Source organism: Rutidosis leptorrhynchoides, chromosome 6 (assembly GCF_046630445.1).
Source record: "Rutidosis leptorrhynchoides isolate AG116_Rl617_1_P2 chromosome 6, CSIRO_AGI_Rlap_v1, whole genome shotgun sequence".
NCBI lineage: Eukaryota > Viridiplantae > Streptophyta > Magnoliopsida > Asterales > Asteraceae > Rutidosis > Rutidosis leptorrhynchoides.
This window is the reverse complement of record NC_092338.1, coordinates 426,059,971-426,204,149: the sequence shown is the minus strand read 5'-3', so window position 1 is coordinate 426,204,149 and position 144,179 is coordinate 426,059,971. Positions and strand designations below refer to the sequence as shown.

General features: G+C 34.0%; 5 protein-coding genes and 1 pseudogene across 5 annotated transcripts; 1 reads left to right on the top strand and 5 right to left on the bottom strand.

The window, feature by feature from the left end:
- The first annotated feature begins 23,236 nt into the window (after positions 1-23,236).
- LOC139855208 (uncharacterized) lies at positions 23,237-25,306 on the top strand. Its single transcript, XM_071844447.1, has 2 exons — positions 23,237-23,991; positions 24,283-25,306. The coding sequence occupies exons 1-2, from the start codon at positions 23,237-23,239 to the stop codon at positions 25,304-25,306; spliced, it is 1,779 nt and encodes a 592-aa protein (XP_071700548.1).
- A 1,867-nt stretch (positions 25,307-27,173) lies between these two features.
- On the bottom strand, positions 27,174-86,993 carry LOC139855207 (uncharacterized; annotated as a pseudogene).
- Positions 86,994-88,238: 1,245 nt separating this feature from the next.
- On the bottom strand, positions 88,239-112,526 carry LOC139855206 (uncharacterized). The gene is made up of 5 exons (XM_071844446.1): positions 111,710-112,526; positions 91,123-91,286; positions 90,435-91,063; positions 88,838-88,943; positions 88,239-88,304 (listed from the first exon to the last, which is right to left on the bottom strand). Exons 1-5 carry the CDS (start codon positions 112,524-112,526, stop codon positions 88,239-88,241), a joined length of 1,782 nt encoding a protein of 593 aa, XP_071700547.1.
- Positions 112,527-113,389: 863 nt separating this feature from the next.
- LOC139855205 (uncharacterized) lies at positions 113,390-114,326 on the bottom strand. Its single transcript, XM_071844445.1, has 2 exons — positions 114,190-114,326; positions 113,390-113,984 (listed from the first exon to the last, which is right to left on the bottom strand). Exons 1-2 carry the CDS (start codon positions 114,324-114,326, stop codon positions 113,390-113,392), a joined length of 732 nt encoding a protein of 243 aa, XP_071700546.1.
- Positions 114,327-121,399: 7,073 nt separating this feature from the next.
- LOC139855378 (heat shock cognate 70 kDa protein-like) lies at positions 121,400-123,290 on the bottom strand. The gene is made up of 2 exons (XM_071844594.1): positions 122,950-123,290; positions 121,400-122,538 (listed from the first exon to the last, which is right to left on the bottom strand). The coding sequence occupies exons 1-2, from the start codon at positions 123,167-123,169 to the stop codon at positions 121,493-121,495; spliced, it is 1,266 nt and encodes a 421-aa protein (XP_071700695.1). The 5' UTR covers positions 123,170-123,290; the 3' UTR covers positions 121,400-121,492.
- A 6,637-nt stretch (positions 123,291-129,927) lies between these two features.
- Positions 129,928-131,694, bottom strand: LOC139855204 (uncharacterized). Its single transcript, XM_071844444.1, has 4 exons — positions 131,597-131,694; positions 131,004-131,534; positions 130,204-130,887; positions 129,928-130,054 (listed from the first exon to the last, which is right to left on the bottom strand). Exons 1-4 carry the CDS (start codon positions 131,692-131,694, stop codon positions 129,928-129,930), a joined length of 1,440 nt encoding a protein of 479 aa, XP_071700545.1.
- Positions 131,695-144,179: the final 12,485 nt, after the last annotated feature.

Sequence of the window (144,179 nt, the reverse complement as noted above, 5' to 3'; positions counted from 1 at the left end):
ACGAACGTTAAAACTTGTAAAAAAAAACTATATGATGACATATATATGGTTATATATATAGTTAACATGATATTATGATAAGTAAACATATCATTAATTATATTAACAATGAACTACATATGTAAAAACAAGACTACTAACTTAATGATTTTGAAACGAGACATATATGTAACGTTTATCGTTGTAACGACATTTAATGTATATATATCATATTAAGAGATATTCGTACATTATAATATCATGATAATATAATAATTTAAAATCTCTTTTGATATTATAAACATTGGGTTAACAACATTTAACAAGATCGTTAACCTAAAGGTTTCAAAACAACACTTACATGTAACGACTAACGATGACTTAACGACTCAGTTAAAATGTATATACATGTAGTGTTTTAATATGTATTTATACACTTTTGAAAGACTTCAATACACTTATCAAAATACTTCTACTTAACAAAAATGCTTACAATTACATTCTCGTTCAGTTTCATCAACAATTCTACTCGTATGCACCCGTATTCGTACTCGTACAATACACAGCTTTTAGATGTATGTACTATTGGTATATACACTCCAATGATCAGCTCTTAGCAGCCCATGTGAGTCACCTAACACATGTGGGAACCATCATTTGGCAACTAGCATGAAATATCTCATAAGATTACAAAAATATGAGTAATCATTCATGACTTATTTACATGAAAACAAAATTACATATCCTTTATATCTAATACATACACCAACGACCAAAAACACCTACAAACACTTTCATTCTTCAATTTTATTCATCTAATTGAACTCTCTCAAGTTCTATCTTCAAGTTCTAAGTGTTCTTCATAAATTCCAAAAGTTCTAGTTTCATAAAATCAAGAATACTTTCAAGTTTGCTAGCTCACTTCCAATCTTGTAAGGTGATCATCCAACCTCAAGAAATCTTTGTTTCTTACAGTAGGTTATCATTCTAATACAAGGTAATAATCATATTCAAACTTTGGTTCAATTTCTATAACTATAACAATCTTATTTCATGTGATGATCTTACTTGAACTTGTTTTCGTGTCATGATTTTGCTTCAAGAACTTTGAGCCATCCAAGGATCCATTGAAGCTAGATCCATTTTTTCTCTTTTCCAGTAGGTTCATCCAAGGAACTTAAGGTAGTAATGATGTTCATAACATCATTCGATTCATACATATAAAGCTATCTTATTCGAAGGTTTAAACTTGTAATCACTAGAACATAGTTTAGTTAATTCTAAACTTGTTCGCAAACAAAAGTTAATCCTTCTAACTTGACTTTTAAAATCAACTAAACACATGTTCTATATCTATATGATATGCTAACTTAATGATTTAAAACCTGAAAAACACGAAAAACACCGTAAAACCGGATTTACGCCGTCGTAGTAACACCGCGGGCTGTTTTGGGTTAGTTAATTAAAAACTATGATAAACTTTGATTTAAAAGTTGTTATTCTGAGAAAATGATTTTTATTATGAACATGAAACTATATCCAAAAATTATGGTTAAACTCAAAGTGGAAGTATGTTTTCTAAAATGGTCATCTAGACGTCGTTCTTTCGACTGAAATGACTACCTTTACAAAAACGACTTGTAACTTATTTTTCCGACTAGAAACCTATACTTTTTTTTGTTTAGATTCATAAAATAGAGTTCAATATGAAACCATAGCAATTTGATTCACTCAAAACGGATTTAAAATGAAGAAGTTATGGGTAAAACAAGATTGGATAATTTTTCTCATTTTAGCTACGTGAAAATTGGTAACAAATCTATTCCAACCATAACTTAATCAACTTGTATTATATATTATGTAATCTTGAGATACCATAGACACGTATACAATGTTTCGACCTATCATGTCGACACATCTATATATATTTCGGAACAACCATAGACACTCTATATGTGAATGTTGGAGTTAGCTATACAGGGTTGAGGTTGATTCCAAAATATATATAGTTTGAGTTGTGATCAATACTGAGATACGTATACACTGGGTCGTGGATTGATTCAAGATAATATTTATCGATTTATTTCTGTACATCTAACTGTGGACAACTAGTTGTAGGTTACTAACGAGGACAGCTGACTTAATAAACTTAAAACATCAAAATATATTAAAAGTGTTGTAAATATATTTTGAACATACTTTGATATATATGTATATATTGTTATAGGTTCGTGAATCAACCAGTGGTCAAGTCTTACTTCCCGACGAAGTAAAAATCTGTGAAAGTGAGTTATAGTCCCACTTTTAAAATCTAATATTTTTGGGATGAGAATACATGCAGGTTTTATAAATGATTTACAAAATAGACACAAGTACGTGAAACTACATTCTATGGTTGAATTATCGAAATCGAATATGCCCCTTTTTATTAAGTCTGGTAATCTAAGAATTAGGGAACAGACACCCTAATTGACGCGAATCCTAAAGATAGATCTATTGGGCCTAACAAACCCCATCCAAAGTACCGGATGCTTTAGTACTTCGAAATTTATATCATATCCGAAGGGTGTCCCGGAATGATGGGGATATTCTTATATATGCATCTTGTTATTGTCGGTTACCAGGTGTTCACCATATGAATGATTTTTATCTCTATGTATGGGATGTGTATTGAAATATGAAATCTTGTGGTCTATTGTTACGATTTGATATATATAGGTTAAACCTATAACTCACCAACATTTTTGTTGACGTTTTAAGCATGTTTATTCTCAGGTGATTATTAAGAGCTTCCGCTGTCGCATACTTAAATAAGGACAAGATTTGGAGTCCATGCTTGTATGATATTGTGTAAAAACTGCATTCAAGAAACTTATTTTGTTGTAACATATTTGTATTGTAAACCATTATGTAATGGTCGTGTGTAAACAGGATATTTTAGATTATCATTATTTGATAATCTACGTAAAGCTTTTTAAACCTTTATTGATGAAATAAAGGTTATGGTTTGTTTAAAAATGAATGCAGTCTTTGAAAAACGTCTCATATAGAGGTCAAAACCTCGCAACGAAATCAATTAATATGGAACGTTTTTAATCAATAAGAACGGGACATTTCAACCATAACCATCCTCCATCAACCCGACATCATCCCATCGATCAACCTTCTAGACCACCGGTTACCGATCACCACCAACAAAAACCACAGTCACCATCGTCCTTCGAACACCACAGCACCCATCTCATCACCTTCTTCACGCTATCATCACCACCAATCACTCCATCACCGTGAACTTCCAACACCACTTTCACCATCGAGCTACTACCACCACGGCTATCACCTTCCATCTCCCTCTCTATATCCCTCATTCTCTCTCTCCTATCCTCACCGTAAACCACCACCATTACCGACACAACCGCAACACCACTTTTTTTTTTCTCTCTCTCTCTCTCTATCTTTTTCTCTCTTCTTTTTATGATGAAAACCGTCGCAAGCAACCACCAAATGCCACCCTAAAACTACCAATAGCAGCCGCTGTATGCTTCTGTTTCTGCTTCAGTTTCGCAACCTACCATTGTTGAGCATAGTAATATATATGAAACAAGAAGCTTGATGATATTTACAGTGAAGATGATTATGATGGAGACAATAAATGATAACGATGATAAGTGCTGATAATGATACGTGAAAAATGATGATGATGAAAAAGAAAATCGAAGAAGCCCTTGTACCCTACTGTTGTCGCAGGATACCAAACACAAACCACAAATTTTTTTTTATTTTTTTTTTCTCAGCGAACTACTTTGGGTTTTTGCAAATCAATTGGGCCGTATCATTCTATTAGGTATTGGACTTGGTTAATTTATCAACTTGGGCCGAGGTCTAGTTTCTCTGTTGGGCCAAATATAATTATGTTGGGCTGTTAAATTAATCATTGAATTGGGCTTCAAGTATCCACATGATAAAAGAATTAAATGTGGGGTTTAATTCAGAAAGTAAATGGCAGTTCAATGGTTTGTAACGTGTTTAGTGAAATGAGTGGTTGCGGGTTCGAGTCCCGTTTCAGGCAGTTTATTTTTTTTAAGAAAAGCTTCTAAGGTATTAACTATTATTATTATTATTATTATTATTATTATTATTATTATTATTATTATTATTATTATTATTATTATTATTATTATTATTAGTACTAATAAAATTAACATTTTTATTACTAAAAATATCATTTTTATTAAAGTATCAGTTTTGTTAAAAATATATTTTTTTTAATACTAGTATCATTATTTTTATCATAACAACTATTACTATTATTATAAAACGGAACAACTTATTAGTTATTATTATTAATATTATCAAATAAATATTAGTTATATAACACCAAGACAGCAAGTCTAACAGTGGAAGTAACAACGTCTAAGCACCTGAGAAATACATGCTTAAAAAGTCAACACGAATGTTGGTGAGCTATAGTTTGTTTGTAATCAGTAATGTAATTTAGGCCACGAGAGTTCAGTGCTTCAACCAGCAGTTTAAATCAATAATTCAAATCAGTATGATAAAGTATATGCTTAACCGTGGGCACTTGGTAACTAACTTAACGTAATAAAACCCCCTAAAAGTACACTTGGCGAGTGCGTAAGTTCACGAAGTATTAAACACCCGTTAAATGCTAGCGCGACTAGCCCGAGTGGGGATGTCAAACCCTATGGATCCATATCTAAGATTCGCGTTCACCGGTTCAAAAACCAATGACTAAACGTTACCGAGCTAAGGGGAAAGTTTAAGCCGTTGTATAACCCACACATATATAAAGTTTAAGTACTCGTGCCTAGTATGTAAAATGTAAAAAGCGCGTGTATTCTCAGTCCCAAAATAATTAAAGTAAAAAGGGATGCTATAACTCACAGTGTATAAGCAGTAAAAGTTGATACGAAAAGTATGCAAGTAGTAAGTCGGTCCAAAAGGTCTTCAACCTAAGTCAAAGGTCACTAGGTCAGTATGTTGTCCCAATAAGTGTAAAAGTGAATAAATTAAGTTTAAGTGTCATCATCATCATCATTCATCATCATAAAAGCTAAGTAAGTTTGACAAGAATAGAGATCGAAACAATAGGCTGAATTCGGTCCGCTGCTACGACCTCTACGTAAATCGAAAAGATGCGTAATCAGTGGCCATGGATCCGTATGGTAGTCCTCTAGTTGCTGACCAATTTCCAGAACCAAACTCATCTTCGTTTGACCGTGGTGACGGTTTAAGTGCGAGTAGGTCAGAAATTTCAGCACAACGTTGATAGGGTGTAGTGACTTTCAGAAGGCCGTAAATCCTAAACCGTAACTCGGATTAAGACGAGGTCTAAACGGAAAATCATCTAATCGAACCGAACTAACAGAAAATAAAATTTCCAGTAGCTCAGGTGGTCTGATCAGATCCCGAAAATAGTAAGCAAGGTGCTCCGGTGGGGTTCTTAGTGCTTGATGCTCATCACGGTTCTCATCCTTGATGCTTGTAGTTTCAAGCGTACAACTCGTTGATGGGTTAGCATCAACTTAACCAATATTCTACCATCAACACACAATATGTTAAGACCAAGTAAGAACACAACTCATTTAAGAGTCATAGATGGATGATGAACCAAGGTTACATCATATCCTTAGTCTTAACACAATTATAAGTTACACTTATAACTAAAGCTACAAACTTTACTTCAATCAAACAAGTATGAACATAATATAAGTCAAATGAAGTGATGGAACCCTAAGCTAGAGAGCTTGGATCATTTTCACACAAGTTATAAGGTCACAAAGCTAGAAAGCTTGAACCTTTAGTGTTCTTGAAGACCTTGAAACATAAAGCTTAGATCTTTAAGTTACATGAAGACCATAAACACAAGTTTTGATCTTTATAACAAAATAATGAGATCATAAGTTAGGAAACTTAGATCCAACAAAAGATATGAAGATTCAAGCTAGAAAGCTTGCATCTTGGTTGTTCTTGAAGATCTTGAGGCATAAAGCTTGGATCTTTAAGTTACATGAAGATTACAAACACAAGTTTGAATCTTTATAACAAAATAACAAGATTAAAGTTGAAAGATATAGATCTACAAAGTAGGTGAAGATTCAAAGCTAGAAAGCTTGAGTCTTCTATGTTCTTGAAGGATTCAAATCCATGTTTGAATCTACAAGATGTAATCAAGATCAAAGCTAAAAAGCTAGACCCTTAAATGATGATGATGATTTCGTGAAAGGAAAGGGAAGAAGAAGAAGAAAAAAATCAATTACTTACACTTTTTAGTGAAAGAAAGACTAGAGAAATAATTTGAGAGTAAGTGTGTGTGAAATGCAAATGAGAGCAAGTGTAAAATGGTTGAAATAAGGCTTGTATTTATAGGTGGTGAGGGTGTGGGTGGTGTCTCAAAACCGTGGGTTTAAGAGGGGGGGGGGGGACAAACTTTTGCTTTTTGGTTAATGGTTGTCTAAAGTTGGTGCTTATGTTAAGATCCCATGCAACATTAAGGATAATGATTGACAAAAATGCTAGTATATTCCCTCTAATAATTGGGCATTTGTCTTACTTATTAATGGGTCACTAGTTACTTATATTTGGGCTAATTAGATAGTCCACTAACTAGTGTAGGGTGGCCTAAAGTCCAACAAGGTAGAAAGTCAAACATGAAATGTCCCGTTACATAATGGTTTAAAAAGTATTACGTAGATTATCTAATAATGATAATCTAAAATATACTGTTTACACACGACCATTACATAATAGTTTACAATAAGAATATATTACATCAAAAATAAGTTTCTTGAATGCAGTTTTTACACAATATCATACAAGCATGGACTCCAAATCTTGTCCTTATTTTAGTATGCAACAGCAGAAGCTTTTAATAATCACTTGAGAATAAACATGCTTAAAACGTCAACAAAAATGTTGGTGAGTTATAGGTTTAACCTATATATTATCAAATCATAATAATAGACCACAAGATTTCATATTTCAATACATCCCATACATAGAGATAAAAATCATTCATATGGTGAACACCTGGTAACCGACATTAACAAGATGCATATAGAATATCCCCATCATTTCGGGACACCCATCGGACATGATAATTTCGAAGTACTAAAGCATTTCAAATTTCAGAATGGGGCTTGTTGGGCCCGATAGATCTATCTTTAGGATTCGCTTCAATTTGGGGGTCTGTTCCCAAATTCTTAGGCTACCAAGCTAAAAAGGGGCATATTCGGCTTCGAACATTCACCCATATAATGTAGTTTCATTTACTTGTGTCTATTTCGTAAAACATTTATAAAGTTGCATGTATTCTCATCCCAAAATATTAGATTTTAAAAGTGAGACTATAACTCACTTTCACAGATTTTTATTTCGTCGGGAAGTAAGACTTGGCCACTGGTCACTTCACGAACCTATAACAAATATGTACATATATATCAAAGTATGTTCAAAATATATTTACAACATTTTTAATACATTTTAATGTTTTAAGTTTATTAAGTCAGCTGTCCTCGTTAGTAACCTACAACTAGTTGTCCAGAGTTAGATGTACAGAAATAAATTGATTTATATAATCTTGAATCAATCCACGACCCAGTGCATACACGTCTCAGGCTAGATCACAACTCAAAGCATATATATTTTTGGAATCAACCTCAACCCTGTATAGCTAACTCCAACATTACTGCATATAGAGTGTCTATGGTTGTTCCAAATAATATATATACATGGGTCGATATGATATGTCAAAACATTTGCATACGTGTCTATGGTATCCCAAGATTACATAATATATTAGAATACATGTATAATACAATATAAGTTAGCTAGGATATGATTTGTATAGAATTGTTACAATATTTCCCGTAGCTACAACAATCAAAAAATATCCAATCTTGTTTTACCCATAACTTCTTCGTTTTAAATCCGTTTTGAGTGAATCAAATTGCTATGGTTTCATATTGAACTCTATTTTATGAATCTAAACAGAAAAATTATAGGTTTATAGTCAGAAATAAAAGTTACAAGTCATTTTTGTAAGAGGTAGTCATTTCAGTCGAAAGAACGACGTCTTGATGACCATTTCGAAAAACATACTTCCACTTTGAGTTTAACCATGATTTTTGGATATAGTTTCATTTTCATAAGAAAAATTATTTTCCCAGAATAAAAACTTTTAAATCAAAGTTTATCATAGTTTTTAATTATCAAACCCAAAACAGCCCGCAGTGTTACTACGACGGCGTATGTCCGGTTTTACGGTGTTTTTCGTGTTTCCAGGTTTTAAATCATTAAGTTAGCATATCATATAGATATAGAACATGTGTTTAGTTGATTTTAAAATTTATGTTAGAAGGATTAACTTTATTTGTGAACAAGTTTAGAATTAACTAAACTATGTTCTAGTGATTACAAGTTTAAATCTTCGAATAAGATAGTTTTATATGTATGAATCGAATGATGTTATGAATATTATTACTACCTTAATTTTAGTAGGTAAACCTATTGGAAATGAGAAAAATAGTCTAGCTTCAAAGAATCCTTGGATGGCTTGAAAGTTCTTGAAGCAGAATCATGACACGAAAACAAGTTCAAGTAAGATTTTCACTCGAAATAAGATTGTTATAGTTACAGAAATTGAATTAAAGTTTGAATATGAGTATTACCTTGTATTAGAAAGATATCTTACTGTAAATAAGAAAGATTTCTTGAGGTTGGATGATCACTTTACAAGATTGGAAGTAAGCTAGCAAACTTGGAAGTATTCTTGATTTTATGAAACTAGAACTTATAGAATTTATGAAGAACACTTAGAACTTGAGGATAGAACTTGAGAGAGATCAATTAGATGAAGAAAATTGAAGAATTAAAGTGTTTGTAGGTGTTTTTGGTCATTGGTATATGGATTAGATATAAAGGATGTGTAATTTTGTTTACATGTAAATAAGTCATGAATGATTACTAATATTTTTGTAATTTTATGAGATATTTCATGCTAGTTGCCAAATGATGGTTTCCACATATGTTAGGTGTCTCACATGGTCTGCTAAGATCTGATAATTGAAGTGTATATACCAATAGTACATACATCTAAAAGCTGTGTATTGTACGAGTACGGATACGGGTGCATATGAGTAGAATTGTTGATGAAACTGAACGAGGATGTAATTGTAAGCATTTTTGTTAAGTAGAAGTATTTTGATAAGTGTTTTGAAGTCTTTAAAAAGTGTATGAATACATATTAAAACACTACATGTATATACATTTTAACTGAGTTGTTAAATCATCGTTAGTCGTTACATGTAAATGTTGTTTTGAAACCTTTAGGTTAACGATCTTGTTAAATATTATTAACCCATTGTTTATTATATCTAAAGAGATGTTAAATTGTTACATTATCATGATATTATGATATATAATATATCTTAGTATGATATATATACAGTTAAATGTCGTTACAACGATAATCGTTACATATATGTCTCGTTTCGAAATCATTAAGTTAGTAGTCTTATTTTTACATATGTAGTTCATTGTTAATACACTTAATGAAATATTTACTTATAATTTAACACAATTAACCAAGTGTATCAATATCTTAATATGATTCATATGTATATAGTAAGACATTGTTATAACGATAATCGTTATATATATCGTTTTCGAGTTTCTTAAATTCAATAGTCTCATTTTTATGTATACAACTCATTGTTAAAATACCTAATGAGATACTTACTTATCATAATATCATGTTAACTATATATATAACCATATATATGTCATCATATAGTTTTTATAAGTTTTAACGTTCGTGAATCACCGGTCAACTTGGGTGGTCAATTGTCTATATGAAACCTATTTCAATTAATCAAGTCTTAATAAGTTTGATTGCTTAAAATGTTGGAACACTTAATCATGTAAATAATAATTTCATTTAATATATATAAACATGGAAAAGTTTGGGTCACTACGGTACCTACCCGTTAAATAAATTTCGTCCCGAAATTTTAAGCAGTTGGAGGTGTTGTCGTATCTTCTGGAAATAAGTGCGGGTATTTCTTCTTCATATGATCTTCTCGTTCCCTGGTGAACTGGGTCCTCTATGAGCATTCCATCGAACCTTAACAATTGGTATTTTGTTTTGCTTAAGTCTTTTAACCTTATGATCCATTATTTCGACGGGTTCTTCGATGAATTGAAGTTTTTTGTTGATTTGGATTTTGTCTAACGAGATTGTGAGATCTTCTTTAGCAAAACATTTCTTCAAATTCGAGACGTGAAAAGTGTTATGTACAACCGCGAGTTGTTGAGGCAACTCAAGTCGGTAAGCTACTAGTACGACACGATCAATAATCTTGAATGGTCCAATATACCTTTGATTTAATTTCCCTCGTTTACCAAATCGAACAACGCCTTTCCAAGGTGCAACTTTGAGCATGACCATCTCTCCAATTTCAAATTCTATATCTTTTCTTTTAATGTCAGCGTAGCTCTTTTGTCTACTTTGGGCGGTTTTCAATCGTTGTTGAATTTGGATGATCTTCTTGGTAGTTTCTTGTGTTATCTCCGGACCCGTAATTTGTCTATCCCTTACTTCACTCCAATAAATCGGACTCCAATAAATCAGAGACCTGCACTTTCTACCATAAAGTGCTTCAAACAGCGCCATCTCAATGCTTGAATGGTAGCTATTGTTGTAGGAAAATTCTGCTAACGGAAGGTGTCGATCCCAACTGTTTCTGAAATCAATAACACATGCTCGTAGCATGTCTTCAAGCGTTTATATCGTCCTTTCGCTCTACCCATCAGTTTGTAGATGATAAGCAGTACTCATGTCTAGAAGAGTTCCTAATGCCTGCTGTAATGTCTGCCAGAATCTTCAAATAAATCTGCCATCCCTATCAGAGATAATAGAGATTGGTATTCCATGTCTGGAGACGACTTCCTTCAAATACAGTCGTGCTAACTTCTCCATCTTGTCATCTTCTCTTATTGGCAGGAAGTGTGCTGATTTGGTGAGACGGTCAACTATTACCCAAATAGTATCAAAACCACTTGCAGTCCTTGGCAATTTAGTGATGAAATCCATGGTAATGTTTTCCCATTTCCATTCCGGGATTTCGGGTTGTTGAAGTAGACCTGATGGTTTCTGATGCTCCGCTTGGACCTTAGAACACATCAAACATTCTCCTACGTATTTAGCAACATCGGCTTTCATACCCGGCCACCAAAAATGTTTCTTGAGATCCTTGTACATCTTTCCTGTTCCAGGATGTATTGAGTATCTGGTTTTATGAGCTTCTCTAAGTACCATTTCTCTCATATCTCCAAATTTTAGTACCCAAATTCTTTCAGCCCTATACCGGGTTCCGTCTTCCCGAATATTATGATGCTTCTCCGATCCTTTGGGTATTTCATCCTTTAAATTTCCCTCTTTTAAAACTCCTTGTTGCGCCTCCTTTATTTGAGTAGTAAGGTTATTGTGAATCATTATATTCATAGCTTTTACTCGAATGGGTTCTCTGTACTTTCTGCTCAAAGCGTCGGCTACCACATTCGCCTTCCCCGGGTGGTAACGAATCTCAAAGTCGTAATCATTCAACAATTCAATCCACCTGCGCTGCCTCATGTTCAGTTGTTTCTGATTAAATATGTGTTGAAGACTTTTGTGGTCGGTATATATAATACTTTTGACCCCATATAAGTAGTGCCTCCAAGTCTTTAATGCAAAAACAACTGTGCCTAATTCCAAATCATGCGTCGTATAATTCTGCTCGTGAATCTTAAATTGTCTAGACGCATAAGCAATTACCTTCGTTAGTTGCATTAATACACAACCGAGACCTTGCTTTGAGGCATCACAATATATCACAAAATCATTATTCCCTTCAGGTAATGACAATATAGGTGCCGTAGTTAACTTTTTCTTCTATAATTGAAACGCTTTCTCTTGTTCATCCTTCCATTCAAATTTCTTCCCTTTATACGTTAATGCAGTCAAGGGTTTTGCTATTCTGGAAAAATCTTGGATGAACCTTCTGTAGTAACCAGTTAGTCCTAAAAATTGGCGTATATGCTTGGGAGTTTTTGGGGTTTTCCATTTTTTAACGGTTTCAATCTTTGCTGGATCCACCTGAATACCTTATTTGTTCACTATGTGACCGAGGAATTGAACTTCTTCCAACCAAAATGCACACTTTGAAAATTTAGCGTACAGTTTTTCTTTTCTCAGCAACTCTAGCACTTTTCTCAAATGTTCTTCATGCTCTTGATCTTTCTTCGAGTAAATAAGTATGTCATCGATGAAAACAATGACAAACTTGTCAAGGTATGGTCCACACACTCGGTTCATGAGGTCCATGAACATAGCTGGTGCGTTAGTCAACCCAAACGGTATAACCATAAACTTGTAATGAGTGTAACGCGTCCTAAAAGCAGTCTTTGGAATATCATCCTCCTTCACCCGCATTTGATGATACCCAGAACGTAAATCAATCTTTGAATAAACCAACGAGCCTTGTAGTTGATCAAATAAGTCGTCGATTCTCGGTAGTGGGTAGCGGTTCTTGATGGTAAGTTTGTTCAACTCTCGGTAGTCGATACACAACCTAAATGTACCATCCTTCTTCTTGACAAACAAAACAGGAGCTCCCCACGGTGATGTGCTTGGTCGAATGAAACCACGCTCTAAAAGTTCTTGTAATTGGCTCTGAAGTTCCTTCATTTCACTAGGTGCGTGTCTGTATGGAGCACGAGCTATTGGTGCAGCTCCCGGTACAAGGTCTATTTGAAATTCAACGGATCGGTGTGGAGGTAGTCCTGGTAATTCTTTCAGAAATACATCAGGAAATTCTTTTGCGACGGGAACATCATTGATGTTCTTTTCTTCGGAATTGATTTTCTCGACGTGTGCTAGCACAACATAGCAACCTTTTCTTATTAGTTTTTGTGTCTTCAGGTTACTAATAAGATTTAACTTCGCGTTGCTCTTTTCTCCGTACACCATTAAGGGTTTTCCTTTTTCTCGTATAATGCAAATTGCATTTTTGTAACAAACGATCTCTGCTTTCACTTATTTCAACCCATCCATACCGATTATCACATCAAAACTCCCTAACTCTACTGGTATCAAGTCAATCTTAAATGATTCGCTAACCAGTTTAATTTCTCGATTCCGACATATATTATCTGCTGTAATTAATTTACCGTTTGCTAATTCGAGTAAAAATTTATTATCCAAGGGCGTCGGTGAACAACTTAGTTTAGCACAAAAATCTCTACTCATATAGCTTCTATCCGCACCCGAATCAAATAAAACATAAGCAGATTTATTGTCAATGAGAAACGTACCCATAACAAGCTCCGGGTCTTCCTGTGCTTCTGCCGTATTAATATTGAAAACTCTTTTGCAGCCCTGCCCATTAGTATTCCCCTGATTCGGGCAATTTTTACTAAAGTGGCCCGGTTTTCCACATCTAAAACAAACTATGGCGGTGTTATTTGTTCCTTTAGTTCTGTTATGCATTGGTCCGTAGATTTCGCACTTCTTCGCGCTATGACCATTTATTTTACACATGTTGCAAAATGTCGTGCAGAACCCCAGGTGATGCTCTTCACATCTTTGGCATGGTTATTTTTGATTTTTGTTGCCATTGTTGTTATTGGGATTGTTGTTGGGATTGTTATTGTTTTGTTGTTGTTGTTGTTATTGTTGTTGGGATGGTTATTGTAGTTGTTGTTGGGATATTTGTTGAAGTTGTTGTTGTGATTGATGTTGCGGTTATTGGGATAGTTATTGCGATTGTGGTTGTGATTGTTGTTGTTGTATTGGTGACTCTTGTCATTGGTTTCTTCCCACTTTCTCTTGACTTGTTTCATGTTAGCCTCTTCGGTCTCCTGTTCTTTAATCCTTCCTTCAATCTGATTCACTAATTTGTGAGCCATTCGACTTGCCTTTTGTATGGAGGTGGGCTCGTGTGAACTCACATCTTCTTGAATTCTTTTCGGTAACCCTTTACAAATGCGTCGATCTTCTCTTCCTCGTCTTCGAATGTTCTGGGACACAATAGGCACAATTCTGTGAATCGTCGTTCGTATGTGGTGATATCGAAACCTTGCGTTCGTAATCCTCTAAGCTCTACCTTGAGCTTATTGACCTCGTTTCTGGGACGATACTGCTCGTTCATCAATTGCTTGAATGCTGACCATGGTAGTGCGTAAGCAGCATCTTGTCCTACCTGTTCGAGATAGGTATTCCACCATGTTAACGCCGTACCTGTGAAGGTATGCGTAGCGTACTTAACTTTGTCCTCTTCAGTACACTTACTTATGGCAAATACCGATTCAACTTTCTCGGTCCACCGTTTCAATCCAATTGGTCCTTCGGTTCCATCAAATTCCAAAGGTTTGCAGGCAGTGAATTCTTTGTAGGAACATCCTACACGATTTCTTGCGAAATTAGTTCCACTGCTAGATCCAGAGTTATTGTTATTTTGCATCACAGCCTGCACTGCGACTATGTTCGCAGCAAGGAAAACACGAAAGTCTTCCTCACTCATGTTCAAGTTCTGACGAGTCGCCGGTGCCATTTCCTTCAAAAATAGCCAAAAGAATTGAGTTAATCATATAGAATTTAAGAGTAGTCAATAGTATTTCATAGCATAATATGAACTTATTTATAAAAGGTTTTTCTTCATATTAGCATTTTATAGTTTTAATTCGGGTAGTACCTACCCGTTAAGTTCATACTTAGCAGCTATTATACAATTCAACTACTACGATTCTATATGAAAAACTTATTACAATAATATTTCGCGTTCATACTTTATACAATATATTAAAAACTTACAATGCCACTATTATACATATAGGATGAAATATAGCACATAATAACTTTACTACTCGGCAGCTATGAAGGCAATTCTAATTAATACACAAGTTGTTCAGCAAAAGAAATAAAGACACGTAATTCATAAGTCCAGAAACAAGTCATGCATTTAGGTTTTACTAAGACGACTTCCCATCCTTGATCTTGTGGAAAGTAACCATTATGACCATTGGCTAGGCAGCATGTTGTAATGTCGTCAAAAGGACGAGGGTTTCGTAATGTCCAACAGCCCCGTAATAATCTAAAAACCTTATTTCTCACCCCAACTACTGAATCCGTCACTTGTGGGAAGATTTTATTTAAAAGTTGCAATCCGATGTTCTTTTTCTCACTTTGGTTAGAAGCGAACATCACTAACCCGTAAGCATAACATGCTTCTTTATGTTGCATGTTAGAAGATCTTTCTAATTCACGAAATCCTATGTTGGGATATGTTGAGTCAAAATAGGTTCTTAACCCATAGCGTAAAATTACATTTGGGTTCCCCGCATTTAACGCTTTAAAGAAAACACAGCGTAACTTACAGTCTCCCCAATGTGATATACCCCACCTATCAAAGGAAAGCCTTTTATAAACTAAGGCATTTCTGGAAAGTCTTTCAAATGTTTGACAAGTTAATTTTGCCATAACTAAATGTGCTGATGAGTTCTGACCGACTCTAGACAAGATTTCCTCAATCATATCCTCTGGTAGGTCTTCTAAAATATTCGGTTGTCTACCCTTAACGTCCATTTTGTTTTTACACTGTAAAATAGACAAGGATTAGATTCGTAAAAGATAATTAACAAACAATACAAGCAATTTTTACATAGAACATAAAAGTACAAGCACACTACAATACATATAATACACAACATGATTACAATCCTCTAATCTGAATCACTGGTTTCTTCTTCTTCGGAATTGGTTCGTTTTCCTAATTTTCTAGGGATATATGTTGTCCCTCTAATACGAGCTGTCGTTTTCCACAATGGTTTAGTAAAACCTGGTGGTTTAGAGGTTCCCGGGTTATTGTTACAATTTAGGAAATACGGACGTTGCCAATACATATAAAGTTCATCGGGGTTGGAATCAGGTTTCTCTATTTTTATACCTTTTCCCTTATTATTTTCTTTTGCTTTATTAAATTGGGTCGAGGTAATTTCTATAACATCATCAGAATCCTCATCGGGATCCGATTCATCGGAAAATTGGTAATCTTCCCAATATTTTGCTTCTTCGGCGGAAACACCATTGACCATTTTTAACTTTGGTCCGTTGGTTGAGGATTTTCTTTTATTTAAATGATTTACTGTAGGTATCAATATTTCTTCCTCCGGAACTTCTTCTTCTTCTGGTTCCTCCTCTTTCGGTTCCTCCTCTTCCGGTTCCTCCTCTTCCGGTTCCTCCTCTTCCGGAATTTGTGAATCTTCCCAAATTATATTCGACTCTTCATTATTATTATGTGAGTCGATGGGATTTGTACTAGTGGTAGACATCTATCACACATTATCAAACACATTAAGAGGTTAATATATCACATAATATTTACATGTTAATAAAATATAGTTTCCAACAAAAGTGTTAAGCAATCGTTTTTTAAAAAAAATACGGTCGAAGTCCAGACTCACTAATGTATCCTAACAAACTCGATAAGACACACTAATGCAAATTTCTGGTTCTCTAAGACCAACGCTCGGATACCAACTGAAATGTCCCGTTCATATTGATTATAAACGTTCCATATTAATGGATTTTGTCGCGAGGTTTTGACCTCTATATGAGACGTTTTTCAAAGACTGCATTCATTTTTAAAACAAGCATAACCTTTATTTTATCGATAAAGGTTTAGAAAGCATTACGTAGATTATCAAATAATGATAATCTAAAAGATACTGTTTACACACGACCATTACATAATGGTTTACAATAAAAATATATTACATCAAAAATAAGTTTCTTGAATGCAGTTTTTACACAATATCATACAAGCATGGACTCCAAATCTTGTCCTTATTTTAGTATGCAACAGCGGAAGCTTTTAATAATCACCCGAGAATAAACATGCTTAAAAGTCAACAAAAATGTTGGTGAGTTATAGGTTTAACCTATATATTATCAAATCATAATAATAGACCACAAGATTTCATATTTCAATACATCCCATACATAGAGATAAAAATCATTCATATGGTGAACACCTGGTAACCGACATTAACAAGATGCATATAGAATATCCCCATCATTCCGGGACACCCATCGGACATGATAATTTCAAAGTACTAAAGCATTCCAAATTCCAGAATGGGGCTTGTTGGGCCCGATAGATCTATCTTTAGGATTCGCGTCAAATTGGGGGTCTGTTCCCAAATTCTTAGGCTACCAAGCTAAAAAGGGCCATATTCGGCTTCGATCATTTACCCATATAATGTAGTTTCATTTACTTGTGTCTATTTCGTAAAACATTTATAAAGTTGCATGTATTCTCATCCCAAAATATTAGATTTTAAAAGTGGGACTATAACTCACTTTCACAGATTTTTACTTCGTCGGGAAGTAAGACTTGGCCACTGGTCGATTCACGAACCTATAACAAATATGTACATATATATCAAAGTATGTTCAAAATATATTTACAACATTTTTAATACATTTTAATGTTTTAAGTTTATTAAGTCAGCTGTCCTCGTTAGTAACCTACAACTAGTTGTCTAGAGTTAGATGTACAGAAATAAATTGATATATATTATCTTGAATCAATCCACGACCCAGTGTATACACGTCTCAGGCTAGATCACAACTCAAAGTATATATATATTTGGAATCAACCTCAACCCTGTATAGCTAACTCCAACATTACTGCATATAGAGTGTCTATGGTTATTCCAAATAATATATATACATGGGTCGATATGATATGTCAAAACATTTGCATACGTGTCTATGGTATCCCAAGATTACATAATATATTAGAATACATGTATAATACAATATAAGTTAGCTAGGATATGATTTGTATAGAATTGTTAAAATATTTCCCGTAGCTACAACAATAAAAAAATATCCAATCTTGTTTTACCCATAACTTTTTCGTTTTAAATCCGTTTTGAGTGAATCAAATTGCTATGGTTTCATTTTGAACTCTATTTTATGAATCTAAATAGAAAAAGTATAGGTTTATAGTCGAAAATATAAGTTACAAGTCGTTTTTGTAAGAGGTAGTCATTTCAGTCGAAAGAACGACGTCTTGATGACCATTTTGAAAAACATACTTCCACTTTGAGTTTAACCATGATTTTTGGATATAGTTTCATTTTCATAAGAAAAATCATTTTCCCAGAAGAACAAATTTTAAATCAAAGTTTATCATAGTTTTTAATTATCAAACCCAAAACAGCCCGCGTTGTTACTACGACGGCGTATGTCCGGTTTTACGGTGTTTTTTTGTGTTTCCAGGTTTTAAATCATTAAGTTATTATATCATATAGATATAGAACATGTGTTTAGTTGATTTTAAAAGTCATGTTAGAAGGATTAACTTTATTTGTGAACAAGTTTAGAATTAACTAAACTATGTTCTAGTGATTACAAGTTTAAATCTTCGAATAAGATAGTTTTATATGTATGAATCGAATGATGTTATGAACATCATTACTACCTTAATTTTAGTAGGTAAATCTATTGGAAATGAGAAAAATAGATCTAGCTTCAAAGGATCCTTGGATGGCTTGAAAGTTCTTGAAGCAGAATCATGACACTAAAACAAGTTCAAGTAAGATTTCCACTCGAAATAAGATTGTTATAGTTATAGAAATTGAATCAAAGTTTAAATATGAGTATTACCTTGTATTAGAAATATATATTACTGTAAATAAGAAAGATTTCTTGAGGTTGGATGATCACTTTACAAGATTGGAAGTAAGCTAGCAAACTTGGAAGTATTCTTGATTTTATGAAACTAGAACTTATAGAATTTATGAAGAACACTTAGAACTTGAAGATAAAACTTGAGAGAGATCAATTAGATGAAGAAAATTGAAGAATGAAAGTGTTTGTAGGTGTTTTTGGTCGTTGGTATATGGATTAGATATAAAGGATGTGTAATTTTGTTTACATGTAAATAAGTCATGAATGATTACTAATATTTTTATAATTTTATGAGATATTTCATGCTAGTTGCCAAATGATGGTTCCCACATGTGTTAGGTGACTCACATGGGCTACTAAGAGCTGAGTATTGAAGTGTATATACCAATAGTACATACATCTAAAAGCTGTGTATTGTACGAGTACGAATACGGGTGCACACGAGTAGAATTGTTGATGAAACTGAACGAGTATGTAATTGTAAGCATTTTTGTTAAGTAGAAGTATTTTGATAAGTGTCTTGAAGTCTTTCAAAAGTGTATGAATACATATTAAAACACTACATGTATATACATTTTAACTGAGTCGTTAAATCATCGTTAGTCGTTACATGTAAATGTTGTTTTGAAACCTTTAGGTTAACGATCTTGTTAAATGTTGTTAACCCATTGTTTATTATATCTAAAGAGATGTTAAATTGTTACATTATCATGATATTATGATATATAATATATCTTAGTATGATATATATACAGTTAAATGTCGTTACAACGATAATCGTTACATATATGTCTCGTTTCGAAATCATTAAGTTAGTAGTCTTATTTTTACATATGTAGTTCATTGTTAATACACTTAATGATATATTTACTTATCATTTAACATAATTAACCAAGTGTATCAATATCTTAATATGATTCATATGTACATATTAAGACGTTGTTATAACGATAATCGTTATATATATATATATATCGTTTTCGAGTTTCTTAAATTCAATAGTCTCATTTTTATGTATATAAATCATTGTTAAAATACCTAATGAGATACTTACTTATCATAATATCATGTTAACTATATATATAACTATATATATGTCATCATATAGTTTTTACAAGTTTTAACGTTCGTGAATCACCGGTCAACTTGGGTGGTCAATTGTCTATATGAAACCTATTTCAATTAATAAAGTGTTAACAAGTTTGATTGTTTAACATGTTGGAACACTTAATCATGTAAATAATAATTTCATTTAATATATATAAATATGGAAAAGTTCGGGTCACTACACAACAAGACTAACTAGTGTGCTCTAGTAAATTACTAAGGGTAATTAAGCAACCAAAAACCCAAGTAATTGTTATTATAAAATAACAATTAGTATTTCGTAGTCATAATATTCCGATTATGATCAAAGTTAAACGTGTACCAAGTACATAGCTCGTTTCAAACGTCAAGTGACACCAACGGTCGTAGAAGCATTCGGGGATCAAGTTAAGTGATTACACACTTAATAGCACGTTGTAAGACATTAATGAAAGTAATTAATCATTAAATAAGATCCCAGAGCATAAACTAGCTCAGTAGGCACATATACGCAGTTTCGTGAAAGTACAAAGCACAAAAGAAAGTCGAAAAAGCAGGGTCGTTACACTACTCATTCGACGTATGTGATGAGTGTGCGTGTCCCAAATGTCATTTTGGCGGTATGTATGGTGGTTCGACTATCTTGGTTAGTTTGTTGATGTCTTGGGTTGAAGAAGAATCGGGTTTGTTTAAATACTCCTTCAAGTGAGAGATTGTTGGAGTGGTGAAGAAGATTGAAACAAAAAGAAGAATTTGCTGATTTCTGATTCTTGTGATCATAGGAGGGTGACTCGCGGACACCAAGTTCCTTTCGCGACAAGATAAAAGTGAGCTGTAAGTAACTAGAGGGGGGGGGGGTGAATAGTTACTTAGTATATTTAAAAAAAATCTTTACTTTTACTTGAACTTGAACTTGATAGTAAGTGATTTGAAATGTTTATTCTCAAACAATATGTATACAAATTATGCAAGTGTATATGTAATCAAAAAGATAAGCGAAGAAAGAACAGACACAACGATTTATAGTGGTTCATGAAGATGTTAACTAATCTTCCTTAATCCACTTCTCAATTCTACGAATTGAGATTTTTCTTCACTATGATACTCCAAACTCGGTGGAGTGTCCGGATACAACACTAGTACTTCGATAAGCCGCACCTTGTGAACCCTTACGTCCCTTTGAAGACTTCCCAATCACCTAAAGCTCGTACCACAAGATCCTAATGCACTATCCTAGTGAAATAAATAACTTCCTTCTAGATCCCTTTAAGAAGATAGTTTACAAGTAAACTTACAACTTAAGCTTACAGGTACTCTTGCTAGAATCACTCTAAAAGATTAAAATGAATTACAAGAATGATATCAGTAAGTATAAGAAAATATGAGTGCACGAGGTGAGTCTTTAAATGCTCCAAGCCTTGGCTTTTATAGAAAGAGAAATCTGCCTGGAAGCTGTACGGTTCACTGCACGGTCGACCGTGGTTCGACCGTGTACCTCTGACATCTGATTCTTATGGTCGTTTTTGTACTTTAAAAATTGTCATTTTCCTTTGTTGAATGGCTGTAACTAAAATCCAATTGTCTCTGAAATCATCCTCATTACCCCTTTTGTTTTGGACATAAGTGTGGAAGTTGACATGTCTATAAAAGAAGAAAGTCTTCAAGCCTTGACCATTTGTCATTGATTACTTAATAGGGTAATTGTAGAATTTTATCCCTTGACAAAACATTTTCTTCCAAAACTTCATCAACTTATCTTAATTGCTTGTCATTTTGCTAATGGAAGCATTTTGTCCCTTGAAATCTTGTTGCATCTCAAATGAACTAGTTTGAATCTAGTTGAAGCTTATTTGGAGATTATTACATTAACAACTAACTAAAAATGATACATAGAAGTTATGGGAGAGAAACTCTTTTGTTGGGACATTTGATGACCATCATTAGTATGTATTTGAATGACATTTTGTAACAAGTAAAAATAAAACACTTGTGTGTTTGACCTTAATTGAGCTTAAGATGTCATTAAGATGTCATTAGGTGTGATTAGTTGAAATTAACATCTTTTGGTTCAAAACTCTTTTGAGATTAAAAATGACAACTATTATAAGTATGTTTAAAAAGGTTTTGTAAATTATAGATGCCTCAAAGTGGTGTAACTTAAAGTGGATGATTTTGGTAACAGAGAAAACTGCGGTCGAGCTGCGGTCGACCGTGTATTTGACCGCATAACATAAATTTGAAAAAGATTGTAGCCGTTGGTACAGGGTGAAAAAGATTGCAGTACAGGGTGTATTTAGGGTGAAATTTTTTAGTTATAAAAGATCGATAAGTGAAAATAAAAGACACGGCACCCATATTTCATTGAAAATAAAAGACACGGCACCCATATTTCATTTATCATTATTATTTTTCCTATTATAAAAAAACAAATTTTGTTAAAATAAGAATAATCATCAAAAAGAAATGATGAAAACCTAGAGGTACAATGCTTCATCTGAGGATGCTTCATCTGAGATCCGGGTAAGCCTGAGGGCTCGGGTACCCGAGGGTTTACCGGTCCGTAGGGCTCCAATGTGGGTGTTGCGGGGCGGGTTCCCTCGTTAACCAAAAAAAAAAAAACCTAGAGGTACAAAGAATCAAAACAAACTGATAAAGGCCCAAAACTAACACCAAACTATAAAAATCTACGCGAAGTAAACTAACAAAACACAAAACCCCTAACAAATAAAAAGAATGCCTATCTCGACTAAAAGATGAAATTACACTCAATCTAAACTGTCTAACAGCAAAAAAAAAAAAAAAAAAAACACCTAAATCACAAAGAAAAGCAATATCTAAACTATCAATAATTAATGTGTGGATGATTCTATCGATTTATTTCAACTTTTTTTTTCAAACGACAACTCACATACTTAACACAAACTTATCCACGAATATGTTCACACTACAAGGAAAAAAGCTTTAGTGACAAGGGTTATTGGTCACTAAGTCAAGTTAGTGACTAAAATCCTAATCAAAGAAGTTGCTTTCAACCATTTTAAGAGCATATTCGAGGTACATAATTCGGATGGACCAAGCCTTGAAGGGCTGTTTTCTGAATTGATTACATCAGCGGACAACGAGCTCTTAGAAGCTCCTTTCACGGAAGGGGAAATTTGGGAATCGGTCAAATGTTGTGGTAGTTCGAAGGCCCCGGGACCGGATGGGTTCAACTTTGGTTTTTTCAAAAAGTTTTGGTCCATAATCAAAGATGATTTGGTAGGTGCTATCAACTGGTTTTGGGTTTTTGGCGAGTTTTCAAAGGGTTGCAATGCCTCTTTTGTTTCCCTTATTCCGAAGAAATCGGACCCGCTGAGTTTTAGTTATTATCGCCCGATTAGTCTTATTTGCAGTTATTATAAAATTATCGCGAAGATGTTGTCTTTGAGAATTTGTAAAGTGGTACCTAGTCTTGTAGGGAAGGAACAGAGTGCGTTTCTTGGGGGTAGATATATTCTAGACGGTGCGTTAGTTGCAAATGAAGTGGTCGAAGATCTTAAACGAAACAAAAAGCACGGCCTAATTTTTAAGGTAGACTTCGAGAAAGCCTTTGATTCGATTAATTGGGATTATCTTCTTGAAGTGATGAAATGTATGGGGTTCGGTACCAAATGGTGTAAGTGGATTTCCTCGTGTCTTAAATCGGCTACAATCTCCATTCTCATAAACGGGTCTCCGACAAGTGAGTTTAATCTTAAAAGGAGCGTTCGCCAAGGTGATCCCTTATCACCTTTCCTTTTTATTATTGCAGCGGAGGGACTTAATATCCTAACGAAAAAGGCGGTTGAGAGAGGGATGTATAAAGGGGTGGAGGTGGGTAAAGATAAAGTCGTCATTTCTCATTTGCAATATGCGGATGATACGATTTTTTTTGGCGAATGGAGTAGACGTAATGCGCGAAATTTAATGTACTTGTTGGAATGTTTTGAACGGGCTTCGGGGTTGAAGGTTAACTATAATAAAAGTCAATTATTTGGGATAGGCATTAGTAATGATAACGTGGAAGCTCTTGCGTCTTGGTGTTCATGTCTTGCAGGTCGGTTGCCTTTCATGTATTTGGGTATTCCCGTGGGTAATAAGATGAAGAAATTGAATGATTGGTCCCCGGTGATCGAGAAATTTAACAAGAGGTTAGCGGACTGGAGAGCAAAAATGATTTCATTCGGTGGACGGTTAACTTTAGTTAAGTCGGTTCTCTCTAGCCTACCTCTCTATTACTTCTCGCTCTTTCGTGCCCCTACTTGTGTGCTAAATTCTCTCGAGAGTGTGAGACGGAAATTTTTTTGGGGCGGGACGGGTTCTAACTCTAAAATGTCATGGGTTAAGTGGGAAAAAATCCTTCTTCCTCACGAAGAAGGAGGTTTAAATATCATGTCCTTAAAAAGTAAAAATTTAGCTCTTCTTTGTAAGTGGTGGTGGAGGTTTAAAACCGAAACTAACACTTTGTGGGTCGCCGTAATTCGTAGCATTTATGGTTCTAATGGAGGTCTTGTGCTTGGAAACGGGCTTGTCCGAAAACCAAACGCTAGCCTTTGGAATTCTATTTGTGTTGCAGGAAATCATGTGGACGGGTTAGGGATTTCTTTCTCTAAGTCTTTCATACGCTTGCTCGGGGACGGGAAAAGCACCTCTTTTTGGAATGACATTTGGGTGGGGAACGCAAGCCTCAAAGACAAATTCAAAAGATTATACAGGCTCGAGATTGACAAAGATATCAACATCAGTAACAAAACCGAAGAATTTAAGGGAGATGGGCTCGGCAATTGGGCCTATCCACCTATGGGACGAACGAATAGTGAACTAACTGAATTGCGAGATACTGTTCGGAACTTGCAGCTGATCGAAGATAAAAAAGACTGTTGGAGCTGGAATCTCAATTCGAAGGGAACATATATGGTCAAGGACTGTTCGGTTCTAGTGGACAAAGTCATCCTACCACGTGCGGTTAATTCAATTGAGTCGTTGCGAAATGGTTTGGTTCCAAAAAAAGTAGAGGTGTTTATTTGGCGGGCGAGATTAGGTCGTATACCGGTAAGGTTCGAGTTAGATAAACGGGGCATCGATTTGAACAGCGTGAGATGTCCGATTTGTGATGGTGACATTGAGACGGTGGAACATATACTTTTTTCTTGTCAAATGGCCAAAGACATATGGGCGAAAGTCCTTAAATGGTGGGGGTATAATTCGGCTTTATTCGGGTATGAGGATATTTTTAATGGTACCTTCGGCTACGAAGCACATGATCACAAAAGGAACCAATGGCAAGCGGTTTGTTGGGTGGTTTGTTACATTATATGGAAGAATCGAAATGCAAAGGTGTTCAAGAATAAGCTCGAGACGGTCCCATCTTTATTTAGCGAGGTTCAAGTTCTTTCATACGATTGGATTTCACGACGTTGCAAGGGTCATATTATGGATTGGCTTCAATGGTTCTCACAACCTTAGTTTCTCTCTTTTGTTAGTTGCAATCTTTGCAATTAGCTTAGGGCGGTGTAATTTGTTTTCTCTATTTCTTTCGTGATGTATTGTGTTGTTAAGGTTGCTCAGTCAACCATGTACTACTCGTGATTGTTTAATATAAGTCCTTCTTGCTTTTCAAAAAAAAAAAGTTAGTGACTAAAATAGGTTGGTCATTTCTCATTATTATTGATCCGTTATAGATATTATTAAAGACCAAAATATTAAAATTGATCAATATAGTGATCATTTATTTGGTCACTAATATCATATAATAATCAAAATTTAGTTATAACTTTTTTAATGATAACTAAATAGCACTATTAGTGATTAAATAATAAGTCGTTACTAAAAGATTGTCATAAATAATCATTTTTCTTGTAATGTAATGACGAGACTTGAACTCCGATCTTTTTGGTTGAAAGACTCCTCGAGTACCGTTAAACGTTAAGCCCTTTGATAACTTTTTTCTTTTTATCGGCCATTTTCCATAAAATTGGAAATCGTAGATGTTTACACTTTTAAGTTATGGAACCTTCGTGTGTATATATATATATATATATATATATATATATATATATATATTGTATATATCGAATCTATAAATTTCTTGTATTATTTGTCCTTGAAAAATAAACAATATAAAATTCTTGATCATTCACATATTATTATTATTATTATTATTATTATTATTATTATTATTATTATTATTATTATTATTATTATTATTATTATTATTATTATTTTTTTTTTTTTTTTTTTATTTATTTTTTTTTTTTGAAAAGCAAGTTGTTGGCATCGAATACTCTCATTTGCCACGCACGCACGCGCTTTCAGGCAGGAAACCCGAACCGCATTACAGGGATCCAAATCTTATACCGTCCCGAGGGGCAGGCGGTCGGACCTGGTTCCTGAATACGGGTCGGTAAAACCTTCCCCGGGGCAATTCGGCTTACAGGAAATAAATTCCACGAATATTTTTAAGGGGAAGGACTCGAACTTGAGACCTCCCCACCACCACCACCACCACCACCACCACTACTAGCAGTAGCTTAAGACCCGCGAATTCGCGGGGTTTTTTTAGGGACGAATTAAATATCAAATTGTAGCAGTAATATGATTTCATATAGTATTTTTTTAGGTTGTTTAGAAACCAAAACAATATAAGAGAAAACAAAGTATTCTTTTTCCACCATTTTCTAATACATTAACATTGACGTCTCAAAAATGTTTGGCTCTTCAAATATGCGAGTCTTCATGTCTTTCAATCCACTTATAAGATTGTTAACCTTAATAACCCAGATTCCAATCCTTATATCACCACTTCGTCACTGTGTAGTCGGCCCATCATAAAAAAATTTCTCCATCTACATTTAGATGAATGGTATAAACTTGAAGTAATTCGTACTCCGCTAACAAAGTAGCAGACAATTTTCTCAAGTTCTTTATGGAATATCAAGCATAAACAATTTTGGCCTAAATGTTTCTTGGATCAACATAATTAAGCATGTAGAAGATAGCCATCACATGTACCCTATAAGGAGGCGGAATGAAGAAAGGAAAGGGACAAGGGTGGTCTTGTTTATCGAGCATATTGATAACCAGTAAGATAAATTAGCCGAAGAGGACATACCTTGGAGCATGGATAAGCCGGTAAGCTTCAGCCCCATTTTTAGGGCTTTTTGAGCTTATAAGCTTAAGCCCATAAGCTATAAAAATAAGCTAATCCAAATATCCCGACAATTAATGGAATTCAGCTTTTCTCCGTTAATAATATATAAATCGATGCAGTTATGTTATTAATCGTATAATCGGTTTAATAATAAAATTCTAAAGATCATCAAGAGGACGAGATTTACCCTTCTAAGGATGATAAAATCCCTTTAAGCACCGAGTTTAACGCTCTTGTAGCCGTAGCACCGAGACACATGAAAATAAAAAACAAATATATGAAAACTGGGTTCACCCTACAACATCAGAATATAAGCAGGTTTAGTATTCATATAGCCAAAAAGGGTAGTATTCGAAGAATAAAGATCCCATGAAGAGTATTCTTTACAAATCATGACATTTTATGATAAAACCAACATTTTGAGCAGGGATTAAAATATACTTGTACATTAGTAATTTTGGACCAAGCTTGTCAAATTCAAAGAAGAGCCGTATTCAATCCCCACCGACTACACTTTGAGGTCTTGCCTTTTAAAAAAAAATAATAAATAAATAAATGATAATGTATGAAACTTAACACCAGAAACTTATGGATTTTGTTACAAACCTTACAATGAATAGCCTCACATGCACATCCTGGATAAAGTAGTGCAAAATATTAGTATGAGAACAACTTGAAGAGATTGCTATAACGAACTCTGTTGAACTGGTAGCAAACTGGAACCACCTGAATGCCATAATCAAAACCCATAAACTCATCAAATATAGTTTAAAAAAAATGCGTAAAACTACAAAATACAAAGTTTCTTCAACAAAATATGCACCCTAAACAAAAAAAAATGCAAACTGAAAGCGCATGTCAACTGGTGTATAGAAGTAAATTCGCTTAGCTTCACAATAGATTAGATATGGTCAACAATTGTGCAGGAATAAAAAAAACTTTGCATCAGAGAACATAGAACCCCTAATTTTGAGAGTTACGGTAAGAAAGTTAACTACAAATGTGTGTCTGTCAGCACATTCTACACTTATTCATTAACTCATCTATAATCAAGTATGTACTACCCTATAATAATGATGATACATCAGAGTGAGACACAATGTGCTCAAATCTTCCATCAACAGGCACCAGTGATTTTACGACGGGTGGAAACCTGCCACATCTGCAATCATAATACGCCAAATAGGAGTTCGGTCACTTAGAAGTTTTTTTTATTGATAATACTTGAAAGGTTTTCGCTCAACAATGTGGTAGAGGCGACCAGGTGCATATAGCCTTCTTGGATCTTTGAGTTTTCTGTCCTCCGATGTGCATGTGTCTGTTACACATCTTAAGCACAACAAACATGGTGTGACGCCCCTTACAAAACTGTAAGACCCGATTATTTATTTTACAGAAATGTATTAGAGTGCATGAAGTGTGGGGAAAATTGTGTGAGTAAACAGAAGACAGAACCTGTTCAGCCCTTCGTGCGCGCCGCGCAGGGGTAATGGTGCGCGCCGCGCACTGTCCCTGCGACAGAACCCCAGTTTTTCTGTTTTGAGTTTAATGAAGGGCATTATGGTCTTTTCACTTGAGGGTCGGTTTTAGGCCACAAAGGCAGATTGGTGGACTCTTTCAAGTCCACAATCTTATCTTCATCTCTTCCACACACTCTCAAACCCTAGAGTGAGAAATAGAGCTTAGAGAGAGAAAGCTTCATTTGGGGAAGAAGGAGCTTGAATCAAACGAAGTTGCAAGTGTTAAAGTTGTTCACCTTGTTCACGGCTACGTTGTGGTGGTATTGGTAAGCTCTAACTCCGAGTTTTCATAGTTTGATTTAGTGTTCATAATTGGGGTTTTGAAATGGGTGTTCTTGAAATAAACCCATTGGTTGTTAATTGGATGTTTGAGCTAGTAAATGGTGTTAATAACCATTGTTGGTTGGTTTGGGTTTGTTAATGAAGATGATTAGTTGTTAATCATGTTTGGTTGTTGGAATCACTAGTTAATTAAGATTATAAGTGATTAGAAGTGTAAACTTGCAAATGGGTGTTGACTTGAGTTTGGGTCAAAATGGATTTTTGTGTCCTAATGATGCAAGTAAGTGTTATGATGTTGAACCTTGAGCATAAGGGGGTGTTTGAACATAATCATTAGTTAATTTTGATTATGGGTGTTTTGGGCGAGTTTTGACTTAGTCAAAGTGATGCATGTGCAAATGGGTCGATATTGCACTTATGGTGTTTTGTGTATAAGCTAGTGTATTTAGCTTATTCGGTTGTAAATTACTTAGGTGATTTGCATCGGACGATTAGGAGCTCAAGCGGAAGTTGCCTTACTTGAAATCAATGTGAGTGGAATATTTATACATGTATGTATGTGGTTTATTTACTCGTACGCGATGTGGGCCTTTGGCGCCACATCGTGAGTGTTGGGCGTTATGTCACAAATTGGTGGCTTATTTGGTATTCGGGTGAAGAGAACTACGGGTCGGTAGTATCTCGCTAGGTGTCTCACGAGTCGGTGACACCTCTTGGAGGTTTACAAGTCGGTGACCTCATATGTATTGACGGGTGGTGCACTAGTCGGTGACACCCCATAGTGTTCACAAATCGGTGACACTTGGTGGTACTTCACAAGTCGGTGATGCCACATGGCGTTCACGAGGTGGTGACCCATAAGTAATAGTGGTGATTCACAAGTCGGTGACACCTTATGATGAGTCACAAGTCGGTGACATTTCTTAGTGATCACAAGTCGGTGACACTAGGTGGGGCTTCACAAGTCGGTGATGCTACATGGTGATTCACAAGTCGGTGACACCATATGACGAGTCACAAGTCGGTGACATGGTACGAGTGAGACTCGATGATCTTGGTCGGCTACAAGTCGATAGTAGTAAGCGGTGAACGGTTAGCGTGTTTATGCCCTTTTATGTTTAGTATATTATCGTGTTGAATTATATACTAACGTTGTTGCTAGTCGTGTGTTTGTTGATGCTAACTCGTTTGTGCGTTGTATGTAATGGTTTTGTAGGTGGATGCGTGTAGGTAAATTACATATGTATATGTATAAGTATTGCATTCACTAAGCATTAGCTTACCCTCTCGTTGTTTACCATTTTATAGGTTCCGGCGTGGATAAGGGTAAGGGCATTCGTTCGGACTAGAGATCCCGCTTGATGCTAGGGGACGCTTTTGGCTTTAGTAGCTCTTGGAGTTTGACCGATAGTTGGGTAGTTTAATCCCAAACGCCATGCTCATTGTGTAGTTTGGAACTTAAACTTTTTGGTGGTCGAAACTATAAACTTGTATTTTGGGTCGTGTGGGCCTCGCTTGTAAAACATCGTTTTATGTTTGATTCGTGTTAGTCTTACATATATAAGTTTGCCGTGAAAAGCGTTCGGTCTAAATATGTCGGGAAGTGGTCCATATTTTTACGAGTTAAAAACAATTTGATCAGAGCCTGGAACGCCTTGTGCGCGCCGCGCACTTTCAGTGGAGCGCGCCGCGCACCACACCTGAGCAGCAGCTTAAATTTTTTGTTTCTGGGGACTGTTTTTGGTCGGTTATCGGGTTGGGTTGTTACAAGTGGTATCAGAGCATGGTCTAAAGGATTTCGGTGACTTGAGATTGGCGCCTAGACTTAGACTTTTGGGTGTGCTATTATGCTGGACTTGTAGGATTGCGGGTCGGTTCGGGATTTAGTTAGTGCCTTAGAGAATGGGTGAACTAGCTATGTATAGATTATGTTGTTATTAATCGTGTTGTTTGCGTTGAATATCTATCGAGATAGTTGTTGTATTCTTGAGCTCGGCATGGCGTGTGAGCGTAATAATGCTTCGCGACCATTATTACAGTTGCAAGCCAAGTCATGCAAGTGATGTACAACAAGTGTTGAACTAGATGGGATGTACGAACTGTGGCATATTATATGTTTGTGAACGATTGATCGTGGTGGTGTGTGTAAGTTATTCATGTTGTGTTCCTAACCGAGTTCATTTCTTAGAATGACTACAAGGAGCAAACAAGCCAACGAAGATCAAGACGAAGACGTTGAGTTCACGGCTAAGGTTGAGGCCATCTTTAAACGTCAAAAAGCGGAGTTTCTCGAGGATGTTAGAAAAGTTTTTCGGGAATCGGTTGATGGGCAATTAACCGATCTAATTGATGAAAGGGTGAAGGTTGTAATCGAGGAAGCGCTTGACGCTAGAAATATTTATCCCCGAGGCGAAGGGAGTGAAGGAAATGGGAGGCGGGACTTCCATTACAAAAACTTCAAGAATGCACAACCTCCTATGTTTAATGGGGTAAGGGATCCGTTGAAGAGTACATGTTGGGTTTTAGACATCGAGGGGGCTTTCCGTACTAGTGAATGTCCTCCCGAGAAGAAAACGAGGTACGGTTCTAGTATGTTATGTGAAGAAGCCAAGTTGTGGTGGGATGACAAGATTCAATTGTATGGCGAGGAACAATGTAGGAGCTTGTCATGGGATGAGTTCAAAAAGGAGTTCTTTGATGAATACCGAACTTCTTACCTTGATAGAATCCGGGACGAGTTACACAATTTACGACAAGGTTCGATGGACTTGGTTACTCTCAAGTCTACCTTCTTGGCAAAGACCCGTTTTTGTCCGGAGTATGTTGGTGACGATCACAAGTTGATGAAAGATTTCTACTGTACCATGAATGACGAGTTGAAGGGTAAGATTAGTCGGGGAATGGCTAAGTCTTTTGAAGAGTTGTTTGAGTTGGCGCGGGGTTTCGAACCAGAGGTGTCAAAGCCAAGTGTGTCCGATGTTAGTAAACGAAAGTTCGAAGCGGCGACGTTTTCGAACAAGAAGAGTAAAAGCGCTACCGAAGGTGCCAGAAGCGTAAAGATGAATGACACGGGTGGTTCTAAATTCGCGTGTTATAATTGTGGGCAAACGGGGCATAAGTCTCGTGATTGTCCGTCGGGTAAGGTCACATGTTTTAAGTGTCGGAAGGAGGGACACCGAAAGTCGGAATGTCCCGAGTGAAATAGTGATGGAGCGCGAAAATCTAGCGACGCTTGATTCAGGTACTATTCGATTTTAGTACTATCTTTATGCGGGTGATTTTGGATAATGATTGAGTTTATCCATGTGTTGTAGTGACTAGCTAGGTCGAGTTAGTCCATTGCGGATTGATTAGCCATGTCGGGTTAATCAATTGGATGTTAGATGTTGACCGAGGCGGGTTAACCAAGCGAGTTTGACTAACCGGGTCAGGTTAATCAATTAAATGATAAGTGTTGACCGAGTCAGGTTGACCTAGTATGTTTGACTTAACCAAGTCTGGTTAATCAATTGTTGTTAGGCGTTGACCGGGGCGGGTTGACTAAGGGTATTTGACTAACCGAACCGGGTTAATCAAATTGTTTTTAGGGGATTAACCAAGTCGGGTTGACCGAGATAGTTTGACTAACCAAGTAGGGTTAATCAATAAGTTGTTGGGAGTGTTGACCAAGTCGGGTTGACCAAGTGAGTTTGACTTAACCGAGTCGGGTTAATCAATTTGGTGATAAGTGTTGATCGAGGCGGGTTGACCGAGCGTATTTGACTAACTGGGTCGGGTTAATTAATTCTTGTTAAGGGTTGGCCGAGGTAGGTTGACCGGGCGAGTTGGAGGCCTAACCGAGCCGGGTGAAACCGTGATTTGATTAGGGGGTTACTTGTATTGCGCTCCATAAGGTTTAGCGTAGTAATGGTATGCCGTTCGAGAGGCGTTCACGTTGACTTTGTATGTGTGCGAGTATAGTCATGGTGGTTGACTATCTTTGTTTGTGTGTAAGTGACCGCGTTAACGGTCGAGACGGTACGGGTAGGGTATAAGTCTTGGTGGCACCAAGCATCGCCATTGTAAGTGAAAGTTTGCTAGGCCTGCTTTGTGTCCTAGGTAGATCTCGACTAGCAGTTGATTGCTATGGAGTTGTGGCGTTGAGCCATAATGTTCATTGGGTTTGGGTGACTTCGAATAGTCAAGTGTCATATAACGTCGAGGATGGACCCCGAAAGGGGCAAGTGAATGAGACTCGGTGGTAGTAATGGGAGTTGCATAACACTACGTCAGGTGCCCTCCATATACCTGCAAGTGGAATGCTTCACTCCGGTGGTGTGATTACTTTATACTTGGGTACCGGTGAGGAAACCCGAAGGTACGATCATGGTTTATTGCGATGACTAGCGGGCGTTGACGTTTAGCCGATTCGGAAGGACTAGGTTCGAGTATCTTGTGGTAAGTCCGCGGAAAATTTTGAGTATGACCGACGTTGGTACCGGTCATGTATGTTGTGGAATGTTGAAATTTCGCAAGGTATTATCATCTTGACGATGATAAGGTAGGGTTAAAACCCTAAGTGGGGGAGTATGTACCCGGAGGGTACGATGCTTCTTTGGTTTGGTAGGCGTGTTTGAGCCATTTGCCGTAAGTTATCTCGTTTTGAGAGCCAACTAGAGACGTAGAGTGTTAGTTTGGACTGTCTCATGTAGGGGCATGTTAGGATAGAGTGCGTTCGGGAACGAACTCTCTAGAGTATTGGCGATGGGCGTTAGAACTCTAAGTCGTGAGTTGGAGTATGCCAAGGAAATCATAAAGGTTAATTGTGCAATTGGAACGTTGCATGGTGGTAAAGTGTGATCGATAGGATGCACGGTGGCCTCAAAGGTTCCGAGATTGTGTGAGAACTCGAAGACTTGTGGAAAATGAGTTGTTTTCATTTGCGATGAGGTTTATATCGCGAGGACGCGATCCAATTTAAGTGGGGGAGAGTTGTAAGACCCGATTATTTATTTTACAGAAGTGTATTAGAGTGCATGAAGTGTGGGGAAAATTGTGTGAGTAAACCGAAGACAGAACCTGTTCAGCCCTTCGTGCGCGCCGCGCAGGGGTAATGGTGCGCGCCGCGCACTGTCCCTGCGACAGAACCTCAGTTTTTCTGTTTTGAGTTTAATGAAGGGTATTATGGTCTTTTCACTTGAGGGTCGGTTTTAGGCCACAAAGGCAGATTGGTGGACTTTTTCAAGTCCACAATCTTATATTCATCTCTTCCACACACTCTCAAACCCTAGAGTGAGAAATAGAGCTTAGAGAGAGAAAGCTTCATTTGGGGAAGAAGGAGCTTGAATCAAACGAAGTTGCAAGTGTTAAAGTTGTTCACGGCTACGTTGTGGTGGTATTGGTAAGCTTTAACTCCGAGTTTTCATAGTTTGATTTAGTGTTCATAATTGGGGTTTTGAAAAGGGTGTTCTTGAAATAAACCCATTGGTTGTTAATTGGATGTTTGAGCTAGTAAATGGTGTTAATAACCATTGTTGGTTGGTTTGGGTTTGTTAATGAAGATGATTAGTTGTTAATCATGTTTGGTTGTTGGAATCACTAGTTAATTAAGATTATAAGTGATTAGAAGTGTAAACTTGCAAATGGGTGTTGACTTGAGTTTGGGTCAAAATGGATTTTTGTGTCCTAATGATGCAAGTAAGTGTTTTGATGTTGAACCTTGAGCATAAGGGGGTGTTTGAACATAATCATTAGTTAATTTTGATTATGGGTGTTTTGGGCGAGTTTTGACTTAGTCAAAGTGATGCATGTGCAAATGGGTCGATATTGCACTTATGGTGTTTTATGTATAAGCTAGTGTATTTAGCTTATTCGGTTGTAAATTACTTAGGTGATTTGCATCGGATGATTAGGAGCTCAAGCGGAAGTTGCCTTACTTGAAATCAAGGTGAGTGGAATATTTATACATGTATGTATGTGGTTTATTTACTCGTACGCGATGTGGGCCTTTGGCGCCACATCGTGAGTGTTGGGCGTTATGTCACAAGTTGGTGGCTTATTTGGTATTCGGGTGAAGAGAACTACGGGTCGGTAGTATCTCGCTAGGTGTCTCACGAGTCGGTGACACCTCTTGGAGGTTTACAAGTCGGTGACCTCATATGTATTGACGGGTGGTGCACTAGTCGGTGACACCCCATAGTGTTCATAAGTCGGTGACACTTGGTGGTACTTCACAAGTCGGTGATGCCACATGGCGTTCACGAGGCGGTGACCCATAAGTAATAGTGGTGATTCACAAGTCGGTGACACCTTATGATGAGTCACAAGTCGGTGACATTTGTTAGTGATCACAAGTCGGTGACACTAGGTGGGGCTTCACAAGTCGGTGATGCTACATGGTGATTCACAAGTCGGTGACACCATATGACGAGTCACAAGTCGGTGACATGGTACGAGTGAGACTCGATGATCTTGGTCGGCTACAAGTCGGTAGTAGTAAGCGGTGAACGGTTAGCGTGTTTATGCCCTTTTATGTTTAGTATATTATCGTGTTGAATTATATACTAACGTTGTTGCTAGTCGTGTGTTTGTTGATGCTAACTCGTTTGTACATTGTATGTAATGGTTTTGTAGGTGGATGCGTGTAGGTAAATTACATATGTATATGTATAAGTATTGCATTCACTAAGCATTAGCTTACCCTCTCGTTGTTTACCATTTTATAGGTTCTGGCGTGGATAAGGGTAAGGGCATTCGTTCGGACTAGAGATCCCGTTTGATGCTAGAGGACGCTTTTGGCTTTAGTAGCTCTTGGAGTTTGACCGATAGTTGGGTAGTTTAATCCCAAACGCCATGCTCATTGTGTAGTTTGGAACTTAAACTTTTTGGTGGTCGAAACTCTAAACTTGTATTAAACTTGTATTTTGGGTTGTGTGGGCCCCGCTTGTAAAACATCGTTTTATGTTTGATTCGTGTTAGTCTTACATATATAAGTTTGCCGTGAAAAGCGTTCGGTCTAAATATGTCGGGAAGTGGTCCATCTTTTTACGAGTTAAAAACAGTTTGATCAGAGCCTGGAACGCCTTGTGCGCGCCGCGCACTTTCAGTGGAGCGCGCCGCGCACCACACCTGAGCAGCAGTTTAAATTTTTTGTTTTTGGGGACTGTTTTTGGTCGGTTATCGGGTTAGGTTGTTACAAAAACCATCGTGTACGGATCGTCAACAACAGGATCATTACAAGGTCAAACACTATATGCTGTTTGAAAACCAATTTTGCATTCATGAAAAGATAGCGTTTTACAAAAGATAATGTGCTTGCTATGAATAGAAGCGTTTACACAAGTATGTGACCCAAAGGTCGTTACAAAGCCATTGTTTGAAAATAACGTAAGTTACGAATGCAACATAAAAGTTCCATGATTGAGACATCTCTAAGTAAAGCAGCGGAAATCTAACACAGCAGGTCCGTAACAGCAAGTCTATAACACCAAGACAGCAAGTCTAACAGCGGAAGCAACAACGTCTAAGCACCTGAGAAATACATGCTTAAAAAGTCAACACGAATGTTGGTGAGCTATAGTTTGTCTGTAATCAGTAATGTAATGTAGGCTACGAGATTTTAGTGCCTCAAACCATCATTTCAAATTAGTATTTCAAATCAGTATGATAAAGTATATGCTTATCCGTGGGCACCCGGTAACTAACTTAACGTAATATTACCCCCTAAAAGTACACTTGACAAGTGCGTAAGTTTACGAAGTATTAAACACCCGTTAAATGCTAGCGCGACTAGCCTGAGTGGGGATGTCAAACCCTATGGATCCATATCTAAGATTCGCGTTCGCGGTTAGGAAACCAATGATTAAACGTTACCAAGCTAAGGGGAATGTTTATACCATTGTATAACCCACACATATATAAAGTTTAAGTACTCGTGCCTAGTATGTAAAACGTAAAAAGTGCATGTATTCTCAGTCCTAAAATAATTAAGGTAAAAAGGGATGCTATATAACTCACAGTGATAAGAGCGGTAAGGTCGATAATAAAAGTATGCAAGTAGTAAGTCGGTCCGAAAGGTCGTCAACCTAAGTCAAAGATTACTAAGTCAGTATGTTGTCCCAAAAGGTTAGAAGTGAATAAATTAAGTTTAAGTGTCATCATTATCATCATTCATCATTATAAATGCTAAGTAAGTTTGACAAGAATAGAGATCGAAACAATAGGCTGACTTCGGTCAACTGCTACGACCTCTATACAAAACGAAAAGACGCGTAGTCAGTGTCTATGGCTCCGTATATGAGTCCACTAACGGCTGACCATTTTTCAGAACCTAACTCGTCTTCGTTTGACCGTGGCGACGGTTTAAGTGCGAGTAGGTCCGAATTTTCAGCACAACATTACAAGGGTGTAGTGATTTTGAAAAGGCCATAAATCCCAAACCGTAACTCGGATTGAGACGAGTCTTAAACGGAAAGTCATATACTCGAACCAGGCTATCTGAAAATCAACTTTTACAGTAGCCCAGGAGCCTGATCAGATCCCAAAAATAGTAAGCAACGTGCTCCAGTGGGGTTCTTAGTGCTTGATGCTCATCACAGTTCTCATCCTTGATGCTTGTAGCTTCAAGTGTATAACTCGTTGATGGGTTAGCATCACCTTGACCAAGATTCTACCATCAGCACACAATATGTTAAGACCAAGTAAGAACACAACTCATTTAAGAGTCTTAGATGGATGATGAACCAAGGTTACATCATATCCTTAGTCTTAACACAATTACAAGTTACATTTTCAACTAAAGCTACAAACTTTACTTCAATCAATCAAGTATGAACATAATCTAAGTCAAATAAAGTGATGGAACCCTAAGCTAGAGAGCTTGGATCCTTTTCACACAAGTTATAAGGTCACAAAGCTAGAAAGCTTGAACCTTTAGTGTTCTTGAAGACCTTGAAGCATAAAGCTTAGATCTTTAAGTTACATGAAGACCATAAACACAAGTTTTGATCTTTATAACAAAATAATGAGATCATAAGTTAGGAAACTTAGATCCAACAAAAAATATGAAGATTCAAGCTAGAAAGCTTGCATCTTGGTTGTTCTTGAAGATCTTGAAGCATAAAGCTTGGATCTTTAAGTTACATGAAGACCATAAACACAAGTTTTGATCTTTATAACAAAATAATGAGATCATAAGTTAGAAAACTTAGATCCAACAAAAGATATGAAGATTCAAGCTAGAAAGCTTGCATCTTAGTTGTTCTTGAAGATCTTGAAGCATAAAGCTTGGATCTTTAAGTTACATGAAGATTACAAACACAAGTTTGAATCTTTATAACAAAATAACAAGATTAAAGTTAAAAGATATAGATCTACAAAGTAGGTGAAGATTCAAAGCTAGAAAGCTTGAATCTTCCATGTTCTTGAAGGATTCAAATCTAAGTTTGAATCTACAAGATGTAATCCAGATCACAGCTAAAAAGCTAGAACCATGATGATGATGATGAAATCGTGAAAGTGAGAGGAAGAAGAAGAAGAAAAATCAATTACTTACACTTTTTAGAGAGAGAAGAACTAGAGAGAGATTAGAGAGTGAGTGTGTGTAAATTACAAATGAAAGCAAGTGTAAAATGGATGAAATAAGGCTTGTATTTATAGGTGGTGAGGGTGTGGGTGGGTGGTGATGGCCGTGATTTTCAAGGGGGACAAGGGGGGACAAACTTTTGCTTTTTGGTTAATGGTTGTCTAAAGTTGGTGCTTATGTTAGGATCTCATGCAACATTAAGGATAATACTTGAAAAAAATGCTAGCATGTTCCCTCTAATAAATGGGAATTTGTCTTACTTATTAATGGGTCACTAGCTATTAATAATTGGGCTAATTAAATAGTTCACTAACTAGTGTAGGGTGGGCTAAGGTCCAACAAGGTAGAAAGTCCAACAAGACTAACTAGTAAGCATAAGTAAATTACTACGCGTAATTAAGCATCCAAAAACCCAAGTAATTATTATTATAAAATAATAATTAAGATTTCGTAGTCATAATATTCCGATTACGGCAAAAGTTAAACGTGTACGCAGTACGCAGTTTGTTTGAAACGTCAAGTGACACTAACGGTCATAAAGGCTTCCGGTGATCAAGTTAAGTATCCTACGTACTCAAAGGCACGTTTTAACATATAAATGAAAGTAAACCACGTGTATTAAGATTTCATAGTATAAGATAGCACAGTATGCACAAATACGCAGTTTCGCAAAAACACAAGGCACAAAAACAAGTCGAAAAAGTCGGGTCGTTACATTTCACTTGTTAATGGAAATTTCGCCCCGAAATTTGAGGAGTGACTAAAAATGGTACCGTATTTAAATAAGAAGTAGCGTATCAAAGTTCCGAAAGATTCGTGGGCTCAAAAGTGAGCTATTTACCTTGAAAGGTACTCGGGCGTATAAAAGTAAGAATAGGTATACGCTATTAATTAAGTCTCTTGTCCTAAGAGATCAACAAATTAATTTTGTTTCTTGCTATCATGAATATATCATCCGAATATATACCCACAAAAGGAAATATGATGTTTTTAGCCTTACAGGAATCTTCAGTAAGCTGGATGCGTAAAATGCATCATGAATGTTATCAAACTCATCTAAAACATTGAACGCTTATGTCGCTATGCAAAGCTGACTGATAGAATGGGAAACATGGTGATCACAACATACTGCGTGTGAACTTATCCTTGGATGGAATGAAAACACATTTCCATAATGTAACTTTATCCTTTCAGTTACATGTTAAAGTTATGGTTAACATCAACTAGAACAACATATAGTTGCAACCAATGAAGGAAGGAATACGTAGAGTAACCATATCAGTGTCGTAGATGTTTTAAGCAGTCCTTTTCCAAGAGGATAACAAGATTCCTAGATTCCTAAAGTATTCCACATTACATTTCCGAAAGAAATTCGCACGAAAGGTGTGATCTTTGAACTAGGGTGAACTCTTCGAGCGGTTTGTTCTGAATTTATCCTTATACTTAAGGGGATGCACGGATGAGAAGATATGTGAACCCTTGGTCATAAAGAACGGTTTACTCTAAGTGAAAAGAATCTCAAAAACGATTCCTTGTACCTCAACCTACTGATTCATCGGCCCGCGTTTTTGCCATGTCTAACCTTAAAAGGAACATTTTACGAGCGCAAAGACTTTCTAACAAATTTTATAAATCTGCCACCCAAAGTGGCTCAAGCATTTTTAACAAAGATTTTAATAGTAAGCTTCATCCCTAACGGGGGGGGGGGGGGGGCGAGAAGAAGTGTGATCCCTATATGGTGTAGTCTAATACGAAAACCTTTAATTAAATCAACCGAGGAAGTTTTGAAAAACCTTTAAACGTTCAATGTGACAACATGAACGGAACAAAGTTCCTAATAAATTTAGAAGTATGTATAACGTGTACCATTTTGCTCAAAACTATTTGTCTTAAGTTAAACAACTCAACAGAGGAGTGATTTTTAAAGAATTTGGATGTATAACTTGGTATGTACTAACCAAAATAAGTAAGGGTAGATTTATACATATATGATTTTATAAATCGCATAAGTGACAGAAAATTTTTTAGTACTTTCATTTGTCCATAAATCTCGTGAGGACCGCACAAATAAGCAACGTGTAAAATTTTTGATAAACATAGTTTTTCGTATTTCAGAGGTTACGAGTTGAAAAAGATTGAGTGAAAAATCTTTGAATTGTCGGGTGACATGTTACTAGGTAATAAAAACTAATGAATTAAATGTAGTTTTGATAATTATCAGGACACAAGTCTTTGGGTCAAAAATGTTCACGTGCGAAGCCGTTGCTAAAAAGTGAGGTATGAAGGATAGAGAATGAGGATGAGAAGTTAATCGCTTATTGACTTTGCAAAATGCCAAACAGGTTATGACTAATACTAGAGTCGGAATGCTAATGGTGTTAGTATCGCTAGATGAGAATCTCTTGGAATAAGTCAGGACTTCGAGTTATGTAAGAAAGAGCATCGTTCCAACATGTGTGGCAAATAGTATCCTTGGGGCGACGCAATAATTTTGAATGGTTTAAGTGTTAGTGGATTCCCGAAGGCTCTGCATGACGTGATAGTAAGTGCCTTCATCACATATACACACACACATGAATCTCTAGGTTTCGACGGTTGTAAAGTCTTCACGATGACTTGGATACGAATAAGCAACGAAAAATTTTATATAATAAGCAACGAAAATTTTATCGAAATCGTTTTAGGTGACAATGTAAGAAAAGAAACGAAGTTCTTAGTAAACCAGGGTTATGTAGAACATGTACCATTCAAAGTAAAATATCTTTTGAATGAAAGATTTGGTTTGTAAAAGTGAAAGTAAAATTTCATATGTCTTAGTCAAAAATAAGTAATGATTTACTTTATTTTATATAACATATACGATTTCAAAAATTTGCACGAATGGCAAATAAAATAAATTTATTTTTATAAAACTTTGAGATGATCGTACCGTAAAATAGTGTGTGAATTTTTTTTTTTTTGGCAAACAAAATTTTCATATTTCGAAGGTTACAAGTTGGAAAAAGATTGATGAGGATTGAGTAAAAGATTTTTGAAAAATTTTGGGTGATATTTGGGGTAATAAAATCTATTGAATTTAAATATGGTTGATGACTATTAGTAGGGCATAAGTCCTTTGACCAAAGATGCTTAAGTGTGAAGTTGTTGCTTATAAGTGAGATACGGATGGGAGAGTATGAGGAGGAGAATTTACCACCCATTGATTTTGGAAAATTTTGAACTGGTATGACTAATATCGAAGCAAGAAGGATGATGGTGTGATTATCATCGATTAAGAATTTTCTCGGAATAAGTTAGGATTCAGAGTCGCATAAGAATGAGCATCAAATAAGATTCTTGGGTAGTATAGAATTTGAATTGCTGAAGTGACGGGATACAATTTCCTTTATGTATCGTTGTCCATTGTATCGGTTTCTTTCATGGTTAGAAAGTGAGCAGATTTGGTGAGGCGGTCAACGATGATCCAGATAGTGTCATAACTGTCTATTGTTTTCGGTAGCTTCGGGATGAAATCCATCGTCATCTCTTCCCATTTCCATTGTGGAATCTCGGGTTGTTGAAGTAACCCATATGGCTTTTGGCTCACCATCCTCGCGAGGTATACGAATAATCTTCTTACTATAAATAACTTTCGCTTTCATCCTTGAAAGCCAGTCCATTCCAACTATCTCATCAAAGCTTCCTAACTCAATGAGTATTAGGTTAACCCTAAAATTCATTCCAACTTTTACATCAAGCTTCCTAACTTGATGAGTATTAGGTTAATCTTAAGGTCCATTCCAACCAAATCTTATTATACTGCAGTGAAAATTTTATCAACCTTCTCAAATAACATCTGCTTGTGCGCAGTTAACTAATCCTTTCCAACTACTACTATAAAACTTCCAAGTTTTGTTGGCATGAGGTCATCTCCAAATGACCCACCTGTTAATTTTAAGGTACTACCTTAAATTACTCCTCTATCTCTGCCAGCTTACCATTAGCTTGTCCTATAGAATACTTAACTCTCATGGTTGTTAATGGATTATTAGTCATAACACTGAGGTTCTTAGATATAAGGTTTCTATCGCTCTAGTATTAAACAACTTCGAGACAGTAAATGTTGTGAAGAAATGTACCCTAACTAAAATTAGGATCTATGCGAGTCTCCATAACTGAGGTAATGATTGCTCTACCGCAGGTAAGTCCAAAGTTTTTCCTATTTGAGAACTGTTCCCTTAAGTGTCCAGGGTGTCTATATCTATAACATATTATCGGGTTATCAATCTGAAATCAAGGTCCTATTTGTACAATATCTGGGCGTGGTTATTCTTTCCCTACCTCTAACAGACCATAATGCGTATACTCAAGTGGTTCCTACCAAAATTTTCTTTGAATCACTTCATATTCCTCATGTAATAACATTGGGACTTCTGCATGATTTACTTCAATATAATCACGCTGGCCTGGCGTCATTATATTGTACTAATTCGTACGTTCATTCCAATATCGCTCCATATGGTCAACGTAACGTGATCACTTCAAGTTCTACTCAATTTCATCTAACGGTGCTTTTATCTATGCCATCTCAAAACGAAATCTACATAATTAATCTCATGATTATCTCGATGTGGGTGCTGAAATGTCCCGTTCTTATTGATTAAAAACTTTCCATATTAATTGATTTCGTTGCGAGGTTTTGACCTCTATATGAGACGTTTTTCAAAGACTGCATTCATTTTAAAACAAACCATAACCTTTATTTCATCAATAAAGGTTTAAAAAGCTTTACGTAGATTATCAAATAATGATAATCTAAAATATCCTATTTACACACGACCATTACAAAATAGTTTACAATACAAATATGTTACAACAAAATAAGTTTCTTGAATGCAGTTTTTACACAATATCATACAAGCATGGACTCCAAATCTCGTCCTTATTTAAGTATGTGACAGCGGAAGCTCTTAATAATCACCTGAGAATAAACATGCTTAAAACGTCAACAAAAATTTTGGTGAGTTATAGGTTTAACCTATATATATCAAATCATAATAATAGACCACAAGATTTCATATTTCAATACACATCCCATACATAGAGATAAAAGTCATTCATATGGTGAACACATGGTAACCGACATTAACAAGATGCATATATAAGAATATCCCCATTATTCCGAGACACCCTTCGGATATGATATAAATTTCGAAGTACTAAAGCATCCGGTACTTTGGATGGGGTTTGTTAGGCCCAATAGATCTATCTTTAGGATTCGCGTCAATTAGGGTGTCTGTTCCCTAATTCTTAGATTACCAGACTTAATAAAAAGGGGCATATTCGATTTCGATAATTCAACCATAGAATGTAGTTTCACGTACTTGTGTCTATTTTGTAAATCATTTATAAAACCTGCATGTATTCTCATCCCAAAAATATTAGATTTTAAAAGTGGGACTATAACTCACTTACAGATTTTTACTTCGTCGGGAAGTAAGACTTGGCCACTGGTTGATTCACGAACCTATAACAATATATACATATATATCAAAGTATGTTCAAAATATATTTACAACACTTTTAATATATTTTGATGTTTTAAGTTTATTAAGTCAGCTGTCCTCGTTAGTAACCTACAACTAGTTGTCCACAGTTAGATGTACAGAAATAAATCGATAAATATTATCTTGAATCAATCCACGACCCAGTGTATACGTATCTCAGTATTGATCACAACTCAAACTATATATATTTTGGAATCAACCTCAACCCTGTATAGCTAACTCCAACATTCACATATAGAGTGTCTATGGTTGTTCCGAAATATATATAGATGTGTCGACATGATAGGTCGAAACATTGTATACGTGTCTATGGTATCTCAAGATTACATAATATACAAACAACTTGATTAAGTTATGGTTGGAATAGATTTGTTACCAATTTTCACGTAGCTAAAATGAGAAAAATTATCCAATCTTGTTTTACCCATAACTTCTTCATTTTAAATCCGTTTTGAGTGAATAAAATTGCTATGGTTTCATATTGAACTCTATTTTATGAATCTAAACAAAAAAAGTATAGGTTTATAGTCAGAAAAATAAGTTACCAGTCGTTTTTGTAAAGGTAGTCATTTCAGTCGAAAGAACGACGTCTAGATGACCATTTTATAAAACATACTTCCACTTTGAGTTTAACCATAATTTTTGGATATAGTTTCATGTTCATAATAAAAATCATTTTCTCAGAATAACAACTTTTAAATCAAAATTTATCATAGTTTTTAATTAACTAACCCAAAACAGCCCGCGGTGTTACTACGACGGCGTAAATTCGGTTTTACGGTGTTTTTCGTGTTTCCAGGTTTTAAATCATTAAGTTAGCATATCATATAGATATAGAAAATGTGTTTAGTTGATTTTAAAAGTCAAGTTATAAGGATTAACTTTTGTTTGCGAACAAGTTTAGAATTAACTAAACTATGTTCTAGTGATTACAAGTTTAAACCTTCGAATAAGATAGCTTTATATGTATGAATAGAATGATGTTATGAACATCATTACTACCTTAAGTTCCTTGGATAAACCTACTGGAAAAGAGAAAAATGGATCTAGCTTCAACGGATCCTTGGATGGCTCGAAGTTCTTGAAGCAGAATCATGACACGAAAACAAGTTCAAGTAAGATCATCACTTGAAATAAGATTGTTATAGTTATAGAAATTGAACCAAAGTTTGAATATGATTATTACCTTGTATTAGAATGATAACCTACTTTAAGAAACAAAGATTTCTTAAGGTTGGATGATCACCTTACAAGATTGGAAGTGAGCTAGCAAACTTGAAAGTATTCTTGATTTTATGTAACTAGAACTTGTAGAATTTATGAAGAACACTTAGAACTTGAAGATAGAACTTGAGAGAGATCAATTAGATGAAGAAAATTGAAGAATTAAAGTGTTTGTAGGTGTTTTTGGTCGTTGGTGTATGGATTAGATATAAAGGATATGTAATTTTGTTTTCATGTAAATAAGTCATGAATGATTACTCATATTTTTGTAATTTTATGAGATATTTCATGCTAGTTGCCAAATGATGGTTCCCACATGTGTTAGGTGAATCACATGGGCTGCTAAGAGCTGATCATTGGAGTGTATATACCAATAGTACATACATCTAAAAGCTGTGTATTGTACGAGTACGAATATGGGTGCATACGAGTAGAATTGTTGATGAAACTGAATGAGGATGTAATTGTAAGCATTTTTGTTAAGTAGAAGTATTTTGATAAGTGTATTGAAGTCTTTCAAAAGTGTATAAATACATATTAAAACACTACATGTATATACATTTTAACTGAGTCGTTAAGTCATCGTTAGTCATTACATGTAAGTGTTGTTTTGAAACCTTTAGGTTAACGATCTTGTTAAATGTTGTTAACCCAATGTTTATAATATCAAATGAGATTTTAAATTATTATATTATCATGATATTATCATGTATGAATATCTCTTAATATGATATATATACATTAAATGTCTTTACAATGATAATCGTTACATATATGTCTCGTTTAAAAATCATTAAGTTAGTAGTCTTGTTTTTACATATGTAGTTCATTGTTAATATACTTAATGATATGTTTACTTATAATAGTATCATGTTAACTATATATATATATCCATATATATGTCATCATATAGTTTTTACAAGTTTTAACGTTCGTGAATCACCGGTCAACTTGGGTGGTCAATTGTCTATATGAAACATATTTCAATTAATCAAGTCTTAACAAGTTTGATTGCTTAACATGTTGGAAACATTTAATCATGTAAATATCAATTTCAATTAATATATATAAACATGGAAAATTTCGGGTCACTACAGGTGCGTAGGTTCCGCAGGTCATGCATCAATGCCTAAATGTCCCGAAATTTCTCCAAAATGTTCGGGTTTAGGTAATGTCATTAGGTTCCTTTCTAGAAATTTAATATGGTATCTCGCGCCTAGTTTTATGTGTAGCAAGTAGTAATACGATATGTTTTGAGGCGACTCCCAAGTCTTCGGGTATGGCCGAGCATCAGTAGAAGGCATTCTGACCTTGTGAAAGGAGATGTCCTCCCGACTTCTCCAATTCCTAAGAGAGTTGGTGAAAGGACCCGTTCATATACATTATAAACGATTCACAATAGTTGATTACATCGCGAGGTATTTGACCTCTATATGATACGTTTTACAAACATTGCATTCGTTTTTAAAAGACAAATTTCTTTACATCTAAAATTGACGGCATGCATACCATTTCATATTACATCCAACTATAATTGACTTAATATTAATCTTGATGAACTCAACGACTCGAATGCAACGTCTTTCAAAGTATGTCGTGAATGACTCCAAGTAATATCCTTAAAATGAGCTAATGCACAGCTAAAGATTTCTTTAATACCTGAGAATAAACATGCTTTAAAGTGTCAACCAAAAGGTTGGTGAGTTCATTAGTTTATCATAATCAATCATTTTCGTAATAGTAATAGACCACAAGATTTCTGTTTATAAATATATGTACACTCGCAAGTGTATAAAAGTATTCTATAAGTTGTAGGCACCCGGTAACAAGCCTTAACGTTCATGTTTTACCCTCTGAAGTACACCAGATCAGGTGTGTTTAATATAACCTCGAAGTACTAAAGCATCCCATAGTCAGGATGGGGTTTGTCAGGCCCAATAGATCTATCTTTGGGATTCGCGCCTACCGTACATAGACAAGTAGTTTAATGTTACCAAGCTAAGGGTATATTTCTGGTTTAAACCCACGTAGAATTAGTTTTAGTACTTGTGTCTATTTCGTAAAACATTTATAAAACAGCGCATGTATTCTCAGCCCAAAAATATATATTGCAAAAGCAATTAAAAAGAGAGCAAATGAAACTCACAATACTGTATTTCGTAGCAATTATGTATATGACGGCACTGAATAAGTGCAGGGTTTGTCTCGGATTCACGAACCTATATTAAGTATATATATTTATATGTTGGTCAATATCTGTCTAACAATTTAGGTCAAGTCGTAGTGTATCACAATCCTAATGCTCGAGACCGACATGCAAAAGTCAACAAAAGTCAACTTGACCCAAAATGACTTCCAAAATCTATACATGTTTATTATATAACTTATATATAGTCGTTTTATATATTTAAATATATTTATCAGATCTTATTATACTAAATAATACAAGTCATTTATTAATAAATAAAAATTTATATTTAAATTCATATATGATAAAAATATACTTTTATATATCTCAAGTAATAAGATTTATAAAATTCACTTAATATCATAAAAATATAGTGGTATGTATTATTAATGTAATTATATTACATGTGATAAAAATATCTTTGTACGCATATTTATTTGATTAAATAATATTGATAATAATAATAATGATGAAAATAATAAAATGATAGTTTCAATAAAAATATTAATTTTTAGTAATAAAGATAATTTTAGTAATAACATCAACTGATAACAATTATAATAATCGTTTTGATAATAATATTAAAATTAATAATAATTCAGTTGACCATATCTTTTAATCCGTTCATCGAACCCACACGATTTCTAAATGAAAAGTTATTAATTTTTCTTTAGCTTTTCAACGACATGCATATCATATACCTTATCTCAGTAGCATATGTATCAAATTCGTGATTTATCATAAACTATTTAACGACGAAACTAAGCATACAAACATGCATAATCATATATACTCGAGCACTAGTCAGGGATACACTATTAATATATAAAAGATAAGATATGAATGCTCACGTATCAATATTGTGATTCAATATTGCAGGAAAGTACGTAGACGCAACAGAAATGATAAACGTTAGGTTGACCTCACGAGCAATACCCTCGAACAATACCCATAACCTCCATAGCTATAACCTATAATTTCCTTAGCTCTATCCCGTTTGAAAACTTATTTTGAAATCATCTGAATATAACTCCGTCGTAGTATTTTATGTATACTAATAATATCTTGAAATAATACTAAGTAAATATATATATATATGTAATTCGATTGAGAGAGTTTAGAGAAATATATTTTCAAGTTTCTATGAAATAATGAAACCTATTGAATTCTATTTATAATAGATTTTTGAATTATTAAAGTGAATTATTAAAGTAAAGTATGAATTATTAAAGTGAATTATTAAAGTGAATTATTAAAGTAAAAGTAAAGTAAAAGTAAAGTAAAGGTAAAGTTAAAGTATAGTAAAAGTATAAAACTATGTACGTATAATACGCGTATAAATATATTTAATATTAATTTAAATCGTTATATCATAAAATATTTTAGAAAAGTAGAATTATATATATTCATAATAGGTTTCAACTTTTTAAATTACAGTCTGTTGGTGAAGCATGGGATAAAGTCCAAAGGTTTAATAAACGTATGAAATCATCTTAATGAAAAATGTCGAGTTACTTAACTTGTCGATATCCAACATCTAAGTTATTTACACTCCACGTTCTTACTTATAGATCACTTTACCATTTTTCGAATATTGTCAAAAAGAATAGATTTCTTAAATCACAGTGGACCTCATAACATTGGCCCATAATCATATAATAATGTATCTGATAATTCAATCATTTGATATTATCTCTTAATTCTGTCGATAAATATATCGAAACAAATACGTTCATGTAAAGTATCATATATATCAAATACTTTGTTAATGTTTTCAGTTATTATATATTATATATACATATCTATATACAAATAATTGTTCGTGAATCGTCGAACACGGTCAAAGGGTAATTGATTACATGAATGTAGTTCCAAACTTTTTGAGATTCAACATTACAAATTCTGCTTATCATGTCAGAAACATATAAAGGTTAGGTTTAAATTTGGTCGGAAATTTTCGGGTCGTCACAGTACCTACCCGTTAAAGAAATTTCGTCCCGAAATTTGATCGAGGTCGTCATGGCTAACTTTAAAAATGTATTCATGATGAATATGAGTTGATAAATAGAGTTTTATCATCATTGAGTAATATAAATAAAACAATTTGATTACGCGAAGAGTATAAGTGAAGCTATCGCAAGAGAGTGAAATGAGTAAACGTATATTCGTTTTAACCGATGACGTAGTTATGATTGATTTCCAGAATTCATGGAATTTAAAGAAAATCTTTGCAATAAGATTTTGTTCTTCGACGATTAAGGAATCAGGATCTTATTTGATTAAATGCGATAATCTGTCTCGATTTCTCTGTCTGATATTTTACTATAAATCCACCCCCTTCGTTTCTTTATTTCCACAGCTCACACCTTCTAGTCTTTCTCTCCGATTCATACTTTAAAGCATTCGTTAATATGCTTCATCCAGTATTGATTCTTGATATACTCTTAACTTTCATATCTGTCATTCTTCTTTTTCATCTACCACCGGAGGACGTTATTTTCTTCTACCATTACCTTGGGGTTATTGTGTTTTTCATTCTCCTGTGTCTTTATATTGCTATACGCATTGATATACAAGGTTTGTAAGTTGTTATCGGGCTTTATATTCTCCATTATATTTCAGAGCTTCATGCTTTCGTTTTCTCTTCCCGACCTTAAGTCAAGCGGATAATGGTCCAGAATTTGTAGATATGAATTTTTGGATGAACATAGTTAATGTTCCAAGAAGAAAATCGTAATGTCACGATCTTGATTTGGCAAATTACCAGAATATCCGAAAATATAGAGCTATCAAGATGATATGTTCTTAATATGTTTGGAAATTGGGTAGAATGTAAGAGTCGTATAAATAGTACATGATGACGGTATATTATGTGAATCATCACGTTCCATTAGAAACTCAGTATGACTTACTGTAATATAATCACATTGATCAAGTGTCATTATATTATACTAACTCATGCTTCAGTTCCCAACACTACTTCAAAAACATTCCTATTTTAAATTCGAATTTTTTTCTTCTTCAGAATTTAGAAATTAACACAGTTTCTTTTTATGTTGTAACGCAGATATTGCGAATAGATAGAAGATTTCGGATAAGAATAGTTGTGAAAATATCTTCAGGAATATCGAAGATATTTATAATAAAAGATACGATGATATCTTAGAATTCTTAACATAGATGGATGATGAAGAAGATTTGTCTGTGAAGGTTTAGAATAAGAAGTAAGGTGTTTGCTAATGATTTCAGTAGACACTGAATCATTTGGATCCTTTGAAGGCAGGTTTAGTCTTTGTGATTTGTCCACAGCCTCCTTCATGGTCTGCTCAATCCGTTTTCCAGTTTTAAACCTTCTATTTTTCTCAGCTTTACCACCATACTATTCTTTATCATCAAACTTTTGACTGTTAAAGTCGTTTACAGTTTTTGCTGCTTCATCAGCATTTTTCCAATTTCGGAGAACTAGTTCATAGTTTGGGATGTTTTTCAGAAAATTCACATTCGAAGTATGTAAGTCTAGGAGATAGATGTTATATGTATACATATAACTTTTGACGTAAAATTGTCGCGAAATTTAAAATACTGATTGCTAATTCTGAGTAGTTGGTGTGACAATTATTGTTACATGATGTAGGTGAGTACATGATGGGGTTTTAATGAATAAGTATAGTGGCTTTTCGGAGAGGCTTAAGTCGAAGGTTAATGAAGTTGTTGATAAGTTTACTGCTAATGTGGCGAGATATGAAAGGTTCCCCGGTAACAATGATGAAGGGGTAATTGTTATAATAAGGTTTATTCGTATAAACAAATGAAGGTGATTTGTTGAAGCTATGACAAAACTGTCTATTTTGGAAAGAGATTGAAAAATTATATTTGGTAATAAATATCAAAGGATCTGACACGGATACGTGTTAAACTATAACTTTGGTTTCGAGACCTTTTCAGGTGCATGACAGTGGGTAATGTGTGGTTGGATCATCATCTCGCATGTCTTTAAGAATTTCGAAGTGTGTGAACACATATTGTAATTGTTAATATACATATGATGTTCTAAGATTTTGAATGATACAAATATTTTTGTGAGTTCCATGAATAGAAATGAGGTTCTAGGACAGTTTTAAAGTCAAAGTATAGTTTTGAAAGATGTAGAATTCTAAGAGTGATGATTTCAGTTATATCTTGAATCGAATTCTGAGATTTCAAAATCAGAATATGTAATTAGATTTTGAATGAGTATGGTTGTTTTGATTTCTATAAAAGAATGTATATTGTTGTGAAAGTAGGGAGTATAATGGATGATTTGCTGAATCAGATTCGAAGAATGTAACATATTAATTGTGAATTTATATATCTCTCGGGTATTACCTACCCGTTAAAAAAATTCACAATTAATATTTTGTACAAAAGAATTTTATTACAGTCTTTATGGAAATATATATGTGTATATTTCTTTAGATGTAATATAGATTTAATGAGTTAATATTAAATTAAACTCATTTGATTTATGGTTAAGGCTAGGATAGATAATTTCTAAACTTTAGAAATTACATAATCGTCGTAGAATGTTTCCCCAATGAAGTTATGAATCAATACTTCATCGTTGTGGTATTCCTTGGTATCTACATGGCATATGACGTCGATGCTCGTGGGACAGATTGCGAAGTTGAGGTTTGCGATGCGGTTGTTGTTGGTGGTGGTAATGGTACTGTTGATGTTGTTGATGGTGGTACTGGTTATGCTGCTGGTGCTGCTGCTGGTGTTTGTAACCTTTGCACCATATTCTCCAAAGCCACTACCCGAGCGCGAAGTTCGTTGACTTCTTCTATTACACCGAGGTGATTGTCGGTTCGGATGAGCGGATAGATAAGATCTAGAATTTGGTGTAGTATATAATCACGACGAGATACTCTGGAAATGAGAGAGAAAATGGTGTTTCGGACAGGTTCGCCGGTAAGTGCTTCAGGTTCATTGCCAAGAGGGCAATGTGGTGGATGAAAGGGATCACCTTCTTCTTGTCTCCAATGGTTAAGTAGATTACGAACCCATCCCCAATTCATCCAAAATAGATGATGGCTAATTGGTTGATCCATTCCGGTCACACTTCTTTCGGAGCTCATGTGAAAATCCATATCGACATAGCTGTCGGAATCCGAGGAACTCGAACTGGTTGAGGGATCCATCTTCTATAATCAGGGAAAGAATTTTTGGTATGAAATAGATTGTAGAATTTAGATTTGGTATTATTCAATACATAATTTACATATGTATATATAATACCAAAATCCCATAAATTACGGAGGAATCTTTGAAAGATGTCAATCAAAGTTCACAGTAACAGATATGCTAAGATAAGAATTCGTCTATACATTATTATGCAATAAATGTAGGAAAACGCGTCTAGACTTAAGAATGATAAGCAGGTAATTTCCTAAGGATGGTAAGTAGATGATTTTCGACTAAACATGATAAGCAAAACTTTTGACATGCAGACACGATCGAAGTCCAGACTCACTAATGCATCTTAACAACTATCAGTTAGACACACTAATGCAAGACCTGGTTCGCTAAGACCACTGCTCTGATACCAACTGAAAGGACCCGTTCATATACATTATAAACGATTCACAATAGTTGATTACATCGCGAGGTATTTGACCTCTATATGATACGTTTTACAAACATTGCATTCGTTTTTAAAAGACAAACTTTCTTTACATCTAAAATTGACGGCATGCATACCATTTCATATTACATCCAACTATAATTGACTTAATATTAATCTTGATGAACTCAACGACTCGAATGCAACGTCTTTCAAAGTATGTCATGAATGACTCCAAGTAATATCCTTAAAATGAGCTAATGCACAGCGGAAGATTTCTTTAATACCTGAGAATAAACATGCTTTAAAGTGTCAACCAAAAGGTTGGTGAGTTCATTAGTTTATCATAATCAATCATTTCCGTAATATTAATAGACCACAAGATTTCTGTTTATAAATATATGTACACTCGCAAGTGTATAAAAGTATTATATAAGTTGTAGGCACCCGGTAACAAGCCTTAACGTTCATGTTTTACCCTCTGAAGTACACCAGATCAGGTGTGTTTAATATAACCTCGAAGTACTAAAGCATCACATAGTCAGGATGGGGTTTGTCAGGCCCAATAGATCTATCTTTAGGATTTGCGCCTACCGTACATAGACAAGTAGTTTAATGTTACCAAACTAAGGGTATATTTCTGGTTTAAACCCACGTAGAATTAGTTTTAGTACTTGTGTCTATTTCGTAAAACATTTATAAAACAGCGCATGTATTCTCAGCCCAAAAATATATATTGCAAAAGCAATTAAAAAGGGAGCAAATGAAACTCACAATACTGTATTTCGTAGCAATTATGTATATGACGGTACTGAATAAGTGCAGGGTTTGTCTCGGATTCACGAACCTATATTAAGTATATATATTTATATGTTGGTCAATATCTGTCTAACAATTTAGGTCAAGTCGTAGTGTATCACAATCTTAATGCTCGAGACCGACATGCAAAAGTCAACAAAAGTCAACTTGACCCAAAATGACTTCCAAAATATATGCATGTTTATTATATAACTTATATATAGTCGTTTTATATATTTAAATATATTTATCAGATCTTATTATACTAAATAATACAAGTCATTTATTAATAAATAAAAATTTATATTTAAATTCATATATGATAAAAATATACTTTTATATATCTCAAGTAATAAGATTTATAAAATTCACTTAATATCATAAAAATATAGTGGTATGTATTATTAATGTAATTATATTACGTGTGGTAAAAATATCTTTGTACGCATATTTATTTGATTAAATAATATTGATAATAATAATAATGATGAAAATAATAAAATGATGGTTTCAATAAAAATATTAATTTTTAGTAATAAAGATAATTTTAGTAATAACATCAACTGATAACAATTATAATAATCGTTTTAATAATAATATTAAAATTAATAATAATTCAGTTGACCATATCTTTTAATCCGTTCATCGAACTCACACGATTTCTAAATGAAAAGTTATTAATTTTTCTTTAGCTTTTCAACGACATGTATATCATATACCTTATCTCAGTAGCATATGTATCAAATTCGTGATTTATCATAAACTATTTAACGACGAAACTAAGCATACAAACATGCATAATCATATATACTCGAGCACTAGTCAGGGATACACTAATAATATATAAAAGATAAGATATGAATGCTCACGTATCAATATTGTGATTCAATATTGCAGGAAAGTACGTAGACGCAACGGAAATGATAAACGTTAGGTTGACCTCACGAGCAATACCCTCGAACAATACCCATAACCTCCATAGCTATAACCCATAATTTCCTTAGCTCTATCCCGTTTGAAAACTTATTTTGAAATCATCTGAATACAACTCCGTCGTAGTATTTTATGTATACTAATAATATCTTGAAATAATACTAAGTAAATATATATATGTAATTCGATTGAGAGAGTTTAGAGAAATATATTTTCAAGTTTCTATGAAATAATGAAACCTATTGAATTCTATTTATAATAGATTTTTGAATTATTAAAGTGAATTATTAAAGTGAATTATTAAAGTATGAATTATTAAAGTGAATTATTAGTATGAATTATTAAAGTGAATTATTAAAGTATGAATTATTAAAGTTAAAGTAAAGTAAAAGTAAAGTAAAGGTAAAGTTAAAGTATAGTAAAAGTATAAAACTATGTACGTATAATACGCGTATAAATATATTTAATATTAATTTAAATCGTTATATCATAAAACATTTTAGAAAAATAGAATTATATATATTCATAATAGGTTTCAAGTTTTTAAATTACAGTCTGTTGGTGAAGCATGGAATAAAGTCCAAAGGTTTAATAAACTTATGAAATCATCTTAATGAAAAATGTCGAGTTACTTAACTTATCGATATCCAACATCTAAGTTATTTACACTCCACGTTCTTACTTATAGATCACTTTACCATTTTCCGAATATTGTCAAAAAGAATAGATTTCTTAAATCACAGTGGACCTCATAACATTGGCCCGTAATCATATCATAATGTATCTGATAATTCAATCATTTGATATTATCTCTTAATTCTGTCGATAAATATATCGAAACAAATACGTTCATGTAAAGTATCATATATATCAAATACTTTGTTAATGTTTTCAGTTATTATATATTATATATACATATCTATATACAAATAATTGTTCGTGAATCGTCGAACATGGTTAAAGGGTAATTGATTACATGAATGTAGTTCCAAACTTTTTGAGATTCAACATTACAAATTCTGCTTATCGTGTCAGAAACATATAAAGGTTAGGTATAAATTTGGTCGGAAATTTCCGGGTCGTCACAGTTGGGGACCTAAGTCCAGAAGTGTCGTTAGATCGTCGAGTAGTAGTGTAGAATGAAAGAGATAAGTAACGGTCATGAAAGCGTACGGAATACGGGTCAACTAGCGGAAACTGAACAACCTTCTAATGTTCATACGTCGTACATGGCTAATTAGGGTGAGCTCAGGGTGCGGTTACTCCGACAAGTCCTCACATATCCCCTCCTCTGAGGAACAACTTTAGTGGGCGTGTAATCCGAGGGGTACTCTTCCTAGATTGCGTGAAGTAATGCTTCGATCTCGGGGATGGTGGAACGGTAGTAACAGGTAGATTACAATACTAGTCCTCAGGGTTAGACGAGTGGGTAAAGGGTTCAGAAAAACATCTGAACTAGGAAAGGTAAGTTTTCCAAGTCGGTACAGCGAATAGCAGGCATGAAGCAAGCACGTAATCAAGCACTATAGCAACCTAGATCATCTACAGTAGTATATAGCATGGCAATATTAACTGTACTAAACAGAAGTAACATGCAATCAAAAGCAGATAGTAGTATGCAGTAGCGAGGATAAGCAATAGCATACAGCGAGTTCACATAGCAGTAAGAGTAAGCAGTAGCATGCAACAGATCATATGGCAGTATAAGTAAGCAGTAACATGCAGCAGTAGTAAGCAGTAACAAGTAAACGAGCAAGTTATAGATTAGTCCTATTAGTGAATACTACTTGGCCTGGTCTAGACTCACTAATGCAACCTAATTCCCTACAATCAATGCTCTGATACCAAATGTGATGCCCCGTACAAAACCATCATGTACGAATCATCAACAACAGGATCATTACAAGGTAAAACACTATATGCTGTTTGAAAACCAGTTTTACATTCATGAAAAGATAGCATTTTACAAAAGATAATGTGCTTGCTATGAATAGAAGCGTTTAGACAAGTATGTGACCTAAAGGTCGTTACAAAGCCATTGTTTGAAAATAACGTAAGTTACGAATGCAACATAAAAGTTCCATGATTGAGACATCTCTAAGTAAAGCAGCGAAAATCTAACACAGCAGGTCCGTAACAGCAAGTCTATAACACCAAGACAGCAAGTCTAACAGCGGAAGCAACAACGTCTAAGCACCTGAGAAATACATGCTTAAAAAGTCAACACGAATGTTGGTGAGCTATAGTTTGTCTGTAATCAGTAATGTAATGTAGGCCACGAGATTTCAGTGCCTCAAACCAGCGTTTCAAATTAGTATTTCAAATCAGTATGATAAAGTATATGCTTATCCGTGGGCACCCGGTAACTAACTTAACGTAATATTACCCCCTAAAAGTACACTTGGCGAGTGCGTAAGTTTATGAAGTATTAAACACCCATTAAATGCTAGCGCGACTAGCCCAAGTGGGGATGTCAAACCCTATGGATCCATATCCAAGATTCGCGTTCACGGTTAGGAAACCAATGATTAAACATTACCGAGCTAAGGGGAATGTTTATGCCGTTGTATAACCCACACATATATAAAGTTTAAGTACTCGTGCCTATTATGTAAAACGTAAAAAGCGCATGTATTCTCAGTCCCAAAATAATTAAGGTAAAAAGCGATGCTATAACTCACAGTGATAAGAGCGGTAAAGTCGATAATGAAAGTGTGCAAGTAGTAAGTCGGTCCCAAAGGTCGTCAACCTAAGTCAAAGGTTACTAGGTCAGTATGTTGTCCCAAAAGGTTAAAAGTGTCATCATCATCATCATTCATCATCATAAAAGCTAAGTAAGTTTGACAAGAATAGAGATCGAAACAATAGGTTGATTCGTTCAGCTGCTACGACCTCTATACAAAACGAAAAGACGCGTAGTCAGTGGCTATGGCTCCGTATATGAGTCCACTAACTTCTGACCAATTTTCAGAACCTAACTCGTCCTCGTTTGACCGTGGCGACAGTTTAAGTGCGAGTAGGTCCGAATTTTCAGCACAACGTTACAAGGGTGTAGTGATTTTGAAAAGGCCATAAATCCCAAACCGTAACTCGGATTGAGACGAGTCTTAAACGGAAAGTCATCTAATCGAACCAGGCTATCTGAAAATCAACTTTTTCAGTAGCCCAGGAGCCTGATCAGATCTCAAAAATAGTAAGCAAGGTGCTCTTGTGGGGTTCTTAGTGTTTGATGCTCATCACAGTTCTCATCCTTGATGCTTGTAGCTTCAAGTGTACAACTCGTTGATGAGTTACCATCACCTTGACCAAGATTCTACCATCAACACACAATATGTTAAGACCAAGTAAGAACCCAACTCTTTTAAGAGTCTTAGATGGATGATGAACCAAGGTTACATCATATCCTTAGTCTTAACACAATTACAAGTTACATTTTCAACTAAAGCTACAAACTTTACTTCAATCAAACAAGTATGAACATAATCTAAGTCAAATAAAGTGATGGAACCCTAAGCTAGAGAGCTTGGATCCTTTTCACACAAGTTATAAGGTCACAAAGCTAGAAAGCTTGAACCTTTAGTGTTCTTGAAGACCTTGAAGCATAAAGCTTAGATCTTTAAGTTACATGAAGACCATAACACAAGTTTTGATCTTTATAACAAAATAATGAGATCATAAGTTAGGAAACTTATATCCAACAAAAGATATGAAGATTCAAGCTAGAAAGCTTGCATCTTGGTTGTTCTTGAAGATCTTGAAGCATAAAGCTTGGATCTTTAAGTTACATGAAGACCATAAACACAAGTTTTGATCTTTATAACAAAATAATGAGATCATAAGTTAGAAAACTTAGATCCAACAAAAGATATGAAGATTCAAGCTAGAAAGCTTGCATCTTGGTTGTTCTTGAAGATCTTGAAGCATAAAGCTTGGATCTTTAAGTTACATGAAGATTACAAACACAAGTTTGAATCTTTATAATAAAATAATAAGATTAAAGTTAAAAGATATAGATCTACAAAGTAGGTGAAGATTCAAAGCTAGAATGCTTGAATCTTCCATGTTCTTGAATGATTCAAATCCAAGTTTGAATCTACAAGATGTAATCAATATCAAAGCTAAAAAGCTAGACCCATGATGATGATGATGAAATCGTGAAAGTGAGAGGAAGAAGAAGAAGAAAAATCAATTACTTACACTTTTTAGAGAGAGAAGAACTAGAGAGAGAATTAGAGAGTGAGTGTGTGTAAATTACAAATGAAAGCAAGTGTAAAATGGATGGAATAAGGCTTGTATTTATAGGTGGTGAGGGTGTGGGTGGGTGGTTTTAACGACCCGTCAAAGTACACTTGACGACCATCGTTATCTTGGTCCCACAGCTTGATCATAACTCTATATAAATTTGATAAATAACCTTGCATTCTTTATTTAAAAATGATTTTCTATAAAGGAAACCTACCCAAAATATGTAAGTTTAGAAAAACCATACATAAATTCTTTACCAAAAGTTGACCAAAACAAAGTCAACAACCACCCACAATTTAATGTTTCAAAATAGAATGCAAGTTAATGTTTAACAAAAGCTGCCATCATAAATATGCAAACTCTCTAAGCACAGGGGAAGCAATCAATCATGAACCTGAGAATAAAACATGCGAGTAATTGTCAACAAAAATGTTGAGTGAATTATAGGTTTAATATTGCAAACAATATTTAAATTAAACCATAAAAATTTATGTTTGAAAATATAAAAACTCATTTTGGACCACAAAATTATATGCTCGAAAACATATAAAAACATTATTCCATTATTCGTGAGCCACCTGGTAGCCACTTAAGCAATTCCACCCTTACCAAACAACAATATACACTGAACAAGTGTATCTTCAAATAATTACGAAGTACTAATACATTTCGATTATAAATTGCTAGCGCGACTAGCTCGAAATGGGGTTGTCAAACCCGATAGATCTATCCATAGGATTCGCGTTCACCAGTAGAAACCAGTGATTACAATTACCAGATTAGGGAATATTTTTGTTCGACTCACAACGAATAATTTAAACCAACTTTCACTTGTGTCCAATATGAAAAATAAAATGCATGTATTCTCATCCCAAAAGATTTAAAATAGAAAAATGGGACTATAACTCACCTTAACGCAAACGAAGTAATAACACAGAAACGTGAACTACACGAAATAAAGTGATCAAGAATGATCACAACGCCGACCTAAAAATAAAGCAGGTCGATATAAATAACTAACTTAGGTCAAGTCTTAGTATGATAGCTATAGTACTTGTCGTAAGTAAACATAGAACAACACTCAGTATGCTTCGGTTTGATCAGGACAGCGTAAAAACACGTACTTTCTATTTTTAGGAAGTTTCTATTTTTGACAGGTTTCCATTTCTGGAAAAATTTCTATTTTTGGAAAGTTTCTATTTTAAAAAAGTTTCTATATTTAGAAAGTTTCCATATTTAGAAAGTTTCTATTTTTGGAAAGTTTTTAAGTTAGGAAAGTTTCCTTAATTAGAAAGTCAACAAAAGTCAACTGAAAGTTAAAGTCAACCGAAAGTCAACTCGAAAGTCAACCTTGGTCAAACATAGTCAACATTAATTTTTAAAGTATAAGTTATAATAATAATATAAGTTATAATGTTATTTAAAGTCATATATGTATAATTATGTCATAACATAAGTTTAATTAAATTATAATTGTATTATTAAAGTTAAAATAAGTTTAAATGATATAATTAATATAACATAAGTATTTAATTAATTAATTAAATATTAGTCATAACATAAGTATTTTTAATTAATAATAAATTTTTAATCATACCACAAGTATTATTAATAAATAATGAATTATTAATCATATCATAAGTATTTAATTATAATTATTAAACCATAAGTATTTAATAATTAAATTATAATTAAATAATAACTAAGCCTTATAATAATTAAATAATTATTTAATCTTTATTATAAGTCTCATAATAATAATCTCATAACATAAGTTTAATACTTATCATAAGTATTTTCATTAATAATAAAAATATTATTAATCATAAGTTTAATTAAAATTTAATTAAATCATAAAGTAATTAATAAATGATATAATAAATATGTATTTCATAAGTCTTAAATTAAAATAATTATTTTTATCTCATAAGTAATTTAATAATAATGAAAATCATTATTTATATCATAAGTTAGATCTTTTAACCATAAGTTTAATTAAAACGTTCGCTGGGACATATCTTGAGCCTCGGGTGTCGGTTTTCGATGAATTTTATATTTATCTTTGTCTAACCAAACCACCCCACACATTAGTTGTAGTGACCCGAACTTTTCCATGTTTATATATATATTAAATGAAATTTTTATTTACATGATTAAGTGTTTCCAACATGTTAAGCAATCAAACTTGTTAAGACTTGATTAATTGAAATAGGTTTCATATAGACAATTGACCACCCAAGTTGACCGGTGATTCACGAACGTTAAAACTTGTAAAAACTATACGATGACATATATATGGTTATATATATAGTTAACATGATTTTATTATAAGTATGTATCTCATTAGGTATTTTAACAATGAGTTATATACATAAAAATGAGACTATTAATTTAAGAAACGATATATATAACGATTATCGTTATAACAACGTCTTACTAGGTACATATGAATCATATTAAGATATTGATACACTTGGTTAATTATGTTAAATGATAAGTAAATATATTATTAAGTGTATTAACAATGAAATACATATGTAAAAATAAGACTACTAACTTAATGATTTCGAAACGAGACATATATGTAACGATTATCGTTGTAACGACATTTAACTGTATATATATCATACTAAGATATATTATATATCATAATATCATGATAATATAACAATTTAACATCTCATTTGTTATAATAAACAATGGGTTAACAACATTCAACAAGATCGTTAACCTAAAGGTTTCAAAACAACATTTACATGTAACGACTAACGATGACTTAACGACTCAGTTAAAATGTATATACATGTAGTGTTTTAATATGTATTCATACACTTTTGAAAGACTTCAAGACACTTATCAAAATACTTCTACTTAACAAAAATGCTTACAATTACATCCTCGTTCAGTTTCATCAACAATTCTACTCGTATGCACCCGTATTCGTACTCGTACAATACATAGCTTTTAGATGTATGTACTATTGGTATATACACTCCAATGATCAGCTCTTAGCAGCCCATGTGAGTCACCTAACACATGTGGGAACCATCATTTGGCAACTAGCATGAAATATCTCATAAAATTACAAAAATATGAGTAATCATTCATGACTTATTTACATGAAAACAAAATTACATATCCTTTATATCTAATCCATACACCAACGACCAAAAACACCTACAAATACTTTCATTCTTCAATTTTCTTCATCTAATTGATCTCTCTCAAGTTCTATCTTCAAGTTCTAAGTGTTCTTCATATATTCTACAAGTTCTAGTTACATAAAATCAAGAATACTTTCAAGTTTGCTAGCTCACTTTCAATCTTGTAAGGTGATCATTCAACCTCAAGAAATCTTTGTTTCTTACAGTAGGTTATCATTCTAATACAAGGTAATAATCATATTCAAATTTTGGTTCAATTTCTATAACTATAACAATCTTATTTCAAGTGATGATCTTACTTGAACTTGTTTTCGTGTCATGATTCTGCTTCAAGAACTTCGAGCCATCCAAGGATCCGTTGAAGCTAGATCCATTTTTCTCTTTTCCAATAGGTTTATCCAAGGAACTTAAGGTAGTAATGATGTTCATAACATCATTCGATTTATACATATAAAGCTATCTTATTCGAAGGTTTAAACTTGTAATCACTAGAACATAGTTTAGTTAATTCTAAACTTGTTCGCAAACAAAAGTTAATCCTTCTAAGTTGACTTTGAAAATCAACTAAACACATGTTCTATATCTATATGATATGCTAACTTAATGATTTAAAACCTGGAAACACGAAAAACACCGTAAAACCGGATTTACGCCGTCGTAGTAACACCGCGGGCTGTTTTGGGTTAGTTAATTAAAAACTATGATAAACTTTGATTTAAAAGTTGTTATTCTGAGAAAATGATTTTTATTATGAACATGAAACTATATCCAAAAATTATGGTTAAACTCAAAGTGGAAGTATGTTTTCTAAAATGGTCATCTAGACGTCGTTCTTTCGACTGAAATGACTACCTTTACAAAAATGACTTGTAACTTATTTTTCCGACTATAAACCTAACTTTTTCTGTTTAGATTCATAAAATAGAGTTCAATATGAAACCATAGCAATTTGATTCACTCAAAACGGATTTAAAATGAAGAAGTTATGGGTAAAACAAGATTGGATAATTTTTCTCATTTTAGCTACGTAAAAATTGGTAACAAATCTATTCCAACCATAACCTAATCAACTTGTATTGTATATTATGTAATCTTGAGATACCATAGACACGTATACAATGTTTCGACCTATCATGTCGACACATCTATATATATTTCGGAACAACCATAGACACTCTATATGTGAATGTTGGAGTTAGCTATACAGGGTTGAGGTTGATTCCAAAATATATATAGTTTGAGTTGTGATCAATACTGAGATACGTATACACTGGGTCGTGGATTGATTCAAGATAATATTTATCGATTTATTTCTGCACATCTAATTGTGGACAACTAGTTGTAGGTTACTAATGAGAACAGCTGACTTAATAAACTTAAAACATCAAAATATATTAAAAGTGTTGTAAATATATTTTGAACATACTTTGATATATATGTATATATTGTTATAGGTTCGTGAATCAACCAGTGGCCAAGTCTTACTTCTCGACGAAGTAAAAATATGTGAAAGTGAGTTATAGTCCCACTTTTAAAATCTAATATTTTTGGGATGAGAATACATGCAGGTTTTATAAATGATTTACAAAATAGACACAAGTACGTGAAACTACATTCTATGGTTGAATTATCGAAATCGAATATGCCCCTTTTTATTAAGTATGGTAATCTAAGAATTAGGGAACAGACACCCTAATTGACGCAAATCCTAAAGATAGATCTATTGGGCCTAACAAACCCCATCCAAAGTACCGGATGCTTTAGTACTTCGAAATTTATATCATATCCGAAGGGTGTCCCGGAATGATGGGGATATTCTTATATATGCATCTTGTTAATGTTGGTTACCAGGTGTTCACCATATGAATGATTTTTATCTCTATGTATGGGATGTATATTGAAATATGAAATCTTGTGGTCTATTGGTACGATTTGATACATATAGGTTGAACCTATAACTCACCAACATTTTTGTTGACGTTTTAAGCATGTTTATTCTCAGGTGATTATTAAGAGCTTCCGCTGTCACATACTTAAATAAGGACGAGATTTGAAGTCCATGCTTGTATGATATTGTGTAAAAACTGCATTCAAGAAACTTATTTTGTTGTAACATATTTGTATTGTAAACCATTATGTAATGGTCGTGTGTAAACATGATATTTTAGATTATCATTATTTGATAATCTACGTAAAGCTTTTTAAACCTTTATTGATGAAATAAAGGTTATGGTTTGTTTTAAAATGAATGCAGTCTTTGAAAAACGTCTCATATAGAGGTCAAAACCTCGTAACGAAATCAATTAATATGGAACATTTTTAATCAATAAGAACGGGACATTTCAGTTGGTATCCGAGCGTTGGTCTTAGAGAACCAGAAAATTTGCATTAGTGTATCTTATCGAGTTTGTTAGGATGCATTAGTGAATCTGGACTTCGACCGTGTTTTCTTTAAAAATGATTGCTTAACATTTTTGTTGGAAACTATATATTATTAACATGTATATATTATGTGATATATTAATCTCTTAACATGTTTGATATTGTATGATAGATGTCTACCTCTAGCACAAATCTCATTGACTCACCTAATAATAACGAAGAGTCGAATATATATTGGACTGATTCACAAGTTCTCGAAGAAGAACCGGAAGAAGAATCAGAACCGGAAGAGGAGGAACCAGAGGAGGAAATAGAACCGGTGAGGGAAATAATAAAACGGTTAAGTAAAAGAAAATCCTCAACCAACCGACCAAGGTTAATTATGGTCAATGGTGTTTCCACCAAGGAAGCAAAATATTGGGGGGATTACCAATTCTCCGATGAATCGGATTCCGATGAGAATTCCGATGATGTTATAGAAATTACCCCAACTGAATTTAAAAAGGCAAAAGAAAATAATAAGGGAAAGGGTATAAAAATAGAGAAATCTAATTCCAACCCCGATGAACTTTATATGTATCGTCAACCCCCGAAGCCCTTAAGTTGTAACAATGACCCGGGAACCTCTAAACCACCAGGTTTTTCTAAACCGTTGTGGAAAACGACAGCTCGTATTAGGGGAACATCATATATCCCTAGAAACTTGGCAGAACGAACCAAAACCGAAGAAGAAGAAACAAGCGAGTTGGAATAAGATAGTTGTATTCGTGTGGTGTAATATATGTAATATAGTATGCTTATGCTTTATGATATATGTAAAAATTGCTTGTATTAATAAGTATTTTTTTTATGAATCTAACTCTTGTCTATTTTACAGTATAAAAACACAAAATGGATAGACAACCCAATATTTTAAGAGACCTACCCGGAGACATGATTGATGAAATCTTGTCTAGAGTCGGTCAGAATTCTTCGGCACAACTATTTAAGGCGAGATCAGTTTGTAAGACATTCGAAGAACGTTCCAAGAATGCCTTGGTTTATAAAAGGCTTTCGTTCGAAAGATGGGGGATATCACATTGGGAAATCCATAAGTTACGATGTGTTTACTTTGACGCATATATTGCGGGAAACCCAAATGCTATTTTACGCAATGGGTTAAGAAATTATTTTGACTCAATATATCCAAATATTGGACTTCGTGATTTAGAAAAAGCGGCTAACATGTAACATAAAGAAGCATGTTATGCTTATGGATTAGTAATGTTCGCTTCTCACCAAAGTGAGAACAAGAACATCGGGCTACAACTATTAAACAAAACGTTCCCACAAGTGACGGAGTCGGTAATTGGGGTAAGAAATGAGGTTTTTAGGTTATTACGAGACTGTTGGTCATTACGTAACCCTCGTCCCTTTGACGACGTTACAACACACTGTCTTATCAACGGCCATAACGGTTATGTTCCACAAGACCAAGGATGGGAAGTAGTCCTAGTAAAACCAGAATGCATGACTTGTTTCTGGACGTATGAATTACGTGTCTTTATTGCCTTTGCTGAACGACTTGTGTACTAGCTAGAATTATCTTCACAACCATCTTGTATCAAATTTATTGTGTGCTATATTTCATGCTATATGTAAAATAAGCGGTATTGTAAGTTTGTAAAATATTGTGTAAAAGTTTGAACGCAAAATATTATTATAATCAGTTTTTCATATAGAATTGTAGTAGTTGAATTGTATATTAGCTACTAAGTATGAACTTAACGGGTAGGTACTACCCGAATTTAAACTTATAAAACGCTAATATGAAGAAAAAGCTTTTATAAATGAGTTCATATTATGCTACGAAATACTATTAACTACTCTTAATATTCTGTATGATTAACTTGTTCTATTTGACTATTTTGAAGGAAATGGCACCGACTACTCGACACACCGTGAATATGAACGAAGAGGAATTCCGTACTTTTCTAGCTTCAAACATAGCCGCAGTACAGGCTGCGCTACATACCAACAATAACCTTGGATCTAGCATGTAATGACCCGCACTTTTTCGATCGTTCTATACTTATAAGATTAATATTTACATAAATTAAACCTTACCAACATGATAAGCAATCCAAATTGTTGAGACTTATGTTTTCGAAAAGAGTTTTACACAACGTTTGACCGTCTAGTTTGACCGATGATATCACGAACTATATAACATATGATAATTATACGTTTGTGTATATATATGTATATATACATATTTAACATGATCCAAGAATGTTTTAATATCTCATTTTGTATTAATAACAATAAGTTATAAGTATATTTTGAAACTACTAACTTAAGTTTTCAAAACGATAACCATACGTAACGTTATTTGACATAAATACTTATAACATATAATGTTTATACATATATCGTATAAGTAATGTATTTAATCACTTTTAAGGACTTAAATACATAAAACAATATAAGTATATTCACAAAAGATAGCTATATTTGAATTCTCATTCCATTTTTCACAAGATTTCTATACGTATATCTAGAGTACATGTACTCGTATCATACCTAACCTCTATACATATTTACTATTGGTATATACACATCAAATCACCACCAACCAGCCCTTGTTCAATGCCTTATGTATAAGGTAACTACTTTTGTTATCTAGTATGACAATTTCACATGATTAAAAGATTTTTTCACAAAATTACAAACTTATACACCTTTTACACCACCATTTATACTCCATTCCATTTTCATTTTACTACACATTTCCTTTAACAAAAACACACTCTTAAGAAACTCTATAACCATTCAGCTAGTATCCATGAAGATCTAGCCATAAAAACATCACTTAAACACCATAAGAAAAACCTTACAAAAACACTTCAAGAATCCTTTCAAGAACACAAGTTTACTTCCAATCTTTCATCCAACTCCACCACTCTTTTGGTTCTAGGTCTTTACTCCTCTTTTACAGCAATCTTGTCCAAGTAACTTGAGGTAGTAACTTTGTTCATAACCTTATTCGATTCATATATATATAGCTATCTTATTATATGGTATAAAATTTTAACAACAAGAACATAGTTTGAATGTTTTCAAACTTGTTTGAAAACTAAATAGATCCTTCTAACTTAACTTTTAAAATACTTCAAGACCTGTAATATATCATAAATATATACTAATTTAACAAGGTATAACTTGGTTTTTCAAAGAACACCTTAAAAACTGAATTTACGACGTCGGAGTGCAACCGGGGGCTGTTTTGGGTTGGATAATTAAAAACCATCTTAAACTTTGAATTGGAGGTTTATTTTCTGGAAAAATTATTTTTACTATGAATATGATAACACATAAAAATTTCATGATTTAACTTAAAGTATAAGTATTTTTAGAAAAATAATCATTTAAGGTTGTTTACATGATGGAAAATGATTAACTTCATAAGTTTCACTAAAGTTTGACCTATGACCTGTGATTTCGAATACAAAATAAGGTATTTACAGTTCATAGTCTTAAAGAGGGACTCGATCCAAGGAAGTGGCAAGTTGAATCAACGAAAACGGAGTTGCAACGAAGAAACTATGACCAAAACGAGATCGGATATCTAAGACTAGTTTAGCTACGAAAATAATTGGAGAAAATCAAATAAATCACATCTTTTTAAAATAACATGATATTTTATATATATGTACTCATAATTTAATTTTATATGGTTCAGGATCACCCGTAAACAATACGAGAAGATTAATCATAAGATCCCATGATTGTACGCAACACGTCATTTGACAACACCGGTACTTTATGTACGCAACACGTCATTTGACAACACCGGTACCATGGGTCAAGATTAATCCCGACGAATACAAATACGATGGGGTTTTATTTATTTTGATGGGGGTTTTATTTATTAAACACCTAAATATGAACCATTAAAATTGAATTACTAACATCGGACTGCTAACTACGGACTAAGAAATTATTAAAACTATTAAAAGTATAATAAGTATATATATGTGACGAGTGTTTAAAATGGAAATATATTGATAAACTATATATGGATAGGTTCGTGATATCAATCGGAGACCAAGTCAAAATTACATATCTTCAAGACGAAAGTGAGTATATAGTCCCACTTTTAAACTCTAAGTATTTCGGGATGAGAATACATGTATTTTATGTTTTACGTTATGGACACAAGTAACTGAAAAATATATTCTACGTTGAGTTGTACCACTGGCATACTTCCCTATAGCTTGGTAACTGTTATTTACAGCGGTATTGTAAACGCGAATCCTGTTGATAGATCTATCGGGCCTGACAACCCCAACCGGACTGGACGACCAGTATTCAACGGTTGCACAGTACTTCGTTTTGTGACTACACTTGGTACGGTGTAGTAAGATTTCATAATAAAGGGAATATGCGACGTGATTAAATGTTAAGTATGGTTACCAAGTGCTCAACCACTTAGAATATTTTTATTAAAATGTTTATATATGAAATCTTGTGGTCTATATTTATATCGCTGCCAGCATTAAACCTATATCTCACCAACTTTATGTTGACGTTTTAAGCATGTCTATTCTCAGGTGATAATTAGAAGCTTCCGCTGCAACATGTTGAATTTAAGCAAGATCTTGAGTATGCATATTTGTGTCAAAAATAAAACTGCATATCCGAGGAATTGTAATGTAAAATATGCTAGAAATCATATTGTTATCATCACATGTAAAGTTTGTAAGTCTAAGATTATCGCTAAACGATAATCATCTTTATATTGTCTAAAGCTTGTATTAAAATAAGAGTTATGGTTTGTAATGTAAAATAAATGCAGTTGTTCTTTTAAAAATGTCGCATATAGAGGTCAATACCTCGCAATGAAATCATACGTTATCTAACTTGTTCTTATGGTTAAGGACGGGTTATGACATGTGGTATCAGAGCGGTGGTCTTAGCGAACCAGGTTTGCATTAGTGTGTCTAACTGATAAGTCGTTAGGATACATTAGTAAGTCTGGACTTTGACCGGGTCTGATTTAAAAACCATTGCTTATCATTGTTGGTTAAAATTTATATGTAAATATTATGTAGTACTAATGGGGTTAGTTGTTGTGTGATAGATGTCGGGCTCAAAACTTATTATCACATTCAGCGACTCCGAATCAGAATCTTCAGATGGTGTTTCAGTCATTAACCTATCCGATGACGAAAATAATATCTTTGGGGAAGACTCACAAATTCCGGATGAACCAACAATAAAGAACCCAGAAAGTGAACCCGAGGAGGAAAGTGAACCCGAGGAGGAAAGTGAACCCGAGGAAGAAATACAAGAAATTACGAAAGACAAGTTCGAACTAGGAAAGAAACGAAAGGCTAATGAATTAGAAAATTCAAATCCTGAGTTTAGTAAGGATGATGTGGCACCAACTCCACTAGACACTACCACCCCTATTCCCGCTATTCCTATTCGTTCTATCCTGGCATCCAGTTCTTCAGCCCCACAGCCAAAATATAGGCAGACAGCCAGGATAAGCGTTAAGCGATTCTTTGAACCTAAACGTCCTAGAAAATAGATCAAACGATGCACTGCCGTATTAAACCATGGGATCATATAATGTTTTGTATAATATTATTAGTGTGGTTTGCTTAATGTTTGATGTAAGATAAGCATATGTAAAATAGTGAAGTGTGAAATGCAATAATTTTCCATGGTTAAGTATTATTTAGATGGTAGTAATTGATTCTGTACTAAGCTATTAAGTATGGACATTAACGGGTAGGTACTACCCTAGATATAATTATAAAACGCTAATAAGAAGAAAAGGCTTTTATAATAATACCTGGTTCATATTATTAATAAGCTATAATGTACTGTAAATATACACTACATCTATAATATTCCATGTGAATAATTATTTTCTTTTCATTCTTATAGAAGAATATGGCGCGATTGAACCGAATGACGGAACAAGAAATCCAGGAACTCATCAATCAGCGAGTGAACGACAGAATGTTATGGGTCGAGGCTGCAAGAGGTGCTGCAGTTAACCCAAATCCTCGTGTGGGGTGCACTTACAAAACTTTTCAAGCTTGCAAGCCCTCATCATTCAGTGGAACAGAAGGACCGATCGGTTTAACCCGGTGGATAGAAAAGATGGAGACTGTGTTTAAAATAAGTGGTTGTGTTGAAAAGGACATGACCAAGTATGCATCGTGCACTTTACAAGATAGTGCACTCACGTGGTGGAAAAATTATGTGAAGGCTGTAGGAGGAGATGTAGCTTATGATACTCCATGGGAAGAATTCAAAACAATGTTAATCAACGAATATTGTCCAAGGAACGAGGTTAGGAAGTTGGAAGATGAATTACGAAGTCTGAAGGTTATTGGTACTGAAATCACCAACTACAATCAGCGATTCATGGAATTAGTTTTGCTATGTCCTGAATTGGTTCCAACCGAAGAACGGAAAATTGAAATGTACAAAGATGGTTTGCCCAAAAAGGTCAAGGCAAATGTTACAGCATCGAAACCTAAGACAATTCATGAAGCTATAACCATGGCAAACGAGCTAATGGATCAGGTCATCATGGATAAGAAAGTATCCAATACTGATGTGAAGGTATCAGGTAACAAAAGAAAGTGGAATGGAAATTATGATCGAGGTAACCAACAACAATCTTTTAAGAAACAAGAAATCACGCAAGGTGCGGGTAGTGGTTTAAGCTTTGGTTATAAATGACAAAATCCTTTATGCAACCGATGCCACAAACATCACTCTGGTTACTGTAATGTGGTATGCAACAAATGTAATCGAAAGGGTCATCTTGCTGAAGATTGTAGGGCTCTCGTTACAAATACAAATGGTACCAAGACTCCTGCCACTAATGCAAATAGAACTGCTTTGGCTACTGTTACTTGTTATGGATGTGGAAAAAAGGGTCATTATAAGAGCCAGTGCCCGAATCCAGAGAAGAATATCGGACCTGCACGAGGGAGAGCATTTGTAATTAATGCTAGAGAGGCGTGTGAAGACCCGGAGCTTGTTACGGGTACGTTTACCATTAATAACTTATCCGCATCTATTATATTTGATACTGGTGCTGATAGAAGTTACGTGTGTAGAGACTTTCACGCTAAATTGAATTGTTCATCATTACCTCTAGATGCTAAGTACATGATTGAGTTAGCTAATGGTAAACTAATTAAAGCCGATAAAATTTGCCGTGATTGTAAAATAAATTTAGCCGGAGAAACATTTAAGATTGATTTGATACCCGTAGAATTAGGAAGTTTTGATGTAATAATCGGCATGGACTGGATGTCCAAAATAGGAGCTGAAGTTGTGTGCGCCAAGAAGGCAATTCGCATTCCTCGTAAGGATAAAACGCCAGTAATGATTTATGGAGAGAAGGGTAACTCAAAGCTAAAACTCATTAGTTATTTGAAAGCTCATAAGTGCTTGAAGAAAGGGTACTATGCTATCTTAGCACATGTTAATAAAGTCGAAAAGAAAGAAAAAGAGAAGTGCATCAATGATGTGCCTGTGGCAAGAGATTTTCCTGAAGTATTTCCGGAAGAGTTGCCGGGATTACCTCCATTTAGATCTGTAGAATTTCAAATAGATCTTGTACCAGGAGCTGCACCGGTTGCCCGTGCTCCATATAGACTTGCACCGTCCGAGTTAAAAGAACTTCAGAGTCAGTTAAAAGAATTACTGGATCGTGGATTCATACGACCAAGTACTTCACCGTGGGGAGCTCCAATTTTATTCGTCAAGAAGAAAGACGGATCTTTCCGAATGTGTATAGATTATCGTGAATTAAATAAGTTAACTATCAAGAATCGGTATCCACTACCGAGAATTGACGACTTATTTGATCAACTCCAAGTATCATATGTGTACTCGAAAATTGACCTAAGATCGGGCTATCATCAATTACGTGTCAAAGAAGAAGATATACCGAAAACTGCTTTTCGGACACGCTACGGTCATTACGAATTTTTGGTCATGCCGTTTGGATTGACGAATGCGCCAGCTGTATTCATGGACCTCATGAATCGAGTTTGTAGTCCATATTTAGATAAGTTTGTTATTGTTTTCATTGATGATATTCTTATCTATTCCAAGAGTGAGCAAGAGCATGAGCAGCATTTAAGGTTGATATTAGAGTTGTTAAGAAAAGAACAGCTATATGCTAAATTTTCTAAATGTGCTTTCTGGTTGAAAGAAGTGCAATTTCTTGGCCACGTTGTTAGTAGCAAAGGAATTCAGGTTGATCCAGCAAAAATTGAAGCCATTGAAAAATGGGAGACTCCTAAGACACCAATGCAGATACGCCAATTTTTGGGTTTAGCCGGTTATTATAGAAGGTTTATTCAAGATTTTTCCCGAATAGCTAAGCCGTTGACAGCGTTAACGCAAAAAGGGAAGAAATATGAATGGACTTCTGAGCAGGAGAGTGCATTTCAATTACTGAAAAATAAGTTGACTACGGCGCCTATTTTATCGTTACCAGAAGGGAACGATGATTTTGAAATATATTGTGACGCTTCACGACAAGGTTTTGGTTGCGTTCTTATGCAACGGAAGAAAGTTATTGCATACGCATCCCGACAATTAAAGATTCACGAGCGGAATTATACGACGCATGATCTAGAACTGGGAGCAGTCGTGTTTGCATTGAAGATATGGAGACACTACTTGTATGGGGTTAAATGCACTGTGTTTACTGATCATAAAAGCCTTCAACATATTTTCGATCAAAAACAGCTGAACATGAGGCAACGTAGGTGGGTTGAGTTAATAAATGACTATGATTGTGAAATTCGTTATCATCCCGGGAAAGCGAACGTGGTGGCCGACGCTCTAAGCAGAAAGGAACGAGAACCAATTCGAGTACGAGCGATGAACATAAAAATTCGCATGAATCTCAACTCACAAATCAAAGAAGTTCAACGAGAAGCACTTACTAAAGAAAATATAGGAAATGAAATAATGAAGAAGTATGAGAAGCAACTCGTTATACGGGAAGATGGAATTCGATATTTTGCAAACCGTATTTGGGTACCGAAGTTGGGTGGATTAAGGAAGTTGATATTGAATGAGGCACATAAGACAAGATACTCGATACATCCTGGAGTTGGAAAGATGTACCAAGATCTTAAGACACATTATTGGTGGCCTAATTTAAAGACAGACGTTGCAACATATGTTGGGGAATGTTTAACTTGTTCCAAAGTCAAAGCTGAACACCAGAAGCCGTCAGGGTTACTTCAACAACCAGAAATCCCAGAATGGAAATGGGATGGTATTACCATGGATTTCATCACGAAGTTACCAAAGACTGCCTGGGGATACGACACCATTTGGGTGATTGTTGATCGTCTCACCAAGTCTGCACATTTCTTGCCTATAAAGGAAACGGATAGAATGGAGAAACTATTACGATTGTATATAAAGGAAGTTGTTTCAAGGCATGGAATACCTATTTCCATTATATCCGATCGTGATAGTAGATTTACATCAAAGTTCTGGCAATCACTACAGGAGGCCCTAGGAACTCGTTTGGATATGAGTACCGCGTATCATCCGCAAACCGACGGGCAGAGTGAAAGAACGATTCAGACTCTTGAAGACATGCTCAGGGCATGTGTGATCGATTTTGGAAACGGATGGGATAAATATCTACCATTAGCAGAATTCTCGTATAATAATAGTTATCATGCGAGCATTAAAGCTGCGCCATTCGAAGCATTGTACGGAAGGAAGTGTAGATCTCCTATTTGTTGGAATGAAGTAGGAGATCGACAATTAACTGGTCCCGAGATCATACACGAAACGACTGAGAAGATAGTACAAATCAAGGAGAGATTGAAAACAGCCCGTAGTCGCCAAAAGAGCTACGCCGATGTTCGAAGGAAACCATTAGAGTTTCAGATCGGTGACATGGTTATGTTAAAGGTGTCACCTTGGAAATGTGTAATACGTTTTGGAAAAAGGGGTAAACTAAACCCAAGGTATGTAGGCCCGTTCAAGATCATCGAACGCATTGGACCGGTAGCTTATCGACTCGAGTTACCGCAACAACTCGCCGGAGTACATAATACTTTTCACGTCTCAAACCTTAAGAAGTGTCTTGCAAAGGAAGACCTCACCATTCCTCTTGAAGAAATCCATGTCGGCGAGAAACTACAATTCATCGAAGAACCAATCAAAATCATGGATCGTGAAGTTAAACGGCTCAAGCAGAGCAACATACCGATCGTTAAGGTTCGTTGGAATGCTTGAAGGGGTCCCGAGTTTACTTGGGAACGAGAGGATCAAATGAAACAAAAATATCCACACTTGTTTTCCAATGACGCAAAATAGGTACAATTTTAAAATTTCAGGACGAAATTTATTTAACGGGTAGGTACTGTAATGACCCGCACTTTTTCGATCGTTCTATACTTATAAGATTAATATTTACATAAATTAAACCTTACCAACATGATAAGCAATCCAAATTGTTGAGACTTATGTTTTCGAAAAGAGTTTTACACAACGTTTGACCGTCTAGTTTGACCGATGATATCACGAACTATATAACATATGATAATTATACGTTTGTGTATATATATGTATATATACATATTTAACATGATCCAAGAATGTTTTAATATCTCATTTTGTATTAATAACAATAAGTTATAAGTATATTTTGAAACTACTAACTTAAGTTTTCAAAACGATAACCATACGTAACGTTATTTGACATAAATACTTATAACATATAATGTTTATACATATATCATATAAGTAATGTATTTAATCACTTTTAAGGACTTAAATACATAAAACAATATAAGTATATTCACAAAAGATAGCTATATTTGAATTCTCATTCCATTTTTCACAAGATTTCTATACGTATATCTAGAGTACATGTACTCGTATCATACCTAACCTCTATACATATTTACTATTGGTATATACACATCAAATCACCACCAACCAGCCCTTGTTCAATGCCTTATGTATAAGGTAACTACTTTTGTTATCTAGTATGATAATTTCACATGATTAAAAGATTTTTTCACAAAATTACAAACTTATACACCTTTTACACCACCATTTATACTCCATTCCATTTTCATTTTACTACACATTTCCTTTAACAAAAACACACTCTTAAGAAACTCCATAACCATTCAGCTAGTATCCATGAAGATCTAGCCATAAAAACATCACTTAAACACCATAAGAAAAACCTTACAAAAACACTTCAAGAATCCTTTCAAGAACACAAGTTTACTTCCAATCTTTCATCCAACTCCACCACTCTTTTGGTTCTAGGTCTTTACTCCTCTTTTACAGCAATCTTGTCCAAGTAACTTGAGGTAGTAACTTTGTTCATAACCTTATTCGATTCATATATATATAGCTATCTTATTATATGGTATAAAATTTTAACAACAAGAACATAGTTTGAATGTTTTCAAACTTGTTTGCAAACTAAATAGATCCTTCTAACTTAACTTTTAAAATACTTCAAGACCTGTAATATATCATAAATATATACTAATTTAACAAGGTATAACTTGGTTTTTCAAAGAACACCTTAAAAACTGAATTTACGACGTCGGAGTGCAACCGGGGGCTGTTTTGGGTTGGATAATTAAAAACCATCTTAAACTTTGAATTGGAGGTTTATTTTCTGGAAAAATTATTTTTACTATGAATATGATAACACATAAAAATTTCATGATTTAACTCAAAGTATAAGTATTTTTAGAAAAATAATCATTTAAGGTTGTTTACATGATGGAAAATGATTAACTTCATAAGTTTCACTAAAGTTTGACCTATGACCTGTGATTTCGAATACAAAATAAGGTATTTACAGTTCATAGTCTTAAAGAGGGACTCGATCCAAGGAAGTGGCAAGTTGAATCAACGAAAACGGAGTTGTAACGAAGAAACTATGACCAAAACGAGATCGGATATCTAAGACTAGTTTAGCTACGAAAATAATTGGAGAAAATCAAATAAATCACATCTTTTTAAAATAACATGATATTTTATATATATGTACTCATAATTTAATTTTATATGGTTCAGGATCACCCGTAAACAATACGAGAAGATTAATCATAAGATCACATGATTGTACGCAACACGTCATTTGACAACACCGGTACTTTATGTACGCAACACGTCATTTGACAACACCGGTACCATGGGTCAAGATTAATCCCGACCAATACAAATACGATGGGGTTTTATTTATTTTGATGGGGGTTTTATTTATTAAACACCTAAATATGAACCATTAAAATTGAATTACTAACATCGGACTGCTAACTACGGACTAAGAAATTATTAAAACTATTAAAAGTATAATAAGTATATATATGTGACGAGTGTTTAAAATGGAAATATATTGATAAACTATATATGGATAGGTTCGTGATATCAATCGGAGACCAAGTCAAAATTACATATCTTCAAGACGAAAGTGAGTATATAGTCCCACTTTTAAACTCTAAGTATTTCGGGATGAGAATACATGTATTTTATGTTTTACGTTATGGACACAAGTAACTGAAAAATATATTCTACGTTGAGTTGTACCACTGGCATACTTCCCTGTAGCTTGGTAACTGTTATTTACAGCGGTATTGTAAACGCGAATCCTGTTGATAGATCTATCGGGCCTGACAACCCCAACCGGACTGGACGACCAATATTCAACGGTTGCACAGTACTTCGTTTTGTGACTACACTTGGTACGGTGTAGTAAGATTTCATAATAAAGGGAATATGCGACGTGATTAAATGTTAAGTATGGTTACCAAGTGCTCAACCACTTAGAATATTTTTATTAAAATGTTTATATATGAAATCTTGTGGTCTATATTTATATCGCTGCCGGCATTAAACCTATATCTCACCAACTTTATGTTGACGTTTTAAGCATGTCTATTCTCAGGTGATAATTAGAAGCTTCCGCTGCAACATGTTGAATTTAAGCAAGATCTTGAGTATGCATATTTGTGTCAAAAATAAAACTGCATATCCGAGGAATTGTAATGTAAAATATGCTAGAAATCGTATTGTTATCATCACATGTAAAGTTTGTAAGTCTAAGATTATCGCTAAACGATAATCATCTTTATATTGTCTAAAGCTTGTATTAAAATAAGAGTTATGGTTTGTAATGTAAAATAAATGCAGTTGTTCTTTTAAAAATGTCGCATATAGAGGTCAATACCTCGCAATGAAATCATACGTTATCTAACTTGTTCTTATGGTTAAGGACGGGTTATGATATAGCAGTACAGAAAATCGTGTAGGATGCACCTACAAAGAATTCACTGCCTGCAAACCTTTGGAATTTGATGGAACCGAAGGACCGATAGGATTGAAACGGTGGACCGAGAAGGTCGAATCGGTGTTTGCCATAAGTAAGTGTCCTGAAGAGGACAAAGTGAAGTACGCTACGCATACCTTCACATGTTCTGCGTTAACATGGTGGTATACCTATCTAGAGCAAGTGGGACAAGACGATGCGTACGCACTACCGTGGTCAGCATTCAAGCACTTGATGAACGAGAAGTACCGTCCCAGAACCGAGGTCAATAAGCTCAAGACAGAACTTAGAGGGTTACGAACCCAAGGATTTGATATTACCACGTACGAAAGACGTTTCACAGAATTGTGCCTATTGTGTCCGGGAGCATTCGAAGATGAGGAAGAGAAGATCGACGCGTTTGTGAAAGGATTACCGGAAAGAATCCAAGAAGATATAAGTTCACACGAGCCCGCCTCCATACAACAGGCATGTAGAATGGCTCACAAACTAGTGAACCAGATTGAGGAAAGAATTAAAGAACAGACGGCTGAAGAGGCCAATGTGAAGCAAGTCAAAAGAAAGTGGGAGGAAAACGGTGATAGGAATCACCAATACAACAACAACAGCAATTACAATAATAATCGCAACAATTATCCCAACAATCGCAACATCAATCGCAACTACAACAAACGACCCAACAACAACAACAACAACAGCAACTACAACAATCATCCCAACAACAATAACAACCGCAACAACAACAACAACAACAACAATCAGAAGCAGCTATGCCAAAGGTGTGAAAAGTATCACTCGGGGTTCTGCACCAAATTTTGCAACAAGTGTAAAAGAAATGGTCATAGCGCGGTGAAGTGTGAGGTCTACGGACCAGGGGTTAACAGAACGAAAGGAACAAATGGTGTCGGAACGAGTAATGGCGGAGCAAATAGTGTCGGAGCAAGTTATGCCAATGTAGTTTGTTATAAATGTGGAAAACCGAGCCACATTATTAGAAATTGCCCGAACCAGGAGAACACGAATGGACAAGGCCGCGGAAGAGTTTTCAATATTAATACGGCAGAGGCACAGGAAGACTCGGAGCTTGTTACGGGTACGTTTCTTATTGACAATAAATCTGCTTACGTTTTATTTGATTCGGGTGCGAATAGAAGCTATATGAGTAGAGATTTTTGTGCTAAATTAAGTTGTCCATTGACGCCGTTGGATAGTAAATTTTTACTCGAATTAGCAAATGGTAAATTAATTTCAGCAGATAATATATGTCGGAATCGAGAAATTAAACTGGTTAGCGAAACATTTAAGATTGACTTGATACCAGTAGAGTTAGGGAGTTTTGACGTGATAATCGGTATGGACTGGTTGAAAGAAGTGAAAGCAGAGATCGTTTGTTACAAAAATGCAATTCGCATTACGAGAAAAAGGAAAACCCTTAATGGTGTACGGAGAAAAGGGCAACACAAAGCTACATCTTATTAGTAATTTGAAGGCATAAAAACTAATAAGAAAAGGTTGCTATGCTGTTCTAGCACACGTCGAGAAAGTACAAACTGAAGAAAAGAGCATCAATGATGTTCCCGTCACAAAAGAATTTCCCGATGTATTTCCGAAAGAATTACCGGGATTACCCCCACATTGATCCGTTGAATTTCAAATAGATCTTGTACCAGGAGCTGCACCAATAGCTCGTGCTCCTTACAGACTCGCACCCAGCGAGATGAAAGAACTGCAAAGCCAATTACAAGAACTTTTAGAGCGTGGTTTCATTCAACCAAGCACATCACCTATTTATTTGATCAACTACAAGGCTCGTCTGTTTATTCAAAGATTGACTTACGTTCCGGGTATCATCAAATGCGGGTGAAAGAATATGATATTCCAAAGACTGCTTTCAGAACACGTTACGGTCATTACGAGTTTATGGTCATGCCGTTTGGTTTAACTAATGCACCAGCTGTGTTCATGGACCTTATGAACCGAGTGTGTGGACCATACCTTGACAAGTTTGTCATTGTTTTCATTGATGACATACTTATTTACTCAAAGAATGACCAAGAACACGGTGAACATTTGAGAAAGGTGTTAGAAGTATTGAGGAAGGAAGAATTGTACGCTAAGTTTTCAAAGTGTGCATTTTGGTTGGAAGAAGTTCAATTCCTCGGTCACATAGTGAACAAAGAAGGTATTAAGGTGGATCCGGCAAAGATAGAAACTGTTGAAAAGTGGGAAACCCCGAAAACTCCGAAACACATACGCCAGTTTTTAGGACTAGCTGGTTACTACATACGGTTCATCCAAGACTTTTCCAGAATAGCAAAACCCTTGACTGTATTAACGCATAAAGGGAAGAAATTTGAATGGAATGATGAACAAGAGAAAGCGTTTCAGTTATTGAAGAAAAAGCTAACTACGGCACCTATATTGTCATTGCCTGAAGGGAATGATGATTTTATGATTTATTGTGACGCATCAAAGCAAGGTCTCGGTTGTGTATTAATGCAACGAACGAAGGTGATTGCTTATGCGTCTAGACAATTGAAGATTCACGAACAAAATTATACGACGCATGATTTGGAATTAGGCGCGGTTGTTTTTGCATTAAAGACTTGGAGGCACTACTTATATGGGGTCAAAAGTATTATATATACCGACCACAAAAGTCTTCAACACATATTTAATCAGAAACAACTGAATATGAGACAGCGTAGGTGGATTGAATTATTGAATGATTACGACTTTGAGATTCGTTACCACCCGGGGAAGGCAAATGTGGTAGCCGATGCCTTGAGCAGGAAGGACAGAGAACCCATTCGAGTAAAATCTATGAATATAATGATTCATAATAACCTTACTACTCAAATAAAGGAGGCGCAACAAGGAGTTTTAAAAGAGGGAAATTTAAAGGATGAAATACCCAAAGGATCGGAGAAGCATCTTAATATTCGGGAAGACAGAACCCGGTATAGGGCTGAAAGGATTTGGGTACCAAAATTTGGAGATATGAGAGAAATGGTACTTAGAGAAGCTCATAAAACCAGATACTCAATACATCCTGGAACGGGGAAGATGTACAAGGATCTCAAGAAACATTTTTGGTGGCCGGGTATGAAAGCCGATGTTGCTAAATATGTAGGAGAATGTTTGACGTGTTCTAAGGTCAAAGCTGAGCATCAGAAACCATCAGGTCTACTTCAACAACCCGAAATCCCGGAATGGAAATGGAAAAACATTACCATGGATTTCATCACTAAATTGCCAAGGACTGCAAGTGGTTTTGATACTATTTGGGTAATAGTTGATCGTCTCACCAAATCAGCACACTTCCTGCCAATAAGAGAAGATGACAAGATGGAGAAGTTAGCACGACTGTATTTGAAGGAAGTCGTCTCCAGACATGGAATACCAATCTCTATTATCTCTGATAGGGATGGCAGATTTATTTCAAGATTCTGGCAGACATTACAGCAAGCATTAGGAACTCGTCTAGACATGAGTACTGCCTATCATCTACAAACTGATGGGCAGAGCGAAAGGACGATACAAACGCTTGAAGACATGCTACGAGCATGTGTTATTGATTTCGGAAACAGTTGGGATCGACATCTACCATTAGCAGAATTTTCCTACAACAACAGCTACCATTCAAGCATTGAGATGGCGCCGTTTGAAGCACTTTATGGTAGAAAGTGCAGGTCTCCGATTTGTTGGAGTGAAGTGGGGGATAGACAGATTATGGGTCCGGAGATTATACAAGAAACTACCGAGAAGATCATCCAAATTCAACAACGGTTGAAAACCGCCCAAAGTCGACAAAAAAGCTACGCTGACATTAAAAGAAAGGATATAGAATTTGAAATTGGAGAGATGGTCATGCTTAAAGTTGCACCTTGGAAAGGCGTTGTTCGATTTGGTAAACGAGGGAAATTAAATCCAAGGTATATTGGGCCATTCAAGATTATTGATCGTGTCGGACCAGTAGCTTACCGACTTGAGTTACCTCAACAACTCGCGGCTGTACATAACACTTTCCACGTCTCAAATTTGAAGAAATGTTTTGCTAAAGAAGATCTCACTATTCCGTTGGACGAAATCCAAATCAATGAAAAACTTCAATTCATTGAAGAACCCGTTGAAATAATGGATCGTGAGGTTAAGAGACTTAAACAAAACAAGATACCGATTGTTAAGTTTCGATGGAATGCTCGTAGAGGACCCGAGTTCACCTGGGAGCGTGAAGATCAGATGAAGAAGAAATACCCGCATTTATTTCCAGAAGATACGTCAACACCTCCAACTGCTTAAAATTTCGGGACGAAATTTATTTAACGGGTAGGTACTGTAGTGACCCGAACTTTTCCATGTTTATATATATATTAAATGAAATTTTTATTTACATGATTAAGTGTTTCCAACATGTTAAGCAATCAAACTTGTTAGGACTTGATTAATTGAAATAGGTTTCATATAGACAATTGACCACCCAAGTTGACCGGTAATTCACGAACGTTAAAACTTGTAAAAACTATACGATGACATATATATGGTTATATATATAGTTAACATGATTTTATTATAAGTATGTATCTCATTAGGTATTTTAACAATGAGTTATATACATAAAAATGAGACTATTAATTTAAGAAACGATATATATAACGATTATCGTTATAACAACGTCTTACTAGGTACATATGAATCATATTAAGATATTGATACACTTGGTTAATTATGTTAAATGATAAGTAAATATATTATTAAGTGTATTAACAATGAAATACATATGTAAAAATAAGACTACTAACTTAATGATTTCGAAACGAGACATATATGTAACGATTATCGTTGTAACGACATTTAACTGTATATATATCATACTAAGATATAATATATATCATAATATCATGATAATATAACAATTTAACATCTCATTTGTTATAATAAACAATGGGTTAACAACATTCAACAAGATCGTTAACCTAAAGGTTTCAAAACAACATTTACATGTAACGACTAACGATGACTTAACGACTCAGTTAAAATGTATATACATGTAGTGTTTTAATATGTATTCATACACTTTTGAAAGACTTCAAGACACTTATCAAAATACTTCTACTTAACAAAAATGCTTACAATTACATCCTCGTTCAGTTTCATCAACAATTCTACTCGTATGCACCCGTATTCGTACTCGTACAATACACAGCTTTTAGATGTATGTACTATTGGTATATACACTCCAATGATCAGCTCTTAGCAGCCCATGTGAGTCACCTAACACATGTGGGAACCATCATTTGACAACTAGCATGAAATATCTCATAAAATTACAAAAATATGAGTAATCATTCATGACTTATTTACATGAAAACAAAATTACATATCCTTTATATCTAATCCATACACCAACGACCAAAAACACCTACAAACACTTTCATTCTTCAATTTTCTTCATCTAATTGATCTCTCTCAAGTTCTATCTTCAAGTTCTAAGTGTTCTTCATATATTCTACAAGTTCTAGTTACATAAAATCAAGAATACTTTCAAGTTTGCTAGCTCACTTCCAATCTTGTAAGGTGATCATCCAACCTCAAGAAATCTTTGTTTCTTACAGTAGGTTATCATTCTAATACAAGGTAATAATCATATTCAAACTTTGGTTCAATTTCTATAACTATAACAATCTTATTTCAAGTGATGATCTTATTTGAACTTGTTTTCGTGTCATGATTCTGCTTCAAGAACTTCGAGCCATCCAAGGATCCGTTGAAGCTAGATCCATTTTTCTCTTTTCCAATAGGTTTATCCAAGGAACTTAAGGTAGTAATGATGTTCATAACATCATTCGATTTATACATATAAAGCTATCTTATTCGAAGGTTTAAACTTGTAATCACTAGAACATAGTTTAGTTAATTCTAAACGTGTTCGCAAACAAAAGTTAATCCTTCTAAGTTGACTTTTAAAATCAACTAAACACATGTTCTATATCTATATGATATGCTAACTTAATGATTTAAAACCTGGAAACACGAAAAACACCGTAAAACCGGATTTACGCCGTCGTAGTAACACCGCGGGCTGTTTTGGGTTAGTTAATTAAAAACTATGATAAACTTTGATTTAAAAGTTGTTATTCTGAGAAAATGATTTTTATTATGAACATGAAACTATATCCAAAAATTATGGTTAAACTCAAAGTGGAAGTATGTTTTCTAAAATGGTCATCTAGACGTCGTTCTTTCGACTGAAATGACTACCTTTACAAAAACGACTTGTAACTTATTTTTCCGACTATAAACCTAACTTTTTCTGTTTAGATTCATAAAATAGAATTCAATATGAAACCATAGCAATTTGATTCACTCAAAACGGATTTAAAATGAAGAAGTTATGGGTAAAACAAGATTGGATAATTTTTCTCATTTTAGCTACGTAAAAATTGGTAACAAATCTATTCCAACCATAACCTAATCAACTTGTATTGTATATTATGTAATCTTGAGATACCATAGACACGTATACAATGTTTCGCCCTATCATGTCGACACATCTATATATATTTCGGAACAACCATAGACACTCTATGTGTGAATGTTGGAGTTAGCTATACAGGGTTGAGGTTGATTCCAAAATATATATAGTTTGAGTTGTGATCAATACTGAGATACGTATACACTGGGTCGTGGATTGATTCAAGATAATATTTATCGATTTATTTCTGCACATCTAATTGTGGACAACTAGTTGTAGGTTACTAACGAGGACAGCTGACTTAATAAACTTAAAACATCAAAATATATTAAAAGTGTTGTAAATATATTTTGAACATACTTTGATATATATGTATATATTGTTATAGGTTCGTGAATCAACCAGTAGCCAAGTCTTACTTCCCGACGAAGTAAAAATATGTGAAAGTGAGTTATAGTCTCACTTTTAAAATCTAATATTTTTGGGATGAGAATACATGCAGGTTTTATAAATGATTTACAAAATAGACACAAGTACGTGAAACTACATTCTATGGTTGAATTATCGAAATCGAATATGCCCCTTTTTATTAAGTCTGGTAATCTAAGAATTAGGGAACAGACACCCTAATTGACGCAAATCCTAAAGATAGATCTATTGGACTATAATATGTTGGCCCGAATGATCAAACGCAGCCCGAATCGAGAAAATACCGCTACGCGATTTAAAATACGAAAAGAGCACGCACCCGTGAAAAATAAAATATAGAAATATTTTATAACTTCATATGATATGGAAATATCATAAATAAAATAATTCAGATTTGAAAATCACTAAAGTCTGATCGTTGGTTTGAAAACCAAAACGATTTACCGGATATAAATCTAAAATACGTAGAAACGTACAATTTTAAATACGAACACATATATTCATATAACACATCATAAGGAATATATTATCACCAAAATAGTAATATAAATCATAGAAATGACGTAGCACGAATATCAATTAACGGACATTAAATACAAACGGTAAAAGATAACGGAAAAAATAGGGTCGTTACAGTGGTGATGGTCGTGATTTTCAAGGGGGACAAGGGGGGGATAAACTTTTGCTTTTTGGTTAATGGTTGTCTAAAGTTGGTGCTTATGTTAGGATCCCATGCAACATTAAGGATAATACTTGACAAAAATGCTAGCATGTTCCCTCTAATAAATGGGCATTTGTCTTACTTATTAATGGGTCACTAGCTATTAATAATTAGGCTAATTAAATAGTCCACTAACTAGTGTAGGGTGGGCTAAGGCCCAACAAGGTAGAAAGTCCAACAAGACTAACTAGTAAGCATAAGTAAATTACTACGCGTAATTAAGCATCCAAAAACCCAAGTAATTATTATTATAAAATAATAATTAAGATTTCGTAGTCATAATATTCTTATTACGGCAAAAATTAAACGTGTGCGCAGTACGCAGTTTGTTCGAAACGTCAAGTGACACTAACGTCATAAAGGCTTTCGGTGATCAAGTTAAGTATCCTACGTACTCAAAGGCATGTTTTAACATATAAATGAAAGTAAACCACGTGTATTAATATTTTAGAGTATAATATAGCACAGTACGCACAAATACGCAGTTTCGCAAAAACACAAGGCACAAAAACAAGTCGAAAAAGTCGGGTCGTTATACATGGTAAACTGTTCAAACATAGAATCATGATCGTTATTATATTACTAATGACAAATTGTTATAACATAAACGCTATGCTTTTGTGAATATTGGTGTATTAACTGGATCACAACTGAAATTAAAATTACTTTCTTTAACTGGTTACCCAACCCACCCACTTTGCTATCTCTGGTTTTCATCATACAATGCATAAAAGGCAAGAAAGCTCTTTATTGTCTCAGTATATCTCTCTAATTGTATGAAAGGTAAGAAAAACTTGCTTGCAGTACGACAAAATTGATGACATCAATATATCTAAGGCCAAGTTAAGTGACATACATCTGGCGGGTGCAATAAAAAAGCATCGAACCCTCTTCCTATATATGTTCCCAAACCTATCTCGGTTTGTGACCACCACAATGGCCAACAATGCAGCCACAATTGACCCAAGGAGTGACCCGTTAGAGTTAACATATAGCTCGGGTAACTCTCTAGCAGCTTCTACAAAGTGTTACTTTCGGCATCCAATATAACTACTGCAGCTTTTAACAACCCATTATGAACATACCCACCATCTAATTTCCTTCGACCCAACTTAGTAACAAGCAAGAATGTTTAATCTGTATGGATGGCCAAGTTAAGGCATGTAATAGCAAGAACTATATCACAATGAGCATGATCTAATTACAACAAATACGATGGGGCCCGACCTTGAGTATCATTAGAAATTCTCTTCAAAATTATATTATTCGGATCGATTTCATATCCACCTGGAAGTTCCCAAATAGGGTAGTTTGAATCATCTTCATATACTGCTAAAATATAACTACAAATCCAAGAAACGGGTTCAGATTCTTTGACGGTGGCAACACCCCATGACTAACCGTCGTGTCCTGCGTTATAAAGGCATCGTTTCCAAGCCCACCGAGCACAACTATTTAGAAGCTATATATCACATAAGTATTCTCCATTAATTAAGTTAATGAACTAAAAGTCACAAAAAAGAAAAGTACTGAATTCTGCAATCATAATTTTTGTACACGTAAGCTGCACCTCATTTGAACACAAAATTGTATATAAGCTGTCTTATATGAAGAAAACTTAGTTGGTCCATTAGAAAGTAGATGCTAAAACACCTGAGATGTCACGTTTTGATGTCCAGTCATCTATAATTCTTTGAGCCTCTTAGTTGCCATTGCAGCGCCTTCGTCTTTCTTTGAAGAACCTATATAAATATGATTATATATACGTGGAAAAACTTATTGATTCAAAGGCTTAAACAGAATTTTAGCTGATTAAAATTGATTGACTCATATTTAAAATTTGCTTCCATGGAATACCTACACATACTATAGAAATTGAAGTCAACACAGACATTAACTTAGATGATCACAAAATTTTCAGTATTTACCAAAATATACATAAAGTTCTAGAATGTGATTTTATCATATCATACCTTTTGGGAAAATCAGACATACAGTGTAATTTTTCTAACCGAATTGTGAGATACTTGGTACTCGACTTGGATTGGCTGCAAAACCCCAAATACAAAAACATCATACTAAATTAAAGAATAAAAAAGTTAGGGTTTATGGTTATCTCCTTCTAGCGTTTCAACAATGAAATCATCGATTTGTTTAAATGAAGAATAGTTCCATCAATTAACAATTGATTCTAGGGTTTCGGTTGATGTACATCTAAATTCGAATTCGATCTGTAGTCGAAAATAATCATAAAGGTCAAAATACTTGCAAAAGTGTCTCTGCCATAGTTTTTTCCCTTATTGCAGTATAGTGAATAGAACCCCTGTTTTTTCCTATTAATACCGTCCCTTTTATTAGAAGAGTAATTTAGAACAAAAAAATAAAGGTGATTATGAGGTCATAATCAAAATTAGAAAATTTGAATGGTCTAGATTAAGAATGTTAATGACAATGGAAGGATAGGATTAGTGGTTTGAATTTTAGATGATCTATTTTTAGTTTTGTTATTATAATATAAAGAGATAAAGAGATGATTATTATTATTATTATTATTATTATTATTATTATTATTATTATTATTATTATTATTATTATTATTATTACTAGTTTAATGTCTGCGAATTCGCGGGGCTACTTTATGGGACTAAGCAAGCATTAGTTAGAAAATACTTAATGTGAAACATTATATTATTTGCGTAGTTTTCAGTAACGGACACAATTATAGAATATTGCTATATAGTTGTTAAGTGAAAAATAACAAATAAACCCATAAATGCAAGTCTAATTCTTAATCTTAGGTCTTGTTTCCCATAGATTATTTCACGCTTCCAATCTCTTGACGTGTTGATGTAAAGATAGCGACGTTTGATGATTTGAAATACCTTCCTGAAACAGCAGAAAAAACAACACAAATAATGACAACAACTACTATCAAACACCATATAATTACCTCATAAGCAACAATAATCAAACACACATGGGAAAACAACATATGCAATTAGAAGTAACATCCGAAAAGGCAAAACATAAAAAAAAAAAAAAAAAAAAAAAAGGAGAGTAATAAACCCATGATACAACAGTGAGCCAATTTTGACCCATTTACTTAAAAGGGTTGACCACAAAATTTCTATTGTTTTAGTAGCAAACTCATGAGTGATCTTGGTTGCAAACAACTACTTACTCCTAAAAGAATTCTGTTAACTATCACAAATCAAAATGTCCCCAAATTAGTATTACCGATAAGCAAACCTAAAAGATAGAGTTGAAAATGCCTAATAAGTTAATAGTAATAAGTTAGAAATATATATAGACAAATGGATGTTTAAGGTGACAATTTCAACCCATTAATGGTTTATAACTACATAAGAATTTAGATAAAAGCTAACAATAAGTTTGTATAAAAAAATGCCATTACTAACCATTGACATGTTCGCAAATTTTAGCTTCATGTTTGTTTTCCCATTAAACCCATCTTTACAATTTCGCAAACGACCTTCAAAACAAAAAACACGATATGCCCAATTTCTGTCAAACAATTGAACGTATTCATTCTAGTCACATTACAGCGTACCTTTTATGGGAAGTTAATCATAGCCACCACAACTAAAGAAACAAATACAGTGTAAATATAAATCAAACATTGGATCCAAGCATCTAGTATTTACAAATAAACAATCTTTAGTATGAATTTGAACGTTAGGAATAAATACATATACGAACTTGTTCAACGAAAAAAGAAAGAAAATATTACACAAGGGAAGACGATTGCAAAAATATTACCCATTTATGTCGAAACCCATTTTGATATGTTTCTGACCCGCCATATGCAACACCTTCACATTAAGAATGTGTGTATAGATCGAGTTATTTTTCTAGCCCTTCAAATAGGATGAAAAATGTCACTCCAATAATTGTTTTTGTATTTCTGACCCCATTACCCTTCTATCTCTTCATTCTTCGAGTTCAGGTTACATATACATTACATTCTATTATTATAAAAAAATGTGCCTCAAATAATCTCTACATGTCAAAATTGCCAGTACATATTCAATATATAACAGTATGTATTTTATAAGTTATAGTTGTTGCAGGTTTTATGAAACTCATTGCATGATAAGCATATTAGCACATATGTTTTTATGTGTCCTAAATTTAAATTGGAAATTTTAAAATTTTGTGACCTACTACTCATTAAAACATAATATAATCATGTTCATGATCACGATCCACACCATCATATGCAATTAGAAGTAACATCCGGAAAAGCAAAACATAAAATAAAAAATGGAGAGTAATAAACCCATGATACAGCAGTGAACATCCGTATGTTCGGTTGTAAGTACTAAGTTCAATTTTATATTTTAATTTTTTAAACTCCTAATTACCAAATGATCATAACATGACCGATCCTATGCAATCTTACGTCCTGAGCGAGTCGAGAAAAAAAGGCCCCCTCCTAAGCAAGTACCCCGTAATACATTACTCGAATTTTTTAGGAGTTTGGAGGTAGCTCATCCTTACACCGATTTTAATTTACTATGAAAATTTTACAATACGAGAAGATCAAACTAATTTGAGGTTGTTCTCTTCATCTCTTAAAGTTTCTTGTTTGATTTTGTATAAATTGGGTTTGAAATTTGAGTTTATTGGAACTTAGTTTCTTTTGTATTATTATCAAGTGGAGCATCAGTAAACATAAATTTGGAGAAAGAAGGTTTTCACTATAGAAATTTGTTATTATGCCGTACTTCGTATAATTGGAAAAATGAATTAAAAGCATTGAGTGTTAGATGAGTAATACAATTTTTTTTTTGAAAGGCAATTTAATTTTATTAATAACTCAAGGTAGCGCAATAACGCAAAACTACCAAGTACTCAAGGTTACATCTCAAGTAAACACAAAGATGCCAAGATGGCAACAAGAATACTATATACAAATATCTCACAAGTGATTACGAATAAATACTACAAGGATTATGAAGCCAAGCATTCCAATCGATGATTTTTTCTTTGCACCTTCTCGCAACCCATTCAAAACTTTTAACTTGAATTTCACAAACCGCAACCGGAACGGTCCAATCTTTGTTTTTGAAGACTTTTTCGTTTCGGTTTTTCCACAAATGGTATATACACGTCCATGTCACCGCTTGCCACATATGTTTACCTAAATCCGAATTAATATGCCACGAGTTGACAGATAGTAGAGATCGTAAGTCCAAATTTGGAGGACGTCGTACGCTCCACCAATCGAAAATCTTGTGCCATACGTTACGAACTTTCTCACAAGTTAAAAGGGAGTGACAAATGCTTTCGATGTCGTTGTCACAAATTGGACAACGGACCGAATGTAAGTCAACTCCCCTCTTATCCAATTCGACTAACACCGGGATTCTACCTTTTAGCACCCTCCAAACAAATACCTCCACCTTTTTGGGAATAAGTGACTTGCGTATAGTACCCGAAGAGAAAGAACCATTCGAATGAAAAAGCTTTTCGTCAATGAGATCCGAAAGAATTTTACTTGTGAAAACTCCTTTACTGCTCATGTCCCAATACCACCAATCAGGCCGATCAGGACTAACTGGAACCGAAAACAGTAGCTGTTGTAGTTCGGCTAGCTCGCTTCCTGCCCTACCGTAGGTGTTCTGACCCACCATCCATTTAAACACACTTCAGACCCGTTAACTAATAGCCTTGATCCCACCTTTGCATCCAGATCTTGTTCCAAATATGAGAGCCTCTTGAACCTATTTTTTAAAGACATATTCCCAACCCAAATATCGTTCCAAAATGAAGTTGACATCCCGTCCCCAATCTTCTGGATGAAAGAGTTAGGGAAAGGAATACCAAGATCATCAATGTAGTTCCCTGCTTTAATAATATTAGTCCACACCGAAGTGTAAGGAAATGAAATGGTTTCAAAATTGTGAAGTAAACCCCCCGAAGACCCAAAAATGCTAGAAATAACTTTGAACCACAAAGCGTTTGGCTCGGTTTTAAACCTCCACCACCACTTGCCGATCAAAGCTAGATTCTTGCTTTTTAAAGAACCCAAATTTAACCCTCCTTTCTCGAAAGGAAGAAGGGTTTCCTCCCATTTAACCCATGAAATTTTTTTATTTGTACCCGACCACCCAAAAAAAAAGAACGTCTTACACACTCAAGTTTTTTTACCACACATGGCGGGGCACAGAAGAGAGAGAAGTAGTACAACGGGAGACTATTCAACACCGATTTCACAAGGGTCAAGCGTCCACCATATTATATCGTACGTGCCTTCCAATCCGAGAGCCTTTTTGAAAACTTATCAAACACCGGATTCTAACTTTCGATTTTATTCATTCTACCCCCAACCGAAAGATCGAGATAAATAAATGGAAGTGTACCTGTGACGACCCGGAAAATTTTGACTTATTTTAAAGATAAATCCTCATATGAATTAATATTTTCAACACGATAAGCAAAGTCTGTAACGTTGAGTCTCAAAAATTTTGAAATATTTTCATACAATCATTTAACTACGACTTTACCCTTCGATTCACGAACGAACAATAATTTAAAACTTGAATCGTATACTAAATTGTTTTTAGTCTCTGTTAATCACATCGCGTTCATATATATAATCGAATCTAACCGTTGATGACACCGATTTCGGTTACGATATTAAAAATTTAGTTGTATAAAATAAATCAAATCCCGCAAAACTTCTTGTAATCTTGATATCGATATATTGAAGCTTCGATTTGTAACTTACTGTTATAGTTAAGATTAAGAATTAAGATTTTCATGGGTGGTTTAAAATAGTGTTATTAGTTAATGAATTCAAAATCCAAAAGGAAATGAAACATGTTACAGATACATATGAATAAAGAGTTAAACCAAGAAGATGATATGCTTATGTGTACGTATATTCAAAATATTCTCGGTTTAGTACATGTATCTTAGATAATTCTATTAATTAGTGTATATATCAATAGTTAATATCAAAGAGAACTACTTAAGTAGTAATGTAACTAGAAATGGACAATACATCAGAACTACTAAAGTAGTAATGTAAATAGAAATGGATAAGAGATTTCGCCAGAAAACTAAATTATCATATTGAGACATAATCATTTGGATTCCATGTGATCACCATTCCATATATCATACATATCACCCTCATTACTGTCATCCATTATAGAATTTATACTTGATATTCATAATCAGATTAGTTACATCCTATTAAAATTACATCCTATAAAAATTAGTTAATGTGTCATTGAATATTGATAATACAAAACTTATACTAATAATAAAGAAATCATTATCAATTGTCAAGTAAATAGTGGAAACAATCAACAAACTTAATAAACCATTATTTTTCCTAGTGATATCTCCATTATATTTTTAGTGACATCTCAATGATATACATGAATAGGATAAGAGATTTAGTATTATCTTAATAAAGGAAACATTAATTTATTTACAAAGATTGGCTGGAATGCTATCATTGGAAACTATATTGTCACTGACTAAATCGATAATATGCCATATAATCTCAATTTGTATACCACCAAAAGCCTCCAATCTCCCACTATCTTTATATATATATATATATATATATATATATATATATATATATATATATATATATATATATATATATATATATATATATATATATATATATATATATATATATATATATATATATATATATATATATATATATGCAACCCATCTCTCATAACCTTGCTACCCATATTCTTATCCTACACTACACATGAAATTCTGTCAATACACTCACGTAATTAAAATTACATCGATCACAAAAGAAATTAGTTGGAAAGGAGTAAATCAGGCCGAGTAGAAAACGAATACGAAGTCATCGCAAGTTATACTATCTTCACGGGTAAATTTCTAACTAAACTCAAAAACTAGTGTGTTACTAAAAATTATTAATTATCTGGTGTTCATATATTATTAGTCATTGGTAATTAAGAGAGTTTATATAAATTAATTAACAAGTAATCAGAATACAAGATTTTATAGTAATGTTTATGTTATTATTAGCTTTATATAATCACATTCAATTAGTTTTTCAACTTAAACTATGTTAAAGAGATTAAGACTTATATAATGGATGACGTACTATACGCATGATTGAGAAACGTAGACGACGAAACAAAACAATGATATGGTTTTCTAAGTTCATTTTCATCCTTGTATTATACATATATTTAATATAAAGAGTATGTTAATTATTGTTTACGCCTGAAACACAAAATTATTTCGAAAACCGGGTTTTAACTAATAGCTAATAATGATCCGTGATTTATTATATTTATTTAATTATTTATTCATGTCGGTAAAGAAGAAGTTAAATTGTGTGCTGGAAAGAGGTATGTGTAGTGGGTCCAAAAAAATAGTATAAATCAACTGGTTTTCTGCTTGCTTGACTCAATTATCTATCTCTCTATCTTATTAACATACTCCGTATATAATTATAATTATATTTATATTATTATTATTTTTATCATATTATTACTACTATTATTGATATTATTATTAATATTATTAGTATTATGATACAAAAATGATAATATACATAAAATACTACGACGGAGTGATGTTCGAGTGATTTCAAAATGGGTTTTTAAATGGGTTAAAACTAAGAAATTTATGGGTTACAGCTAAGGAAGTTACGAGTAATGTCCGTGGGTACCATGGGTGAATCAAAGGCTAACCTTTCATTTGTCATCTCCGTTGCGTCTGCATACTTTCCCTACAATATTGAACCACAATATTGATATGTGGGTTTATAGTCTCCCTTTTTAAATGCTTTAAATATTTTGGGCTGAGAATACATGCAATTTATTTTAAACGCAATGGATACAAGTACAAACTTAATTCTACACTGAGTTAAACCAAAAATCCCTTAACTTTGGTAACTAGTAGCTGCCAGTACATAGGATGTGGACTGGTGGGTGCGAATAATTGTATATGGATCCATAGGGCTTGACATTGCTGTCCGAGCTAGAGCGCTAGCCTTTTAACAGACGTATGTTATTTGAGTTTATGACACGTTGGTTTGCGTGTATTAAAACGAATAGGGTAATTATCATTATAACATTAAAGTTTAGTTACCAGGGTGCTCTGTTACGTAGAATCTATTGATAAACATTTCGAATGAAACAATCGAAATCTTGTGATCCACCTTTATATACAGATTATGCGCAACATTAAAACTATGAACTCACCAACCTTTGTGTTGACACTTTTAAGCGTGTTTATTATCAGGTTCCTAGAAGTCTTCCGCTATTTGCTTATATGTTATACAAGCTATGTGCATGGAGTCATACATGCTGTATTCGAGAAAACTTTGCATTCACAAAATCATCACCATATATCTTATTTGACTGTATTGTCAACAGATGTATTATTAAAAACTATTATATACGGCGATTGTCTATATGTAGAAATCATCAGATGTCGAAAACCTTGGATTTATATATTCATTTATGGTGTGCCTTTTCAAAAGAATGCAATGTTTACAAAACGTATCTTATAGAGGTCAAAACCTCACTATGAAATCAATGAATGATGTATTCGTCCAAATGGATTTGGACGGGTCATCACATTTGGCATCAGAGCTTGAGGTCATAGGGAACCAGAATTTGCATTAGTATGTTTAACTGGTAATTGTTAGGATGCATTAGTGAGTCTGGACTATGACCGTATCTGTTTTTACCGAGTTTTGCTAATCATTTCTTGTCATAAATTACATACTTATCATTTTTAGTCTAGACACGTCTTACTGCAATTATTGCATAAATAGAAGTATAGACAAATTATATCTCATCATATTTATCTCAATAGACTTTGTCTGACGCTTTTCCTAAATTTCCTCCGTAAATTACGGAATCTTTTTGCTATATATACGTATCCAAGGAGACGAAGATATCATTCAGTATTCAACACTCATCTCATATCGAAAACACTTTATTCGATCATATAATATGGATTTCTCACTTGATTCCTCGAACTCCTCGAGCTCCAATGGTAGCGTAACCGGAATGAACCAACCAATCAGCCATCACCTATTCTGGATGAATTGGAGATAAGTTCGTAGCCTACTTAGTCATTGGAGACAAGAAGAAGGTGATCCCTTCCATCCACCACATTCCCCTCTTGGCGAAGAACCTGAAGCACTTACCGGTGAACCTATTCGTAATACCATTTTCTCTCTCATCTCCAGAGTATCTCGTCATGATTATATACTATCTCAAATTCTGGATCTTTTTCATCCGCTCGTTCGAACCGCCAATCATCCCGGTGTAGTAGAAGAAGTCAACGAGCTTCACGCTTGGGTAGTGGCTTTGGAGAATATGGTGCAAAGATTACAAGCACCAGCAGCATCACCGACATCAACAGTACCACCATCATCAACACCAACAGTATCATTACCACCACCAACAATAACATCCGCATCCCACACCTCAACATCACAATTTGTACCTCGAACATCAACGTCATACGCACCATAGATACCAAGGAATACCAACAACAAAAAACGATAAAGTATTGATTCATAACTTCATCGAAGAAATATTCTGCAGAGAATATGTAGTTTCTAAAAGTTTTAGAGATTACTTATTCTAGTTCTAATTGTAAATCAGATGAGTGAGCGAATAGAAATGATGAAATAAAACCCTGATCGGAATGGTGCACGATTTACAAGCTAGATCTGTTTTACCAGCAGCATCAATAGTACCGTCAGCATCACCAGCACCGTCAGTACCATCAGCATTGTCAGCATCAGCAGCATCTACAACATCAGAAGCTCCATCATATCCATAATCACCACAAACATCATCACTAATCAATAACGCGTATATCGTATCAACGAGTTATGAAGTATTAGCTCATTCCCTCTGAAGAAATTATATATATATATATATATATATATATATATATATATATATATATATATATATATATATATATATATATATGAATTTTGAGATCAAAATAAATCTTTTCGTACTAAGCTATTACGTGTGAATCTTAACTACTCGGTTAGTTCATGTTATTAATATGCTATGATGTACATCCTTCGTTAATGACTTAACAATTGTTAACTATAATCTCTGCTTTGACTTAATAGATTCCATTTCATAATAAATTAAGTGTATTATTCAAATACATGTTTGATTTTACACTTTCATTTTCGATGTACTTGAAACTTTCCAGAAAACATCATTCGTACCTTGCGAAATTCACGAGAAATCCACGAGCACCAATGTAACATCCCGCCTTTTTTCGTTTACTTTTCCGTTTTGTTATTTAAAATCCGTTATATGATTATAACATCCCTCGTTAATACTCGTTTTAAAAATATCTCGTTTAGGTAATTCACGCACCCGCAACCGAACTCGAGGGACTAAAATCGCTAAAGTATCAAAGAGGTGACTAGCTTTTTGACTAGTCAACCCACCTCCCCATTCTTTTCATTTCATTTCCATTTTCATTAATTACTTTCCAATTTTCTCTCAAATCTTCAAACAAGAATTCATCATCTAAAACAAATCGATCAAGCTTCAATCAAAACAAATTACATATTTGGAATCCTTGCAACTTCCTCTTCGATTCCATACCCATTTCATTACATTTGGGTAACGTTCTAAAATCACTAGATTTTGTGTTCTTGATGTTTTTAACTTATAAAGTTGTTAGTTAGTGTCTATGGTTCAAGTCTAACATGAATATATGATTTATATGTTTGATCTTGTTATTTTTAGTAACTAGCATGAACTTGAAAGTTTGGTGTGTTTGATTCATGATTTGGTTGCTTAAATGTTGTTGTCATGGTAAAGTGCAAGTATTAAATGTGTTATTAGTAGCACTAGCTTCAATTTGATGTGTAAGTTGTTTTAGAAAACTTCATAAACTTGATATTTGGTTTTGGTAGATTTGGGTTAGGGTTTGATGAACTTGAAATGGACTTTTGATGCTTTGAATGACATGAAATGTTATTTGTAAGTGTTAGGTTGTATTGTATGCTTGATCACCTTCGAAACGGCATATCATTCATGTAAATTGGTTGCCGAATCATCGAATTTCATTTATGAACTTGAATGCATTTAATGAGGAGCTTTGAATGTGATTTTGGTTGTTGTAAAAGTAAATGTGACTAATGAAATATGTTTAGTTGTTTTCCTTGTCAAAATACCTTTCCGATAATATAAGATACATGCTTTGGTTGTTTGCGGGTCATAAATGGTGATTGTTTAAAGTTAGGTTCGTGCATAAAACTTAAAAACTGCCAGAATTCTCTGCACAGGTAATGGCGCGGCGCGCCATATACCCGCGCGGCGCGCCAAAGTGGGCTGTCTAATTTTGTCAATTTTCGAAAAATGTTTGCTATGCTACGCACCTCCGATTCACATGTAACTTGTTCTAACATGCTCATATATGATTAAAAACCTCAGAAAAATAGTTCGGGACCAGACCCGAACGTGTTGACTTTTTCGTTGACTTTGACCGACCAAAGTTTGACTTTTTGTCAAACTTAACCAAATGATTATGCAATCTTTCTAACTTGTTTCTATACTTGTATCTTGCATGAAACTTGACAATTTGATTCACATGCTACATAATCGAGTCATAACGAGCCATATGACTAATTGAACACTTTGATCGACCGTGTTTACCAATATTGATACAAACCTATTTGTTTAGGTAAAGACTAGCATTCGTTCTTGCACACGTTTACTTGTTGAAGTACTTTTACCTACGTGCACTCAAGGTGAGATCATAGCCCCACTTCTCAAATACTTTTATACTTTTAAAATCGTGGGATGAGAAAACATATACATTACATACTTATATATATACTTTTCACATGTATATATATATGCTTTTCATACTTTGATACTTTGAATACTATACGAAAGCAAAGATACATACGAGTTAGAACGAAAATCCTCAAGTCCAATTATCATTAGTTACACTTGTAGGGTGTAAGCGAGAAATTATGTTGTGTGGCCATGCGGGTTTGACGAACCCTCATTCAGATGAATGAAACATATTTTCGATATATAGTGTAGGTTCTAACACTATTATGCAGAGGTAAGATTCAGTTAAGCTTGATAATTGGGTGCTCGTGATACAAACACATCTTTTGAGATGTATACGCTTGATAAACGATTTATACTAAACCTTGTGATACAAAAATACTTTATGCATACAACTATGATTTCACCAATGTTTTCGTTGACAGATTCTTTTATGTTTTCTTAGGTCCTTGAATGCTTATTGATACATGCTTCCGCTCATTCTTTTTGATACTTGCTTTGGATGTCGAGTATACTTGCATACGTGGAGCGTCTTTTGACTATTTTCAAATTGTGTCGCATATGTTTCATTTGTACTTTAAACTTTGTTATGTAACTAGTTGTCGAACTACTTTGTAAACCTTGAAACATCCATACTTATGAAATGAATGCGACATGTTTTTCGGTCAAACGTTACCTTAAAGACTTATGACCATGTAATGGGACCTACGTAGACGGCGCCGTCAAACATGATTTGGTCGGGTCGCTACAGATGGTATCAGAGCGTTGGTTGTAGGGATTTAGAGTTCATTGGTGTCAACCCCGAGTCATAGGGTACATTAGTGAGTCTAGACTACAACCGGCATATAGACTTGAAGTAGGAATTACTTGACTACTTGTGCATTTATACTCGAACGTTTTTACTCATATCTATTCTTATTCTATCTTAATCTCACGTTGTTTAATTTGATTGACACGCCACCTTGACTATATGAAGCAATGTCGAATGCACATATGAATTAGGGTAATATAATTTCCGGGATTATATTACGGTGACTCATATGAACATTCCGACATTGTGGCATAAAGAATTTAAGGCGAGTCAAGGAAATTTTTTCTATCTATCCTTATTCCATATCATGATTAGTATTATTGAAAATACTAATCAACGGTATTCTTGTCTTTTGAAGGAACAATGCCTCCTCGTCGCGTGCCACGCCATGAGACTCCTGAACAAGCACTACAACGAATGGTGGCCACCGCCGTAGAGGCGGGCATGGCCGGTCACTCCTCCAACAACAACAATAACAACAACCACAACAACAACCAAGGGGCCGGTAACTCTAGCGAAGGGTGCTCCTACAAGGCTTTTATGGGGTGCAAACCTCACACTTATGATGGAACCGGGGGACCGGTTACACTCACTCAATGGTTCGAACAAACGGAGGCCGTCTTTAGCAAAAGCGGTTGTCGGGACCAAGACAAGGTCAAATACTCCACTCACACTTTCGCCGGTGTCGACCTCACGTGGTGGAACACCTATGTTCAATCGGTGGGTACCGATGAAGCTCATGCCCTCTCTTTGGCCGATTTAAGGGAGAAAATAATTGTTGAATACTTCCTTCGTGAAGAAACCCGAAAGCTCGAACAAGAGCTAAGAACTTTAAAGGAGGTCGGAAACGATCTCAAGGCCTATAACCAACGCTTCGCCGAGCTATCCTTGATGTGTCCTAATCTCGTGAACCCCGAATCTCAAAGGGTTGAACTCTATATGGACGGTCTTCCAAAGAGCATCAAACAAGGTGTGATGTCCTCCAAACCCGCTAATCATCAGGCCGCTTTGAACATGGCCCGCCAATTAATAGAAACGGTGGATGAAGTAGTAGTGCCGGCTCCTAAGGCCGAGGATAAAACGGGCGGAAACAAAAGAAAGTGGGAACCCTCTCAATCAAGCAACTACAACAACAACCCCGCCAAGAAGCCTTTCACTCCCAACGGTAAGAAAGGTTATGCCGGAACTTTACCGTTTTGCAACAAGTGGCACAAACATCATTTGGGCGAATGTGGAAGGCCGTATTACATCAAGTGTCAAAAGAGTGGCCATTTGGCCCACAAATGTAGAAACACCGCTCCTGTTGCTCAAAAGGGGCCCAATGCACCAAAGACGGGCACTTGTTATGAATGTGGCCAAACGGGCCATTATAGAAACGCATGATCGAAGAAGAAAGATAACCCCAATACGCGCGGCCGAGCTTTCAACATCAACACCGAGGAAGCCCGAGATGACAATGAATTAGTCACGGGTACATTTCTTCTCAACAACACTTATGTTACTTGTTTATTCGATTCGGGTGCCGATAAATGCTTTGTATCCAAGACTTTGATTCATTCTTTTAGCACTCCACCACTCCCACTAGATACCACTTATACCATTGAAGTGGCCAGCGGGAAACTATTGAGTGCCGACACATATTACCGGGGGTGCACATTAAACATTTTGGGTAATGAGTTTGAAATTGACTTGATACCCATGGAACTAGGAAGCTTTGATGTAATAATCGGTATGAATTGGTTAGCCAAAATGAAATCTCACATCCTTTGTGATCTTAACGCAATCCGAATTCCTATCGAGAATGGTGAACCTTTGATTGTTTATGGCGATAAGAGTTGCACCGGACTCAACCTCGTTTCGTGCCTTAAAGTTAAAAAACTACTCCGTAAGGGTTGTTTTGCGATCCTTGCCCACGTTAAGAAAGTCGAGTCCGATGAGAAGCATATCGATGATGTGCCAATTGTTAGTGACTTTTTCGATGGATTTCCCGAAGAATTGCCGGGTCTTCCACCTCATCGACCGGTTGAATTCCAAATCGATCTTATTTCGGGAGCCGCACCCGTAGCACGTGCACCATATAGACTTGCTCCATCTGAAATGCAAGAATTGCAAAGTCAAATCCAAGAACTACTTGATCGTGGTTTTATCCAACCTAGCCATTCACCATGGGGCGCTCTGATTTTGTTCGTTAAGAAGAAAGACGGATCCCTACGAATGTGCATTGATTATCGTGAACTAAACAAATTGACGGTTAAGAACCGATATCCTCTTCCTCGCATCGATGACCTCTTTAATCGACGGTTAAGAACCGATATCCTCTTCCTCGCATCGATGACCTCTTTAATCAATTATAAGGGTCTTGTGTATATTCAAAAATCGATCTCCGTTCGAGTTATCATCAATGAAGGGTTAAGGGGGAAGATGTCTCCAAAACCGCTTTTCAGACTCGTTATGGTAGTTATGAATTTCTTATCATGTCATTTGGTCTCACTAACGCACCTGCGGTGTTCATGGATCTTATGAACCGCGTGTGCAAACCGTATCTTGATAAATTCGTTATTGTGTTCATCGATGACATCTTGGTCTATTCTAAAAGCGAAGAAGAACACGAACAACATCTCCGACTTGTACTTGAACTATTGAGACAAGAACGACTCTATGTCAAATTCTCCAAGTGTGAATTTTGGTTGAAAGAAGTTCAATTTCTTGGTCATGTTGTAAGTGATCAAGGTATTAAAGTCGATCCATCAAAAATCGAAGCCATTAGTAAATGGGAGACTCCTACTACTCCTACTCACATTCGTCAATTCTTGGGTCTCGCAGGATACTATCGTAGATTCATCAAAGATTTTTCTTTGGTTGCTCGTCCTCTAACCGCGTTAACTCACAAAGGAAGAAAATTCGTTTGGGCAACCGAACAAGAATCCGCATTTCAAATCTTGAAAACGAAGCTAACCACCGCTCCTATCTTGTCACTTCCTGAAGGCAACGATGATTTTGTTGTGTATTGCGACGCCTCGAAACATGGTTTTGGGTGTGTGTTGATGCAACGAACGAAAGTCATTTCTTATGCTTCTCGACAACTCAAAATTCATGAACGAAATTACACGACACATGATCTCGAACTCGGGGCCGTTGTCTTTGCACTTAAAATGTGGAGACACTATCTTTATGGAACCAAGAGTACCATCTTTACCGATCACAAAAGTCTCCAACACATCTTCGATCAAAAGCAACTAAACATGAGACAACGAAGGTGGATTGAAACCTTAAACGACTACGATTGCGAGCTTCGTTACCATCCCGGAAAGACAAATGTAGTAGCGGATGCCTTAAGTCGAAAAGAAAGAGCGGTGCCTCTTCGTGTCCGAACCTTAAACATCACCATCCACACCAACCTTAATAGCCAAATTCGGGTGGCCCAAGATGAGGCTCTCAAGGATGAAAATGTTTCACACGAGCTCTTGAACATTCTCGTCTCTCGATTTGAAGTTAGGGAGACCGGACTTCGATATTTCGCCACAAGGATTTGGGTGCCTAGATATGGGGACCTACGAAGTCTTATTTTGGATGAAGCCCATAAGTCACGATACTCGATTCACCCGGGTGCTAATAAGATGTACCACGACCTTAAACAACAATATTGGTGGCCAAACATCAAAAGGGACGTAGCTACTTATGTTTCCAAGTGTTTGACATGTTCCAAAGTCAAAGCCGAACACCAAAGACCGTCCGGACTACTTCAACAACCCGAGATCCCGCAATGGAAGTGGGAAAGGATAACGATGGATTTTATCACCAAACTACCAAAAACGACGGGCGGTTATGATACCATTTGGGTTATTGTTGACCGTCTCACCAAATCCGCACATTTTCTCGCCATGAAGGAGACGGACAAAATGGGGAAACTTGCACAACTTTACATCAAGGAGATCGTAGCCCGACATGGTGTACCTTTATCGATTATCTCCGACCGAGATGGCAGTTTTGTTTCTAGATTTTGGCGTACCTTGCAAGAAGCGTTGGGAACGCGTTTAGACATGAGCACCGCATATCATCCTCAAACCGATGGGCAAAGCGAACGCACAATTCAAACTTTAGAGGACATGTTACGGGCTTGTGTTGTTGATTTTGGAAAAGCTTGGGACAAGCACTTACCTCTCGCCGAGTTCTCTTACAATAATAGTTATCACGCGAGTATAAAAGCCGCACCTTTTGAAGCGTTATATGGCCGAAAATGTCGCTCTCCTCTTTGTTGGGCCGAGGTAGGCGACGTGCAAATCACCGGACCCGAACTCATTCACGAAACCACCGAGAAAATCGTACAAATTCGAGATAGGCTTCAGACGGCCCGGAGTCGTCAAAATTGCTACACCGACAAAAGACGCAACGACCTCGAATTTCAAGTCGGTGACCGAGTAATGTTAAAAGTTGCACCTTGGAAAGGTGTAATCCGTTTTGGGAAACGCGGGAAGCTAAATCCGCGGTATATTGGTCCTTTCGAAATCTTGGAGCGTATTGGAACCGTTGCTTATCGTTTAGATCTTTCGCCTCAATTGAACTCCGTTCATCCTACCTTCCATGTATCTAACTTGAAAAAGTGTCTTGCCGAATATCGTCATCCCTCTCGAGGAACTTACTATTGATGACAAACTTCATTTTGTGGAGGAACCGGTTGAAATTGTGGACACCTCCGTCAAGACACTGAAACAAAGACGAATTTCAATTGTTAAGGTCCATTGGAACGCCAAAAGGGGACCCGAGTTTACTTAGGAAAGGCAAGACCAAATGCAAAAGAAATACCCTCACTTGTTCCCGGTTCAAGAAACGCAAGGTTCCGAGGAAGAAACAACGACTACTACGTCTACTTAAATTTCGGGACGAAATTTCTTTTAAGGAGTAGGTAATGTAACATCCCGCCTTTTTCCGTTTACTTTTCCGTTTTGTTATTTAAAATCCGTTATATGATTATAACATCCCTCGTTAATACTCGTTTTAAAAATATCTCGTTTAGGTCATTCACGCACCCGCAACCGAACTCGAGGGACTAAAATCGCCAAAGTATCAAAGAGGTGACTAGCTTTTTGACTAGTCAACCCACCTCCCCATTCTTTTCATTTCATTTCTATTTTCATTAATTACTTTCCAATTTTCTCTCAAATCTTCAAACAAGAATTCATCATCTAAAACAAATCGATCAAGCTTCAATCAAAACAAATTACATATTTGGAATCCTTGCAACTTCCTCTTCAATTCCATACCGATTTCATTACATTTGGGTAACTTTCTAAAATCACTAGATTTTGTGTTCTTGATGTTTTTAACTTATAAAGATGTTAGTTAGTGTCTATGGCTCAAGTCTAACATGAATATATGATTTATATGTTTGATCTTGTTATTTTTAGTAACTAGCATGAACTTGAAAGTTTGGTGCGTTTGATTCATGATTTGGTTGCTTAAATGTTGTTGTCATGGTAAAGTGAAAGTATTAAATGTGTTACTAGTAGCACTAGCTTCAATTTGATGTGTAGGTTGTTTTAGAAAACTTCATAAACTTGATATTTGGTTTTGGTGGATTTGGGTTAGGGTTTGATGAACTTGAAATGGACTTTTGATGCTTTTAATGACATGAAATGTTATTTGTAAGTGTTAGGTTGTATTGTATGCTTGATCACCTTCGAAACGGCATATCATTCATGTAAATTGGTTGCCGAATCATAAAATTTCATTTATGAACTTGAATGCATTTAATGAGGAGCTTTGAATGTGATTTTGGTTGTTGTAAAAGTAAATGTGACTGATGAAATATGTTTAGTTATTTTCCTTGTCAAAATACCTTTCCGATAATATAAGATACATGCTTTGGTTGTTTGCGGGTCATAAATGGTGATTGTTTAAAGTTAGGTTCGTACATAAAACTTAAAAACTGCCAGAATTCTCTGCACAGGTAATGGCGCGGCGCGCCATATACCCGCGCGGCGCGCCAAAGTGGGCTGTCAAATTTTGTCAATTTTCGAAAAATGTTTGCTATGCTACGCACCTCCGATTCACATGTAACTTGTTCTAACATGCTCATATATGATTAAAAACCTCAGAAAAATAGTTCGGGACCGGACCCGAACGTGTTGACTTTTTCGTTGACTTTGACCGACCAAAGTTTGACTTTTTGTCAAACTTAACCAAATGATTATGCAATCTTTCTAACTTGTTTCTATACTTGTATCTTGCATGAAACTTGACAATTTGATTCACATGCTACATAATCGAGTCGTAACGAGCCATAGGACTAATTGAACACTTTGATCGACCGTGTTTACCAATATTGATACAAACCTATTTGTTTAGGTAAAGACTAGCATTCGTTCTTGCACACGTTTACTTGTTGAAGTACTTTTACCTACGTGCACTCAAGGTGAGATCATAGCCCCACTTCTTAAATACTTTTATACTTTTAAAATCGTGGGATGAGAAAACATATACATTACATACTTATATATACTTTTCACATGTATATATATATGCTTTTCATACTTTAATACTTTGAATACTATACGAAAGAAAAGATACATACGAGTTAGAACGAAAATCCTCAAGTCCAATTATCATTAGTTACACTTGTAGGGTGTAAGCGAGAAATTATGTTGTGTGGCCATGCGGGTTTGACGAACCCTCATTCAGATGAATGAAACGTATTTTCGATGTATAGTGTAGGTTCTAACACTATTATGCAGAGGTAAGATTCAGTTAAGCTTGATAATTGGGTGCTCATGATACAAACACATCTTTTGAGATGTATACGCTTGATAAACGATTTATACTAAAGCTTGTGATACAAAAATACTTTATGCATACAACTATGATTTCACCAACGTTTTCGTTGACAGATTCTTTTATGTTTTCTCAGGTCCTTAAATGCTTATTGATACATGCTTCCGCTCATTCTTTTTGATACTTGCTTTGGATGTCGAGTATACTTGCATACGTGGAGCATCTTTTGACTATTTTCAAATTATGTCGCATATGTTTCATTTATACTTTAAACTTTGTTATGTAACTAGTTGTCGAACTACTTTGTAAACCTTGAAACATCCATACTTATGAAATGAATGCGACATGTTTTTCGGTCAAACGTTACCTTAAAGACTTATGACCATGTAATGGGACCTACGTAGACGGTGCCGTCAAACATGATTTGGTCGGGTCGCTACAACCAACATCCTTCACCGAGGAATATCAATATCAATAAATAATGAAGTATTGATTACATTAGTGAAATACTCCGCGAAGATTATGTAATCTCTAATGTTTTAGAGATTATTCATTTCTAATTCCAGCCGAAAATCAAATAAGCTTAATATGATATTAACTCATTAAATCTGTATTACATCTGAAGAAAATATACATACATATATTTTCATAAAGACTGTGATAAAATTCTCTGGTACGAAATATTACTTGTGAAACTTTTAACGGGTAGGTAATACTCGAAAGATATATAAATTCACAATTAATATGTTACAGTCTTCGATTCTGATTCAAAAAATCATCAACTATACTCACTACTTTCACAACGAGATATATTCTTTCATAGAAATCAAAACAACCATACTCATTCAAATTCAATTACATATTCTGATTTTAACATATCAGAATCCAAGTCAAGATATAACCGATATCATCACTCTCAGATCCCTACACCTTTCAAAGCTATACTTTGACTTCTAAACTGTGCTAGAACATCACTTCTATTCAGAAAACCCAGAAAATATTCGTATCATTCAAGACTATAAAACATCATATGTATATTGACAATTACAATCTTCATTTAAACCCTTCGAACTCTTGAAAACACCTCGGATTGATAACCAACGATTCGGTTATGATAACTTTGAATGCTAATGAAGCAGCAAAATTGTAAATGGTCTTAATGGCCAAAAGTTTGATAATAAAGAGTGGTGTGTTGAAAAAGCTCAGATTTGGAACTGAAAAACGGATTGCGCAAAATATGAACGAGACTGTTGACAAATCACAAAGACTAAATCTGTCTTCAAAGAATCCAAATGATTCAGTATCTGCTGAAGCCTTTAGAGAATACATTGCTCCTGACTCTAAACCTTTACGGACAAATCTTCTTTATCATCTTTCGATATTAGAAATTTTAAGATATCATCGTATCTTTCATTATAAATATCCTCGATATTTCTGAAGATATTTTTATAGCAATTCTTATCTGAAATCATTTATCTCTTCACGATATCTGCGTTACATCATAAAGGAAATTATTTTAATTTCTAAATTCTGAAAAATTCGAATTCAAAATATGAATGTTTTGAAGTAGTGTTGGGAACTGAAGAATGAGTTAGTATAATATAATGACACTTGATCAACATGATTATATTACAGTAAGTCATGCTGAGTTTCTAATGAAACGTGATAAAGGTTCACAGATCATATCCTCATCATGAACCATGTTACATAAATCTTTCATTCTATTTAACCTCTAAACTATCAACAAAATATTTTTCTTGATGATTCGGTCTTTTTCGGATATTCTGGTAATTTGACAAATCAAATCGTACTACTACCTTTCCTTTCCTTCCTGCTTTGTATATTATGATCATTCAAAACTCCATACCTACGAATTCTGGACCATTACTTGCGAAGAGAAAACAAAAGCATGAAGCTCCGAAATAGAAATGAGAGTATAAATCGCAGCAAATAGGAGAGAGCATTAACTGTGGATGTCAATGATTATAGAAAGACAGAAGCAGAAACATCGAAATATAAGGGAAGATATAAAACCCAACAACAACTCGGAAATTACAAACCGTGTATATCGACGCATATAGCAATATAAAGACAGAGGAGGACTAAAAACACTATAAAACCAAGAGTATAGTAGAAGTAAATAGATTCTTCCGGCAGGAGATGAAAAAGTAGAATGATAGATATGAAAGTTAGGAGTATCTCAAGAAGCAGAACTGGATGGAGCATATTGACGAATGGTTTAAAATATGAATTGAGGAAGAAAGAATAGAAGATATGAGCTATGGAAAATAAGGAAATGAAGAGGGTAGATTTATAGTGGAATATCCGATAGAGCAATCAAAACAGATTATCGCATTTAACCAAAGAAGATCATATTTCCTTAATCACCGAAGAATCAAATCTTATATAGATTACAAAGATCTTCTTTAATTTCCTTGAATTTCGGAAATCCACCGTGACTACGTTAAAAGTTAAAACTCTATCTCAATCTTTTGTGATAGCTTCACTCGTACGCTTCATATAATCGAATAGTTTTATCTATAATGATAAAACTCTATTTATCATCTCGTATTCGTCATGAAAACATTTTTATTGTTAGCCATGGCGACCTCACTTAAATTTCGGGAAATTTCTTTAGCGAGTAGGTACTGTGACGACCCGGAAAATTTCGACTTATTTTAAAGATAAATCCTCATATGAATTAATATTTTCAACATGATAAGCAAAGTCTGTATCGTTGAGTCTCAAAAATTTTGAAATATTTTCATACAACCATTTAACTGCGACTTTACCCTTCGATTCACGAACGAACAATAATTTAAAACTTGAATCGTATACTAAATTGTTTTTAGTCTCTGTTAATCACATCGCGTTCATATATATAATCGAATCTAACCGTTGATGACACTGATTTCGGTTACGATATTAAAAATGTAGTTGTATAAAATAAATCAAATCCCGCAAAACTTCTAGTAATCTTGATATCGATATATTGAATCTTCGATTTGTAACTTACTGTTATAGTTAAGATTAAGAATTAAGATTTTCATGGGTAGTTTAAAATAGGGTTATTAGTTAATGAATTCAAAATCCAAAAGGAAATGAAACATGTTACAAATACATATGAATAAAGAGTTAAACCAAGAAGATGATATGCTTATGTGTACGTATATTCAAAATATTCTCGGTTTAGTTCATGTATCTTAGATAATTCTATTAATTAGTGTATACATCAATAGTTAATATCAAAGAGAACTACTTAAGTAGTAATGTAACTAGAAATGGACAAGACATCAGAACTACTAAAGTAGTAATGTAAATAGAAATGAATAAGAGATGTCGCCAGAAAACTAAATTATCATATTGAGACATAATCATTTGGATTCCATGTGGTCACCATTCCATATATCATACATATCACCCTCATTACTGTCATCCATTATAGAATTCATATTTGATATTCACAATCAGATTAGTTACATCCTATTAAAATTACATCCTATAAAAATTAGTTAATGGGTCATTGAATATTGATAATACAAAACTTAAACTAATAATAAAGGAATCATTATCAATTGTCAAGTAAATAGTGGAAACAATCAACAAACTTAATAAACCATTATTTTTCCTAGTGATATCTCCATTATATTTTTAGTGACATCTCAATGATATACATGAATAGGATAAGAGATTTAGTATTATCTTAATAAAGGAAACATTAATTTATTTACAAAGATTGACTGGGATGCTATCATTGGAAACTATATTGTCACTGACTAAATCGATAATATGCCATATAATCTCAATTCGTATGCCACCCAAAGCCTCCAATCTCCACTATCTTTATATATATATATATATATATATATATATATATATATATATATATATATATATATATATATATATATATATATATATATATATATATAACCCATCTCTCATAACCCTGCTACCCATATTCTTATCCTACACTACACATGAAATTCTGTCAATACACTCACATAATTAAAATTACATCGATCACAAAGGAAATTAGTTGGAAAGGAGTAAAACTGGCCGAGTAGAAAACGAATACGAAGTCATCGCAAGTTATACTATCTTCACGAATAAATTTCTAACTAAACTCAAAAACTTGTGTGTTACTAAAAATTATTAATTATATGGTGTTCATATATTATTAGTCATTGGTAATTAAGAGAGTTTATATAAATTAATTAACAAGTAATCAGAATACAAGATCTTATAGTAATGTTTATGTTATTATTAGCTTTATATAATCACATTCAATTAGTTTTTCAACTTAAACTATGTTAAAGAGATTAAGACTTATATAATGGATGATGTAGTATACGCATGATTAAGAAACGTAGACGACGAAACGAAACAATTATATGGTTTTCTAAGTTCATTTTCATCCTTATATTATACATATATTTAATATAAAGAGTATGTTAATTATTGTTTACACCTGAAACACAAAATTATTTCGAAAACCGGGTTTTAACTAATAGCAAATAATGATCCGTGATTTATTATATTTATTTAATTATTTATTCATGTCGGTAAAGAAGAAGTTAAATTGTGTGTTGGAAAGAGGTATGGGTAGTGGGTCCAGAAAAGTAGTATAAATCAATTGGTTTTCTGCTTGCTTGACTCAATTATTTCTCTCTCTATCTTATTAACATACTCCGTATATAATTATAATTATATTTATATAATAATAATAATTATTATTATTATTATTATTATTATTATTATTATTATCATATTATTACTACTATTATTGATATTATTATTAATACTATTAGTATTATGATACAAAAATGATAATATACATAAAATACTACGACGGAGTGATGTTCGAGTGATTTCAAAACGGATTTTAAATGGGTTAAAACTAAGGAATTTATGGGTTATAGCTAAGGAAGTTACGAGTAATGTTCGTGGGTACCATGGGTGAATCAAAGGCTAACCTTTCATTTGTCATCTCCGTTGCGTCTGCATACTTTTCCTACAATATTGAACCACAATATTGATATGTGAGTTTATAGTCTCCCTTTTTAAATGCTTTAAATATTTTGGGCTGAGAATACATGCAATTTATTTTAAACGCAATGGATACAAGTACATACTTAATTCTACACTGAGTTAAACCGAAAATCCCTTAACTTTGGTAACTAGTAGCTGCCAGTACATAGGATGTGGACTGGTGGGCGCGAATAATTGTATATGGATACATAGGGCTTGACATCCCCGTCCGAGCTAGAGCGCTAGCCTTTTAACGGACGTATGTTATTTGAGTTTATGACACGTTGGTTTGCGTGTATTAAAATGAATAGGGTAATTATTATTATAACGTTAAAGTTTAGTTACCAGGGTGCTCTATTACGTAGAATCTTTTGATAAACGTTTCGGATGAAACAACTGAAATCTTGTGATCTACCTTTATATACAGATTATGCGCAACATTAAAACTATGAACTCACCAACCTTTGTGTTGACACTTTTAAGCGTGTTTATTCTCAGGTTCCTAGAAGTCTTCTGCTGTTTGCTTATATGTTATACAAGCTATGTTCATGGAGTCATACATGCTGTATTCGAGAAAACTTTGCATTCACAAAATCATCACCATGTATCTTATTTGACTGTATTGTTAACAAATGTATTGTTAAAAACTATTATATACGGTGATTGTCTATACGTAGAAATCATCATATGTCGAAAACCTTGGATTTATATATTCATTTATGGTGTGCCTTTTCAAAAGAATGCAATATTTACAAAACGTATCATATAGTGGTCAAAACCTCACTATGAAATCAATGAATGATGTATTAGTCTAAATAGATTTGGACGGGTCATCACAGTACCCGAGTTGCAACCAAACATATTAGCCAAGTTTTTAATTTCGGATTTCTCAACACTAATTCCGAATAGATTGCTTTTTTGGTAGTTTACTTTCAACCCCGACGTGAGTTCGAAACATTTTAGGAGTTTAAAAAGATTTTGAAGGTTTGTAATACTCCATTCACCAAAGAAAATCATGTCATCCGCATATTGGAGGTGGGAGATGGGCACTTTTTCTGAGCCAATTTCAACACCAAGGAACTTTTTATTACAAACCGCTTTCTTTGCCAAAACATTCAAACCTTCCGCTACAATTATAAAGAGAAAAGGGGATAACGGATCGCCTTGTCTAATCCCTTTCTCCATTTTGAATTCACTTGTAGGAGTCCCGTTTACAAGAACTGAGATTGATGCCGATGAGAGACAAGAACGGATCCAACCTCTCCACTTCACCCCGAAGACCATAATTTCCATAACTTCCATCAAGATATCCCAATTCAAGCAATCAAATTCCTTCTCGAAGTCGACTTTGAAAATTAAACTTTTTATACGGTTATGTTTCAAGAAGCTAATTGACTCGTTTGCAATTAACGCACCATCAATGATATTTCTCCCTTTTATAAACGCACTTTGCTCGAATCCTACAAGGGTCGGTATAACTTTCCTTATTCTATTAGAAAGCAATTTCGCAATGATCTTATAATAGCTTCCAATAAGACTAATAGAACGGTAATCGTTGAGCAACGAAGGGTCTTGTTTTTTAGGTACCAACGTAATGAACGAAGCGTTACACCCCTTGGATATGTTACCATTACACCAAAATTCATGAATAGAACTCATTAACTCGTCTTTTATTACGTGCCAAATTTTTTTGAAAAAACGCATATTGAATCCGTCCGGACCCGGCGCTTTTGAACTTCCACAACCTTTAATCGCTTCCCAAACTTCACTTTCGAAAAAAATTATTTCTAATAGTGATGCACTTTTAGCTGAGATGGTGTTTAAATCAGGCCCAAAATGTCATTGTTCAGGCCCAATATGCTCCTGATTGGCCTGCTGGTGAGCGGCTTGATTAAACTGGACATGAGCAGCCCGATTTGGGATGGAAATGGTTGGATATGGACTGTTCGTGGAGGCCTAATTAGGCCTAGAGACATTTTGGGACAACCTAATACCTACGGCCTGCAAAGTTGACATACTGTTGGGACTGTTTTGGTTGATGTTGAACACAGGTCTGCTCAATTTTATTGTATGAAAACGTTTTTCAAAATGTGCTCGAACAGTAGACTTGATAACAATAGGAAACTCGCACCAAACACCATTAATATTTAAACCCCTGATATTGTTTTTGTTGTACTTTTGACGCATAGTGGAGTGAAAAAATTTGGAGTTCTCATCCCCATCTAATATCCAACGAAGACGAGCTTTTTGTCTTAGCATACCTACCTTAATCTTTTCTTTGGTGATCCAATTTTTTCGAGATTCTAACCAACATAAACGCTCATTCTCCGTTAGTGTACCATTTTTCGCTTTTACTTCCCAATTAAGTGCAACATTTTTTAATGATGTAATTTCTTCATCTAGATTGCCAAATTCTTTCTTACTCCAATCTCTCAACACATGTTTAACATTTTTGAGTTTATCACGGAAGATGCAATCTTTTTTGTACCCCGAACCTCTTTACCCCAACCTTCAATGATCACTTAGTCAACCCCCTCCCTATTTAGCCACTCGTCAAATATCTTAAAAGGTTTAGGACCAAAATCAACAACACCATCTCGGAGAATCAAGGGGCAATGGTCCGATTCCATTCTATCAAGCACATTAATTGAAAGATCATTCCAATAGTTGATGAATTTGTCCGAGACAAGAAAGCGATCAAGTTTTCTAAATTTGGTACCATCATCACTAATACGAGTAAATTTCCAACCGTTGATGGGAATCTCAATAAGGTTATTTCTAATTATGAACTCATTAAATTTTCTAGCTCTAGCCTCATGGAATACACAATTTAACCTATCCGTTTGGTCACGCACTTCATTAAAATTACCACATAATACCCATCCCGAATCTACCCCCGCCACGAGTTTCTCAAGATCTTCCCACATCTTCTTTTTTCTAGCATCACAATGAGGACCATAAACATTGACAATTATGGAATCATGCCCGAACCCAACCCAATTACCTCTAATTGCTAAGAAGAAATCTCCACTAACAACACTATGAGCCTTGAACCGGTTATTGTCCCAAATAACTAACATACCCCCGAGTTTCCTATCGCATCCTTTTGAACATAACCTATATCACTATGACCCCACAATTGATTTACCCAAAAATCACTAAGTATTTTACACTTTGTTTCTTGGAAAGCCGCTATATCCGGTTTCTCACTAAAACATATGCCCTTAACCCAATTAAACTTGCCCGCAACACCAAACCCCCGAACATTTAGAGAAAGAATCTTCATAAGAAAGATAACGATATGGAATAACTAGAAACTTACTGAGGGTTAGGCCATTGGAGGCCAATATCCTCGCCAAATTCCTTAAACTCGACATTATTGATTGAACCCCCCACTGAAACGCCAATATCTTTACTCTTACTCGATTTTATTGACTTGCTTCTCTTTGGAACACCCATCTTGTGACAATTTTTGCAGCTGATACGAGAACGTCAATCAATAGACTTATTACCTGTACGTGCCATCCTTTTTAGTTTCATGATACGAGAGGACGCTTTCCAATTTCCAATAGTATCCCAATAGCAATCGTTGCAAATTGACACTTCAGCCGTACTTGAACTTTGAAGAGGTTTTGTTACATCTGACTTTTTATTTACTTTCGTTCTAGTACCTGTAGCCCTATTTGATTGCCTTATGATGTGTGAATCGTTACCAGTCGACCCATGGGCTCGTTTCTTATGGGCAACATCTGGGCCACCATTTAAGTTATCTCCAGAATTAGGGTTTTCATTGGGTCCCACTTCACAATAATTTGGGTCACTGTTAATGTTGTCAACCTGGTTAGTCTTCACATTGGGCTCCTTTTCTGTAGAAACTGGGCCCCCATTTTCTTTTAGAATTGGGCTACAGGTTTCTTTTGGCCCAATTATCTTGTCAGGGCCATCGAACGTGTCATGAATCGAAATATTGGGACTATTATCAACATTAATGGCCGCATGCTTGCAATCGTTACTCTTTTTGGAAGTAGGGTTTGCTTCACTGTTTTCTTGGGTTTCACCTACCATCTCCTCGTTATCCTCAAACAATTTCCTAATCCCATAACATCTAGACTCTTGGTCTTCTTCTCCCAATGAAACCTTATCATCTTCATCACCATTAATTCCGACGTTAAATCCGGTTGGTTTGAAACCTGGAATTCGTACAGATTCTGGGTAATCACTTTCGTCGGACCCGTCAAATGACTCAAGGGAACCATCATCATCATCATCTTCTATATCTGTAGGACCGATATAGTCGTCTTCACTGGCAAACTCATCTGAGTTTATGACCTCAGTACTATGACCACATGAATTATAACCGTTACTCTCTAGATCTTCAAAGGAATTAGCCTTCTTCTTCTCCTCATTAACAATGATAAAATAAGAACTGTTCTTATGTTGTAAGCGAACATACCCTTTGACCTTATCTGGACAAGACAATTTAACATAGACTCTCCCATAATTCAGATTGATTGTTTTATCAAAATCACACTTTTCCAATTCGTATACTACCCTCCACCATTCAGCAATTGACATAAAAGTTTTTTCGTTCCAACAATGAGGTGGAACACCTTGAATTTTTAGCCAAGTCATGCGATTTTCAGGCCATAACGAAAGGTCCCACCTACTCACCTTTTGAATCCATCTTCTCAGATGATGATTTAGATGATTGATAACTTCACTTGCAGATTCATCGCAGCTAAACAACAGTAGAACGCTTAAACCTCCAAATTTTTTTATATGAATGTCACTAAACCCTTCCTCCATACAAATGGATTCAAGGTTTTTGTGAACAATCATATTGATTGCATCACCCACAACAGCATACTTTAATGAATCAATGTTACAACCATCATCTACCGTATTTCCATTCAATAAAAGTAAATTTAAATTGATTAGTTTTTTTTTTTTTTTTTTTTTTTTTTTTTTTTGTTTTTTGTATAAGGGTAGTTTCATTATCAAACAATTCAATGCTAAGATTATGAGATCATTAGAAAGATTAGGAGAAAATTAAGGGTCTAGATTATTGATAATTAATTTAATGAATGGCTAAGATTAGTTTTGCTATCTAAAAATGATCTATTTTAGTTTTTGTTATTATATATAGAATAGATAGATTATTATTATTATTATTATTATTATTATTATTATTATTATTATTATTATTATTATTATTATTATTATTATTATTATTACATCCCTTAAGAACGTTTTTAGCATGCTTAAATTTATTGTATATATGAATAACCGCCACTCTATAAAAATTATAATTAATCATTATATGCAACATCTTTTACATGTTAACGATGTTGTAGTTGTTTTGTTTTAATAAAAAAGTATGAATATGAGTCTAAAAAATAATATCCATGTAACAATGTAGAAAATTTACATGAATCGTTATTCTTCATCACACGGTTAGTTAAAGTAGTAGGGTGGTGGTTGACCATGGAAATTTGAGTCATTAAACGTGGGACAGTGTAGATTTTTCGATTTAATGCATAGATGACGTGCAAAGTTGGTATGACAACACATTAAAACAAAAGAAAGTAATATGAAAATAGTTGTATAATATACATATACATATTCATGCACACATGATTACGTAAATGTACACTTAATTACGTTCTTATATTTCACTGAAATTTTGAAATATTTTAAACTTTGAATTCAATATTTTTCTTAATGATGACTCTAAATAATATTTTCAAGTTGATTTTGTGGGTTCTCTTATTAGTAGTTAATTGATAAATCAATACTACTAAAAGGACATGATTAACTAGAAAGTATTGGTTGTCTTTGTTGTCATGCATGAGGTCATATGCTATATATAGTTTAATAAGAGTTATGGACAAAATAATATCGGTTAGAAAAATATTTTCTTATAATATATGTGTAACTGACTAAAACAAGATATTTATCATCTTTAACATATGGAGTATGGTTTTAAGCATTATATAAGGATAGTGATATATATCCACTTATTATTTTATTAAATTCTAATCATTTTTGTGCATGTAGTACACTACTATTTAAAATAGTTGATCAAGATATTAAACTCCAAAAGTACTGATACTCTATAAAACTTGTAGAGCAGACCGACCATAGGGCAGTCGAGGTTAGCCGTTGGGACGACAACTTTCCATGTCATTATATGTGAGTTTACTGTAATTAAATGTGAAGTTGCTAACTAGCTAGTCTCATCTTTATTATTTGTAGATTTCTTTTATAATGATTCTGAGATTAGCGTATCAAATAAGTGGCAATTGTTTACAAGTATCAAATGATACTTACGTGAAGCACCCCAATCATTTGTCGATGAAACGAGTAATGGTGATGTAAGAATGTTAAAGATTAAGGTCAAGACTCGATGGATACGATGTATTTTTGCGGTTTGGTAACAAGCAGCATCATCCTTAGACATGTTGTCTGTCGTGTAAAGAGGCAAGTGATACCAATGGATAATCTTTTTTTCTTTCTTTAGAAAAATACATAATCTCTTTTCATTTCGTAAAAAGATTTCTTGTCACCTTCTTTATGAGAAAGTGAGAGAGGCTATAAAAGGGACGTTTTCACCTTTCAAATGGATAAAATGTGAGGTCTAAATTAGTGGATTTGAATGAATCTACAAACGTTTCATAATGTTTCATGTTAAAATTTATCATGTATGATTGAGTTGTGTAAAATTCTAAATACATGTCCTACATCTAAACCTAAATCTATCTGACTAAGGAATCTCTTGGACGGCCCTGCTTTGAATTATGGCACATAGGGCCTCAAAATTAACGGCCGCCCAAATGTAACATGTTCTAAATTGTACAAGAAAAGGCTATTTAACTTTATTTGATATTAGAACTTTATAGATTGAACGATGTGTAAATGTTAGTAGTACATGTTTTAAATTGTACAAGGAAAAGGCTACCATTACTGATTTACTGTTCACTATCGTAACTTTAGGCTCTATTTAACTTTATTTGATACTCCGTATTAGAACTTTTTAGAATAACGATGAGTAATCTTATGTGACAACGTGTGGAATAGGATAAGATAACCACCACACAAATATATTTACAACATGGGTGACGCATAAACTGTATATAGTCAAGTTTTTGATTGATTTATTTTAAATAAATGAAAAGAGGTTAAGAAAAACGTAAAAGTTTCCGCAATTCTTTAGACTATAATATGGATATTGATAAGGTAGGTAGTAGATGATTTCTCATGCATTACAAAAAAAGTCAAGGATTATTAATGGTTTGTGATGTGTAACCAATGTGTGTTATCTCCTAGCTTCAATAAACTTTTTAGTTGTTGTATAATAAAATCTTTTAATTTGTTTGCATGTGATAGATTCAAGTATAATTCGATGATGTAGTTAGGACATAGTTTATTTGTGGGTTTATAGTTTGACAATGTATCAAATTTTTGACATTTTGTTAATTGCTGTATATGTTTTATTTTGAATCATTTTATTTTGTGTATTCAGATTCTAAAATCTTCTACTTTAAGAATATTTTCAGCCAAAGTTCAATTGAAATTAAGGTGTGTTTGATGCTAGATTATGAGAGTTTATATGAGTTTGAGTTTATAATTTTAACAAATTATAAGTCATAAACTTTGTTAAAAAGTAGACTTTATAAAAATATAAGTTCCTAAAAAATAAACCTCTCCTAACTAGCTTATTAAAAAAGTAAAACTTATAAACTAGAAAATAACTAAAAAGCCGTTAATTTAATTGTTTTACATATTAATCAATGTAATTATTAGTCAATTTATAATTATAAGCTACAGCTCGAGCTGGTTACCAAACACTTATTAAAAGTACTCTCTTTTTCCCACATTAATAGTTCCGTTTTCACTTTTCAAAAGTTTTACTCCGTATTTATTAACTTTGACTTTATATAACTTTTTTGATATTATATACATTTATGAATTTTATATGAATAAATTAAGTTTATATGTATTTTCATTTGATATAATTTTTATCAAATATTTTATAACAAAAAAAAGTTATTTAAAGTCAAAGTTATTAACATATAAAGACTTTGAACAATCAATACAAACTATTAATTTAGGACGGAGGGAATAATAAAATTCAGCTTTCAACTTTAAAAATAAGCTCTAACTTCAACTCAAACTACAAGCTTCGGCTCCAGCTAATTTCGTCCAAACACACCCTATAGCTAAATTTATATCTATATATAAGGATTTTTCATACGACGGCTCTAAAAATTATCATTAATCTGCATAAAAATCTTGTACATCCTATAACCGTCACTTTAAATTACATAAATAATTGCTCTATGATATAAATATTCATAATTAAATAACTACAATTGTGAAATAAAAAAGTAAATAAATAGGAGTAAATCTTAACTGCCAAAGTAACGAAAAGACTTAAACAACCTACAATCCTTGTTACGCTCAATTATTAACGGGTTCTTAATGGACTTCGCCAACCCAAACACTTAAGCCCAACCCAAGTACACAACTATAAGATCTAGTAGTATGGATATGGATATAACAATTGATGCCGTATAATTCTAACAAAATGTTGTGAAATTGTTGTATCGTCACATATGAAACCAATATATCACGATATTAAGTTATAAGTAAAAGAACGCTGTAAGCGTCATGAAAATAGATGAATTTGTTTTATAAACTGACAATAGACAAATATGATCTAATTAAGCCTTTTAGAAAGTGACTTGAGCTTTAAATGGAAGCCCTTTCTATCCTAACAAGGACAAATGAATAAATATCTTATCATAATTACTATAAATGGATGTATTTTTCTTTTTGTTAACTTGTTCCACTTTTCATAATCTTCTAGGCTAAGTTATGCATTAGTAGCTTTGATAACTCGATAAGGATTACATGATAATGACAGGTTAAGTAACTCGCAGTCGGCAGTTCCATTAACTTAACCAAAGTCAAGGTACAACAACATAGCTTTAACACATGATAATGACATTGTAATTTTTTCATTTCTCGTTTTGATTGTGTGGGTTCTCTTATTAGTGTGCAATAAATACTGAATTAGACATGATTAAAATATATAATAGAAAGTTACGGTCAAGCATGAGGTCATATGTTATTTAAAGTTTAACAAAAGTTGGGGACAAACTTATCACTATCTTATAGTGACTAAAACAAGATATTTATCACTATCTTAAACCAAACAACATATATCAATATCAAATTTTACTTTTAATGTTGATTATAAATATAAACGTTATGTAAACGATATGGCTGGTTCAAGAGACGATAATATAGTGGAAGTAGACTTACGTCATAAATACAAAGTTATTGGGCAAGTTTCATTCTCATGGCTTAATTTACCTTTATAGACTATATGACCGCTAGTTAAAACTAACTTCATAATACATTATTGTTTTTGAATAATGACAACCCTAAGAGTTGTCCGAATTAATGACAGCCCTTAGAGTTGGGTTGCCATTAGAAAAATTCAATTTTTATTCAAAAAGTTAACTAGCTTATCTTTAAAGTATATTTCTTAGTAAGTATGTATATATATTACCAGATTACCCCATTAATCTGGGCATTTGATGGAACTCGATGCAGGTTCGATCCTCAAAGGGGTTTTTTTTCAATGCAGTTTCCCCCGACACGTGTCATGGATATGATCGGGTAGGTGGTACTCCAATGCGGGCTCCCGTCAGTGACTCTTAACACACTGTTAAAACAAAAGTATGTATATATGTATTAATTTAGTTACTGGCATCTTTACTATTTCATGCAGCTGTTGATCCTTGTACCAGTTTTTTGTTTTGTAACCCAATTGTACAGACTGTATATTTTCTAATATACAACGTAAGTTCGTTGCTTTTAAAAAAATATATGGGATGCCGAAACCTTGAAAGCAAGGAAGACCTCTTTCCATCCATAGAATTTTTTCCTTATGCTAGCTCTTTCATCTATCTTTCTGAACCTGGTTCTAAACAGATTCGCTAGTTGGGTCAATAAGTACTCTTTCACTAGTGATTGTAAGCTAGGTTTAAATGAAACCAGTAATCCCACCTTTCAGATTCTACATCTGCTGCTACTACTGAAGCAAACAAACATATAAGGACACAAGCACTGGAAAATGTGGTTCCGAAGGCCCGTGTGTTCATTCACGTATTAAGTCGATTATTGTAGGGGATGATTCGCAGTATAATATAACCAAAATGATTCATATACTAACATTATATGATAGTAGTGATAACAATTGAAATATGCTCATGAAACTAGTACGGAGTAATAAGAACATTAAGTTATGATAGAACCGATGTATGAAATCTGTAATCATATACGGAGTATAACATTTGCCGATTCATGAGTTAGTGGGTCAAAATTATCACCTATAACAATTACTACATGATTTTAAATATGATTTAATATTTAATATATAATATATAATATATAATAGAAATGATCAAATGAGTTAGTGGGTCAAAATTATCACCTATAACAATATCACCCATTAGGCCTTTATCAAATTACAATTTCATTGATCAAATGTATACAAGCACCAATGGTCTTGTAACCCTGTTTTAGATAGCTCTAACCCTGTTGTGATATGTATTTCATTGGTTCTGAAAATTAAAAGTTACACAACAATTTATCATTGAAATTAATTTGTGTACCAAATCCTTCAACTTTTCACTAGCATTACCACTCATGTTTGACGCAAATACTGCAGCACCGTACGCAACAGCTTCATCCGCGTTGATGCTCTTACAAAGTGGTTTTCCGTCAAAAAATTCCATCAGCATTTTTTGTACCTTCGGAATCCTCGTAGACCCACCGACAATAACGACATCATCCACATCTTTCTTCTGCACATTCCCATCTCTCAAACACTTTTCCACATGCTCAATGCACTTCTTAAAGTAATCTCGATTTAGCTCCTCAAACGTTGCCCTAGTGATCTTCAATGAAAAGTCAATCCCCTCGTACAATGAGTCAACTTCAATTGAAGTTTGAGTTGTTGATGACAAATCCTTCTTCGCTTTCTCACATGAAAAGTTCAACTTCCTCATTGCTTTTGCGTTCTCACTCACGTCCTTGTTTTCTTTCTTCTTAAATTCTTCGACGCAATACTTTACCATCTCTTTGTCAAAATCTTTACCACCCAAATTATCGTCACCACCAACTGCTTTAACTGTAATGTTACCGGCGTTTGTGATATTTAAAAGAGACACAGCAAACGTTCCTCCACCCAAATCGAAAATTAAGACATTTTTAGTTTTTCGCCTGTTTTTGACAGCACTCTTATCTAGACCATACGCGATAGCAGCTGATATTGGTTCATTAATCAAACGAACGACATTAAATCCGGCCATTTTACCAGCATTCATGGTTTCCTTCCGTTGATTGTCGTTAAAATACACAGGAACAGTTATAACTGCATCTGTGACTATTCTTCCAAGGTATGCTTCAGCTGACTTTTTCAAACTTTTTAGAATCATGGAAGATATTTCTTCAGGTGTAAAACTTTTAATATTCTCCTTGTCTTCAAAAACGATCATCGGATTATCCCCGATCCATCTGATCACCTTAAAAGGCCATGACTCGATGTCCTTCTGCACTCTCTCATTACTGAAATTGTTTCCGATTAGACGCCTAATATCTGAAAATCAGTAATACCAAATATAATTAATTAATTAATTATTATATTATAATTATAATTATAAATTATAATAGCAATAAGAAGTTCATTAACCAGCAGAGTCTTCTTTTGAGAGTGGGCGAGATGGGCAATTAGGGTTTAAATTATGGAGGCCACTAAATACATCCAAATTAGTATCATTAATTAATTCATATTCATATTTAGAGTGACATAAGATACTGAAATCACCTTTGATTTTCAAAGTAATGAAAACGTTAAATTATCATAAATTAGGTTTTATGGCTTCTATTAAGAGGTCGATCTCAGTTTAGTTAACTAGGAGTTTTTGCCCAAATTGCCCTGGGAATAATTAGAGTAATAGATTAGCTACGAACGAAATAAATTAGTTAATTAATGAATAACGGACGTTACCAAAAACGGTGTTGTTAGGGTTTCTGATCATTTGATTTATAGCAGCGTCACCAACCAAGAGATTTGTGCCATCCCAGGCAACGCATGACGGCGTGATCTTGTTACCTTGTTCATTAGGAATGATCTCAACGCGATTGTGCTTATCAAACCAGGCGGCCACACACGAATTTGTTGTTCCAAGATCAATGCCAACTGCAGTTCTTCCAACTGATTTCGACATTTTTATAAAATAAAATAAAATAAACAACGAACAAGATATAAACACAACTAACAGCCCTAATATATCTGAACCTACGTTTTAAATTGTACAATTTAATCGACTGGAATTAAATAAAATCGCGAGTGACGATTATCTATGTATGTATGTTGCGTGTGTCGTAATCCGAATCCCAGTCCAACTTTTTTTTAGAATCCCAGTCCAACTCTATCTTCTATTCTAGTATGTAAATGTAAATTTCGTAATTTTACCTTTCTGTGTATGTTATATTTTTTGTTTTATAGACCTTCAAATAATTTATTATAAAAACCTTTTGTTTACAAGTTAATTGATTGACTTAATAATATAAAATTATATAAGTCGTATAATGTTTATTTTTGACCTAATGAAATTATAATCTCTTAATATTCTGAGTCATGAAAACATTAAACATGAATTCTCACATTCACCTCTAACTTTCCAACCTGCTAACTGTTGTATGTACATGGATAAATTTGTAATTTTAATTATATAGTCAACACATAACATAAACAATGACTATTTATTCATCATTTATTTCTCACATACATCATATTGGGGCTTAAATTAAATATAGTATAAGGGTATTTATTGTTTGTGTAGGGATCAGTAACCATATTATAATTAGGGGTGTGCATGGTTCGGAAAAAAACTTAAAAAATCGAGGACCAGACCGAACCGTACCAGAATCGAACCGGATCGAAGAGTTTCGGTACGGTCCATGGTACTTAAATTTCATAATTTTCAGTCCTCGGTACGGGACGGACCGAACCCGAAAAATGAGAAACGGACCGGACTGAAATATTTACATTTTATTTATCTATAATTTAACAAATAGTCTCTAATATTATTATCTTCTTATTGTATTATTTTCATGTTGTGTTTGATAAACCATCAAATATAAAGAGTAACACTTTAAGATGATGTTTAAATTCGTCTTTTGTATCTTTGTTTTGAGATCATTGCATACACTTCTCCATTTCTCCATGTAATTGTGCTTCATTGTGTACTATGCTAATATTATTTTTTATAATAATAATAATAATAATATGTTTTTTATTTTAGAAAAAAATAACATCTATAGGATGATTTATATTTTGCATGTCTAAATGAAAAATAGATGCTTTTACTGTCTCTCTTGAAAAGTAGACCGATTGTAATCGCAATTCCAGCAGTCAATGATGAGTGTACTCAAGTGGGACGGTTCTTTCCAGGGAACCGAACCGAAAAACATGAAACCGAACCGAACCGAACCAAAATTATTTGATACGGTCCTCAGTACGACTTTTTTCATAAATTCGGGACTCAGGACGAAACCGAACCAAATTAGTTTGGGACGGAATCGTACTATACACAACCTAATTATAATGGTGCGACATTGATATTTTGTAAACTAAGTTGGGCTACAGCCCACCAGAGAAATGAATTATTATTAAATTTATATATTTTTTTTTTTTGATACTTTATATGGGCCGGTCCGTACTATCTCCCTATCTCTAAATATTTAAACTTTTTTTTATAAAAGAAAATCTTGTTATATTTGTTTTTTTTTTTTTTTAAAGATGTTTTAATCAATTTCCCAAGATTATGAGTAATGATTTATTAACTTACTAAATTAACATACTTATCGACTTACTCAATGCTATAATAACTCATGGAAGATCCAAGATTTATGAGTCGAAGAGAATTAGTAAAAGTACCCACCCTCCAGTTATAGGCTTCAAGTCGATCTCTACCGAAACTTATGGTTAACTATTCTATTAGATATTACGGAGTAACAAATAAAATATTAATGATGGCTATTCTAATGTGACATCTTGCATGTGGAACGGGATAAGATAACCACTACGAATATATTTACAACATGAGCAACACAAATTGTATAAAGGTCATTAATTAGGTCAAGTTTTGGGTTGATTGAATAAAAAGGGGTGAAAGTAAAGATCAAATAACGTACACGATGCTACAATTGTTTAGAATATGATATCTATCTATCTATCCATCTATATACATTATATAAAGCGCGTGTCACCCTCCACTTCAATTGGTATTTCTTCACGAAAAGCAGACATGAGATAACAAATCCAGTGTTTCACTAAGATTTCGAATAGTGGTCCCGAATTCAAGTTAATTCTATTTTGCCTCTTCCTCAGAGAAGACGATCAAACAATTCCCAATCATGGTCCTTGCGGATCGAATCATCCCTATAATATACAAAGAAAAACTTCAGATATTTGAGATCTTTCTCTTTGAATAATATCTCAATTCTAGCGACGATATTAGCTTATGTTTGTCAATTGAAGTTAAAATGGTTATTTGATAATCGTTATATATATTTAGATGTATGACTGCTCTACTTCGTTTGAGATTTTGACATAATGGATATTAGTTTGTACGAAAAACATATACAATTAGATATGTAGATAAAATATCATTCTCAGCGATCGGTTTTAAAACAACTTTTCAGGGAATCATGTTCAATGCTTTATTAATTATTTGTCAATTAAAATTCAAATAATTTCAACGTACGAGTTCATAATTTATACGTTAGTATTCAATACTAATATTTTGGACACAAATGTTATCAGTAATAAAGGAATTTTTTATTGTAATTGTATTATACATTTGATAAGTATCAATATTAACGTTATCAACTACTAATTTATACAAATATCGTGCAACACACGGGCTCAAAAAAGTAGTTATATGAATAAGACATGTAGTAGATGATTTCTCATGTACTAATGAAGGATAGTTATGTAAAAGTTTCTACAACTGTTTACAATATTTATTTGTAAATGTTTTGCATGAGCAAGGTGACCTATATATAAATACTATGTGTCAACATTAGCAAAAAAACAAAGCATTCATATTCATATTATTAATTATTAACTTTAATGATTATAAAAAAAAAAAAAAAAAAAAAAAACTTATACTCAACGTTTCTTTATGATTTATCTATATTTTTTTGGTGTCAAAGACTATGTTATTTTTAGTAAATTTGCAATTAATACATCTCGTCAATGAATTTAAAATTCTGAAAAATGCGATAGTAAGGTTCTAATATCAATACATAGCACTACTACAAAAAAAATGCAAAGGAACCTCTTTTTTACCCCTTTGGAACCGGCTATGAAACAGGTTTCTTTAGGTGGGGTTCCAAAAGGGTGGAACCGGTTTAGAAACCGGTTCCTTTGTTCCAGCAAAGAAACCTCTTTTTTATATAAACCGGTTCCGTTTCCTAACCAAAGAAACCTCTTTTTACGTTAAAGAGGTTCCTTTAAAAAGAGGTTTCTTTCCTAACCAAAGGAACCTCTTTTTAAAACACAACTGGTTCTAAATATATATAAATGGAACCTCTTTTTACTAAGAAACCGGTTTTAAAGCATATTTTTTTTTTCAGATACGCTGTTGTACGCGGTTGCAGGATTCTAATGCTAAAAAAACCTGATATTATTAATAAAGCCTGATACCAATACAGCCTGCTATTCAAAATTTAAAACAAAACACCAACAAAGTAGTTTTCCAACTTCCTTCATAAACATACAAAATTCTTCAAAAGATATTACATGATCTAAAGCCAAAATAACTTGCAAGCAATACATGTTTTAGTTTTTGTGCAACCAAAATAACGTACACGTTGAAACATCAAGCTAAATATTCGACAATCACAAATAAAATAACTAAGTACCACTAAAAACTTAACGAATCAAGGCTTTGGCAAGTATTTGGAGATCCAAACACTAACAATACTTTCCAACTCGGTCGCGCTAAACGGTTGTGTAGTCATCCAAGGTATCTATAAAAAAAACACATTAGAACATGTTAGTCGGAAAATATAGATTTAGTGACCAACACACAAAACGCACACACAGATTGTTCTTGGTGGAAAACATGCAGCAGTAGGTCAGCACAACAGTTAGTTGATGTAAATTATTCACTTACTTCTTGGTGTAGCTTGTGTTGATCAAATAAGACGAACTGATGCATCCATTTCATAACATAGTATCCACATTCCCAGTCTCCCTTTTGTTGTTGACACTACATTTTGATTAAAAGAAATCAATTATTAGAAAAAGCTGCATAACAACATCAACAGAATATAGTAAGCTGTAGTAACCACGACCCGACCCGACCCGTTACCCAAAGTCCCAAATCAACCCGTCCCAGATCTGATTCATCATGCTTTTTATTCTGTTACAGGTTTACACACAAAGTTTCACTCAATTCTTAAAGGTTTACCCACAAAACAGCAGGCCACCTTATACGACTAAAACGAACCATTTTATACAATTTTAATAGTAAGGCTGTTATGAAACACAAACCCAACCTGTCAACATAATGAACAATCTTACATAAAGCGAGACTACTATTTTAATATATGTGCGTAAAGGTAAAAGTAAAGGTAAAAGTTAATTACCAAAACTTGAACCCATTCGAGACGTCCAATAGCCCTAAAAGACAACCAATAATTGTTAAAGTTTTATGTATCACAATTAAATTATAGATTATGAATTTTCAGATTAAAAAACTTACTTATCTACAATCTCTGTCAATAGGTAACTCTGTGGACTCTTTCCTCCTTTCAAGGAATCCAAAATGTAACCTCGCTTATCGCGAGGGTAAATGATAAACAACGTCCAATGAAATCTGATAAATTGAAATTTTTTTATCAAATATATACATATTCACAAAAGTATTATAACATAAAAGTATAAGCATAGTAGAATAAAGTACATACCCTTGAAAATAAGGTAAGATGTAGTAATACTTATTGTGAACGGGAGTTGTTGCTTTTTTGATATAATCAATTGCCTTTTCGGAAGCTTTAGCACATATGTCTTGTGAGATTATATTTGGGTTTAAAAATGTGCACCTCTTTGGTTTACTCATCTCGCTTTGAATTTTATGACACAACCTGGATAAATGACGATAAGCATTTTATTAATCTAAACTAACATTGATACCCAACGAATAAGTATAAAACCTAATACACTTACATTGAAAACCATGTGATAATTGATATGTCCAACCAGCCATTCGTCATTAATCGCATAATATCATCGGGCGTAATTGTGAAATAAGGATGCTGGTCTTCACCAAATATCGAGCTGTCAACTTTAAATGTTTCCCCTGCATTTGGGTTCTCGCGTTTCATCCAATGTTCGAAGAGTTGTTTCACGCAAGGAAACTTCTTAGCATATTGTGAAACTTTGTGATGGTACATATTGTGAAATTTCTTAGCATCAGTCAGCTGTTTCTTTTTTGCAGGTTCGGAACCAACACCCGTGTTCATTTTAGATGCAGTTTGGTTCGACACCAACGCCCGTGTTGTTTTAGCTGCAGTTTGGTTCGCCAACGCCGGTGTTTTTCTTGAAGAAGTTCCTTCATTTCCCGAGATAGACGTTGTTGCTTTTTCCATAGAAGGCTATTAACATATTCAACAGCAGGTTACTAAATGTGAAGATAGGTGTATTTAATTATTCAGCAAAGTTATAAACTTTTTAGATAATACAATCTTCCATAATGTACCCATTTTGACACGTTAACCCACCTGATCTTACCATTTTACCATGATTGAACAGTATCATCATGCTTAATAAAACTAATCATAACTACAGTTAAAAAGCAGCCAGACATGGGGGGGTTATCTATCCAGTTTGAGGGTACAATCAAAACCGACCCATTATAAATAATCGGGCCAATATTAAAATATTGCTAACTGAAGTTATACGTTTTTGAAAAAAATATATATATATATTCAAAAAGACTTCATATAACAATAAACTAAAATCAATTCATTTACTATAGATTTCATGTAACAATTCAAGACCCGATGTAAAAAAATTTGAGGAAAAATAACAAAAAACACAAATTTTATATAGTAGACATTGAACAAACAATAGATCAAGTCCAATCTATCATCGGTATTCGACCATGAACATAGCAATTTAGTTTTAAAAAACAAATCACACAGTAGAATCCAAATAAAGTATAATAACTTATAAATAACGACTAAAATTCAATTTAGTATTATCTGGAGATTTAATTAGAAGAATTGAAGGAGACTAGCGAAATAATGCACCTTATAATGCTCTAGATATTGCCTTGGCCACAGAATGAAATTACTCTTGGCTTGACCTAGAGTCATAGACATATTGGTCGCTGGTGGCGCCGGAAGAGGAAAATCAACATAATTGCGATTCACGGTGTCTACCAAAACACTGAGATAACCTTCATCAAGTTGTTTTTTCCCACCTATCTGTTGCAAGGTCGTGCTCGGTTGAACCTGCCCTATAGCAACACGAACTTTATACAATCCGTAAGGGCGCAATATATAACATCGAGTTGGACCCTACACAATATATGATACACATATATACTTAGCTGTTTCAGGAAATCAATAATGTTAATTCGTTGATGTATGATGATTTTTTTTAATTTATTGTAGAAATAAGTTGAATATTGTACCTCTATTTCGTCCAACCAGTCAACTGTTGGTGACCCCGAGCCACAACTACTATTCCTCTCACGAAGAAGCTCTGAGATTTGTTCCTGCATTTGTTTTATAATATTTTCCATACTCTCCACTTTTGCTTGCCACGCTTCTTCCATTTTTTCTACTTTTGCTTGCCACTCTTCTTCCGATAGCCGCTTCCTCTTTTTCTCCACATAACTATCTAATCCTTTCCTCCACCCCGTAGTGTATCCGACAACCCTAGTACGACCTTGGTGCTCGTCTCCTACCACCGTTTACCTTCGATCTCAACCGGATGAAGCTCTTTTCGAATATTCATTTCGGCCATGTCATATCGAACATTAACTCCATCCTTTGTCTTCCCTTGTATGTTCAACAACAATCCTATCAAACTATCACAAACATTCTTTTCAATATGCATAACATCAATACAGTGTCGGACTTGTAAATATTTCCAGTACGGTAGACGCTAAAATATAGATCGTTTTTTCCATATCCCCTTTTCGCAACTTTTGTTTGTTTTCCCAAACACAACATTTACATTTTCAACCCGGGAAAATGTCGTTTCTCCATCCAATGGTGATCGTGCTCTTCCATTCTCAATGGTACCATCAAACAAGTCTTTCTTTCTACGATATGGATGATGTCTTTCAAGTGATTTTCGATGTCCCATAAACACCATTTTCCTACTTTTTTTAACCATATTGAAGATGTGTCATCTTCACAAAGAGGGCACGCCTTTGCCCCTTTGGTACTGTATCCTGATAAATTCCCATACGCTGGAAAATCGCTGATAGTACAAAAAATCATGGAACGCAAGTTGAAAGTCTCCTTCTTATAAGCATCATATACGGCAACACCGGGATTCCATAATGTTTGCAAGTCGTCAATTAACGGGGCTAAATAAACGTCGATGTCATTCCCAGGTTGTTTTGGACCCTGTATCAATAAAGACATCATGATGTATTTGCGTTTCATGCATAACCATGGCGGATGATTGTATACACATAGAAGAACCGGCCAAGTACTGTGGCGACTACTCATGTTTCTGAAAGGATTAATTCCGTCTGAACTAAGTCCCAAACGTATATTTCTAACCTCCTGTCCAAATTCTGTATATACATTGTCAATATTCCTCCATTGAGAAGAATCGGCCACGTGTCTTAGTTTTCCATCTTTCTTACGCTCTTCTGCATGCCAACGTAATAATTTTGCATCTTTAGCGCTTCCAAATAATCATTTCAGTCTTGATATGATGGGAAAATACCACAACAATTTAGCCGGGGGGCCATTCTTGGTCACATCACTATCCAACTCTGTTTGTTTTTTTTTTTATTATACCTTGACACGCCACATACAGGACACTCATGTAAGTCTTTATACTCATTTCTATATAATATACAATCATTTGGACATGCGTGTATTCTTTGAACTTCTAATCCCATTAGGCACATGACTTTTTTGGCTTGATAATATGAGACGGGCAATTCGTTATCTTCAGGTAGCATGTCATGTAACAACTCCAAAAGGCTTGTAAAACTTTTATCACTCCAATTGTTGTTTGCTTTTAATTTAACCAGTCTCAAGATAGCTGATAATTTGGTAAACTTCGTACATCCGGCATATAATGGTTTTTCTGAATCAGTAAAACTTTGTTGAAGTTTATCAAAATCATTTTCGTCAATATTATGCTCCAAATCATGTAACATATCTTCTAAATTATCATGATAACCATCATCACGTGAATCCGTATTTGCATTTGTACCATCAACATTACCTTCATATCTAACATTGTGGTTATCCACTAGTAGTTCACCTTGCCATGACCAACAAATATACTCATCCACAAACCCATTTACGATTAGATGTTGGCTAATTGTACGAAGATCCTCATAAGTCTTGAAATTTTGACATTTTTTACACGGACACGATACTTTTTTTTGTGTTTCTTCACTCGATCCTCGTCAGCAACTTTCATAAATTCAGACAACTCCGTAAGATACTCGCAACTATGGCGAGGTATCTCATACATTCATTTATTACGATCCATCTACAAACATATAAATAGCTACATAGTGATATACTTGTAAGTGACAACTTAACATTAGGCATTTGACTTGAATATAATTCTAATATATACAATCTTAATGCTAAAATTTACCTTAGGCATTTAACTTGAATATAATTCTAATATATATGATCTTAATGCTAAATTAAATCATATTTTAGTTGCTCGAAATTAGATGATATTTTAGAGATATACATACCTTATATAGGTCTACGATTTCAAGTAACTAAAACTTTAGAGTTTTCATTGAGTGATAAGAAACAAATCTTCAAACACCTATATACACAAAATAAGCAAATAAAAGTTAACTATAAACACTTTCATATATATGTTCAAAAAAACAAACAAAGTGCATCATATCATAGAATCACATACGAATGTATACTAAAAACACTAATAAACATTAAATAAAAAATCATTTTTTTGTTCAAATATATGTTATTATTTTGCAACAATAGAATCACATACATAGATGCAAATGAAAGATACATACCTTAGATAAATGTGTTGGAAAATCATATATAACCATATGATTTTGAGATGTATAAAAGAATAAATGTGTGTGAAATTTGGTTGTTGAGTATTAATTTGTGATTTTTGAAGTTGTTTGAATGGAGTAAATGAAATGATGAAGTTGAAGTTTGGATAAGTGAAAAATGAAGAAAAGTGTGGGTAAAATCATATCAGTATGTGGTGTATGTGGTTCAACATCTGCTCAAAAAAAATAGCCGTTGCATTTATAAATCGAAACCGATTTTTAATTAAAAAGGGGTTCCAAAGACCTGGAACCGATTTTGTAAAGAAAAAGGTTTCAAAAGTTGAATAAAAGAAACATCTTTTTAAATAAAAAGAGGTTCCAAAAGCCTAGAACCGGTTTTGTAAAGAAAAAGGTTTTAAAAGTTGAATAAAAGAAACCTCTTTTTAAATAAAAAGAGGTTCCAAAAGCCTGGAACCGGTTTTTCTTAAAAAAGAGGTTTCTTAGGTTAATAAAAGGACCGGTTTTTATTTCTAACTTCACAAAACGGTTTCTTTTTACTTTTGAAACCTCTTTTCTTTGACTCCATTAAAAAGAGGTTCCTAATGGGGGTTTCTTTTGTAATATTTGTAGTAGTGTATGGTGCGTTTGTTTACCTCTTAATGGAATGGTTCAGCACTGAATGCTGAACCATTCAGCATTTAGTGCGTTTGTTTCTGACATCTGAATGACATATGGTACTGAATGGTTCAGAATTAAGCTCTGAACCATTCAGAGCAGAAACACTCTCTTAACCATTAAAAGCATAAATTTTCTGTAATATTGTCCTGAAATCATATCCTGATCACTTAACTAACAAGTATATTAGATTTTTTATTAATGTGACACGTTAATAAGGTAGTTTTACTCAGTTCATATCGTTCATTTTAAATGATTATCAAACAGCTTATTTTTATTCAGAGCAAACTTTATTCAGAGGCTTTGAACCATTCAGATTCTGAACCATTCAGCACTAAATCATTCAGTTTTATCAAACGCACCCATAATTGTATTTTAAGGTTCATCTAGCTAATCTTAGATGAGCTCAAATCCTTATCTAAACAACATGAGTTTATTATAAAAGTAATTTAAACTTATTAAATCATGAAATTATTAAAAAGTTTACAAAATATTTTATTAATTAACATAAGATTGCTTAAATAAATATGTTAGGGTGGACATGGTAAAGGAAGACCAAATGTAATGGTAACACTGAAAATTTCTTAGAAAATCAAATAAAAAAAATAAGTTATAAGAAGGTGTGATAATTACAAAAGGCATAAATTTATATTAAAAATGTTCTAATAACGTATATGATTTTTAAATTTAGGAAATTATATAGATTGGTCCATATAATTCGACCCACATTTACACAATATGTCAAAGTACCCATATCCTAAACTTTGTCGGAGATTTGAGTTCTTCCATTCGACGAATTATTGTTAAAATATTAATCAAATAATTCAAGCATTTCTCCTTAATTTTCCCCCAAACAGGTCGTAGTCCAGATGTCTTCTCTGTTATTGGATTTTGAGTTTCCTCACTGTAACAATGTCCGTACTAAGTCAGTAATTTCTGACTAATGATTTTTATTTCTTGTTACCGGAATTCTTGATTGATTGATTTTAACAAGAATAAAAGGATAATAGAATGAAGCAACTTTTCAAGAAACTCAAAGAAACTACATATAAAGTGTTAGAGAAAATGTCATACTCCGGTGCCGAAACGTGTATCCAACCCGGTGCCCAATGGCAATGAGAATGATAAAGACACAACCATAATCGATGCATGCAATGTTGAGCAAGTCGGACTCTTTCAATTATAATGATACTGATCATTCCTATAAAATGAGTGATTGTTCGATGAGTTTTGATTTTGAAGTTGGTAATTACAAAAGAATATAAATAAAAAAAGACTTAGAGTTGTAAACCCAATTACAAAACTGACGAGTTCTTGATTTTCGTTAATATAGGCGCTTTTTAAGACAAACTCATACACACCGCTACACGAAGTAACCACAATATATATATATATATACAAATTGTTCTAAGCAGGACGTGAACCCTCAACGTTCTGGTTCGAGAGCTACCTCGATATCGCTAGCCTAATGGCCTTTTGATCGTTAATAAAGACGTTATATCCTTCTAGCGTAGGGGCGAGTACGTGTAAAGGGTTTAAAAGAGGATATAGGTTTGCAACCTGGTTAGGATTAGAATGGTTAGCTGAGACATTGAACAGTAAATCTTGTCTCGATAAGAATTCATGTCAGGATTAGGTTCGGAATAGAGATATAAATTCAAGGATCTTGAACTAATATCGAGAAACATGGCTAGGAACATTAACTACAAATAGAAATCAAGTTAGGAACAAGGAATCAAGAATAAAATCTGGATCAGAAATCAATAAAATGAATCTAGATTCAAGATCGTAAATTAAGATCGTGATTCGGTTCACGATCCGGATTTACAATTGATGGTTCCAGGTTCAAGATATATATATATATATATATATATATATATATATATATATATATATATATATATATATATATATATATATATATATATATATATATATATATATATATATATATATATATATATATATATATATATATATATGGGCACGATCCATGGATTAGCTTAAAAGGAGTACAAATCGGATAAGCAAAATAAAATTTTTTTTTTTTGAATTTTTTTTACATTCATAAATCTGCATTAAAATGCACCTCTAATCAATTTTTTTCATAAAAAAAAAAGTTCAAAATCTTTCAAAAATCGATGATGAATGGTAAAATTAACCATTCATCGGGTTAATTTATCATTCATCTTGTTTACGATTAATGATAAAATTAATCAATGCTAAAAAAACCCAGATGAATGGTTAAATTAACCATTCATCTGTTTTTTTATCATTCATCATAAACAGATGAATGGTTAAATTAACCATTCATCTGCTTTTTTTAGCATTGATTAATTTTATCATTAATCGCGAACAAAAATGAATGATAAATTAACCAGATGAATGGTTAATTTTACCATTCATCATCGATGTTTACCATTCATCATCGATTTTCGAACGATTTTGTTCAAAAACTTTTTAAAATTTTTTCGTTTTCTTTTATTTGCATATTAAAGGATCGTTTTTTTTAAAAAAAAAAAATTGAAATTTTACTTATCCAGTTTGTGCCCCATTTAGTGCTTATTCATGGATTGGTCCAATATATATATATATATATATATATATATATATATATATATATATATATATATATATATATATATATATATATACTAGATTTAAGAGGTCGTGCGTTGCACGGTAGCTTTAAAAAATAGCATTCAGAAATATTAGTATTGATACTGATTAGCTTAGTTGTATGATACATTTACATTGAAGAAACACTTCAAATCAAATTTACAATGACTTAAAATAAATTTAAATCAAATTTATAGTAGTAATAATCTACACATAAAAAATGATAGATACTTGAGGAAATAATCTAGAAATTATGTTCGTAACATAAACAACTGATACATTATAACTCCAGTATACAAATAGTGTTACAAAAATGATATCAAAAATCAAATGTTATTCTAAAATTACACACGTGATACAACAAACCAAAACACCTCATGTAAGCTAGTCAAAACAAATCTGAATATGAAAACCTTAAAGTAAAAGAAAACTTGACCTACACCCGAGAGTAGCTCTTCGCCTTCACATTTCTCCATTGGAATCATATCATCGTAAACATACAATCGTTTTTATAAATGTGAGGATGATTTATACAATCTTACAGCTATAAGCCTATAACTATAACTGAGATGAATACAACATGAAAAAAGAAGATTCAACAAAGAGACAACTTAATAGGAAATATCTTAGGCCATAGATATAAGAGAAAAAGTAGGCAGTGATATGAGCAAGCAAGAAGCCAACAAATGAAGCAACCACATCTGCATAGACAAACAACATAATAAAACAGACACAAAATTCTTAAATAGCAAAAGCAAAGAATAAAATGAACCTAACTCTAAAAAAGGTCAATAACCAACCTACACTACTGAACTTCCACACAGTCATATTATCCAGAGCAGAAACACCAAATGTCTCATAAACAAAAGGTATTACACAATCTGGTAGGCAAGCAGGCGAACCTTGAGCTAGAAACCTAGTGGCAAAACTATCGTTCCTAAAGAAAGTCATTCATGGTTTAAATAATATCATTTTCAAACTCACGAAAATATAAAAATCGGAACTAACAATACTGTTAAAGAAATAAATTATATATACAGCTCAAGATGTTATACATATTTCCTTAGGCACATACTAAATTTCGTTTGTTAGATCGAGAAAACAATTCCAAGTAATAATACCTTATAACATGATTGTGTTTAGCCAGTGACGCACACGTTGGTTAAAAAAATACTGTTAAAAATTAGTTGTAACTGCATTAAATATGTAGTGTTGCAATAATGAACAACAAAAGATTCAGTTGGATTCCTATTTTGAACATATTGATATTACCACAATAAATAGTATTCAAAATGATACCACATTACCTTCCATACGTTAGAATAGCTTGAGTTTAATACCAACCTTACATTGCAAAGCATCAAACCAATAAAGTGCAGGGAAACTATTGTTTAAGCATGCTAGATAATATAATCACAACTAATATCCATATTCATTTTCAACCAAAACACTCGAAGATATGATTTACATCCATATTGATTGATGCTACCTATAACTATACTAAAGATCCATGCTTATATCCATATTGATTAATGCAAAACAGCCTAAAGTGAGCACTAATTCGACCCAGTTCATACTTATATCCATACTTATATCTACATTGACCTGCACAGCACGAACAAAACAGCCTAAAGTGAGCACCAATTCGACCCAGTTCATCATTGACGCCTTTCTCATGGTATAATTTCAAGAATTTTCTCAAATATATAATCAAGTTCCAATTTCTTAGAACTACAGTTGTTAATCTATCAACAAATTAAATCACACAATAATAAGACTAAATCACATGCTAAGACAATGAGAGGATTGTCGATTTTTACAGTCCCTTTTTGGATCCAATTGAGGACTATAGTCCGATTCTTTTTTGCTACTATCAGATATTGCAAATTATAAGTCTTCTATATAAACATGAAGAATCAGACTAAAAAGTGCACAAAGATTGAGCACATACGATGGGTTTAAAATTACCCGTAAACATGGTTAAAGTTACATGTACACATGGTTAGGGCAAGAATCGAGTACATACGATGACTTTAATATCATAAGATGCCATCGCCTCTCCTAATTTGCAATTTATCTGTAATAGTTTCATGAGTAAAAATCATTAACTCATTTTCAACTTCATTCAAGAGTAAGCACATTATTTTTGTCACTAATGTTCAACACATAATACCTTTTTAAATTGGGTGGATGGTTGCAATCAGAGAATCGAGTTGAGTGGAAAAGAAAGTTCAACTTGTAGCGCTCTGATCAGATTGCACTATTACTTTGAGAACAATCTTCTTCCGAGTTAATTGTTATTTAATCACGAACAGGTTATGTATGTTCTTTTCTTATCACAAGTGTCAGCACATCAAAGCTTCTATATGCGTTGTATGTTAAAAGGATGGAAAAAATGTTTAGTAAAACGTACTAATTATTTTACCGCCAGCCCTTAAAAAAGAAAACCACTCTAAAGTTTTTTGAGCCAATGAACCAATAAAAATGTAGGATCTTGGTTTCTAAATTCTTCCAAGTATGGACCATGTGTGTGTTAACTTCTTTTCTCGGTAAAGGTGTGAGATGGTGTTAGCAACATTATTAGATATTGTATTAGAAAAGGACTGGCCCAACCCAATTGTATAGTCAGGCTCGGTTCATTAGGGTTAATTAGATTAGTTTAGGTTTTCATTGTATTCTATAGATAGTGGAGAATTATTTTCTAATATGGTATCAGACGCTTAGGTTTCTTCCGCTCTCTTTCTGCCGCCGCCACTAAAAACGGTTGGTCGCCGCTCTTCTTGTCTTCTTTTTTTTCGCGTTCCCCGTCCGCGAATCTTCATCTCATCTGAATCTATCATAACTTTTTTCTCCTTTAATCTCCTCCTTTTGAATCTTCCCTTCTTTTATAATTTTGTTCCGCTACACTATTATTTGTCAAATATAATTTATGTGCACCTACGTGGATTAAAAAGATCCTATAAACATTATCACCTTGTTTGTTCCTGACTCGTGTACCTCTACGAGCTTTCTCAAAGAAATCATCAACCAATTTTTATTTTCTCTATATATTAAAAAAAAGCAAATCACCAATCTTTTTCCTTTTCTTGCTATACTCTCGCATAATTCCTCATAAATCACCTTTTTCTTTTATATATCATTCTTTCTTTATTAGTTTAGAAGAGTAATAAAAAATCTCCTTCGTATCCAATCTGGTAAACACGTATCCTTTTTTTTTTTTTAATCTCTTCTTAAGATTTTAACCCTTTATCTTCTTTCTTGATTCTTTATATCTTTATATTCAAAAAAAAAAAAAAAAAAAATTCTCCAATATCTTTTCTTATTTTCATCAAATCATCTTCCTTTTCTAATTACTATCCTTCTTTTTGTAAATTCTATTTTAATTATCTAAGTTCTTTCCATAAATAAACTCAATGTATTCTTCCTTACTTCTTAAACCACTTAATTGAAAAAAAAAAAAAAATCCATATTTGTTAACTTTCTTCCATCTTTTATCTTATTCACTTTCCTTCATAATAAATATATCTTTTAATCTTTTTTCTCATTTAATTTTAAATCATCTAGATCTTACCTTAATCTTCTCAAATCTTACCTTTCAAACAGGGCTATTTTTCTCCTCTAATTCTTTATTCTCAACTTCTTATATTCCACTCTTTTATTCTCTTAATTCTCAAAAAGAAAAGACAAGACGGTCTAGAAGTCCAGACTACAAGCTCAAACATGAAGACTCTATTTTTTAGTTTTATTAAGTTCATAGTGTTATATCATTATAATATGTATTTATATATTTAAATTCCAGTTTGAGCATCTGTAATTACTCCCGCTCCAACTGCGGGGGAGTATTAGACATTGTATTAGAAAAGGACCGCCCAACCGAATTGTATAGTCGGGCTCGGTCAATTAGGGTTAATTAGATTAGTTTAGGTTTTCATTGTATTCTATAAATAGTGGAGAATTATTTTCTAATAAACATCTTATTTCAAAAAAATTCACATTAAAGAACTATTAAAACCCGCTGTAGAAAACTTAAAGTTAGAAACTCAAAGCGAATAGTTAGCAAAATTCAGGTTAAATAAACATAAAAAATGGATATGCCGTATCTATCCAGGTAGTCGAAATAGTCAATCCATGATGCTTATTCACTTTCACTTGTAAAATTTTAAGTAATAGAATTTAAGGGAAAGTTTATATCATATACATTTGATCGAACAATTGGTATGCATCACATCGGTGTTTAATAAAAATTATTAACATATTTGAATCACCGAAAATCAAATGTTTACATCATACAAACTAAATCACAATGAAAACTCTAAACAAATATGATAACAATGGATTCACGAACCTAAAAATGTGATGGACATCATGAATTAATATTCATACCTGAAATGAAATCGATAGATGAAACTGGTGTGATCATCTAAAATCCACCCTATTTTGCTAACTAATTGTTGATTTTAGGGTTGATTCTAAAATCCAAATTGAATACATGTAATCGACGATATTTTCATTGAAGATGAATTAGGGTTTGTAGCATATGGATACGGTTTCAATATTGAGAAGATATTTAGAAATCGGATAGGAGGAACCAATCTCTACGGTTAGCGATTCAATATTTAGAGAGAATGAGCTGTTTTTTGTTATGCGGAAAGAAACCAATTTATTAGAAACCCTAATCAACCTGCATCAGTTTTGAGTGTTTTTAATCTTCATCACCTGTATTTGGTAATGTATACATATGGGCAAATTGAGAAGATGAGTGGGGAGTTTGATTTTTGGGGGGAAAAATGAAACCAAAATAATGGAACATTGAAAGACCTCCATCCTCTTCTAAATCTCCCGTATATTACTCTACAAAACATTGTTTTTTTTTTACTAAATAATACGGAGTACTCGGCATTTAGGCTGCCACGTGTGTATTTTAGAATTAATTTTAATTAATTAGTGTTAAATAGGGATTTTACATGTCAGCAACATAATTAGTGGGGTAATTAGCAGATTGACACCTAGGATTAACTTTCATGATATATATATATATATATATATATATATATATATATATATATATATATATATATATATATATATATATATATATATATATATATACTAGTGTGTTCTTGGCCGTGCATAATGCACGGCCCATGAAATAAAAGCTCAATTAATATGGCTAATTAATGTGTATGTCAAACTACACCTCATGCATTGTTAGCAACCTTGACCAGTTAACATAATTTACGGTAGTCTTGTAATTCATAAGCTACTTCTAAAAAACAAAGACTTTACACCAGTAGTAAAACTACACAGAGATTTGCACATCCTAGATTTTACTTTCAAATGTCTTCTTTAACGTTGTATGTACTCTGTGTGTGAAAACTTCAATATATGGAAACGTTGTTAGCGTTTGCGCACAATAAATGTATTTTCCTCAAAGATCATGAATGACTTTTTGTGGGTGAGTACCATCAAGTTCTAGCAAACTGGACTTGTAACATGCAGAAATGTGTAATCTCTCAATACAAGTCGAATTGGGTCTGGCCACTTTGGGTTGACCCAAGATCCCTTTGTGATCACACGTATGATTCTATGAATCAAAGTGATTTAGGGGGTCTTATGAATTTATAACATTCTTTAGGTAGTTTTCCTCTTAGCTAGCATAGTAGGATTCCGGGCTGAAGGACCGAAATTGTATGTAAGGCGTTATTGATAATTGTGCACCATATGTATAAAGTAGAGCGAGTTAAAAAGCAAAACAGACCTTGCCTAAGAGGTTATTGATGAAAAACCGTGTGTACTTTTAACAATTCAGGTTAACGCAACGGATAGTTAAAATAATAATCTTTTATTATTTCATAAAATATTTACAAGATTAAATATTCAAATATTTAATGAAACATGCACACGATTAAACTTATCCCAACGAGATCCAGTTACACCATAATAATTTTCATGAATATTAAATCATAAGATGAGTTAACGATATACCTTTCTTGAAGAAATTGATGAACGGAGAGAAAACTTACGATCAAATGGTATGACCGTCTCTTTGGATAGTCCACTACACTTTCAAGCAACGTCAACGGATGCTAGTCCGAACTCAAGTAACAAATTAATCAACCCTTGATTAATTGTGAAAAAATTACAAATAATAAATCTCACTGGTTCCTGGTTCTCGTAAAATCGAAGGTTGATAAGCACCCACACAAATCTTGATTAAGATTTAATTTAAGAAATCAAGAATCACCATATTGCTAAGGGTGTGTTCGTATAAGCATATTTGTATATTTTTGGTTACCTCTTCTTTTTATAATAAAGCACTAATGCCTTGTTAAATATAATGAGTATCATAATATAAAGAGACAATAATCAATTATTAAGAGATAACGGTGTGATATGACTAAGTACATGCGTAAAGGATGTGTTCCAAAATCAACCATTTCCTTTTTCAAAGCCATCACAAAAAACAAAAGCAAAAAGCCTCATAATAATATAGATCCGTGATACAAAGTTTCTTGAGATCTTTTCTTTATATTACACGGAGTATTAAAATATTAATTAATAAACTTTTAGTTAATTAATAAACTAATTTGTTTCGTTACTCGAATAATATATATACATCATATATGTATTTCATTTGACGTCTAGGTGTATATATGTGTGACCCCGAAGGTTCAAATGAATTTAGCCATATAGTTATATGTTGTACCTTGCACATTAATCCTTCAGACTCCCACTTGTGCATGGCACAACACCAAGTAACTATATAAACAATGGATACCGTCTAGCAACAGGCCACTGTCCCTAAATTCACGTGAGGGTAGTTTCTCAAAACTGCTTGTAGTAAGTGTTAAATGTCATTCATCCCTTTGTTTCAGATACTTTAGTTAAACTTGAGATATGGATCATCGGTCATTCTCATTTGTTTAACAATTTTATTTCTCGATCTTAGAACTGAATTAGATCACCAAACTAATCAAGTATCATCTCAATTACATCTGGGTGAGGCCACACAAATATCTTATTCATTCATCGAGGAGCTCAAAAGTATCTAACTCCAAACATTTCGGAGGAACAAATCCTATTTTGCATACACGTGTCTATCACGAGTTTACATTATACCCAATAATGGTCTTTATTACATTCTTATTCAGAACAGCGTTTAACCATATCAAAGTACAATTTTCCACACATCAAAACTGGCGTGCACCTCAAGTCTAAGGACATAGAGACATAATCACTAAAAGATTCACTACTGACAACGATCCATGTAGTGACATCTCGGATAGGTCATTCCAATATTCATCATCAATGAATACATACGAATTTTGATCTCTACAAGTTAACTATTTATCATCAATAAATATAATCAAAACTTCATATTAATCTTAATTCATGTTATTCCCATAACATGACCGATTATGGAGATTTTAAATAATCAACAATTATTCATGGATTAAATATGCTAAAATAGAACACAGTGATATAAATGAAACTGATCATACCAACTATATATCAATTCATTAAGATAAAACTTCTTAATGTTCCAAAAATATTCAAATACTAAGTTACAAATTAAAAATATCAGCAGCATAACGAAGTCCAATACTACTAGCATGATCATCATGGTTGTTGTGTGTCATGGGTTTCGTGAACGGGTCAGCCATATTATCATCCGTATGAACCTTAAGAATACTAATATCATTCCTCTCAATGACTTCTTGAATGTAGTCAAACTTTTGAAGAATGTGCCAGATACTTTTATGTACATGTGATTCTTTAAAAAGTATAGTAACACTCGAACTATCACAGTACATATTATAGAAGATTAAATGTTGTGTACTACTCTGAGTATCACAACAAATTTCCTTATCCAGATAGCTTTATGAGCAGCTTCTCAGTCAACAATGTTTTCTGCTTTTGTTGTAGATTGTTCAATAATGCTCTGCCTAGAGCTCTTCCAATCAACTGTCTTGTCCATCATGACAAAGAAACAACGTGACTGGATAGAGAATTGTGACACCGCTATTTTTTTTTATATACGCGTGGCGGAAGCATAATATTAATTAAATACGGTATCCACATTAACTATTGTTAATACAACCTGTGTCACGTGTCATTACAAAATACTTATGGAGAAGACGTATTTACAATAAGTTTACAAAAGACTATTGTTTTCATAAAGCAAGACAACATCAGAGTTGACTCCTGTCAAACATAACATCACCATGCCCGTCTTCTCCCAAAAGCAATATCTACAAGCTACAACCTGCAGGGAGGAGATGGTGGGGAATTAGCACGAAGCTAAGTGAGTACGACTAACTACAGGCCATAACATACACAAGTGTTATACTAATCATGTCACAATAGTCTAACACACAAACATCACCCAAGTGCCGTCTACAGAGACTCTGGCGGCTCAGCCAAACCATTAACCACCAGCTGATCAGACTGGGGCTTACCAGAAGTTCCTCCACCACCGTAAGTATATACATAATCCACACGCGACGGACGCGTCATTCACATATATATACACCTCGATTGTCTAAGCTACCACATGATGAACCCAACCCGCAGGTTGATCTCTCCTACCGAGGCTACCACACAATAGGGAAGCACTGGGCTCCAGCAGACAAGCATCAACTAACATGCAGTCATCACAAATGCTAACTAACCACAA

Bases quoted from the DNA above. Each gene is read 5' to 3' on its own strand.
- LOC139855204 (XM_071844444.1), bottom strand. From the start codon at position 131,694: ATGTATGAGATACCTCGCCATAGTTGCGAGTATCTTACGGAGTTGTCT. The intron at 131,535-131,596 runs GTATCGTGTCCG...TCGTACAATTAG, and splicing joins GTGAAGAAACACAAAAAAAA to CCAACATCTAATCGTAAATG. The intron at 130,888-131,003 runs GTATAATAAAAA...ATTATTTGGAAG, and splicing joins CCTGTATGTGGCGTGTCAAG to CGCTAAAGATGCAAAATTAT.
- LOC139855205 (XM_071844445.1), bottom strand. From the start codon at position 114,326: ATGGGTGTTCCAAAGAGAAGCAAGTCAATAAAATCGAGTAAGAGTAAA. The intron at 113,985-114,189 runs GTAAGTTTCTAG...ATAGTGATATAG, and splicing joins CTCCAATGGCCTAACCCTCA to GTTATGTTCAAAAGGATGCG.
- LOC139855378 (XM_071844594.1), bottom strand. From the start codon at position 123,169: ATGTCGAAATCAGTTGGAAGAACTGCAGTTGGCATTGATCTTGGAACA. The intron at 122,539-122,949 runs GTAACGTCCGTT...ACTGATTTTCAG, and splicing joins CCCTAACAACACCGTTTTTG to ATATTAGGCGTCTAATCGGA.
- LOC139855208 (XM_071844447.1), top strand. From the start codon at position 23,237: ATGTTGTCTTTGAGAATTTGTAAAGTGGTACCTAGTCTTGTAGGGAAG. The intron at 23,992-24,282 runs GTTAGCGGACTG...GTGGTGGTGGAG, and splicing joins ATCGAGAAATTTAACAAGAG to GTTTAAAACCGAAACTAACA.
- LOC139855206 (XM_071844446.1), bottom strand. From the start codon at position 112,526: ATGAGTTCTATTCATGAATTTTGGTGTAATGGTAACATATCCAAGGGG. The intron at 91,287-111,709 runs GTACTGTGATGA...TTATTAAAGCAG, and splicing joins TATGTTTGGTTGCAACTCGG to GGAACTACATTGATGATCTT. The intron at 88,944-90,434 runs GTGCAAAGAAAA...ATTGTTTGACAG, and splicing joins TTTGAATGGGTTGCGAGAAG to AAATTGGGCATATCGTGTTT.